This window comes from Peromyscus maniculatus, chromosome 23 (genome assembly GCF_049852395.1).
Source record: "Peromyscus maniculatus bairdii isolate BWxNUB_F1_BW_parent chromosome 23, HU_Pman_BW_mat_3.1, whole genome shotgun sequence".
In the NCBI taxonomy this organism is placed as follows: domain Eukaryota; kingdom Metazoa; phylum Chordata; class Mammalia; order Rodentia; family Cricetidae; genus Peromyscus; species Peromyscus maniculatus.
The window spans coordinates 21,134,363-21,237,163 of record NC_134874.1 but is presented as its reverse complement, the minus strand read 5'-3'; the positions used below and the strand labels follow the sequence as shown (position 1 = coordinate 21,237,163).

Sequence of the window (102,801 nt, the reverse complement as noted above, 5' to 3'; positions counted from 1 at the left end):
TGGAGCTGGAGTTACAGAGCGTTGTAAGCTGACTGATTGGGGTGCTGAGAACTGAACCTGGGTCCTCTGGAGTAGCAGCAAATGCTCTTATCCACTGAGCCATCTCTCCAGTCCTCTTCTGCTCTAGATTTATGTGCTAGAAAAAGACCTTTATTTCTTCAAGGCATTGGTAATGAGGCTTTTATTATTCATTTGTTATTTTCTAATCAGACAAAGTTGGTGTTTATTGGATTTTTTGGTTTGTTTGTTTGTTTGTTTTTTGAGACAGGGTTTCTCTGCAGCGTTGGAGCCTATCCTGGAACTCACTCTGTAGCCCAGGCTGGCCTCGAACTCACAGAGGTTCTCCTGTCTCGGCCTCCTGAGTGCTGGGATTAAAGGCGTGCGCCGCTGCTGCTGCTGCTGCTGCTGCTGCTGCTGCTGCTGCTGCTGCTGCTGCTGCCGCCGCCGCCGCCGCCGCCGCCGCCGCCGCCGCCGCCGCCGCCGCCGCTCGGCTGGAATTAAGCTTTTAAATACAAGCTTACATTTCTAGTTTAGCAGACCTACTATAATGTCACCACTGTGCAGAGGTAGTCACCCTTCAACTTGTAGTTATGTACTTAAAAATTTATTTTTTCAGGCAGGGTCTCAGATAGCTCATGTTGGACTCGAACCGACTGTGCTGGATCGTTTTTATGTCAACTCAACACAAGCTAAAGTCATCTAAGAGGAGGGAACCTCAATTAAGAACATGTTTTTATAAGCTAGAGTTGTAGGCCAGCCTGTAAGTCATTTTCTTAATTAGCAAATGATGGGGAAGGCCCAGCTCATTGTGGGTGGTGCCACCCCTGGGCTGGGTGGTCCTGGGTTCTATAAGAAAGCAGGCTGGACAAGTCATGAGGAGAAAGTCCATAAGCAGCAGCACCCCCATCGCATCTGCATCAGCTCCTGCCTCCAGGTTCCTGCCCTGTTTGAGTTCCTGTCCTGACTTCCTTTGATGATGAACAGCAATATGAAGTGTAAGCCAAATAAACCCTTTCCTCCTCAACTTGCTTTTGGGTCATGGTGTTTCATTGAAGCAAGAGCAACCCTAACCGTGACATGGACTAATACTGGAGAATGACCCTGAACTCCTGATCCTCCTGCCTCTGTCTCCCAAGTGTTGAGGTTATAGACATCTGCCACCAAATCTGGCACTTAACTTTACATTATGAGAAGTTATGGAACAATCCCATTTTTAGCTTTTGAAACTATTGATTCAGTGAAGGACTGAAAAATCATGACAATGGCCAACATTAAGTTTCTACTAAATACACACAGAAATTACACATGTGCTAGAGTGAATCGTACGGTAGAACAGAGGCCATTTGTGAGAGAAACTTGTTTAACATGAAGGAAATATGAGACAAATTTATGTACTAGTGGTGCATAATCCCCAGGCATGTCAGATGAAACAAAACTACTCTTTGTTTTTGTTTTGCCCACACATAATATTTCTTTTAAAAACATGTCTTATAGGGTTGTAGAGCTGGCTCAACAATTCAGAGCACTTTTCTGGTTTTGCAGAGGACCTGGCTTTCCCAGCACTCATATGGCAGCTCACAAGTGTCTGTAATTCCACTTCCAGGGCATCCAGTGTCCTCTTCTGACATCTAGAGCACCAGGCTTGCACATGGCGCACGCATATACACGTGCAGGCAAGACACTCAAATGCATAAACCCAAAACACATAAATCCTTTTCAAAGGCCGCATAGGCTTAGCATCTTTGCGCTGTACTCAAAAGTGGGGTAGCGTGGCCTTCTCAGCCCGTTCTGCTTAGAAATCAGAACAACACGCTCTTTCGTACCTTAACTCCCTTGTTCTCAGCTGTTACAAATCCAGTGCCTATCAGTTTGGTTCCAATCTGCAGATAGCAAGGGAGAGCACATCAGCCTCAGAGTCATTTCAGACTGTGTGCATCGTGCGGCTGAAGCCCGGGGCAAGTAAGTCACTTGAGATTTCTGGGTCTGACGATCTTAGATGTCCTTCGAGTCCTGCAGGAGGTAAAACACCCAGCACAATGCTTGGTGCATAAAGGTGCTTCGTAAAGGAAAAAAAAATTGTCTTTGGGTTGGTTCTTAAAGAATTCGTGTCGATTTTAAAAGCCTGTTTTCCTTCATCAACGTCCTAATTTCACCCCTTTAGAATTCTCCTTCAGCCTCTGGGTGCTTATACTCCAGCTTCAGTGGTAAGGTCCTTTGGAACTGAAGCCATTCTGAGTGTCTTTCTTCTTGACCTGTCCCTTCCTTTTCTCATGCTCAAAGCTGTTGGAATGGAGGACTGAGTATAGTGTTAACGTATGGATGGAATGTCACAGTGAGATTCACTGCTAGCTAACGCAATCCATAAAAAGACGATCTCTGTCACGTCTTGATTTGAAGCGAGTTTATCTTTCTCTCTGTTTTGTATATTGTTTGTCAAGTGATGTTACTTTATATATTGACTTTGTTATTGAGCGCACACAAGCTTGTTTAGGATGAAAGATACAACTTCAAACGAGTCAGAAGTGTGAATGGGATTCTATATTGGATTCTGTATTGATCTAAGTTAGGTTAAAGAATATAACCATTGTAGGCAGAGCTGACCAAGTTTTCTCTCTTTATTTCAGCCCTTTCGGTCTGTCATGGCAGAAAAACCAATGAACATGTCGACAGAAATACCTAGCAATGAAGATACAGTTAAGTATATCTTTCAAATACAACTATGCATTGTGTATTTCAATAAGTAGTTTCAAAATATTGATGACAAGTTGATTCAGGTCTGGCCAGCAAAAGAGTCTTATTATCTTTGGAAATGAATGAACCTTACTATTGATTAGATTTAAATGTAAACAGTGGTTTCAACAATTGTTAACGTGTTTCTTGACTCTGTTGATTTTTTTTTTTTTTGGTGCAAAAACATTATTCTCATTTAAAAGCAAAGGAGACTAAATCAAACTTTAAAGTCTCCCTGGAGGTGTTATTAGTTTGGTATCACGGTAGCAAGGTACTTCATGGTGAAAGATGTGTAGAGATCCACTCACTGTCGTCCACTATTTGTATCATCCCCTTACCCTCCCTGCCCCCCTCCTCCCCAGATGGGAAAGCTAAGGAAGGGTAGGAGGCCCTGTTACAGAAGTTCAGGATCTGCCTCCCTGACAGCTGCCTATGGTGGCCTTGGGGTCCCTAAGACCAGGGGATTCTGGTCAACCAGTCTCCTGTCATAGGAACAGCAGGAAGACATTTTCTCCCATTCCGTAGTTTGTTTCTTCATTGTCAATCATTTCCTTTGCTGTGCAGAAGGCTTCTAATTTATTGCAATCCTACCCATCAATCCGTCTTCCACAGCTGTGGTATTCTGGCACTTAATTTGTAAGTGGTGGTGGTGGTGGGGAGTTACAACTTCTCTTTCCTGATTCTCCCAGCTGGCTTTCGGAGCTGCCAATCTTAAAGGGACACATGCCTCTTTTACTTTGTGTGTCACAGACCAATTTCCCACTGCAAGATGTTCTCAGTGGGTTCATATCAGATGTTTTCCATCAAGGGCAAACTGGGCCTCAGGGTTGATGCCTGCTGAGTCAGTATAATACTGACTGCTAAGGGTTCCCAGTGACAAAAAACAAAAACAAAAACAAAAACAAAAAAAAACAACCAGGAGTCGTCAACTCTTAGAGAAGCAAGTTCAGGATCTTCCCAAGATAGCTCCCCATTATGTCACCGTAAGTATGGTTTTGGAGAACACACAACTTCCCGAGAGCCAGATTTCTGTGGAGATCCCACAATCACTGTCTGCTGAAGTGTATTTCAGCACAGCATCACTCCTGTGCTGGGTTCGCTCAGGCGCGCTCTCATCTCTGACCATGTTCTCTACACTGTGGCTGCTTAATCAGTTCTGGGGAGCCCGATGTCCACTGCCTACGGTCTCTTGAGTTTCCCCAAGCTTGCCTGAACTTTTTTGGCTGTTCTCCAGTTGTTTTGGTTTCACTTGCAGGAGAAACTAGTGAGTGCCAAGTGCTCCAATCTGCCATCTTGGATCTATCTAAACGTCCTTTTGCATTTCTTCGGGGTCTGTTGTAATGCATCCCTTTTCATCTTCGATTTTGTTGATTTAAGTCTTCTCTGTATTTTTCTTAGTTTAGCTAAAACACACACCAGATAAGTAAACGAAAACATAAAAAGTTCTTTGTCAGACATTTCTTCAATATCATTTTCTTTAGTAACAGTTGCTGGAGAGTTACTGTGTTCTTTTGAAATTGCCAGGTTACTTAAAAAATTTTCCTTTCTTTTTGAGATAGGGTTTCTCTGTATAACAGTCTTGGCCGTCTTGGAATTCACTTTGTTTGACCAGGCTGGCCTTGAACTCAAAGATCTGCCTGCCTTTTCCTCCCTAAAGGTGTTTGCCATCACCACCTACCCCCCCCTCTTTCTTTCTTTCTTCAGGGTTTCTCTACACAACCCTGGCTGTCCTGGATCTCACTCTGTAGACCAGGCTGGCCTTAAACCCACAGAGATCCCCTGCCTCTGCCTCCTGATGCTGGGATTAAAAGTGTGTGCTACAATGCCTGGTCCTGTTTCACGTCCAGCAATTGGGCTTTTGTCCCACAGTATGGTACCTGAGGTTGGGCACCACTGGTGAAGACAGCCTCTTGGTTATCCTTGCTGTTTCTAAGCTGGTTTGTGCCTTCAAGGACCTTCACAGTCTTAGGGTGCACCAGGGCCCACATCTCAGATGGCAGTGTTGCACCCAAAAGATGAGTCCATCCCACTGGACCATGTCACAGCCATGAAGAAAACTGTGTCACAGATTGTCTCATGGGAAGAAACTAAATAGCCTAAAAACAGAAAATGGGAAGGGTAATCGGAAGTTTTCCTGTGTCCCACCTGGCCCATGGTCAGGACAAATCTCTTACCCACAGTCCTGCAGCCTTTGATAAAATAATAATTCAGAGGCTTAATATTATTTATAACTCCTTGGTCATTAGCTCAGGCTTAGTACTGACTAGCTCTTACACTTAAATTAACCCATATTCTTATCTATGTTTAGCCACGTGGCTTGGTACCTTTTCTCAGTTCTGCCTTGTGATCTTGCTTCCTCTATGTCTGGCAGCAACTCCTGACTCAGCCTTCCTCTTCCCAGAATTCTCTTCTGCTTACTTCACCTATACTTCCTGCCAGGCTACTCGCCAATCAGCGTTTTATTTATCAACCAATCAGAGCAACACACGTTCACAGCATACAGAACAACACCCCACAGCACAGAGTATTATTCAGCCATGAAGAAAAAATATATCACATATTGTCTCATGGGAAGAAACTAAATAGCCAAAAAAACAGAAAATAGGAAAAAGTGGTGGGAAATGGATGTAGAGCAAACGTGTATGACCGATGTGTACGCCACCACAGCCAGGCTATATCAACTTGGTTTTTTTTTTTTTTTTTTTTTTGGTTTTTTGAAGCAGGGTTTTTCTGTGTAGTTTTGGAGCCTGTCCTGGAACTCACTCTCTAGCTCAGGCTGGCTTCAAACTCACAGAGATCCGCCTGCCTCTGCCTCCTGAGTGCTGGGATTAAAGGTGTGCGCCACCACTACCAGACTACATAGTTTTTTTTTTTAAGGTTTATTTTCTTTTTATTTATGTGTATGTGTGTGGGGGTATGTGCATGTGCATGCACATGCTCTTGGAGGCCAGAAGAGGGTGCCATTTTCGCCAGAGCTGGAGTTACAGGAACCCAAGCTCCAGTCCTCTGAAAAAGCAGAAAGTGCCCTTAACCACTGAGCCACCCGGCTAGTCCCCCACTCGCTTAGTTTTATGCCTCAAATTGATTTTGTGTCATATGTATTAGCATGTAATTGTTTTGCTTTGTCTTCTTTTCTTTTGTTTTGAGACTAGGGCTTACTCTGTAGTCCTGCCTGTCCTGGAATTCACTCTGTAGACCAGGGTGACCTTAAACTCCCAGAGATAAACCTGCCTCTCTCTCCCTCAAGTGCTGGGTTTGAGGACATGTGCTACTATGCCAGGCAGTTATTTTTTTTTTTAATTATTTTCCTTCCCTGCCCCCCCCACTCTTTTTTTTTTTTTTTTTTTTTTTTTTTTTTTTAGGAAACAAAGCTTCTTTGTGTAGCCCAGCTGGCCTGGAACTTGCTCTGTAGACCAGGCTGGCCTCTAACTCACAGAGATCCACCTGACTCTGCCTCCCAAGCACTGAGATTAAAGATGTGCACCACTGTATCTGTCTAAAAAAATTGGTACACCCCTTTAATCCCAGCACTTGGGAGGCAGAGGCAGATGGATCTAGCCTGATCTACAGAGTGAGTTCCAGGACAGCCAGGGCTACACAGAAAAACCCTGTCTCAAAACAACAACAGCAACAAAAAGAAAAGCAAAAAATAATGAAAAAAATTTTTTTCTCTAGACATGATCTCATGTAGTTAGGCTGGCTTTTTAAATCACTAGGTAGTAGAGGCTGGCCTTGAACTCCTGCTCCTTCTGTTTTGACTTCCTGAGTGTTGGGATCACAGTTTTATACCACTACACCTGCCTTAGGTTCTCTTTATATAGATACATGCTGAAGTAAAATGAAAATTTTCTTTTAACATAGCAAAGCTATTTTAGATGAATACCCCGGGGTTTCTTTCTTTCTTTTTCTTTTTTCATTTTGGTTTCAAGACAGGGTTTTTCTGTGTAGCTCTGCCTGTCCTCGAACTCACAGAGGTCCACCTGACTCTGCCTCTCCAGTGCTGGGTTTAAAGGCATGTACTACCACCCACCAGCTACCCTGGGGTTTCTAATGGTGCTTTACTATCTTCCATTTCTTATTAAATTTAGAAACATACCCTCTTAGAGTGTGATCAGAGGTTGATTCAATTTAATTATAACAATAACATCAACATTTGAGTTCTTTTTACAAAAAAAATTTACTTCATACATCTGCATTGAGTAGACAATGCAGGGGTAACCAGTCCTGTTTTTTTAATTTTTATTTTTATTTTGCATAATTAGTGTTGTCCTTTCAAAGGATGTTATTTCTGATTCTAATGAGAACCCTTTTATTTGTTTTCTCTCAGCACAAGGAAGACATCCGTTGCTTAACCACCCTTAGCCACTTTGGGTTTGAATGTTTCCCCACTCAGATGGTGAACAAATCCATCCGGAAAGGATTTTCTTTCAATATTCTCTGCGTGGGTAAGTACCAGACACCGCATTTAAATTAGTTTTGGTTTGTCTCCCACTCATTTAAACTGATACCAAAGAAGTACTATTGATGTTAATTCAGGAACAGTTCTTCATAGTTATATTGTTTTTTCCTCTTCTTAGCTACATTGTTTAAACATTTAAGAACCTTTCAGCCTGGCTGGGGACATATTTTTTGTTTGTTTTTGTTTTTTGTTTGCTTGTTTTTCGAGGCAGGGTTTCTCTGTGTAGCCTTGGCTGTCCTGGAACTCACTCTGTAGAACAGGCTGGCTTTGAACAGAGATCTGCCTGCCTATCAAGGCCAGGAGGACCTCTAGCAGCTCAGGGCTCAAAGGGAAGCCACTGAGTTGGCATGTACTAGACTATTTTTTATCTGAGGGGGTAAGGGAAAAGTCCCTCACACACTCTCTTGACGGTTTCCTTCGTATCTTTTCTTTATTTTTCTTTTGCATTCTCTGTTCTTTATTTTCCTGGTGATTTCCTTCTCTCATTCTTGATGTTTCCTTCTAGCCCATTTTATCTCTCTCTAACTCTATCTCTATTCTTTCCCTTACAGCTTATATACCTCAGCAAAATCTTTCGAGCAGTATAAAAATTACAATGTGACATTCCGTGAATACAACTAAAAAACAGCATGTTTTCAATATCCCTTACACAATTAAGTATTTTACATATTACAGGTGAACAAAAAATTATCCCAAGAACCTACATACATTCCTACCCAAGCAACTTGTTACAGATTAACCATGTGGGCCAGCAAGATATTTTTCTCCTTGAGTTTTTTTTTTTTTTTTTTTTTTTTTTTTTTTTTTTTTTAACTGGTAGGCTGTGTTTTGCAGTTATACAGAAAGGGCCAATTACTTTATTACTTATCTTGAAAGGTAATGTTATAAGGAATTTTTTTTTTAAGATTTATTTATTATGTGTCAGGGACAAGGACAGAATCTCTAGTTAGTGGAAAAATACAGACCTCCAATAAGACAGGGAACTAGATCAGCTTACAGTCAGGTTGCCTCGCAACAGGACATTGAGTCAGAGCCCTTGACCCTCTCACCCTGTAAACATTCTATACAAACATCCTGTTAGCTTGCCCCACCTTACGCAGATGACAGCTTCTTGCTCCCCCCACCCTGCAGAACTATATAAACCTTTGTGGAAGAGAAATAAAGTGGCACCTTAATCAGAATCTAGACTTGGTGTCTTTCCTTTGTATCTCCTGTCCCTACATTCCCTCCTTAGGGTGGTTGAGAATCCATTGAAGCCCTGCAGGCAGGGCAATTATATATACAGTATTCTGCCTGCGTGTGTCCCTGCAGACCAGAAGAGGGCACCAGATCTCATTACAAGTGGTTGTGAGCCACCATGTATGTAGTTGCTGGGAATTGAACTCAGGACCTCTGGAAGAGCAGTCAGTGCTCTTAACCACTGAGCCATCTCTCCGGCCCTATAAGGAATCTTAAAGGAATCACAAACCTAAACTTTTATATGTGAAAAACAATCAGTCAGCTGTACTTTAAATTTTTAGGGTGCACGTCCACTCATCAAGTTTTTTATATCAGGAGATTGAGGCAGGAATGGGTACAAGGAATTAATCATCACCTTTGGTCATCAACCAATCCTAGTAAGAAAAGTGCATCAGCTAGTAATGATTGGGCTGCTTTGTTCTTGTTCCCTGACCTTAACAAGTTCCTCATTCAAGTATGTGCTTTTCTAAAACTTTAGATTGTCTTCTTGGGTTTTCCACCTCAAAGCTTTTAAACAAAAACATCTTAGCCTGGCAGTGGTGGCGCACGCCTTTAATACCAGCAGCTGGGAGGCAAAGGTAGGTGGATCTTTGTGAGTTTGAGGCCAGCCTGGTTCTAGGACAGCCAAAGCTACACTGAGAAACCCTGTCTTGAAAAACAAAACAAAACAAAAGAGAAAAAACAAAAACATCTTAGTCTAACTTTATTTTCAAAGCTTTGTTTCAGCTATTATGTACTCTGAAATCTGTGAACACATCTCCCAACAGTAAGGTTAAAAGAATTTAAGCTAGCTGGGCTGCTGGGACTCAGTTGTTTTTCTTAATCATTAACTTAAGTTTCAGTCTATACGGCTCCTCAATAGAAACTCATGTGTTCTAGTTGTGAGACAATTCCTTGTTTATATATATACATATATATATTTTAATCATCAAAACTCTATTTAAACTAACATTATTATTATCAATTAGTATAGCTTAGGAAGAAATCATCTTCGCAATAACCCACAGGTAAAAACCTCAGTAGGACAGGATGTTTCCATGAGATAAACACACTACATTACAGGCAGTGGGGGTCTCTCCACACCCATTCACACTATGCTGGATACCAGAGAAAGATGGCAGCAGCAAACATGTGAAGGCACAGCAGAAGCAAAAGACACTTTGCAGTCTGTGATCTCGGAGCCTTGTTAATCTCATTTTCATCCATCAGGGATTCATCTCCTGGTGGGCTGGCACCCTGAAATCAACTGCCATCTGCTGCTCCTCTGACAAGGCTGCTGGCATCTGCCTCTGCCTCCCAAGAGCTGGGATTAAAGCTGTGGGCCACCACCTCCTGGCAGAGACATATGTTTTTCATCCCAGCATTTGGGAGGCTGACAGGTAGATCTCTGTGAGCTTGAGGGCAGCTTGGTCTACATAGCAAATCTCAGGGCAGCTAAGGCTATGTTGTCAGATCTTGCCTCAAAAAACAAATATTTTTTTTAAAAAAATTTTTTGAGACAGCGTTTCTCTGTGTAGATTTGGTGCCTGTCCTGGATCTCGCTCTGTAGACCAGGCTGGCCTTGAACTCACCGAGATCACCTGCCTCTGCTTCCCAAGTGCTGGGATTAAAGGCATGCACCACCACCACCCAGCTGAGCTTATGTTTATTACAGGAGAAACTGGAATTGGAAAATCAACACTGATCAACACACTGTTCAATACTAATATGAAAGAGAGCAAGTCCTCCCATTTCTACTCAAAGGTTGGACTCAAAGTAAGGACATTTGAACTTCTGGAAACAAACATCCCACTGAAATTGACTGTGGTGAAAACAGTGGGGTATGGTGACCAAATCAACAAAGAAGCCAGGTTAGTGTTTTCTTACTGCTTTTAAATTAAAATTGAAAGTTAGCATGAAAGGTACTGGGTTTCATTATGATGTATTTTCTTCTTTTTCAAAAATAGTAGAGATCATTTTCTCCTTTCTTTTCCTTCTTTCCTTCTTTCCTCCCTCCCTCCCTCCCTCCCTTCCTTCCTTCCTCCCCCCCACCTCTCTTTGACAAGGTCTTACTCTGTAGCCCCAACTGGCCTAAAACTCTCTCGGTAGAATCAGTGTGACCTTGAACCCACACTTAACTGCTTGCCTCTGCTTCCCAAGTGCTTGGATTAAAAGTTTGTGCCATCAGGCAGTGAGTTTTAATGTTTTATTTAAAATCTTTCTCATTTCAACAAATTGCCTTCTTATTGCTAGACTAAATTGTACTATCTTAAAATTTTTATTTTCATCATTTTAATTATGTGTGTGTGTGTGTAAGTGTGTGTGTGTGTGTTTGTGTGTGTGTGTGTACATACCAGGTGCCTGCAGAAACTAGAGGCATTGGATGCTCTTGCAGCTGCAGTTAGAAAGGTTGTGAGCCATTAGGTGGATGCCGGGAACCAAATTTGGGTCCTCTGGAAGAGCATATGAGCTCTAAACCACTGAGCCCTTTCTTCAGCCCTAAATTATAATATTCTTCTATGGTTATTGATGTCTTTCCTTCTAGCCTTTAACTCTTTCCCCATTAAGTAATATTTTTATGAAATTGATGCTTTTATATATCTAGTGTAATTATCTTATTTACAATTTTTATTTTATGTGAATGGGTGTTTTTGCCTGTATGTATGTCTACACACTAACAGGCATGCCTGGTGTCCATGAAGGTCAGAAGAGAGCGGTTAGATCCCCTGCAATTAGAGTAACAGAGAGTTGTGAGCTGCCATGTGGATGCTGGGAGTCAAACCTGGGTCCTCTGGAAGAGAGACAAATGGTCTTAGCTGAGTCACCTTTCCAGCTTATTCCACCTCAACTCTGCATTTAATGACGTCATGTGATCAGCATGAAATTAGCCAAGATGGGACTATTCATACCACAGAAGCCAGCAAATTCTCTCTCTCTCTCTCTCTGAGACAGAGTTTGTTGTGTAGCTCTGGCTGTCTTAGAACTTACTATGTAGACTAGGCTGGCCTTGAACTTAGAGATCCACCTGCCTCTGCCTCCTAAGTGCTAGGACTAAATGAATGTGCCACTGTGCCCACCTTGATGCCAGCAAATCTTAAAAATCAGTATTTTTTTTCCTTTACAGAGAAGACCATTTTAAATACCATTATTTTGCTGTTTCAGGACAAGATTTTGAACAAAGAATATGTCAGAAAAAGGATGAAACAAAAGCATATGGCATGTTGCTTTAAGTAGTTGTTCTTAGAAAATGAGCATCATTTTAATAATGAGCTTAATTCTCCTAAATGCTACATCCTTTGTTCTGTGGTTAAGAAATAAGTCTCACAATTCACCTTGCATTCGTTGCAATTGAGTGTAACAAATCACCCTAAACTGATGCTTAAAACAGTAGAAACATTCTTTCACAGTTCTACAGTCCAGAAATCCAGAAATCTCACAAGTCAGAGCTTGTGAGAAACTGAAGCAGGAGGATTTGCCGTGAGCTTCAGACCAGCCTGGGCTGGTCTCCTAGTTTGGTTCCTATTGCTGTGATAAAAAACCACGACCAATGGCCGGGCGGTGGTGGCGCACACCTTTAATCCCAGCACTCGGGAGGCAGAGTCAGGCGGATCTCTGTGAGTTCGAGGCCAGCCTGGGCTACAGAGTGAGTTCCAGGAAAGGTGCAAAGCTACACAGAGAAACCCTGTCTCGAAAAACCAGACAAACAAACAAACAAAAACACACACACAAAAAAAAAAAAACCAAAAAACAAACAAACAAACAAAAACAAAAAAACCCCATGACCAAAAACACCTTGGACAGGAAGGGGTTTATTCGGCCTCGGCATCCCAGGACATAGCGTGACGTTTACTGGCTTGCTCATCGTGGCTTGCTCAGCTTGCTGTCTTAAGACACTCAAGGCACCATCCAGAGCGAGCTCTGCCCTTCCACATCGGTCACTAAGCAAGAAAATGCCCTGTGGACTTGGGCACAGGCGGTGTGATGGAGGCGTTTTCTCAGCTGAGGTTCTTCTTCCTAGATATGTATAGCTTGTGTTGTTAGGGTCTGAGAGAAGCCCTCAAGAAAGACCGACAGTCACGTGCGCAATTTAGCAAGAGCATTTATTGTTTCCAACAGATTCGAGCCCAAAGAGAGGTTGCGAGCTCCTTTTAAGTGGAGTTAGGGGAATTTCAGGAAGGAGGGATTAATCTGGTGCTGATTGGTGGAGGAAAGATTAGTCTGGGGGCTGATTGGTGAGAGCTTTAGTGGTGAGGGACTGTCCATCTATAGAGTAGGAGAAGCTATCGTCAGCTAGCAGAAGGCTGGGGGGCACCTGCTGATTGGTTTCCCCTGAGTTGTGGTCTTTCCGAGAGCAGCTCGCTCAGCTCCAGCCAGTTCCAGGAAACTGAAACTGAGGCCTGGTCCCTAGCAGGGCTATTAGAAACCTATCATGGCTCTGGTCTGGCTCCTGGGCCCTCTCAGTGTCAACTGGACAAAAGCCCAACCAGGACAGCTACAGAGCAAGCGAAAACGTGCCTTCTAGAGTCCACCCAGACTAGGGCTTTAGGAAAGCAGCCCTTGTTTGTTTATTATAGCTTCCCGTGTCAACTGTCACTCATGGCTAAGTCCCTCCCATCTGTACCTCCACACAGCAATCACTGGACTAAAGATGTGTCCAGAGGGTCCCAGTGACCTTATTTTCAAATTTCTATTTTTCTCTCTCTTGAGACTAGAGTTTGCTACGTATCTTACGTATCCTAGGGTAGCTTTGAATTCACTAAATAGTCCAGGATGACTATTCAGAGCAATCCTCCTGCCCCAGACTTCTGGTGCTGGGATTACAGGAATGTGCCACTATGACCTGCACATTTCATAATTTCAAAATTACATCTATAACCGTATTTACCCAAAAATAAAGTCATGTTCTTTAGGGATTAGGAGTTGGATATCATGCATTCTACCACCCAGCCACATCCCTAACTTGGAATATTTTATGGCTAATAAAATGCATCTTTTTTTATTTTTATTTTTTAAAGACAGGGTTTCTCTGTGTAGTTTTGGTGGCTGGAACAGGTGTCTGTAGACCAGGCTGGCCTCAATCAAACTCACAGAGAGCCTCCTGCCTCTGCCTCCCAAGTGCTGGGACTAAAGACATGCACTTCTGCCACCCCTCCCCCACACCCAGCGAAATGCATCAGTTTTATCAAGTGACACACTGTTTATTGCACACAATGTTGATTAAATAGTGAGACACCAGACTCAGATTTTATTAATCTGTTGTGCTAAATGTTTAAATAATGATTCTTTTTTTTTTTTCAGCTACCAGCCAGTCGTTGACTACTTAGATGCTCAGTTTGAGCTGTATCTCCAGGAGGAGCTGAAGATCAAACGCTCCTTGAGTGACTATCAGGATTCTCGCATCCATGTGTGTTTCTACTTCATCTCACCCACGGGACACTCCCTCAAGTCCCTGGACCTGCTGACGCTGAAGAACATCGACAGAAGGGTGTGTTTGATAACCCCACCAGACTCTCAAGGTTCCATGGATGTTTTGAGATGATAACAATGTATCTTGAAGCATTCATGGGCAGCTTCCTGCTATTTGAGAATATGTGCATATTATTTAAATTTTTTTTCTGTTGCTCTTGAAAGCATTTGAATGAATTTTCCGGGGCGTTCCTAACAAAATGCCAGAGAGTAGATGGTTTAAACAATTTTTAAAAAAATCGTTTTTCACATAGTCCTGGAAGCTAGAAAATCAAAATGCTAACATTTATCTTCTTGGCTTGCAGATGGCTGCCTCTTTACATCTCACATGGCCTCTCTGCTGGTGTCTGTATGGACAACATTCTGGTTTTTGTTTTTTGAGACAGGGTCTTATGTAGCTTAGGCTGGCCTTGAACTTGTAGCTGAGGTTGGCCTTAACTCCCTGCTTTCCTGCCTCAGTTTTTACAGAGTTGGGATTAAAGGTATACCTTTAAACTAGGCCACATTTCTCTTTCTTTTAAGGCTGATAATCAACCTGGATTAGACACCCCCCCCCCCCCCCCCCGCTATAACAGTCTAACTTTAATTTAAAATTTCCATCTGCAAGTACTGATACTGATATAGAGGGTTAAGACACCAATATACAAAATTTAGGGGAGGGAAATTTTAACATTTGATGGAATTCATTTTTAGCTATCATTTCCTTCTTCTTCTTCTTCTTCTCCTCCTCCTCCTCCTCCTCTTCCTCCTCCTCCTCATTTTTCTTCTTTTTGGTTTTTCTAGACAGTGGAATTCATTTTTAGCTTCTTTCTTCTTCTTCTTCTTCTTCTTCTTCTTCTTCTTCTTCTTCTTCTTCTTCTTCTTCTTCTTCTTCTTCTTCTTCTTCTCCTTCTCCTTCTCCTTCTCCTTCTCCTTCTCCTTCTCCTTCTCCTTCTCCTTCTCCTTCTCCTTCTCCTTCTCCTTCTCCTTCTCCTTCTCCTTCTCCTTCTCCTTCTCCTTCTCCTTCTCCTCCTCCTCCTCCTCCTCCTCCTCCTCCTCCTCCTCCTCCTCCTCTTCCTCCTCCTCCTTTTTCTTCTTCTTTTTGGTTTTTCTAGACAGTGTTTCTCTGTGTAGCTTTTGGAGCCTGTCCTGGAACTCACTTTGTAGACCAGGCTGGCCTCAAACTCACAGAGACCCACCTGCCTCTGCCTCTGGAGGGCTGGGTCTAAAGGCATGCGCCACTACTGCCCAGTGACAGACTTCTCCCCATGGTTTTAGAAAAATCTTCAAGTTTTTGTGAGTCTCTAGTATAAGGACAAGGTAAGCTTGCTCTAGACTTGAGAACTGGTGGTACAGTTCTTGTGAGGGGGAGGGCATCCTGTGGTTGGGGTGTGGAGAGACTCTAGGCTCATGCCCACAACATGTTATGTACAGCCACAAGGATATTCTGGACTTTCTCTCTTATCTAGAATGTACAACAGGAATGGACAGGTCCTTAAAGGCATACATGGCCCTGTGCCTCAGCACCAATGTACTCAGCCTGTTCTCAGAGGGACCATTGCTTTTTGGAAGCATTTGCTGAAGTCTAGGTTCATTATATTCACGAGGATGCTGGGTGTTACCTCAAGTTTTCTTAGCCTCTTTAACACTTTGAATTTAAAGCTTTCATCTGCTTCTTGGAGACCGTTCAGTTTTTAATCTCAAAAATACCATTTATAATATAGTTGCATAAAGACACATTCTAAACTGATGTAGTTCCTCAGATTCTCCCCAAGACCATAGCTCCTGCCAGAATACTTTCGTTTCTAACCTTATACATTTCTCCACTGCTTTAACTTATCATGAGCATGTGTTGTCATAGAGGGGCAACTAAATAGGTATGTGTGTGTGTGTGTGTGTGTGTGTGTGTGTATGTATATATCTCTATATATGACAAGTTTAGATTAAATTATGTTCATTTGATTAAATTTTCTAGTCATTTACTACATCCTCCCCCAGCTTAGCCTAAGTGTTTGCAAAAACATGAGATTTGCCCAAGGATTTGAAAAAAGTGTGATTTGACAATTCTAGATTAAAAGCAACTGACTTAAAGCTGATATTTATTCATCCATACCTTATTATAGGCTTAGACAGCTATGAATTGGGTAGGGCAAGGGTGAATGAAAGAGGAACTTTGGTTAATATGCATTTATGGAGAATCGATTACAGGAATGATGGCTGGGAGAAAAACTCTCTCCCAATGTTTTCAGCCAGTTTGATAAGTAATCGGTCTACTGAATCCTACTGCTTAAATTATGTTGATTACAGAGGCATTGGGGGCGTGGGATTTTTAGAACAGGAACAAGGGTCAAGGCTTCTAAACCTGAGTTCTGATAAAAGATGAGGACTCAAGATGTAGCTCAGGAGTACGACATTTATCTGTAACATTCAAGGCTTGAGGTTTTAATCCTCAGCATTCCCCCAAAACAAGGAGTTCTCTGTGGCTGAGCATAATGGGGCACACCTGTGGGTAATATCAGCCCTCTTCCCCAAATGCCAGCAAAGACCCTGTCATGAACAACACCAGCAACAACAAGCCATGGGCACAATTTTTCTTTTTCTTGGTGTAAGGTTTAGACTGAAAAATAGTAAGATTTGACCCACCTTCCTTCCTACCAGGTGAATATCATACCACTGATTGCCAAAGCCGACTCGCTTTCCAAAAGCGACCTCCAGAGATTCAAGAGTAACATAATGAGGGAGCTGACCAGCCACGGCATCCAGATATACCAGTTCCCAATAGATGATGAAAGTTCAGCGCAAGTAAGCGCCTCAATAATGTAAGCTTGGTCTGTTGAGCCTCAACTCCCTTCACATGGGAGACTGAAGGACAGTTGGTAATATGATCGGTACTTTATTGTCACTTGTATCGGACAAGAGACAATAAGCAATACATTTTTCCTCAAAATACGTTCTGGGGGAAATGTTTCCTCCCTTCCTTCCTCCCTCCATCCCTCGTCTCCTCCTTCCATCCTTCCTTGGCAGGGTTTCATGTCATCCAGGCTGGCCTTGAATTTACTACATAGATGAGGCTGACCAGCCTAATCCCATCTCCCTGAGTGCTGGGATTACACAGGTAGATGCTAGCAGGCCTGGTTTATACAGTGCTGGGATTCAAACCCAGGACTTTGTGCTCGAAGGCAAGCAGTCTCTCAACAGAACTATTTCCCCAACTATTTCATTTCTTGATTTTGAAACGTGTTTACTGTTGTGGGACTGAGGCGCCAGAACAATCTGAGCAGACGCAGGAGGTTATGCAAAGCAAGATTTTATTGGATCGGGCAGCATGGCAGAAACTGACCGGTCAGGGACAATAGTACACCTGTGCCAAGTTATGGTTACCTTTTTCACTGATCAGGATTCAAAGATTAGAGACTTCCCTAGGAACATTGTTCTGTAGTACACTTATCTTATTCTTATTGGTTGGTTCACTCAAGTAAGGTGGGGTGGGTTGCTCACCATTCATGTCTTACCTTGCCAACCAGGATGACAGTTACCAAGGGAGGTCTGGGGAGGTCTTGGGAACTTAAACTCTGCTTGACCCCTAGTCAAGATGGAAGTTTTATTCAAAATGTCTTCAGTTTGGTTCCTTCTTATGTACTAAGATACAAATTCTTTTCCTTTTTTTTTTTTTTTTTGTTTTTGTTTTGTTTTTTTTCAAGACAGAGTTTCTCTGTGTAGTTTTGGTGCCTGTCCTGGATCTCATTCTGTAGACCAGGCTGGCCTTGAACTCACAGAGATCCACCTGGCTCTGCCTCCCGAGTGCTGGGATTAAAGGTGTGTACCCCCCCCCCCACCACCACCACCACCCGACACAAATTCTTTTCTTTAAATAGCTTTATGAAGATTTAATTTAAAAAAAAATTAAGCTGGGCATGGTGGCACACAGTTTTAACCCCAGCATTTGGGAGGCAGAGACAGGTGGATCTCTGAGTTCAAGGCCAGCCTGGTCTCAAAAATATCAGAGAGAGAGGGGGGGAGGGAGAGGGAGAGAGAAGGGAGAGGGGAGAGGGAGAGAGAGGTGCAGGCTACCTCTGGTGAGAAGGGTAGGGGGGCTTCCTCTTAAGGGGGCTTTAATGTCAGAGGACATCAGGATGCTGGGCAGGTCTCAAGGGGTGGGTCAGAATACTAATGTTAAGGGATTGTGCTGCTTTAGTGAAGTGGTGGCTGAAGGGTCTCCTCCAAGATCCATGACTTCACTGGCCCTGGCTAGCTGGCTGGGTTTCTGTTACCAGGCACGAGTTCCCTCTTGTCAATCAGAGAACTGTTGGTTACTGCCAAGGGGTGTGTGCCACTGCTGCACTTTTGGGTTCTTTTTTCCATGCTGGTTATTATTGGGATTCCTAGGCATCATAACTGGCCAGACTGAGGGTTGCCTCCCTTTTGGAAGCTTGCAAGGCATCTTCTGGAACCATAAAAGCTAGTCTTCAGGATGAGGTTTTTAGATCAGTTCCAGCTCAGGGGACTCTGGGCCCGATGTGAGAAGTATGTAGTGTCTTCAGCAACCAGGACTTTTGTTCCACCTCTTAGGGACATCCAAAGCCAACAACAATTGCCTCTAATGTTATGGGAGTTACTTGGAAGACCCTGACCAACAACACAAAAGAAGGCTTCTTATGCCTGGTGTTGAGTTTTTTGTTAGATGGTCTTTGTATCTTGGAGGGAGCATTGCCAGCCCAGATGGGAAAATACCATTTAAGTTAGATGTATAACTTTATGCACCAATTCATGTAATATTATAGGTATTTTTTATTATGTGGCTTCTTTTCTGGGTATTTCATGTGAATGAATCACAGGTCCTCTTTTGTATCTGTTGTCTTCATTTAGGATGATGTTTTCAAGATTTACAGCATTGTACAAGTATCTGTTCTCTCTCTCTCTCTCTCTCTCTCTCTCTCTCTCTCTCTCTCTCTCTCTCTCTCTCTCTCTCTGTGTGTGTGTGTGTGTGTGTGTGAATATACACCTGGGCTTATTCCACATTTTTGCTATTATGAAAAGTGTTATTATAAACATTTATGTACAAGTGTTTGTGATGGTAGATACTCTAATTTCTCCTGGGTATGTATATCTAGAAGGTGAATTCTTAGATCATATGACAACTATATCTAATCATTTGAAGATCTGTTGTATTGATTCCCAAGGCACCTGCCCCAAGAGTTTTGATTTAATTTCTTTGTCTTAATTCATGCTATATAACTGTTAAAAAATCTGACTACATTTCTTAGTATGAGTGGATCTGACTGTGTTTTTGATTGGCATTTTGGGTGATTACAGATGTGGAATGTTTTTCCATAGGTTTACGTATATTTTTATGAGTTCCTGGGGAGAAACATGTATTCAAATTCTTTGTTCATTTTTGATTGACATTTTGCCTTTTTTCTTGTAAGTTACAAAGGTTCCTTGGATTCTCTTTTTCCAATTCACTCTGTTTTCTGTTATGCTGCAGAGTGGCCTAAATTATTCCACCCGTCTGTCTTTATATATTCATGATCCAGTCTCTCTGTATAGCCCCCGATTCACCCACTTCCCAGACTCCAGTCACCACTATGATACATTTAAGCTGATTTCTTTTTCAGTAGTGTGGATTGAACCCTGAGCTTCACACATGCTAGGCAAGTTAGTAACTGACAGCTCAGTGTCATCCCAGCCTGAGGCTGCATTTTCTTTTCTTTTTAAAGACAGGGTTTCTCTGTGTAGCCCAGGCTGTCCTAGAACTAGCTTTGTAGAAGAGGCTGGCCTGGAACTCAAAAATCCACCTGCCCCCTCTGCCTCCCAAGCGCTGGCATTAAAGGCTGCATCACCGCCACCTGGCTCATGCCTTGGTTTTTGATGTGGGATCAGATTCAGGTGTTCGTGTTCACAGAGCAAGCACTATCACTAGCCTAGCCCTCCTGAGGACACACATAATATTGTTTATTAGCATACTTTATACTGTGTATCCAAGAACTAACTATAATTTTATTTATTTATTTATTTATTTATTTATTTATTTATTTATTTATTTGGTCGGGATCTCACTATGTAGCCCCGACAGCCCTGGAACTCACTCTGTAGACTAGTCTGGCCTCAAACTCAGATCCACCTGCCTCTGCCTCTTGAGTTCTGGGATTAAAGGCGTGCACCGCTCTGCCCAGCTTAATTTTTATTTTTAATAGTTTCACCTGTTAACTTATATATATATATATTATCATTAAAGTAGCTTCCATATCAACTCAGCAATGTTGTCTTTGTGTTTAGTGTAAAGATAATGTGAGAAAAACTGTGTATTAACAATCTTTTTTATCTCTGTACTGCACGCATCATGATGTCTTGCTTTAGGAAAGGTAGTGCTACGAGGTAGGTAGTCTTTAATTATATGTCTGCCTGAGATTAATGTTTAACAAACTAATTAGCACATATTTTCCACTAAGTATAAAAGTCTGACATGATAGATTATTTGTGTAATTAAGTGTATTATACTAGCCTCACTTTGCTCCTTGTTATCACAGAAAAAGAACAACAGAGCCAAGCCATAGTGTTGAAGGGAGTCTGACTTGTATCATTTTTATCTGTTTAGGGGCAGTTACCTTTGGCTGTGGTAGGAAGCATGGAGGAGGTGAAAGTTGGAAAAAGGATGGTCAGAGGCCGCCATTACCCTTGGGGAGTTCTGCAAGGTAAATATGAGATCGTGGTTCATGACGATTAAATCCAGTATGCAGTGTGTCATCCCTAGTCTCAAGTAGCATTTTGATCTTAGCCAGGGTTGATAACGCTAGCTAACTTGTAAGTTAGTAGTTGCTAATGAGGGACACAGATTCCATTTCGTTTAAGCTCCCCCTTAGAGTGACTATGATCCCCCACACACACTTTTTTTGTTTTTGTTTTCGTTTTTTTTTTTTTTTTTTTTTTTTTTTTGAGACAGGGTTTGTCTGTGTAGTTTTGGTTCCTGTCCTGGATCTCACTCTGTAGCCCAGGCTGGCCTTGAACTCAGAGAGATCCACCTGCCTCTGCCTCCCAAGTGCCAGGATTAAAGGCGGGCACCACCATTGCCCAGTTTATGATTCCTTCTTTTTTTTTTTTTTTTTTGGTTTTTCGAGACAGGGTTCTCTATGTAGCTTTGCGCCTTTCCTGGAACTCGCTTTGTAGACCAGGCTGGCCTCAAACTCACAGAGATCCGCCTGTCTCTGCCTCCCGAGTGCTGGGATTAAAGGCGTGCGCCACCACTGCCCAGCTCGATTCCTTCTTATAAAGACAGTTGTTCTCAACTTTCCTAAGGCTGTGACACTTGAATTCCTCATGTTGTGGTGACCCCCAACCCTAAAATTATTTTGTTGTTATGTCAGAACCGTAATTTTGCTATTGTTATGAATCGTAATGTAAATATCTGATATGTAGGATAACCGACATGAGACTCCCAAGGGGGTCACGACTCACAGGTTGAGAACCATTGCTATAGGCATTGGCCAGAAACTGACGTAAACCCACACCTACAAAATCTCCTTGTTTAACCAGTGTGCCACATGCACACAGTCTCTGTCTTCCTGAAATATGCCATTCAGAATTCTGGGACACACTCGAGCAAAACTGAAGAATCAATATTGGTGCCTACAAGAAAAGATTAGTGCCTACCACCTAGATCCACCTGCCCAGCATGGCACCGCCCACAGTGGGCTGGTCCCTTCTACATCCGTTAGCAATTGAGAAAATGCTCAACAGATGTGCCCACTGGCCAGTCTGATTGGAGGCCAATCTCTCCACTCAGGTTCCCTCTTCCCCAGTGTATCTGGTGGAAACCAAGATCAGATATTACATAGGCTAAATCAATAGGAGAAAAAATAATCGGTGAGCTTAAAAAAAAAAAAAAAAAAAGAGCAAAAATATTTTCAATTGAGAATAACCAAAATGGTAGAAAGCTTATTCAGCAAAATAATAACAGAAATGTTCCATCATGAATTTATAATTATTTCTTGACTAGTGGAAAATGAGAGTCACTGTGATTTTGTGAAGCTCCGGGATTTGCTTCTGTCTACTAACATGGAGGATCTGAAAGACCAAACCCACACTCAACATTATGAATGTTACAGGAGAAACCGACTGCAGAAACTCGGTTTCAACGACACAGGCCGAAACAATCAGCCAGTGAGGTGAGCGAAAGACGTTGTTATCGGGGTGGAGAGATGGCTCAGTGGTTAGTTCGGAGTGCTTGCCGCTCTTGCGGAGGACGCGGCTCACTGGCCCTTTGTTAGCGTTTGTTTGTTTGTTTGTTTGTTTTTGTTTATTTTTTAAATACGAGAATAACCAACTTTCGCTTTTAGTTTCCAAGAGATGTATGAAGCCAAGAGAAAGGAGTTCCAGGCCCAGTGTCAGAGGGAGGAGGAGGAACTGAAGCACATGTTTATGCAGCGAGTCAAGGAGAAGGAGCTGACCTTTAAGGATGCTGAAAAAGAGGCATGTATGATCAACCTCACGTCCGTTCTCTGTGTCCTTTTCTTTGGGGGATGGACTCTAGTAGATTCTTGTTTTGGAAGAAACTTTCTAAAAGTAGCTATTCGTACATGGGATCTTCCCCTCCCCACCCTCCCCGACAGGGTTTCTCTGTGTAGTTTTGATGCCTGTGGACCAGGCTGGTTTCAAACTCACAGAGATCCGCCTGACTCTGCTTCCCAAGTGCTGGGATTAAAGGCGTGCACCACCACCGCCCAGCCCATACATGGGGTCTTAATGTAGCATTTATGAAATTAGAGGCTAAAATTATATATTTTTCCCCCAGAGCATTTTGAGAGTTTGTCTTTTAAATGCCCTGGTCTCTTACCTCATCGGTCAGGGACTGACCTTTCAGTTCACCCAGCGCCTCTTCTGCTTACAGCTCTCCCAACATGGAGTTATGTGCTGGGAGCCCTACAGGGCATCTTGGGGGCTGCCCCATCTCCATAGTTCCACTAGGCATTGTCCTAAGTGGAGTCCCTCTCGAGTAGCTATGGTCCTGTCACAGGGCCCCCAGGGCACCTATGGTATCTTTTGAACTCTATGTGGAGACATCTTGGCTTTAACAGCTCTTACCTTGTACATGCCCACAGAATTAGCATCACGTGGTGGAACCCAAGACTTAGAATTTGTACCTTCTAGAGCATCAGACGGAGCCATACCCATTCCCACTTGATATTGGCTGGGGTGACTAGGAGTACTGTGACAATTCACTCCAGTGAATCCTGAGGCCACCCGGACACCTGTCCAGATAGCTTGCCTCAAGGACCTTCCAACCCCCCTCCAGGCCATTCCCCATTGTATTCATGAATAAAACTGATTCCTAACTATATTAATCTCTTTAGCAAAGGGTTGCTTGCACATATCTTGAGCATTCTTTTGAAAACTTCCTTATATTGTAATTTCAGTTTTTTATAATTTTGATATTTCCACTTAGTTATGAATTCAACCTTGAGTTTTGTCTTTGTTTTTCCAGACAGGGTTTCTTTGTGTAGCCCTGGCTGTCCTGGAACTCACCCCATAGACCAGGCTGGCCTCGAACTCAGAGGTCTGCCTGCCTCTGCCTCTCAAGTGCTGGGCTCAGTGGCATGTGCCCCCACCGCCTGGCTTCAGTCTTTAGTTTCTGTTCTCTCTTTTTACTATATGCAGTTTTATAAAAAGCCACACCACACCTTGAGTGCTCTGCTGATTAACTATCTCTTTGCCACGTACCTTAACTCTAAAGCTTGTGTTCACTAAAGCCCTTGACCCCAGAAACAGTTCATCTAGGTTCCTTCCCACGGTGTGAGGAGGACGAGCTTTTGTTCAGTTTCCAATACCTTGTCCTGCAGTTTTGAGACCTCACCACCAAGTCCTTTGCTGTACATGTTTCCAATGACATTCTGATGGTGACCAATTAAGTACCCCCCCACACACACACACACACTCACATTGCGGCATGTGCTTTTACCTCACCCCACCTGGAATAAATCAATAAGTATAATCTTTATTTTTCACAAATTAGGGGAATTTAGTTTTGCACTAACTCTCTATATTAGATTTTAATGCACAAGACCAAGCCAGAAGGGAATCACCCATGCTAAATGATGTATAAACAAATGAAGCTTCAAAACGGACCAGTTTGGGGCCAGCAAGGTGTCTCAGGAGGTCAGGGTGTTTGCCACTCAGCCTGAAGACCTGAGTTAGATCCTGGAACCTCCATGGTGGAAAAGAGAGAAGGAATGACAGACAAAAATCTCAAGAGAATAAAGTCAACTTGAGTTAGTATAGTAAAACTTCGCTTAGAACCTCTAAGAAAAGCAACTTTCCAGCCCCGGTCTGCATTTGGCTCCCATTTCTGCCTTTTGTAGCCTTCTTCTGCCTTTAACCCCCTCTTTGCTTGTCTCCTTGGCACCCTCATATTTCATCTAATATAATAATATAAAAATATAAATATGCCGGGTGGTGGTGGTGCATGCCTTTAATCCCGGAACTCAGGAAGCAGAGCCAGGTGGATCTCTGTGAGTTCGAGGCCAGCCTGGTCTACAGAGCGAGATCCAGGACAGGCACCAAAACTACACAGAGAAACCCTGTCTTGAAAAAACCAAATATATATATATATATATATATATATATATATATATATATATATATATATATATATATATAATAGGCTTAGACTGGTCCACTGCCCACCTCTAGAAACAGAAATAGACACCAATTATACTACGAAGTTTAGGTTTTGTATTTTTATCTTTTGACAGTCTTGGGCTACTCCAAAGGTGACTGATAACAACTTCTAAACCTTTAGGAGAACAGGAGTGGTACCCTTGACCCTTTTTTGTTGGTTTGTTTCTAGATAGGGTCTCTCTGTGTAGCCTTGGCTGTCCTGGATCTCGCTCTGTAGACCAGGCTGGCTTTGAACTCACAGAGCTCACCTGCCTCTGCTTCCCCAGTGCTGGGATAATAGGCGTTTGCCACCACCCCCTGGTCCTGGACCCTTTTAAAGGGCTTCCGAGGACTTTAAATAAGTTTTTCTCCGGTCATACTCCGCCTTTTGGATATTGTGAATCTTTGTGACTCAGAGTGGCTTCTTCTTTTTTTTTTTAATAGCTGCAGGACAAATTTGAACATCTGAAGAGAATCCAACAAGAGGAGATCCTGAAGCTGGAAGAAGAGAGACGAAAGTTAGAAGAGCAAATCATTGATTTTTACAGGATGAGGGCTGCCTCGGATCCGCCACAGACTCCGGCGTGCACCAATGTGAAGAAGGACAAAGATCGTAAGAAATGATCTTTTCCTGCCATTATGGCTGATTCAGAGTCCCGTTATCCTCAATGCGTATACCTGTGAGCTTGTCTTCATAGCACTTTAACTTTGTGGTGGAAGTCTAATGTTTTCAAAAGTTATTTAACACATGTCATTCTGCACTGGAGTGTCAGATTCTTGGGAGGAAGATGCCTTGTGTGTCTTGATGGTGCAACACAGACTAGCACTCCACAGTACCCAGTAAATATTTTATTAATCAACATAGCCAAGAAGTACATAGCATAGTATAAAACAGGTATGCTCAGACAAGAGGACATTCTTTTAGCGTAGATGTGCCTTTGACCCCAGTAGTGATTTTTACAACTTCTGTCTCTTGAGAGTTTTTACTTTGCATGTTTTTTTTTTTTCTTTCCCTGAGACAGGGTCTCACTATGTAGCCCTAGCTGTCCTGAAACTCTTGGTGTTGATCAGTCTGCCCTTGAACAGCGATCCTCCTGCTTCTGTCTCCCAAGTGCTGGGATCATAAGCATAAACCACCCTGCCTAGCTCTACTGACTTTTCTTGAGGATGCATAGTCATCAAGTATTGTTATAAAAGGTAAAATTATTGGTTATTCCCAAATTCTATTTTTAGTAATCCTTGATAATGTTAATTGCTATGAAGCATCATGTTTTGATTAGAACTCCTATGCTTTGGTGTCAAACTTGCAGAAGTATAAAATGAAAGATTCAAAATCTAGATAGCAATAGACTATGGTGAGAACAGTAAGTCTTAAAGATTTTGGCTATATTGCTAAAAAGTTATTAAAGTGTACATTATGGGATGTGCTTTTTTTCTTCGGTTTTTAAAAACTCCCTTCTGATTTTATATACTAAGGGCTTTTTAAAATTTAATTTTTTTTTCGAGACAGGGTTTCTCTGTGTAGCTTTGGTGCCTTTCCTGGAACTCACTTTGTAGACCAGGCTGGCCTGGAACTCACAGAGATCCACCTGCCTCTGCCTCCCGAGTGCCAGGATTAAAGGCGTGCACCACCACTGCCCGGCTAAAATTTAAAATATTTTTATCAGTTACTTATTTGGTGTTCTGGTTGTGAGCCTAGCTCTCTCTCCAGCCCCAGTTCCTTATCTGAATGTGGTTGATCTTCACCAGGACTCACTCTATTACAGCACAACATTTGAGGGACTTTGCCACTGTGTACTTCAACCACACTGGGATCAACTCTTTCTTGATAGTCCTGAGTAAAGTACAATTCTAATGGAATTTTAATATTGTCTCCATTTCAAATGCAGCATTTAAGGCTATCACTATATATACTCAAAAATGCTTTATAATTTATACTTACAATTTCTTCATGGAAAAGTTTTATGTGAAAAGGGATGAGAGAGAGAAACAAATCCACAATTAGTTTCATATATGTTGGTAAGTCATCTTACAAATGGGATGAGAAAGAAATATAATACATGGATAATGTAGTGGCAACTATGTAAGAACAAAGATCTTTGTTCTGATCATTTATCTAATTTATATATATTCATTCCTAGGCTTAGGACAATTTTTAATGCACAGTAGATACTATTACTTGAATAAATAATTCCAGTAGTAGTGTGTTACCTGTGTTATATGCATGAATAGTTTAATTTAGATAATTGACTTTTTTTTTTTTTTGAGAAGGGTTTCTCTGTGTATCCCTAGCTATCCTGGAACTCACTCTGTAGAGCAGGCTGGCCTCGAATTCCACATGCTTCTGACTCCCTAGTGCTGCAATTAAAGGTATACACCATCACTGCCCAGTTAGATAATTGATTTTCAAACATAATATAGTGTATTACTGCTTTTCAACATGACTGTGAATTATATCGCTGAAATGCCTTTATATTACCATAATTTAATCTTAATTTAGGGTTTGTAAAATTGGAACTGATAACATTATACAATAGATTATATCAATAAAATTCATGTTGTGTGTTGTTTTTCCTCTTATGAAATTACTTCATATAGGTAGCTTAAAGGAGACATCTCTGTTTGAACTCATGGTTCCAGGGGTCCAGTGTATTGTGGTTGGGAAGGAATTCAGGACAGCTCAGTTTATATCACGGTAGATTGGGGTAGAGACCAAGACAGAAAGTAGCTAAGATACACTTCCAGTAACCAACTTTTTCTAGTTTCACATTTCCTAAAGTTTCCGTAACCTCCCCAATGACATCACCGAGTCCCAAACATTAAAAACATGAACACAGAGGGGGAATTTCAGATTCAAGCCGCAACATTCTGTCAGTGGACCAAAATGGTATGGCCATCTCATAATACAAGATGGATTTACTCCATTTACAAAAGTCCCCAAGCTGTATCAGTTCTCACATTTTCTCCAAGTCTAAGTCCAAAGTATCTTGTCTCTGAAAACAAACTCCTAGGTGTGATCCCTTGTAAAATAAAATTAATTTAAAAAACCCCAAAATTTTGAATATCCAAGATAAAATACCAGAAATCAAACCTCTTTAAAGAGAGGAGTTGGGCCGGGCGGTGGTGGCGCACGCCTTTAATCCCAGCACTCGGGAGGCAGAGGCAGGCGGATCTCTGTGAGTTCGAGGCCAGTCTGGTCTCCATAGCGAGTTCCAGGAAAGGCGCAAAGCTACACAGAGAAACCCTGTCTCGAAAAACCAAAAAAAAAAAAAAAAAAAAAGAGAGAGGAGTTGGGAGCACAAACAGGAGGGATTGGACCAAACCAAGACTGAAACCCAGCAGGGAAATCTCCATGTTGAGCATCCGGGCCACATGTTGGTATCATCTGCACTCCAGTGGGTGTGGGTAGCCTCATCTCTGTGGCCTCTCTCTTAGACTGGCTTCATTTATTCTGCATTCTGTACTTTTGCTCAGAAAACTTTTTTTTTTTAATGAATCTTTTTTTAAAAGATTTATTCATTTATTAGGTATACAGCATGTATGACTGCACACCAGAAGAGGGCACCAGATCTCATTACAGATGGCTGTGAGCCACCATGTGGTTCCTGGGAATTGAACTCAGGACCTCTGGAAGAGCAGTCAGTGCTTTTAACCTCTGAGCCATCTCTCCAGCCCCCAGAAAACATTTCTTGTTCCCAGTGTCTTCAACGTTAATGCTTTGAAGCATTAGCCCTTGCTTTCCTTGTGACAGGGTCTCCTGATGTATCCTTGGGTGGCCTGAAACTTGTTATGTAGACCAGGTTGGTCTCAAAAGTAAAAAGTACAGACATCTACCGGGCTCTGCCTCCCACATGCTGGGATTAGTGCATTCCTCCCAATGCTCGGTTTTTAGCTTCATTCTTGCAGCTTCATTCACTGTCCTCTTCTGTAGTCAGTTTGACCTTGATACACATTGCCTGTGTTCTAAGCCCTTTCTTAAAAATCCCAGTGGGAGTTGTAGTGATCCTGCATATCTGCAAAACTAGCACCACGTGAATGATGTCATAGTCAACCACCAGATGGAGCAGTAGAGTTCACTCTTGGAGTATTGTTATAACAACTTCTAAGTGCGTAGGAACCTGAACCCAGGAAAACACTACTTTGGGTGGTCTTGTGGTAGCAGGGTACCTGAGTGGCACTCTTTTCTCAAAGAAAAGACTTTCAGATGAGTTTACGATGTGAGATCCTGGATCCTAAGGTAGGATCCATTTGGCCAATTTCCTATTGTCCCATGCAAAGTACTTGGCTCCTCTTCAACAGGTACAAATTTCCTTAACAATAAAAATTTCATATACATGACTTTTAATTCAAACCTTTTCTGGCCAGGAACCATGTTTTGCAAATCATTATGCTCTGTTTGTTTTTTCTCCTAATTCTCACTGTCCACCTGACTAAAAGTGGTCGTCAATAGTCATGCCACATTTGTATGTTACCCTGTCTTGAAATTTCCTCTGGCAAATTTAATTAGTCTAACACCTTTAAACTCAGCCCCTCACAAAGTTTCAGAATGTGAACATATACAATATATACAAACTCTTTCCCAGTTGTTACGATAAATGGCCTTTGGTCCAATTCCCAATAAAATTCTCCTCCCTTCTGAAATCTCATGAGCAATCTTTACTACAGATATTCTGGTGGTATTACTTACTTTTCTGTTACTGTGATAAAATACCACAAGCAAGGCATCTTATAGAAGGAAAAGTTTATTTGCACTTACATTTTCAGAGGAATAAGATTCCATCAGGGTAAGGAAGCTTGGCAACAAGCAGATATGGCGTCTGGAGCAGGAAGCTGAGGAATCACATCCTCAACCTCAATGCCAAAGCAAGAGAGAACGAACTGGATGTAGTGTGAGGCTATGACCTTCAAAGCCCACCTCCTGGTGACATACTTCCTCCAGCAAGGCTGCACCACCTCCCCAAATGGTACTGCCAACTGGGAACGAAGTGTTCAAATGCTCCAGCCTACAGGGGATGTTTTGTATTCAAACCACCGCACTGGTCTTCTGAGTTCCTGGCAAAGTCATCTGTTAAACATTCTAGGGCTTCATCTATTAAGCATTGTAGGCCACAGCTCTAAATTCTTCCAAATGCCTTCTTCAAGCTAGTTCAAAGGGCCTAAAAGCCTCATGGTCAGGCTTAGTCACGACAACCACACTTCTCTGGTACCAGTTTCCTTTATCGGTCCCTGTCTTGGTTACTGTTCTGCTGCTGTGATAAAATGCCATTGTCAGGGAAGGAAGGAAGGAAGAATTTATTTGGGCTTATGGTTCCAGAGGAATAAGAGTCCATCATCAATTGGGGGGGGGAGGGGAGTGAGGTAGCAATCAGGCATGGCAACTGGAACTGATCACTAAGGGCTTATTATCTATCCACAAACAGGAAACAGGGAGCACAAACTCACAATGGCACATGCCATGAAACTCTGAACACTCGGCATGCTTCCTCCAGCAAGGTCACACTTCCTAGGTCACACTCCTAGCTTGAGCCACACTTCCCCAACTGGGGACCAAGCATTCAAATGCCAGACTATGGGGGACATGGTTCATTTAAGCCACTGTACTACAGACCCACATGTGTACAAACCTCCCTTCTCCATCACTGTGGACAACTTAACTTGACACAGATAACTTACAAGAATAAAGATTTTGCTAACTGTTTTAAGTAATTCAGTCTTTCGTGATGTGGAAAGTATGGTAAAGCAGTCCAGCTCAAACCATGGAAGGCTGGAAACAGGGATATGCCAGGGATGATACCCTCCAGAGGTTCCCTCCTTAGTCACCTACCTCTTCCAGCTAGCCTCTACCATCTGACGTTTCCAGCATGCCCCAACAAAGCACCACAAAACAGAGAACAATCATTCAAAACACCTGTTGAGGACATTGCCTATCCAATCCACAGTGCTGTGTAAAAATTATCACTCTGCTACATTCCCATTACTTCATTAAGTTAACATGTACACAAAAGATACACATGTGTGTGTTTATATCAATCCACATTCTTTGGCATGGTTGCATGTGTGTACATGTTAGGTTATATGGATAGGTGCTTGTGAGTTCTCATTCTCCATGAGTGTATGCATATGTAAGGTTATGTGTGTTCACATGTGCATGCAAGTGCTTTAGGACCCTGAGAGCATCGTCCAGGCTGGGAGCAACAGTAGCAGGGAGAGAGGTTCTAGTGCACATCTCTTCTCCAGTTGGGTTGAAGAGGCCAGCACCCAGGCACCTGGGGTCTATTGCCTGAGAATGGGAAGTCCCTGCATCAGAACATAGAGATTGGTAAGCAACAATCTAGGCTGACTATTGGTTTGGTATTATAATAGGGTAGATTGTACAGTGGATAATTACCAGGTTATTTCCTTTTTTAAATTTTTATGTGTGATGATATTTTACTTGCGCTTTAACAAATAAATCTTGCCTGAAGATCAGAGTGTGGAGCTGGCCACTAGAGGCCAGGCAGTGATGGCGCACACTTTAGTCCCAGCACTTGGGAGGAGGAAACAGGAAGTAATACATCTGGGCAGAGAGAGGAAGTGTTAAGACTTGGTGGAGACAGGAGCTTCTTACCTCTACCGAATCCTTTCAGGCAGAGGATTCGGTAGAGGTAAGAAGTCTTTCTAGTGGCTGGCTGCTCTGTTTCTCTGATCTTTTAGCATTTACTCTGATATCTGGCTCCTGGTTTTTATTATTAAGACCAATTAGAATTGGTGCTATATCTGGCGTCCAACTTGTGGGGCACAAATTCACTAAAAAGCCGCTGGCCTGCGGCTTTGCAGCCACCTGTCTGCAGCCGTAGTCCCTACCCCGCTGGCCAAGTTTCTGTTGCAGCCTATCTGCAGCAAACTCCACAGGCTTTTGGGCTCCAAGCTTCTGCAGTTCCCCCGTGCAGACAGCTGGCTCTTTGGCTTCTTCTCTCCTGGTGGGCTGTGGTCTCTCTCTGGACCTCCTCCGCAGGCTGCTGCTACACTAGGTAGCTGCCTTGAAACCCACTTGGGCTTCTACTGTTCTACACAGAAGCAGTCAGCCTCACATCTGAATTGTCATTGTTGGCAAATTTGGTGAGAGAATTGGGAATTCTCAAGGGAGGAATTAGTTAAGAGAGAGAATTTTTTTTTCCACATTAAGAAAATGGGAAACACTATTACAATGGGGAGAGTAAGGTCTCTGTATGATAGTATGCTGGATGGTTTGAAAGTGGAGCAATTAAATGAGAGGATAGTGAAAATGGATGGGATTTATGTAATGTCAATTATAAATATTATATGTTTGATCATTTTTGTTTCATCATTAAAAAAGTTGGTTAATATGAGTGCCAAGACAAAAGTTTTAGAAAAACTTATTAAAACAGATCATAGGGATATTCAGACCTAGACAGGGGAATTTAAAGGAGAACCAATCTCAACATTACATTATAAGGTTACAGAGAAACAGCCTAAGGCTTTCAAACAGCCAACCTTAGTTTATACAGTAACCTTACAGAAATTGCCAAATGATAGATAGCCGCAAGGCTGTGTAAGAGCAGAATGGACTTCTGTGTAAATGTTAGATTTAAGGAGATTCAAGGAAGTGATAGTCTTTTATGGCTTGCATTCACCTTTTGTGAAGCAGATGTCAAATGGTTAACTTGTAATAGAATTATCCCTCAAAACTGGAGAGACTTGGTTACAGCATTCTTGGAGGCTGGTCCTCAATTACAATGGAGGACCTGGTGGAAAATGAGGCTACGACCATTGAACAACGAAGTAGAGCTAGAGGTATGGAAATCTCCCAAGACCAACTTTTTGGAAAGGGAGACTATGCTAATATAGAAAGGCAATCTCTATATGATGACCACACCTTGGCTTTATGCCAAGCAGCAACCTTGAATGCTTGGGACAGAATTGAAGAAGTAGGAAAGAAAATTGAGTCATTTACTAAAGTTATGCAGGGCCCAAAAGAAACCTTCACTGATTTCTTAAAAAGATTGACTTTAGCAGTAAAGAGAATGATACCAAATTCAGAAGCTAGACAAATAATAATTGAACCTCTGGCTTTTGAAAATGCCAGTGCTCAATGCAAAAGGGAAATTAGACCATTAAAGGCAAGATCAGCACCCTTGGAAGAATGGATCTGAGGTACAATCAATATCGAATCTTATAACCATGATGATGCTTGGATAGGCAAGGTGATTTCCAAAGGTTTGAAGAAAAATTGAAATGTCAAGTGTTTCAATGGCAGTAAACAAGGTCACCTAAGAGGGAATTATAAACAGGGCCTTCCTAGAAACAATATTTTTTTCTAAGAATAATCCCAACAGAATGCTCCTCCCTTCTGGAGTATGCAGAAGGTGTGGCAAAGGCAGACATTGGACCAATGATTGTAGATCAACAAGGGACAGACAAGGTAACCCTTTGCCATCAGGAAACTCCTTGGGGGAGCCTCTTGCAGGCCCCCATGTTAAATTCTGTTCAGTCCTTTCCTGTCATCATGGAGGAAACTCCTTCCCAGAGCAATTGAAGAACCTAATGCTTATTGTAAAAAACCAGACTGCTCTGGATGACAGAACAGCAATAGAAGAGAAAACAAAAATTTCACAAGAAATCATAAATCAAAATTGAGAAAGATTAGATTTTAACAAGAGAGACCTAATTAGAAGAGATGATAGTTCATCAAACAGCGTGGCTATTCAATCTAAACTAAGCTATAAAACTAATAAATGCTTGTCATTTGATCAGATATAACTTGCCAAAGTTAGGGTTGGGGATGGTTTTGTTTTTATCTTTTCAGGATAATGAAGGCATCCAGCTAAGGAATCTGCCACTGGACAAATGAGACAGGTGAAGAATAAGGATAAATCATCTAGAAAAAAAATGTTCCAAGAAAAAGAATAAATTGGCCTATTGGTATATCACATCTCCAACAGGATAAAATTTCATAAATCTTACCAAGTGTTTGTTTCTGCTGTTCTCTACAGACACATAATGCATTTTTGTAGTATTTTTGTAGTCTCAGTCCAATTAACAAATTGAAGCTGGCTTTGGAGTTGGAGTGTGACTATCTCCTTCTCTGAATCCAAGCATGCTTTTTGAAGTAAAATCCAAAATCTCTGTCTTTTGTTAGAAGAGCCACCTAATATGGGACAGAAGAAAAACCAAAATTACGAACTATTCTATTGCCACTAATTTTATAATCCCTTAAATAATTTTTCATAAGGTATGAGTATTATCTCGAAATGTATAACATTAATATATATATATGCCAGGTGGTGGTAGTGCAGGCCTTTAATCCCAGCACTTGGGAGGCAGAAACAGGCGAATCTCTATAAGTTTGATGCCAGCCTGGTGTACAAAGTGAGTTCAAGGACAGCCTCAGAGAAACCGGTCTTGAAAAACCAAACCAAACCAAACCAAACCAAACCAAACCAAACCAAACCAAACCAATACATGTATGTGTATGTGTATGTTTATGTATATGTATATATATATATATATATATATATATATATATATATATATTTAAAACTTTTTGTCATTATATTAATGGCCATATAGAGTACTAACTAATTCTAGAAAAAGGCTTCATCTAGCTTCCTGTACATGCTTTCAGGTTTGAGTCTCTATCGGGTTACTAGGAATTAAGTTTTTATACTCTGGATGTATATAACAAATATTGATCCTTTAACCTATTTGAGATATGTTGCATATGACATTTAAAATGTTTAAGTTTTCTTCAGTGAACCATGACCATGCCTAACAGCAACCTTTGAAGTCTCCAAAAGGAGGATGAGGTCCCACAATGATGATTCCACATGGACTATGATAATGCCACTAAGCTGACAAACACCACCTAAAAATCAGCTTTGGACTACAAACTGCTCAAGATAATTTCGAGTTGCCTAGCTAAGATGGTCCAGCCTCACAGACTACTCCAGCCAGGACTTGAGACAAGCCCTGCATTTTCCCATTGCACAGAGACTGGACAACAAATGATACACCTACCTTTCCCAGGACTTGACATTAACCCAATTTTTTTTCGGGATCCCCTAAAGATGCCTTCACCGGCAGACAGCAGGAAGTAAACTTAAGAACATGACACCCACATTGCCAAGAGGTGGGGTGGGTTGTTTTTGATCATTCAGTTGGTTATAGATATCTGTCATTGTTTAGGGTGGTTGGTTAAAAATTGTTATTGGTAATGGTCAGAAAAAAAAGCTGAACAAAGGAGATTAGATTTAGGGTTCTTGATTTGAAAAGAAAAAAGGGGGGGTATAGAAATGATAGGATAAAAGGATAGATTATTGAATCTACTTTTAAAAAGCCACTACTTGTTTCAAATATTTTACAATGATATGGATTTTTTATATTGATACAAACAAGATTATTTTTGTTAGAACATACTGTACATACATTTCTAATCTTGTTCAAGATTATTACCTATACCACTCATTTAACAATATAATGCATTTGCTAGTCCTTCAATGTTATTATTACAAACTATTTAGGGTAATAAAGAAATGAAGGTTAGTAGTTAGTCACCTATTACAATCAAATTTGTAGTCATATTAGGTATGTTCATAAGGTCAAACAGAGGTATATTTTAGATAGGTTGTCTTCAAACACTTTGGAGATCTACAGAATATGGCATTTAAGTTTTTTTTTAATAATATAGGTTCTTTTTTCTTTTTTAATGGCAAGGAGACATGTCTGCTCCCAGCAGCACCAATCTACTTCAGAGAAGATAATGAACATTGAAGAAACTCCATATGGAGTTTACTTTCTTAGTGGCAAAAGTTATCCACTGGGCAAGAAAGTGCCCTTGTCTTGATTGCTGATAGTATGCTGTCCAAATTGGACAAGTAGGACACAAAAGAAAGTGACTGCTGAACTTTGCCAAGACAAGGTAGGACAGTCCTTCAGAATATCCTGCTTCACAAAAAACGTCTGTCAGATATTCTAGGCCTGTAGGCTGAAGATGGATGTTCCAACATTACAGAGGAACTTTGGGTGATTGTCCAGGCAGCCAGCTGTTTCTGTCATTTCTCACATTTTTTTGGGAATTTGCTTGCTTGCACTTTCTGCTTAGTCAGGTAATATTCTCGGATTTCTGATGGAGTTCAAGACTAGGTAGTTATGCTTAGTTTTCCTTGGTAACACATTCAGAAAAGAAACTCACTAAAGAGGTATAAAGTCTACAGGGTTGAGAGACATCAAAACAGTTTTGGGTTGGTAATATAAATTAGGATAGAAGGTGAATTAGGTACAATTCTTTGGACTCACCAAGATAGAATAGATAGGAGTATTTTCTCTGAATTTTTCAAATGTTAATGGACTAGACATTGTTAATGTAATTATTGCCTGTATATATTTGTATATAGTTATTATACTTATTGTATATAGTTTTTCTGATAACCTTTTTTTATTTTAGACAAAAAGAGGGAAATGCGGTGATATTTTGTGCTCTAAAAAATAAAGCTTGCCTGAAGATCAGAGGATGGAGCTAGCCACTATTTAACCACAGAGGTCTGTAGATCTGTACAGACATGACACAGGAAGTGATATGGCTGGGTGGAGAGAGGAAGTGATAAGGTCAGGCAGAAACAGACGCTCAGACCCTTTTTGGTTCAAGGAGTCATGGAGGTAAGAGGTGATTTGGCAGCTCCTTTACTTCTCTGACCTTTCAGCTTTGACCCCTATATCTGACTCCGTGTTTTTATTGTTAAGACCAATTAGAATTCACACTACATTACACTGTTCACGTCAGTTTATATACAGCTAAATTTTCTATAATAAAAGCACTTAAATAAAAAGACAGGGTCAGCTGTATCTGACCTGGATCAGACAGAAGCATGAGGACATAGCTCGATCTCTAGCACCTGTATAAAAAACCATGGGAGCGGGGCAGTGGTGGCACACGCCTTTAATCCCAGTACTCGGGAGGCAGAGCCAGGTGGATCTCTGTGAGTTCGAGGCCAGCCTGGGCTACCAAGTGAGTTCCAGGAAAGGCGCAAAGCTACACAGAGAAACCCTGTCTCAAAAAACCAAAAACAAACAAACAAACAAACAAACAAAAAACTATGGGAATGGTAAGCCAAGCCTGTAATCTTAGTGCTACAGAGGGGTCCACTGGTAATCAATCTAGGTCACTCCACAAGCTGCAGCCTAGTGGGACCGAGACCCTGTCTCAGAAAACAAGGTTGAAAGGCATCATCCTGCTACCTGTAGCAGCCTTAGGTAAAGTTGGGATATGAGACCCAAGCAGCCAGTTGGCTCCACTGCTCTGTGACAGCCTCCATAAAAATCAGCTAAAAAGTAGGCCTGAGTTTCAGTTTACTGCTGGGCAACACCAGATCCAGGAAAAGCCTTATGCTGACACCACCCAGGGAGGCCAGAATCTAAGGGGAACTGCCTGACATTTCAAACATTCTAACCATTAGATAAGATTAGATGAGATCACCAGATGCCTGAGCCCAGCACACACCTATTCCCCTTTAGTCAAGACACCCCTTGACAAAGGTCAGCCAATCAGGATCCCGAACCCTGGAAATCCCCTCTTCTCCAAATTCTACTGAGATAAAAATCCTACCCTGCCTGGCTCAGTGCTCTCTGCTCTCACCTCTGTGTTGGATATAGAGAGGGTCCAAGCTTGAGCTTGAAATAAAGGCTCTTTGCTTTTACGTATGGGATTCAGTCTCCATGGTGGTCTTTTGGGGGTGGGTCCCTGTGATCTGGGCATAACAGGGATTCTTTTTTTTTTTTTTTTTTTTTTGGTTTTTCGAGACAGGGTTTCTCTGTGTAGCTTTGCGCCTTTCCTGGAACTCACTTGGTAGCCCAGGCTGGCCTCGAACTCACAGAGATCTGTGAGTGCTGGGATTAAAGGCGTGCGCCACCACCGCCCGGCATAACAGGGATTCTTGACTTCTGCAGGAAAGACTGTCAGAATGCAACAGTGTGAGCAGAATTGGAGTTTAATAAGATTTTAGTGCAGAGTGAACATGGATGTGAGCAAGGGCTTAAAACAGAAAGGGAGGCACTTACTTAGGAAAAGGGGAGTACATGCTTGAGTGTGGGTATGCAAGGGGTAAGCATGGGGCATGGACAGAAGAATTTTTACAATTCTGAAGTTAAACTTTGAGAGACAAACTGTGTTTTAGGATTTACAACTTCCCGTTAACCAAGTTTCAGAGGGTTTCAGCTAATTGATATTCGTATATCTCTGCATTCTTTCCTGACACAGCTCATTGATGTTTGCCCCAACCCTGCAGCTTTTCCTGACGTAGCTGGGTTCCCGTGGCAGGGAGGGTACAAAACAATACAAGGTAGGCTGTCGTGCAGAGCTCATTAAAAATTAGCTGAGGTTTACGTCAGCTGAGGTTGTGAATAGCAGGGGTTATATCGAGAGGAGCTAGCCCCCAGGCTGCTGAGCAAAAACCGAGTATTTGGGTTGCTGCCAGCACCGCCCATCCTAAAACAACGAAAGCCTAGTTAAAGACGAATCCCTGTTTGCTGGCAAAGCGGATGGATGGCTGTCAGTTTCCATCTCTCAAGCTTACAACTTTTTATCCCCATATTCCTCTCTTATCCCTATACTCCTCTCTTATTCCTATATTCCTGGGCCCTTCAGAGTGAGACCCTGTGTATCAAACACCAACAACACACTTAACCCCAACGGTGAGAATAAGACCCCTGCCACAATCTGAGCCAAATTTAAAGTAAGCTTGATTTTTATTGGGGTGCCCCCAAAAGCTGGCTGGCGACTGCCTCCCTAAGAGCAGCCTCGAATCCACCTCTTGGATCCCTTTTGAGTAGTTTTACAGAAGGGAGACAATGGGGCAATAAGGAAATACAAAAAAAACCACTTTAATAAAACTTTATTCGGTCACCCACCATGTGATTAGGAAGGGTCAGGGAGGGTCAAGGAGAGTCAGGGTATTCTCAAAAACAAATCAAGGTCATGGGTTGGGGAAGGTCAGGTTCCAGGAAACAGCAACTCAACTCTCACAGTAAATAGAAAATTATTTTTAACAATATGACTCCTTCAAAATGAAGTCAGGCAGGTTCCTCAAAACAACTCCTCTCCCCACCCCCAACTCCCCCGCTGCCCCTCCCCCACAAAGCAGACAAACAAACAACCCCCCCCCAATCAACAACAAAAGAGTTAAGACATTATTTTTTCCTTGTGTAAATGGAATTCATAGTCTTGTTTGTATCATTCCCAGAAAGTTTTATCTGGGCATTGGCACGGCCATACGCACAAACCTTAAGCATGGTTCACTGCATTTTAACATTCTTATCATTCTTATTTGAAATTTCTTCTTCTTCTTCTTCTTCTTCTTCTTCTTCTTCTTCTTCTTCTCCTTCTTCTCCTCCTCCTCCTCCTCCTCCTCCTCCTCCTCCTCCTCCTCCTCCTCCTCCTCCTTCTTCTATGAAACAGCATCTCACTATGTATTCCTGGCTGGTCTGGAACTGGTTATGTAGAGCAGCCTGGATTCCAGCTCACAGAGATATTCAGCCTCTCTCTCCCACGTGCTGGGATTAAGGGTGTGAGTCACCCTTTGAAATATCTTACTATAAAAGGTATATTGTCTTTAGGTAGGTAACCTTTTAGCTCTTTGTGCTGTGTTTATTTTATTTTATTTTTTATTGTGCTGGAATTCTTTGTTTTGAGGCGGCAAGAGTTTAATCAGGCTAGGACCTTCTTTTTCTTTCCACTTCCTCTGAATGCTGATATTCATTATAAAATGCAAATATGTCCCGGGTGGCTGTCAGCCAACAAGGAGGTTTTTCCTTAGAGAAAGTGTAGCTGGAATCTGTCATTTTTGTTCTGACTCAGTCTTAGATTGGTAACACTCCTGTCACTCAGGGCTTAAGGGCCCGAATCCTGGTCCAATCAGGCTTGAGAGGAGCGCAGCTTGGCAGGCTTTGTGGGTGTCACCGCGTTGGCTGGTGCCTGTCTCCTCCCTGGAGTTCGGGGCTCGGGGCTGGGAGAGTCACCGTGAGGATGCTGGGACAGTCGGAACCCGGACACCCGGGGACCTTGGCACCGAGACCCCCCGGAAAGGGACCCCGCGGAAACGAGCCGTTCCGGAATCCCGACGTGGTGAGTGGGGCCCGGCCTCCGAGTTGCTATGGATGCGCTGCAGCTGCACCAGTTCCCAGTCGATTCCTTTTGGGATGGCTCCCTCGGTCCCCTCAGCGAGGGGACAGAGCTGGCGGCCCGCTGCCCATCTGTGACCTTTGCACTCCGGCTATGCGGTGATGGCGGGATCTTGGGGACGACCCGACTCCCGGTGTGTGAGTCCTTCAGGAGAGGAGCTCTGGGCTGGGGTCCCCGCCCCGCCCCGTCCTGAGCATCCGAATTCCTGGGCATCATCCATGCAGGACTCTGTCCACGCAGCTTGAAAAAAAATTTTTTTGTATATACATATGTATATTATATGGGTGTGAGGATATGTGATGTAAGTGCAGGTGCCCTAAGGCAACAAGAGGGCATCAGATTCCCCTGGACCTGGACTTGGAGATGGTTGTGAGCCTCCTGATATTTGGGCTGGGAACTGAACTGGGGTTCTCTTGGGGTAGTAAGTTCTTAAGATTCCTTTCCCACCTGCAACTGTCTGGCATCCATTTCAAACAGATCCGTGTTTTATATTTTTCGTAAATTACTAGTTGGCATATATATATGTGTACACACACACACACACACACACACACACACACACACACACACATTTAAGATACCCGGTGTTCGAGATCACACAGTCATTGTACTGTCCATTTTTCTGTTTCAGGAGCGGTTGACATTCGAGGATGTATCCATTGATTTCTCCCCGGGGGAGCGGGAATGCCTAGATCCCGCCCGCTGGAATCTGTATAGGGATGTGATGTTGGAGAATTACAGGAACCTTGTGTTTCTGGGTGAGGATCTCTCCCCTACTGAATTCTTAACTGCCTTCCTTTGTAGAATATCTCTCAGGAGCTTCCACTTCTCACGAAGAGAGAGATCCTTCTAATTCTATTTCCTTTTTTTTTTTTTTTTTTTTTTTTTTTTTTTTTTTTTGGTTTTTCGAGACAGGGTTTCTCTTGCGTAGCTTTGCGCCTCTCCTGGAACTCACTTGGTAGACCAGGCTGGCCTTGAACTCACAGAGATCCTCCTGCCTCTGCCTCCCGAGTGCTGGGATTAAAGGCGTGGGCCACCATCGCCCGGCCTATTTCCTTTTTAAAATCTCCTTTCTTGAGGGAGGATGCTTCTTTCACTTTAGAATGGTGGTAATTTGAGCAGTTTGATGGCATGAAGTATCATGGACTGTATCTTAAAGTCCAAACATTCCCTTTTATTTACTCCAAACTGAAAAATTCTTCATGTATGTTCTACAGTGTCTGGCAGGAAACAATTGGTGGAATAACTTCCTAGAGTCTCCTATTGTGTGCAATCCTCCCCCGCCCCAACCCAGCGCAGTGTGGGCTGGGAAAATCCCAAGCAAGCATCATTTCTGTCTTTCAATGAACAGGTCTTGCTGTGTGTAAACCTGACCTGGTCACATTTCTGGAGCAGAGAAAGGAGCCTTGGAATGTGGAGAGACAAGAGTCAGTAACCATATGTCCAGGTAGGTTGGCATGAAAGAATCTGAGGACACAGGTGAGCAGTCCAAAGATCCAGGAGTTAAACCGGCTTTGAGATAGAGAGTGGGAACTCTGAATTAGTGGAAATGATTTTGCAAAGGACTCCATTTGCTTCTTTTGCTAACAGAAAGACAGCTGCCCTGTGTCTATCACACTGCTCAGTGTTCCGAGTCTCTTTCTCTAGTGACCTCATAGCACATTAATGGTGACAGCAAAGTCCTTCCTTTGAAAGTGCATAAGCATCCCCCAACTTTCTTTCTTTCTTTCTTTCTTTCTTTCTTTCTTTCTTTCTTTCTTTCTTTCTTTCTTTCTTTCTTTCTTTCTTTCTTTCCTTCCTTCCTTCCTTCCTTCCTTCCTTCCTTCCTTCCTTCCTTCCTTCTTTTTTTTTGTGGGCCTCAGAAAATCGTGCTCCTTTCTAAAGAAGTTTTTCAGGGCTGGAGAGATGGCTCAGAAGTTTCTGACACTTGCTGTCCCTTCCAGATGATCCGAGTTTGATTCCCAACACCCATATGAGGCAGCTCACAACCGCCTCCCCAGGGGATCGGACTCCCTCTTCTGGCCTCCATGAGCACACTCACACATGCGACATACATTCACACAGACGTACACATACATGTCAATTAAAAAGTTTTTTTTTAATGTCATTCCTATATTTAGTCATTACAATTGCTTTACCAGAGCTTTGTATACGTGATTTTAGTGCTTTTTTGTTTGTTTGTTTGTGGGTGTGAAGTTTTTTTTAAACCCTGAATTTCAGTCTTTAGAACACAATTCTTTATGAGCATATTGTAAAGATTGAAAATTGTACATTTTTCATAGTACATTGTTGTTTACTAAGAATTTTATGAGGTAGTTTTTTTTTCTTGTTTTTTAATTCCGTGGCCTGGGTTCTATTTTATTTTAGAATAGGTTCTTTCACACTAGCTGATAATAATTTTAGTTTTTAAGTTGTTTATTATCATTGGCTGGCAGTTTTTAATATTGTATGCATTAGGACAACATAAGTTGCTGGGCGGTGGTGGCGCACGCCTTTAATCCCAGCACTCGGGAGGCAGAGGATCTTTGTGAGTTTGAGACCAGCCTGGTCTACAGAGCGAGATCCAGGACAGGCACCAAAACTACACAGAGAAACTCTGTCTCGAAAAACAAAACAAAACAAAACAAAACACAACGTAAGTTAACAATAAATGAAATTCAAAAGTCTATTCTTGCAACAGTTCCAAAAAGGTTGCATATACTTTTATTTCCTTCTATAAATATTCTCTGTGTGTGAGAATGTGAGTGTGAGTGTGTGTGTGTGTATGTATGTATGTATGTGTCTGAGTCAGAAAGAGAGAGAGAGAGAGAGAGAGAGAGAGAGTGACTTTGCTAAGGATATAGCTCTATTTGATTACACTTGCTTAATATTAGCAAGTACTACAGGAAATGAAATAAATAAGTGGATGAAAAATGGAACTATCATTTAATCTGACTATCTTACTACAGGATTTATAAACAAAGAACATTAAATGACACACTAAAGAGAAATCTTCACTGCCATGTTTAGGGTGACATTGTCAAAGTCATGATACAGATCAAATCAAAGTTTCCCTTCAGTGGGTGGAAGCACATATAGCCATCAAAAGACAAAATGTTGTCATTTGGTGCAATGTGAGAAAACATTCAGAGGGTTGTTTTTTTTTTAAATTGGATTTTGCCAGACAGCATCTCTCTGGGTAGTCCTGACTGTCCTGGAACTCGCTCTGTAGACAAGGCTGGCCTCGAACTCACAGAGATCCGCCTGTCTCTGCCTCCCAAGTGCTGGGATTAAAGGTGTGCACCACCGCCCGGCTCCTTTAGCTTTTGTGTCGTCTTTGCTGAGATGTGATCTGAAATATCTAGCGTCTTCTATATGGTGTGGTGGAGCAAACAGAAACCAGTTCCCAGGTAGCCCCAAAGACTATCAGAACTATGACAATGTGTTCTTTTTTCTTCTTTCCCAAGAAGTAAGAATGATGTTGGAAGATTTAAAATCTTTTAAATTATTTTTCTTATCATTATCTCAGAAAATTGTATTGGATTGGGGGAGGAGCTCAGATTATGATCTCTGGTTCTTCTTCTTCCTCTTCCTCCTCCTCCTTTCTTATAAATTTTGTTGCTTACTTGGGGTTTACTGAAATTCCAAATAGTTTTCGGAGTTTTGACAATGATCATTACAAGGACAATTATTTACAAGGTAATTGTCCCCTGGTTAGTCTTATATACCTGTGGGAAAAGAACAGGAGTGGGCTTCTGTTTACTATTTTCCTAGCTTGAGTGCAGGGTAACAACTATTCCTTCCAAAAGGTCATTAGGGGAAGGTATGGAGATTGTGACCTTGACAGTTTACATTAAGGAAAGAATGGGCATGTGTGGGTGAATATGAAGATCAGAGAGTTTGGTGTACTGGAAATAATAGTGTGATAAGTGTCCATAATAACCACTTCACTGCTAACAGAGCTTTACTGCATAGAGCAGTCCAGAAAATAACTCAGTTTATGGCAATTATTAAGGAACAATATGTTTATGTAAATAAATGTACGCTCTGAAGTACATTTTTCAAAGAATATTTGGGAATTGGTTAAAAGGAGCCTATTTCATGCTTTAATTAATATCTTTAGCAATTTTAAGTATAGTATTGCATTCAACATTTATTCAAACATTTCTATAGAAAAGAAATTTTGAAAACGATGAGTTGGGTGGCTGGAGTTTGGCTCAGTGGTTGAGAGCACTGGCTGCTCTTCCAGAGGACCTGAGTTCAATTCCCAGCAGCCACATGGTGGCTCATCAATGCTTGTACTTCCGGTTTCAGGGGCTTTGACACCTTCACATAGATGTACATGCAGGTAAAACATGGATGCACACGAACTAAAAAGAAATAAATCATTTTTAAAAACGAAGAGGGGGGGCTGGAGTGACGGTTCAGTGAAGGGCACTTGCTGCTCAAGTCTGAGTGGTGGACTCTGGACCTCAGTTGTCATGTAACGAGACGGGCATCTCCCTGTAAGCCTCTGTCATGGCGGCATTCAGAGGGGCAGAGATGGGAGGATCACTGGGGCTTGCTGGATGCCAGCTTAGACACAAGCTCCAGTGTGGGAGAGACTGTCTCAAAGCCAAAAGGCAGAGTGAAGAGAAGGACTCCCAGGTCTTTCTCCTGCCTTTCTGCACACACATAAGGGCATACATCTCTCTCTCTCTCTCTCTCTCTCTCTCTCTCTCTCTCTCTCTCTCTCTTTCACACACACACACACACACACACACACACACACACACACACACACACACACACAGATACTTCTAAACGTGATCCGATTTTTTGAAAGAGTCATTATTCTGCCACTAGCAAATGAGTTTTCCTTGTGCCAAAAGTACACACTGAATAACTACAGAAAGTCCCCCTTTAAAATAGGGCATCACTCTGTAGACTAGGCTGCTCCAGAGTTGTCTGTGTACTTCAGGCTAGCCTTGAACTCATGGCAATTCTTTTGCCTCAGCTTTTCAAGCGCCAGTATTATAGGTGTGGGCCACCACACTCAGTTCAACCCTTCATTTTTCCTAACTAAAATGCAAATAAGGACGTTGTGAAAGTTTTGTTCATGTGAAATGAAAATAGGAAAGTCATCCAGGAGTGTCCTATCCTAGGTAACTATAAAGATTTTGTTTTTTTCAAGACAGGGTTTCTCTGTGTAGCTTTGAAGCCTGTCCTGGAACTCACTCTGTAGCCCAGGCTGGCCTGGAACTCACAGAGATCCACCTGCCTCTGCCTCCCGAGTTCTGGGATTAAAGGCGTGCGCCACCACCGCCTGGCAGGATATTTATATTGATGAGGAAAACTTGTTAGTACAAGAATATTCACAACTGGAATCATGGTCCAAATCTCAGTAAACATCAGTGTGCTCTTTTTCCAGAGAACCTCTACAAATATAACCAGTCTGGGAAAGGCTTCACTCAACACTCAGAACTCGGTACCCACCCAAGTCTACATGTTCAAGAGAAGCCTCACAACTATCAAGAATGTGACAAAGCTTTTCCTGATAACACCACTTCTAATCAACAACAGAGGGCTCATAAAAGAGAGAAGTTCTACCAATGTCCAGAATGTGGCAAAGCCTTTAATAATAGTTCAAACCTCACTCGGCACCAGATCATTCACACGGGAGAGAAACCCTACACTTGTCCAGTATGTGGCAGAGCCTTCAATAATACTTCCACCCTCACTCGACACCAGATGATTCATGCTGAAGAGAAACCCTACAAATGTAATGTATGCGGCAAAGCCTTTCACTGCTCTGCATACTTTAACCAACACCAGATCATTCATACAGGAGAGAAACCCTACAAATGTCAGGAATGTGGCAAAGGTTTTTATTATCGTTCAACCCTTACTCGACACCAGATCATCCACACAGGAGAGAAACCCTACAAATGTCAGGAATGTGGCAAAGCCTTTAATAATAGGTCAACCCTTACTCGACACCAGATCATTCATAAAGAAGAGAAGCCCTACAAATGTACCGTGTGTGAGAAAACCTTCCACTGCTCTGCCTACTTCAACCGACACCAAAAGACACATTCGGAAGGGAGCACATACAGATGTCCAGAATGCGACAAAAGCTTTAGCTATATTTCACACCTTAACCGGCACCTGAGAATTCACTCTAGAGAGAAGCTGTACACGTGTCATGAGTGTGGCAAAGCTTTTAGCCGCTCTTCACACCTTAACCAACATCAGAGAATTCATATTGGAGAGAAACCCTATAGGTGTAAGGTATGTGGTCGTGCCTTCAGCTGCTCTTCACAGCTTAGTGTACACCGGGTAAGCCACGCTGTGGAGAAGCCCTACAAATGCACGGACTGTGGCAAAGGCTATCACTGCCCTGCCTACTTTAACCAGCACCAGAGAATGCATGCCGGAGATAGCCTCTACAGATGTCAGGAGTGTGGCAAGGTTTGGAGCTGCTCGTCACAGCTTATTCAGCACCAGAGGATTCATACCGGAGAGAAGCCCTATCGGTGCAGAGAATGCGACAAGGCCTTTACCTGTTCTTCACACCTCCATCGGCACCAGGCAACTCATACTCGGGATAAACCCTACCAGTGTACAGAGTGCAACAGAGCGTTTAAGGACAGCTCCACCCTTTGCCGACACCAGAGAATCCATACCGGAGAAAAGCCCTATAGATGCAAACAGTGCGGGAAAGCCTTTAACAATTGCTCAAATTTCACTCGCCACCAAAGGACTCACGTGAGGGAAACATGACAAAGATAAAGAATGGATGCAAATATTACCCATTTTCATTTACTAAATAGCCTCACACTGTTTCAAGCTGCACAAGACCCAGCTCTCAGGTCCTTCCAATAGAAACACCGAACTGCTTACTGTGAATTATTGATCTATTTTCTTCAGAGATCACACAGTGGATTTTTGAATGTTGTATAGATTGTATGTGAAGTTTGTTTTGGTAAACAGAGATTCTTAATGTTTTATCACTGGTATATATTGAATGACACCTCATTGTATGTGAAGTTTTAGTAAACAGAGATTCTTAATGTTTTATCACTGGTATATATTGAATGACATCTCATTGTATGTGAAGTTTGTTTTAGTAAACAGAGATTCTTAATGTTTTATCACTGGTATATATTGAATGACATCTCATTTTATCACAGTCATTGAACCACTGTGCTCAAGAATCCAGGTGGCAGATCCTACTTAATATAGTATTGAGAAATATTGAATGTCTCATAATCCATTTCCCCAGTGTCATCATTTATTAACAAATTTGGAGGAGCCCCCCCCTCCCCTTTTTTTGTTTTTTGAGACAGGGTTTCTCTGTAGCCTTGGCTGTCACTCAGTAGACCAGGCTGGTTTCGAACTCACAGAGATCTGCCTTCCTCTTCCTCCCAAGTGCTGGGATTAAAGGTGTGCACCACCACCGCCTGGCAAAATGTAATTTATTTTTATTTTATATTCATTGTTTTGCCTGCATGTATGTCTGTGTGAGGGTGTTAGAAGCCCTGGAACTGGAGTTACAGACAGGTGTGAGCTGCCATGTGGGTGCTAGGAATTGAACCCAGGTCCTCTTGAAGAGCAGTCAGTGCTCTTAACCACTGAGCCATCTCTCTAGCCATGAGACTTTTCTTATATGAATAACTTTTATTCATTCCTTTTAATAATTATCCAGAAATTATGAGGGTTATAGGATTATAATAATGTGTCGTAGTATTCTGAATCTTGAATTGTTATTTATAAAATTTTACCAGACCCTCCCCACCCCATATCACCTTCTTGGTCTCAAAGCACACATAAATATTTGCCATCCATTTATACAGACTCAGGTATCCAACTATTAAGATCTATCAGTAAATTTTAGGAGAATTGTAGGTGGATCTGTTTGAATAATGATTGTGAAGAGAATTATAGAATTCTACATAGAATTAACAAATTCTCAATTTTAAAGGAGTTGATAAATTATAGCTAACTAGAATCCTTACATATTATGAGGGCAGATTTTTTTACTTTGTTTTGACTGAACATATTTCTTCAAAATGACAAAGTTCTTGGTTTAGAATTTCCTGTTATTAACTAGTCTTGATTTACCTGTTACTCATGGAAGACATAATGTATGATTTGCCTCATGAAGTTTATGGCTTTGTTTTTATAACCCTTACCATATTTGAGAAGGCTTAATTAAATTTTATATTAGAAACTAATTCTAAGATGCTATACCATAGTGAACAACACATAGAGATGTTGTAGGATATTATTTTAACTAGCAAAGATGTGTTACATTTGTTTATGCTGTATTTGTTTAATTATGTAAAGATGTGTTGCTGTTGCACTTTGCCTGCCTAAGGCACCTGATTGCTCTAATAAAAAGCTGACCAGCCAGTAGCTAGGCAGGAGAGAGATGGGTGGGAGCTGGTGGGCAGAGAGAATAAGTAGGAGGAGAAATCTAGGCTTGAGAGATAAGAAGGGAGGAGAGAATAAGGTAGAAAGAGGAGACACTTAGGACCAGCCAGGCAGCAGCCGGCTTGCAGGCGGATTAGGCTATACAGAAAGAAAGGTTAAAAAGCACCAAAACAAAATGTACTGTTTGCGGCAGTGGTTATGCTTTTGTTCTCACAGGAAACAAAAGGCTGTGAACTCATTCTAGGTTGATAGAGATCAGGTTTGACTTGGGGAGAACTCCTGAAAATATGGGCTGCAGATATAAAAAATAATAAACTTAGAGAAAATATAAATCAGGTGATGTATATTTTACCTGCTCAAACATAAAACAAAAAATCATCTTTGGCTTACATCTGGCTTACATATAATGCACAGTCCATAACTTGTGTTAATGCAGATATGTATGTTATCTTTGTGTTATCTTTTGTGTTAATGCAGTCCATAACTTGTGTTAATGCAGATATGTATGTTATCTTTGAAAGTTTGTGTGTTTTCAGAGCAACAGGACCAGATGGCAATGAAAACAGGTGGCCCAGGTGATCTAGCCTCTCAGAGTGCCTCTGTTGTATTTCCTGAGGCTTCTGCATCCAGAACAGCTTCAAGGCTGCTGGCTGAGATGGTCCAGCCTCAGAGACTATTTTATCTAGGACTGCAGATAAGCCTTGTGCTTTCCCGCCACACAGAGACTGGACAAGAAATGTTTTAACTAGTTTTCCCAGGACTTGACCATTAACTCAATTTTCTCAGGTTCCCTAAAGATGCCTTCACCCACAGAAAACAGGAAGTAGTCTAGAGAACACAATGCCCACATTTCCAAGTGGTAGGGTGGGTGGTTTTTGGTCATTCTGTGGGTTATGGATGTTTGTCATTGTTTAAGGGGGGATAAAGGAATATAGGATAAAAAGACAACTATTAATCTCAAATATTTTCCTTGGTATGGACTTTGGTATATTGATACAAATTTAAAGTTATATTTGTTATACTGAATGTATGTTTCTACTCTAGATTGGGGTATTTCTGCTTACACAGCTCATTTAATAATGTAATGAGAGTTAGGGTGGTGCATGCCTTTAATCCTAGCATTTGGGAGGCAGAGCCAGGTGGATCTCTGAGTTTGAAGCCAGACTGGTCTACAGAGCAAGATCCAGGACAGGTACCAAAACTATACAGAGAAGCCCTGTCTCAAAAAGACCAAAAAAAAAAAAAAAAAAAAAAGGAATGAGGGTTATGAAGGTTAGTAGTTAGTCATCTATAACATTCAAACTTGTTATGTTAGGTATGTTTTCAAGATACTGCAGAGATATATTTTAGAGAGATAGATGGTCTTCAAACACTTCAAAGACCTATAGACTATGACATTAAGATGTTTAATAATCTGAGGCTCTTTATGACAGTGAGACACATCTGTTCCTGGCAGCACCAATTTACTTCAGAGAAGATGATGGGCATTAAAGAACCTCCATATGGAGTTTGTTTCCAATGTGGCAAAGCTGGCCATTTGGGCAAGAAACTGCTCTTGCCTTGACTGTACAAACTGAACAAGCAGGACACAAAAGAAAAAGACTGTTGACCTTTGCTAGGATAAGAGAGAAGAGTCCTTCAAATTTCCCACTTCATAAAAAAGCCTGCCAGACATTCTGCAGGACACACAGGAATGCTATTGTCAAATTTTGCCAAGACTAGGCGGGGCAGTCCTTCAAAATTCTGCCATATATTCTAGACTTGTAGGCCAAAGATGGATGCCCCAACATTGCAGAGGAACCTTGGGTGACTGTCCAGGCAGCCAGATGTCTGTCACTCCTGCAGTTTTGAAAGTGGCTTGCACTGCACTTTCTGTTTACTCTGGGGTCTTTGATGGAATTGAAGACTAGATAGTTATAGTTTTTGTTAGTTATGTTAGAAGGTAAATTAGGCACATAATTTTGGACTCACTAAGATAGGATTAATAATGGATTATTTTCTCTGAATTTGCCATATGCGAATGGACTGGATATTGTAAATGTAATTCTTACTTCATAACTGTTCTTATTGTATATAGACTTACTATGTTAAAGTTAAAACCTTTTTGTTTAGATAAAAGGGGAATTTTATGGAATATAATTTTAACTAGGCAAAGATGTGTTACATTTGTTTATGTTGTGGAATATTACTTAACCATGTAAAGGTGTGTTATTTTTTATGCTGCATTTGTTTAATTGTGTCAAGGTGTGTTACTTTTGTTTATGCTGCATTTGTTTAATGATGTAAAGATGTGTTGCTGTTGCACCTTGCCTGCCTAAGGCATCTGATTGGTCTAATAAAAAGATGACTAGCTGTTGCGGGCCGCAGGAATATATCATAAGAACTCAGCTGGTTATGGCAAAGTCACTACCTGGAGGGATCATGGAATTCCTCCAGAGGAAGCCAAATCCCAAGGAGTTTTTGGTGTTACTTGGTGTAGCGGTAACGCCCGCGTCACCGCTAACCGTTCACCACGTCTGAGCGAAGGGCTGCGGATTAAAAAATAGAGACAAGAGACAGCGAGTCATTCGTACGTTTGGATGTCGAATGCCGTTTATTGAAAGAGGGGAGAAACCTTAAATATGTACAGGCTTACAGCACAAATGGAGGAACCCCCGGAGGGCAGAAGTTCGCTGTCAATGGTCTACATTCCAGACTCAATGTTCGACCATCTAGCATCTAAGTAGTTAACGCCCAAAATGCAGGATACACAACAAGGAACTTCCCTCAAGCATTCAGAAGGGTGGATACCGGCAGGGAATCCGAATAGGGAGGAATTCTGATCAAGGTCAAGCAAGCAAGGCCGCAGCCACTCCCAGTCGGGGGTCAGGGCCCATGGCGCCCACAGTTCCCCCCTTTTTATTAAATGAGCTTCTGACTTAGGTTGCGTGGGACCAGCAGACCACCTTACCCGTCATAGAGACACTTGCCCAGGCCACACAAATGCTCTGTCTTAGGTTGGTGGCAGCGGCCCAAGCATTACCCGTCTCTGAATACTCATTATCATACAGACTCAACCATGTGAGCTGTAGAGTGACTGCCGCCAAAGATCTCAAAGTGGCACTGGGCTTGCAATCTGTGTGACACAGAAAAGACCAACAGAAGTCCGAACCCACCCATAGCCAGGAGGCTAAAGGCAATTGAACCACTCCCTTCTAAAACGAGCCTTGCTGTAAATAGGAGTCCTTGTAAGGTGGTATCCCATAAGCAAATGGAACTTGAGTTTTAATAATTTTTTACAACTTACAAAGCCAATTATAATGTATAAAAGTGGAATTAAATTTGTCATGCCCAATAAGAAGAAAGATTAACTAACTGTGGTAGCTACTTTTGCTGTCAGGGTCTCCATTGTGCTAGCTGTAGTAACCAATTAGGAAATAGCAATCCCAGAAACAATAGCAGCAGTGACCACCACTGCTAAAACAGCAACAACGGCAACAGCGATGTCAGAGTCTCTTCTGGAGCGTGTGAGCATCATCTGTGTCTAGCTGCCACGGTCCACTGGCATGGACACGGCTCCAGGAACACGAACCACCAAGGCCCATTTTTCTTGATCCCAGCACTACTTAGGCTGGCAGGTCTGCAAGAGAACAACTGAGAAACAAAGAAAACAGAAAACAAAAACAGCAAACAAGGAGTAGAACTAATGGCCTCAATAATGGCCACATTCAGGCTCACAAATTTTGAGGTATCTTCAAAAAGGCTAGATGAATTTCAGGAGGCAAATAAATGTTGCACAGAGCCATTCCTGAAAAGTAGGTACTACACCAGCTTGAGGGGGGTTGCAAAATGCGAAAAAGGCTTAGCTGGTATGTTACTGTTTATAACTGAAGTTTATTGACCTTCAGAGTTATCCTTAATCTCCAAGGTGTGGTACATTCTCAATGTTTTTTGAAAAAAGTTACCATACATTACCTTCTGAGGAATCCAACCATATGGCTACAGTTCCTAGGCTTAGAATAATGTTTGCCAAGGCTGGCCGTATTGGGCTCTCAATCCCCATCGGCATCAGAAGGGGAGAGTTTTTTACGAAGGCCCAATAGGTCTCTGCCATGTTGGGATTCAGCAGCAGCCACAGGGCGCACACAGGGTTCAGGAATCCAAAGAGGAACTTCATTGTCCTGTGGAAAGACACAAACAGATCCCCGGGCCCACACCAACACCGGATCGGGTCCCCTCCAAGTGCCAGTAGAAAGATCTTTCCATTGCACCAGAGGATGATTTGCAACAGGAGCCCTCCAGTGCTTATCTGCAGCAGATACTCCAGCAGAATCCACCGATAAAAAATTTAAAATATATAAAACAAGGGAAAGAATAGAATGTGGAGAGGAGAGATGAGCCCCTAACTCCCCCCTTTTTACTTTAGCAATAAGTTTTTAAGGTACTATGGCAGTGTTCTACTATATATAGCCTGTCCTTGAGGATGCAAAGGAATGGTGAAGAAACAATCCCTCAAGTCAACCACAATTAAATGCCAATGCTTAGGAATTGCCACAGGGGCAGGCAAGCCAGGCTGTGTTGCTCCCATGAGAAGCATGGTTTTATTTACAGCTCTAAGATCCTGTAATAGCCTCCATTTTCCTGATTTCTTTTTAATAACAAATATAGGTGAGTTCCAAGGTGAAGTGGAAGGAATGATATGTCCAGCATCTAACTGCTCCTTAACCAATGCATACGCAGCTTCCAATTTTTCCTTAGTAAGGGGTCACTGTTCCACCCATACAGGGTCATCACTCTTCCAAGTGATTTTTATCGGTTGTATTATTGAAGGCTGCTGTGCAGTGACCTCTATGGAAAAGACCCTAATCCTCTAGTATCCCCAGGACCCCTAGTGACACAGTTTTTGTCTGCCGCAGGTTGTGGGCCTCCTTGAAATATTTTTCCTAAGCCTCTGTCTGGGCAGTAGCCCTGACTCTTTAGCATCTGTTGTACAGGCTGTGTAGTAAGCACCGCTCTCATACCATTAAACACATCCTGTCCCCACAAGTTCACTGGAATGTCAGGTAGCACAAATGGTTGAAAAGTTCCTGAATGACCTTCCTCATCCTTCTAATTTAAAAGTAGCCTGCTCTGTAATGGCATCTGAGCTGTGCCAATACCTTTTGGTTAGAGGTAGAATTTTTAAGGTGCCAATTGGGATCTCAGGATTCTTGAGAAATTATAGATATATCCAGTACCAGAATCCAATAATCTTTCAATCTCAATCCCATATAATTTTATTTTTAATTTAGGCTGTTTATCATTGATAACTGTTTGTTAAAACACCTTTTTTCCTGTACTTTCAAAGCCTCCAGTTTTATATATCGGCACCATTTTGAATTTAAAATATGAAAGCAATAATAATTGAGCAATTTTATTACCAGCTTTTGTTTTTATGGTCCTTTTTACATATGTCAATTATAAAATCATTAAATACAATCTCTATAGGATTTGAAAAGGTAAACTTTAGGTAATACTCTTTAGTATTTTTATAAAATCTTAAAAAGATTCTTTTTTATAGATTTCAAGTAACACATTAGCACAAATAGCCAATTATTAACAATGTGGACCAAACAATTTACCTGTATTTTATTTACTGGAAAATTAATTTTGTAACCTCTTTATCAGTAAGAGATTATCATTTATGGGTTTATCTTAGCAACATTATTTAATAAGCTAACAACCCAAACCATTTCAGGTGTTATATTTTTTGTAGAATTAAACCGAGAATTTCTAGAAAGCAACTTAAATTGCAGAGCCAAATTTTCAGTAATGATCAACAGACAAGAGCATACCAAATATATATAGTTCAAAATTATGAATCTTGTTCCTTTAGTTTATCTACCATGAGAATCAAACATTCATCCAAACATTTATTAAGACAATCAAAAGAACAGAACATCCTTTATTCACACAGCATTGACTTAGCATTCAATGTCCTGACTGAAACCATTTTTCACCAGAAGTTAGGCCCGGTTTAAACTTTTAGTGCTAGTCCCTTTCCAGCCCCAGCTCGCTGGCTCTGCCCAGTGCTCAAGCGCTATTGCCAGTGCCTGTCTGGGCCGCACTCCATCACGGCCCTGCCTCCCACCGGCGTGTACCTGTCTGCCCGCTGCTTCGGGCCATCTTGTATGTGCTGCACACGCCTTTGTCCACCACAGCCACTGGGCGCGCCCCGCACACACAAACACATTTAAACTTCCTACTCCCATGAAGGGACTATCTAATAACGAGTTATTTCCACCATAAGGGAAAAACAGAAAAACATTTCCCACGAAGGGATCCTAAATATTGAATTATTCCCACTCTGAGGGAAAAATAAAAAACATTTGAGCCAAAATTAAGCAAACAGACAGCAAAACTTTAAGCTCTGGGCTCGCTTGCTGTTCAGCCAGCAGCAATGAGGCCTACCTGCCGATTCTTTGTAATTCAGATGCTGCCGCTCTGCACTGGCGGGAAGAAAGAGCTCAGAGTTTCAGCTATCCTGAAAACTCTACAGTTGGAAAAAGTCTTTACGTCCTCCATTACCACTGAGAAGAGGCTTCTCTCTTTCCTTTATCTTTCCTCTACAGGGCCCCAATCTTTAGGCCTAATTTCAAAAATTTTCCCCCTTTTTCCCGGGAAAATCCTTTTATCTTGATTAAAATTTTTTCTCCCTTTTCTTACGGGAAATTTCCTTTCCTTCCCTCTTCTCTATTGGGAAGATTTTCTTTTTCATTTAAAATCTTTAGCTGTCTTGCCCTTACTTAACTTTGGTGCCTTCCTGCTTCAACAGTCCAATTAACTGACTGTGAGCTAATTGCACCCATATCAATCCACTCTTACCTTAAAATGCCGGCCGGCCTTCCAAGAGTGTCCGTCAGCTGGTCCTTCTTTCCCAGACCTCGGTAGGAACCTCCATTTGTAGCGGTAACGCCCGCGTCACCGCTAACCGTTCACCACGTCTGAGCGAAGGGCTGCGGATTAAAAAATAGAGACAAGAGACAGCGAGTCATTCGTACGTTTGGATGTCGAATGCCGTTTATTGAAAGAGGGGAGAAACCTTAAATACGTACAGGCTTACAGCACAAATGGAGGAACCCCCGGAGGGCAGAAGTTCGCTGTCAATGGTCTACATTCCAGACTCAATGTTCGACCATCTAGCATCTAAGTAGTTAACGCCCAAAATGCAGGATACACAACAAGGAACTTCCCTCAAGCATTCAGAAGGGTGGATACCGGCAGGGAATCCGAATAGGGAGGAATTCTGATCAAGGTCAAGCAAGCAAGGCCGCAGCCACTCCCAGTCGGGGGTCAGGGCCCATGGCGCCCACAACTTGGCTTGTTATATATCAGCTGTATTCTGTTATGAAAATCATGTGTGCCTTCATAGCTTTCCCAATTGACTTTTCCCTAAGAAGGACTAACAGTGTAGACTGAGCACTCTCTGGACATACACATTCCAGGTAATTTGGAGAACAGCCTCAGAGAAAGGCTTTCTCTGGAATCAGATATCTCCCTTGGCCACTTTCAAGGACTACAGGATACACCACCCAGGTGGATGCCCAACTTCCAAGGACTAACAAGTGATAGCAGCCCACATACAAGTCTCTTGACTTACAGTAAATTCACAAGAGGACGCCGCCTAGGCCAGGTGGACACTAAGTAATAGTTTTACACAATTTAGCTTAGGCCCTTCTTTCTTACAGCCTTACTAACTTTATAGACCTCTAACTACTTACCTAACCACTTCTAGGAATATTTAGATAAACTTCTGTGCTAACAGCTATGCTCAGCCAGAACTCCCAGTTCAAACCTCCCTGTATCACCAGAGGCATCTGGCTGTACACAGGTTGCCTAGAGACTGAGCACACTTTCCCCCACCCTGCAGAAAAACGGCAGACAGCTTGGACAGATAGGAGCCACAGGAAAAAAGAAGACAGTTTTATTTTCTCCCATTGACCTAGCAACTTATAGATTTTTAACATCCTTTACCAAACACATTTAAGGTTATAGTTGTGCACGTAAGACCCCTCTTCTTAGATATTACCCATATTTAGCCTTTAGTTGATTCATTAGTCACTTCCCCTTTGGGTCACAAATGGTAATTAACAACTAGTGCCCTTCTTTGTAATTCTTATCAACCCTCCATTTGATCCTGATAGTGGACAATCACTGCCTGAGGAAGTTCAGGCTGAGTGTCCTGGGTGGAGGGGAGGATTGTGATTTTGGGGAGATATATAACTGTAAAGCAGAGGACAGGCCGAGGAAGAGAGAAGAGAATGGAAGAACGAGATGGGTAAGAACTTGAGAGGAACAAGCTGAGATGGGGAAGAACTAGATTGAAGAGCTAAAAGAGAGGACTAGAGGTGTTGTGCCCAGATCGTGACCCCCAGAGAGACCACCAAAGACGAGCATGCCGGAATGCAAAAGCAAGGTTTAATTCTGGATATCCAAAAGCAATACAAGCCTAGGCAGGGACTTCGTCCAATACATCCAACGCAGTGGAGGCTGGAGGAAGCTGTCTGCAAGCTCAGTTTTTAAAGGGAAAAGTCACAAGGTTACATCATTTAGGGGTGCTAGTACAGGTACAATTCTGATTGGCTCGCTTCTAGGGACTTCTAGAAATTACTTCTAAGGGAGTGGTTGCCCGCCACCATTTCTCATTGGCTGCCCTCAGGTGGGGGCATTTCTGTGATCAGTTACCCTGGAAACCAGGGAGAGGACATTCCATAGTCTGGCAGGCATTACCTCGTGACTATCTTGTGGCTCTGTACTTTTACACTTCCTGGTTTCTGGAATCTGAACTGACTGGTCTCAGTAACTTCTGGCCTGTTCCAGTAACTTATGGCCTGTAGCTAAAAGGAGCAGTCTTAGGCCTTTAGTTTTGGGGTGAGAGCATTTTGGTCTTATTTTGGTTCCACAGAGGAACGAGATGGAAGATGAGGAAGAGCCAGATGGGGAAGAACAAGATGAGGAAGAGCCAGATGAGAGAGAAGGAGACAGGAGAGGAGCTGATAGGGGAAAGAACTAGATAGATGAGAACCTAGAAGGGACAGAACTAGATGAAGGAATTAAGATAGAACCTAGAGGGGACAGTAGATAAATATAGAGAGAAATCAGGCAAGAAAGGAGCTAGACATGAGAACAGAACTGAAGCTGTGTATAAAGGATGTTATGCCAGAGGAATTAAAGCGAATGGACCAAAGAACTCTGCGTGCGTAGACTGATTTACCGACCTTAAAGATTCTCTGCTGGTTGATAGAGCCTTCCGCGGACCCTGGGAGGGGACTATGGAGGGGCTGGACCCCCATAGTCCTCGTTAACTAGCCAATAGCTAGGCAGAAGAGGGCTAGGCAGGGCTGGTGGGAAGAGAGAGAATAAGTAGCAGGATTTGAGAGTGAAATCTGGGTTTGAGAGTGAAGAAGAGAGAAGAGAATGAGGAAGAACGAGAGATGCCTGAAGCTATCCAGGCAGCCAGCAGACACAGAGTAGGACATACAGAAAGCGAGATTAAAAAACCTCAAGGTAAATGTAGATGAAGAGAAACAGGTTAATTAAAATTTAAGAGAAAAGGCTAGCCAGAAACAAGCATATGCTAAGGCTGAGCATTCATAACTAATAATATAATAATCAAAGTTTTTGTGTCATGATTTGGGGGCTGGTTGGTGGCACCACCACACCAGGCATCATTTTTTCCTTAACAATAAGGTAATAATTCTTCCTTTCCATTACATAAGTGACGTGAAATTTGCTGACCCAGTTTCCTCGGATGACACCTAGTGAGACATCCTTTACAGGGTTCTGACATCCATGTGAGGAAATCAAGCACAAGAACAGTAATCGAGTATAACAGATGCCCCAGAGGCAGTACACAATACTCACCCCTAGAATGAGTTTGTTGCTGGGAGTAGTGTTTTATACCCTAATCCCAGACTTCGGAAGCTGAGGTGGGCCAGCCTAGGCAGGCTCAAGTATGCCCTGCTCTTTAGAGTAGACAACCTCAAAAACAAAACAGAAAGTATGTTCGTTTTCAAGTAGCTGCTGAAAGTGAATGTATGCTAATGTGGAGTGAGTGTGCCTGTATAAGGCTTCAGTGTGGACACTCCAAAGTGTTTTTTTTTTGTTTTGTTTTTTGTTTTTTTTTTTTTTTTTTGTGTGTGTGTGGGCTGGAGAGATGGCTCAGTGGTTAAGAGCATGGCTGTTCTTCCAGAGGACTTGGATTCAATTCCCAGAACCCACATGGCAGCTCACAACTGTCTGTAACTCCAGTTCTTAGCGATCTAGCACCCTCATACAGACATACATACAGACAAGAACACCAATGCACATAAAAATCTTTTTTAGAAAATTCCAGCACTGCCTCCCAAGTGCTGGAATTAAAGGCATGCACCACCACTGCCTGGCTACGTATTTGCATTTTTATATTAGCCATTCCATTCACAGTAGGGTGTTATTTTATTGTGATTTCCTCATAATTGGTGTTGACCTTTTTCCTGTATATTTTTTTATATTAGGTCTTTATGCATTATTGTTTATGCATTGTGTGGTGTGCGTGTCTATGAAGTGTGTATGTATAGTGTATTTGTATGTGTATGTCTATGGTGTTTGTGTGGTGTGGGTAGTTATTTTTATTCACTTTGTCTCATAGACTCTTGTTTTCACCTTGAGCTACATATGCACAGTATAATTCTCTGTCACAGTTTGATGGTTTTCACTTTTCCTCTTCTGTTTCCATCTCATGTAGGAACTTTCTGTTCTGATGCACAGTTATGAATTCCTATGGTACAGTTGTATTTTGGGGTTCTGGGAGTTCTATGTTTAAAATACTTGTTATAGACCCATAATAATCGTTATATGTGAGGTATGGTTTGAAGTTTTAAAATGTATAAACCTTGTAATCAAATGTATAGTTACATATGCTTTGCCTAAACCTTTCTCATTTCTCATCCTAAGACTATTAAGAATGTCTTCAAGTTAATTTGTGAAGGTAGCATTACCTGTATCATGCTATCATTTAAGACAGAGGTTCTCAACCTCTGGGTTGTGACCCCTTTGGGGGCTGCATATCAGACATTTACATTACATTCATATCAGGTTGCATATCAGATTCATAACATTAGCAAAATTATATTTAGGTTGTAGCAGTGAAATAATTTATGGTTGGGGGTCACCACAACATAACGTATCGAAATTTCCTTTGGGGCCTGCCAGGAGGAGATTTCTCCTGGAGTCCTGGGGAAGATGCTACGACAAGGGTGTGTGTGTGTGTGTGTGTGTGTGTGTGTGTGTGTGTGTGTGTGTGTGTGTGTGATCTGAGGGAAAAGAATCTAAGTACATGGTGCTCTTATGTCCGTCCACTTTATTCCTCTAAGACAAAATTCTATCTACACAGCATCAGTTTTGTTCTCCCATTCAGCTCCTCTCTGTCCCCTTTCTTCCTCCTAGTCCTAAGCTCTTTTGCTCTCGACCTCATCTTTCTCCTCGGATCCTCCATTCATTTCATCCTTTTTCTCTCCTGCTCTCCTAATCTGACTCCATCCCCCTACAATCTGAAAGACTCTCCTCGCTGCTTTCTCCTTGGGCCAAGCAACTCTGCTCTGAATCCTGCCTCAAAGGCTTCCCTGCACCTGGTATGCAAAAACCCCTTTGTTCTGAGTCAAATGCTCTGGAATGACTCTCAGCCTGTGATAGGAAGGAGGGTCTGAGCTTCATTTGCACAAGAAACAAAGCTATGCATTTAGGGTCAGGCAGTGTCTCAGAAGGGTGTTTACCTTAATTCAGGAGACTGTTTGCTGTTATGGTCTAGGATGCTTGAGGAGTATTTCAGATAAATACACTGTTAAAAGTTCTTGGGGGAAGTTATGAGCACATATGAAATTGATAGCAGGAAACAGTTGATACATTAAAAGCTGAATAACACCATATACTTCCTGAGATCTGGCTTTTCTCCTCTGGAAAGAATTCCTTGCTTTTTTTCCAGGTATAGCTTTGTCACATACAGCTGGATTTCTACTTCGTATTTCTGCTGTGGCTGGTAACAATAAGGACCTGTGTTAAAGGTTGCAGCATTAGGAAGGTTGAGAACCACTCATGCCAGAGGACAGGAGAAAGTAATTTTCCTCTCTAAGTGGAACTATCAAGCCCTCTGACCATCAATCCCTTGTCTTCCATTCTTCACTGAGGAAACAGCTGTTCTACTTTCTATTTTGTGAACAATAATTTTTTAAAAATGTGTTGGGTAAGTTGTCATATCTTTAACCCTAGCACCCCAGCACACACACACACACACACACACACACACACACGCAGAGTTTATTTGTCAACATATGGTGTTCTCTCTATGTGTTATTCTTTGAGGCCATTCATGTTGCAAACCAAGGAATTTAAGTTTTAATGAATAGTATTCCATTTTGTTCATGTAACGTGTGTCCTTTCTGATTCATCTGTTGATGGATACTTTGTTTCCATGTCTTAGGTATTGTAAGTAGCACTGCAGTGTGTGGGAGTGCACACATCTATTCAACATGGTGCTTTCACTCCCTTTCAGAATATACCCAGGAATGTGCTTATTGGATCATCTGGTATTTTTGTTTGTTGAAGAATGTTTATACTATTTTCTGCAATGGCTGTCCTAATTTACATCTCCATCAACATTGTATAAATAATCCTTTTTCTTCACATTTCGTTTTGTTTTGTTTTGTTTTGAGACAGGGTTTCTCTGTGTAGCTTTGGAGCTTGTCCTGGAACTCACTCTGTAGCCCAGGCTGGCCTCGAACTCAGAGATCCACCTGCCTCTGCCTCCCGAGTGCTGGGATTAAAGGCATGCACCACCACCACCTGGCCATGTTTTTGCATTTTTATATTAGCCATTCCATTTGCAGTAGGGTGATATTTTATTGTGAGTAATACATAATTGGTGGTATTGACCATTTTTCATGTATATTTTTTATATTAGTTCTTTATGCATTTGTGTTTATGCATTGTGTGTGTCTACGAAGTGTGTGTATAAATAGTGTGTTTGGTGTGTGTGTGTGTGTGTGTGTGTGTGTGTGTGTGTGTGTGTACTCCTGCATGTGTATGTGGACGCCAAAGGTTGAGTCTGTCTTCCTCTACTGGTCTCCAGCCAGTGCTTACCAATTGGCTAGATTAGTTGCAAAGTGAGTCCTCAGCAGCCAGCCTCCTTTGCCGCCTCTCAGCACTAGGTATAGTTAGAATGTGTCAGAGACACTACCTCATCCACAGTCATATTCCACAAGCCATTCAGCCTCATCCCAGAGTGTGGTCACTGCTGCAGGTCCACTGCAGAGCTTCCCACCTGCCAGTCTTCTCCACAAGCAGCAGCTTGCCCTGGCTCAAGCTGTAAGGGAAGCAAGACTGTACTCCATCTTGCCACACATGCTTCTAGAGCTGGCTCTCTTGTTCTGACAGGTGCAAAGCCAACACCATAGCTCTTTTTTTATTGACTACACTTGGAAAGGGCCCTGGGTTAAGTGAATAACCTCCACACCTAGTATACTTTTTTTTTCCCCAAAATAAGATGTGCAAAACATACTGAGGAGATAATGCCGACCTCTAAAACAACACCAAAAACAAAAACAACCTTAATTTTTTCCTCCAGTGCGGTCATATAATTTATGCTTTTGTGACCCATGGCCTAGGAAATAAGATCTTTTAGAGTGCACCAGTACCCTGTAATTTCTTCCTTATGAACTTTGGGAAACAGTCCTTTGAACTGAAATACTCAAGACATGTACACAGGGCTTCTTGGCCTTTGGCCTGCAATCTTTTGCACTGGTTGCATAGGGGACCGTGGGGGTTGTGGAAAAGTCTCACCTCGGTAAAAGATGTAAGGACCGAGAATAAGCTCAAGGACCAACACATTTGCCCAGGAGCTAGAGGTGTACCCTGAGTTCTATTCCAGAACCTATGTGAAAGTGTAAGCATAGAATCACCTGGAAGGTTGTCATCTGACCTACGCACACACATCTCGGCATGGACAGCCATGCACACACGTTGCACACTATTAATATGCTAATAAAAAAATAGAAATTAAAACTCAAACTTATAACGAATGTGAGGTGTTTCTTACAGTTCTAACCTGTGTTTCCTCGTGTGGCCTGACTTTGGCTTTTATCTTGAAATCCAACATGACCATCATGATCAAGACTGAGACATGAGGCTGTGACGATGACCCAGTGGGTAAAGGGCTTGTGTTTGCATGTATGAGGACCTGAGCTTAGACTCCCAGATCCCAGGTACAAAAGTGTTCTAGTTAGGTGTCTATCGATATCATAAAATTCTATGATCAGAAGCAAGTTGGGGAGGAAAGGGTTTATTTTATCTAAAAACTCCCAGCTGCTATTTTTCAATATAGACCTGCCTAAGAGTGATCACTAATAACCATTTAAAAGGGTCATTATTAGACATCTTGAAATCTCCACTAAAGAAATTAGTCCATTGCTTTTTTTTATTAACCTCAGCAAATTCTTAGGACCAGGGCAGAAAACAGCTACATCCTTTGCAAGAATGTAAGGTCAGTTGCTTCATTCTCCTGTGAAACCTTTTGATCCCAGCCTCTACAGTTCACATAGCCCTCATCACTAGTACCTTCCTGTCTCCTACTACGATGGTCCATTAATCTCTGCTTACAGTGTTCATCCACTTTTCTACTCCAAAATGTCAAAGTCCTCCATAAAACAACACGGTCAGTTTCTTCCCAGCGGCACCCCACTCCTGGTACCATTTACTGTCTGTTACTTTTCTATTGCCGTGGTAAAACACCATGACTGTGGTGGTTAGAATGAAATGTCTTCCGTAAGTCTCTGGCTTTTGAATATTTGGGTCTCTAGTTGGTGGCTGTTTTGGGAAAGATTTAAGAAATGTGCTCTTGTTTGAGGAAGGTGTCACTGGGGTGACAGGCTTTGAGGTTTCAAAAGGACTGGACCATTTCCCGGTGTGTTTCTGCTCCATGTCTGTGCACTGGGATGTGAGCTCTCAGCTGCTGCTCCAGCACCACGCCTGCTTGACTCCTGCCATGACCACCACCATGATTATGATGGATTTCTATCCTTCTGTAACTGTAAGCCCCAAATAAACTCTTCTATAAACTTAATAAAAAAAAGCAATGGACTAATTTCTTTGGTAGAGATTTCAAGACAATCTAATAATGACCCTTTTAAATGGTTATTAGTGATCACTCTTACTTGGTCATGATTTTTTTTTTATCACAGCAATAGAAAAGTAACTAAGACAATTAGTGTCCTATTTAGCTTAAGCTGTCAACTTGACACAATTCAGAGTCAGTTTGGAAGTGCGAACCTCAATTAAATAATAGCTTTTTTTTTTTTAAGATTATTTATTTATTATGTATATAGTGTTCTGCCTGCTTGTATCCCTGCAGGCCAGACAAGGGCACCAGATCTCATTACAGGTGGTTGTGAACCACCATGTGGTTGCTGGGAACTGAACTCAGGACCTCTGGGAGAGCAGTCAGTGCTCTTAACCCCTGAGCCATCTCTCCAGCCCCAGGAATAGATTCTGCCAGACTGGCCTAATTGCTAATTGATGTAGGAGGACCCAGCCCACATCTGGTGGTGCCATTTGTAGGCAGATTGTGCCATTCCTAGGTAGGTGGGCCTAAGAACAGTAATTGAGCAAGCCCTGGGAAGCAAGGCAGTAATCATTTTCCTTTTGTAACAGGCCCCCCAGACCTTAACACGACTGACTCCATGATGGAAGTACCATTCAGGCCCTAAAACTGATCCATAGACAGCACCACTAGCCAAAACTAAAACAAAGACCTAATCCATGAAAGTCTATAGTTTTGGGAAAGTCTTTAAATGTACTAGCCTTGCTTTTTGGTTTATGCAGTTCTGCTTCTAGCTAACTAACTGATCTTGCATCTGAAGTATGTCAACCAGGATAGAGGATAGGTTTTTTTTTTTTTTTTTGTGCTTAAAAGCTCACCCTGAGAAAGGCTCAGGGTGAGACTGGGATCCTGAACTGAATACCCAGTGTAATCGCTAGCTGGCTAACAAAAACTTTCTACTGGCTTAAACCCATGTTCAAACCATCTTCTCTGGTGGGTACCCCACAACATTTCTGAAGGTTGTGCCAATGGGTCTAGTGATCTGTGGTATAAATTACTGGCATCCTATCCTCCTTGTACCTCTTTGAAAGCCATTCTTTATGTGACTCCACTTCTCTGTACATCATTTCTTAGAAATCAAGCCTTAATCTGCATCAGATCAAGAGGCTTTCATTTCCAGTCAGCTTGTCTTTCTCAGTGAAAGCTGATCTGTTTGACTTACAATTTGAAATGCCCCAAAGCCCACTGTGTTATTGCCATCCTCTTCCTCTTTCTTTTCTTCTCTCTCCTCCTCCTCTTCCTCCTCCTCCCCCTCCTCTTCTTTTTTGGTTAATTTCACACAATACAGAGCTATCTGAGAAGAGGGAACCATAATTAAGAGAATACCTCCACAAGACTGTGGTACAGGCAAGCCTGTGGGGCATTTTCTCAATTAGTGATTGATGGGAGAGGGCCCAGCCCATTGTGGGTGATAGTCCTGGATTCTTAGAAGAAACCAGGCTGAGCAAGCCAGTAAGCAGCACCCCTCCACAGCCTCTGCACCAGCTCCTGCCTCCGGGTTCCTGTCCTGTTTGAGTTCCTGTCCTGACTCCTTTCCATGATGAACAGTGATGTGGAAGTCTAAGCAAAATACACCCTTTCCTCCCAAGTTGCTTTGGTTATGTTTATCACAGCAATAATAAATAACCCTAACACACACACACAATAGTCAAACTGGTAAGATCCAAAGATAAACTGAAAATTAAGAAAGAAGCAAAATCAATACATATATAGAAAAGTATAATCTCAGTTACAGAAATGTGTAATCAAAAATAGAAATTAAAAAATGAAGCCGGGTGTGGTGGCATATGCCTTAAGTCCCAGCACTCTGGGGAGGCTGAGGCAGGCTCTGAGTTCGAGACCAGCCTAGTCTACATCCAGTGATACACAGAGGAATCCTGTTTTGAAAAACAAACAAGCAAACAACAAAAAAGTTACATTTTTAAATTCAGAAAAAAGAATGTCAATATAAGATTCTGTATTTAAAAAAAAAGGTTCTGTATTCATCTGAGTATCCTTTCCAGAACAAAGTGGAAATTATGTTGACATGCCAGTTGCTTATCACAAGGCCAGAAGTGAAATTTACAATTTGCAAATATTTAATAGGGACTTGAAGCAACTATAAGGGAATGCAAAATATACAGAAGTTTGGTCAAAACACATTGTACGAAATTCTCAGGGAATTGCCCAAAATATTTAAAAATAAAATAAATCTTTAAAATACAAATCTGTGCAGCAAAGACCTGTCATTTTGTCCTTACTCAGCCTGGAAGTGGTAACTTGCACTGTCTATCTGGGATGCAGGCAGCCCGGAAGTGTTCTCCATGCAGGGCTGCTAGGCTGAGAACTGCCCCTGAGATGGGCTTCAGCCTTGGGCGGGCTTTGTGGTGGGGCGCCGCCAAGGTGGGATCTGTTTCCAGTCTGCACTTCCGGTTTCGCTGTGTCCGGTCAGCCTGTGACCTCATCACTTGGACATCACACGAGAACTCTTGGACACCTCGGAACCCCGACACTCCGGAACGTGTCTCCAGAACGGGAACCCAGAGACCCCGGAACGGGACGCTGAGGAGCCCCAGAGACCCGGGAACCCGGACTCCCCCGGAACGGGACACCGCGGGAACAATTTCGTTCCGGAATCCGGACATGGTGAGTCGGGGCCCGGCCTCCTTAGTAGCTGCAGCGGTTCGGGGTTAGCGGCGGGTCGCCGATCGATTCCTTCTGGGGCGGCTCTGTCGGCTCACAGCGGGGGCACAGGCTGGGCAGCCCGATGGCGGGATCTTGGGGACAACCCGACTCCCTGTGTGCGGGTCCTGACTGAGCTCTGGGCTGGGGTCCCCGAGCCCCCTTCTGAGCATCCTAATGTATGGGCAGCATCCATTCAGGACAGTCAATTCCTAAGACTTGCCCACGCCAGCTTCCCGTCTTCACATCAAACTGCTCCCCCGCGTAGATTTCAAACAGACTCCGTGCTTTTTATTTATTTTTCTTGACGCCCCGTGCACATCAGGTGGCAAATTTGAAAGGACTTGTTTTGTGTTCGTGAACGTTGCGCCGGAGCTGAAAGCACAGGCTAGTTAAGAGTCCTGGTAAAACTTTTCGTGTCACACTTCCCTCCTCGTACAGACACTTTATCATGGTATCTTTCAGAGGTGGTGTGTCATCGTTTCATCCTCCAAATGTACTTTTTTAAAAAAAAAAAAACTGCATTTCAATGCTTCCTGGCATTAAGTGCTGATACTAGGTGCTCCCAGCTGCCCCGTCTCAGGATAGGAGTTGTATAATAAAGGGGGAGTCCCTGGATTCTGTTCCAGGGTGGGTCTGTGAGCACGCGGCCTTTAAGAGGAGCGGCTAGATGCCAAGGGGGGTGTGTGTGTGGGAAACCTTTGGTATATTGTATGTGAAGACACTGCATTTTGTTTACATATTGGCTACTGTACTATAACTGTGTCCTCATCCTGGTATACTTACTCTGTATTGTGACTTTTGGGTCATACAGTAAGACAATTTTAATTTTTTTATTTTTGAAGAGCTTTCAAATTAAAAAAAATATCTGATAGTCAATTCGTCATCTCCAAAAGTTTCTGAGGATTACATTTACTCCCCCCCCCCCCGTGTTTATGTCCCCCCCCCTTTTTCTTTCTAGTGACAGACTTCACTTCTTGTAGTTCAGGCTGGCCTGGAAATTTCCTTATTTTTGCTGATGTCTCCTGAGGGCTGGGTTATCTTTTTGGTGACAGCCCTTCTAAAAGCTATGCTCAGCCCTGTGTTAAATTGCTGGGTTTTTTGTTTGTTTGTTTGTTTGTTTGTTTTTTGTTTTGTTTTGTTTTGTTTTGTTTTGTTTTGAGACAGGGTTTCTCTGTGTAGTTTTGCGCCTTTCCTGGAACTCGCTTTGTAGACCAGGCTTGCCTTGAACTCATCCTCGATCTTCCTGGCTCTGCCTCCTGAGCACTGGGATTAAAGGCGTGCACCACCACTGCCCGCTTAAGTTGCTGTTTTAAATAAATTAGAATCCATGCTTTATGCAGCTCCTGGAAGCATATACTAGAAACGATTTCTAGGACTGTACAGGGACCTGTTTGTTTGTTTTGTTAAACCCCTTTTCTACCTTATGACTACTCCATGGATGTGCTTACACATGTATTTGCAGTTACTCCCTGCCTGAGGTCTAGGGACATTTTCACCTCCTTTGTTCTCAAAGCTTGGAAGTTCATATATAGTCCCTTGAATGAAGCTTGGAAAATTTGGGTCACTCAGTGGTTTTTTGTTGTTGTTGTTGTTGTTTGTGTGTGTGTGTGTGTGTGTGTGTGTGTGTGTGTGTGTGTGTTTCTGTGTCTGACATCAGGGTAGTAGGCACCCATTGTAGACATATCACCCATGTTGTGAGTTTCAGAATTCTCTTCTTTGCAAAATTATATACTGCCTTCTCTGGGCCCGTTTGTAGACTAGGTCCCTGTTGTGTTTTGCGACTACTTCAGAAAAACTGTAATGTTGAACATCCTCACATCTGAGAATGAGGCTAGTACCCATTCAAGTGCCTACTTGAGTAAACTCCACGAAGTTTAAGAATGCCCTATTCCAACGAAAACCCAAAAGATCCGAAATTTCCTCTTTTTGTAGTATTTATCTTGACTTACTGATCCCTTGCTCAATTCGATTGCCACGTGTTCTTTGAAATGATTGGTCACATTTGCATATACTTGTATATGCCTGTATTTCTAGTAGTTGGGATGCTGCATGAGGGATTGAGTTCAGGGCCAGCTTGGGCTGCACAGGGAGTACCAGGCCACCTCACTTACATTGCAAGACCCTGTTTCAACAAATACACCAGCCAATTATCTGTGCACAGTGTGAAGGTTGATTCTGTTACTCTGAGTTCTGTTTTGGGTACCCTTTGCATGGCAGGTCTTTCATCCTGAGCATGAAGAGACTGAAGAGAAAAGCAGTTTTACTCTTTACCTATGTTTTCTTTTTTCATTAAACTTAACTTCTCATGCTATAGATATTCAGGAATTGTCAGCTGTTATGAAGTGAAAAGTGCCCATGTGTGTGATGTTTAGCCTTGGTTGTCAGTTTAACTGGATCTAGAATCAATTAAGATTGATAATTGTGAGGGATTTTCTTGGTTAGGTTGTCTGAGGTGGGAAGACTCATGTGGGTGTTACCTTCCATTGGCAGCTCAATTAAAAGGAAGTCCTAGAAGAGAACTTTGCCTTTGCTCTTACAGTCTTGCTGGTAAGTTCATCTATCCTGTTGCTGCTTTTGTTGTTGTTACTGCTGCTGCTGCTACATTCTTTTGCTGATACTTTTTGGACGTCTGACATGGACTGAAGTTCAGTGGATCTCCAGGGACCCTCTAGGCTTTCAGCCTGAGGTTAGGACTACAGAGGTATCCAGCCTTGCGAACTGGTCAGTCGTTCCTGTGTGAAGACAACCATTGTCACACTAACCCAGATTGTATTGCATGTGCTGGCTAGTTTTATGTTAACTGACACACGATAGAGTTGTCAGAGAGGAGGGAACTTCATTTGAGAAAGTGCCTCCAGTAGAGCTGGCTGTAGCCAAGCCTGTGGAACATTTTCTTAATTAGTGATTGATACGGAAGAGTCCAGGCCATTGTGAGTGGGGCCACCCCTGGCCTGGTGGGTCCCCAGAGTACTATAAGAAGGCAGGCTGGGGCCGGGCGGTGGTGGCGCACGCCTTTAATCCCAGCACTCGGGAGGCAGAGGCAGGCGGATCTTTGTGAGTTCGAGGCCAGCCTGGGCTACCAAGTGAGTTCCAGGAAAGGCGCAAAGCTACACAGAGAAACCCAGTCTCGAAAAACCAAAAAAGAAAAGAAGGCAGGCTGAGCGAGCTACTAGAAGCAAGCCAGTAAGCAGCACCCCTCTGTGGCCTCTGCATCAGCTCCTGCCTCCAGGATCCTGCCCTATTTGAGCTCCTGTCCTGACTTCCTTTGATGATGACCAGTGATGTGGAAGTGTAAGCCAAATAAACCCTTTCCTCCCCAACTTGCTTTTGGTCATGGTGTTTCATCATAGCAATACTAATTAGCATAACTAATACATTTTATAAGCCAATCTAATAAATTCCCTATTTTAAAATATATATTTAACATATATGTTAATGTTAACATATAACGTTATATATAATGTATACATATCACATACACGTGTGTGTGTGTGTGTGTGTGTGTGTGTGTGTGTGTGAGAGAGAGAGAGAGAGAGTCGGAGGGAGGGAGGGAGGGAGGGAGAGAGAGAGAGAGAGAGAGAGAGAGAGAGAGAGAGAGAGAGAGAGAGAGAGACTCTGTGTAGTGCAGCTCTGGCTATCCTGGAATTCTGTTTAGATCAAGTTAACCTGAAACTCACAGATAACCATCTGCCTCTGCCTCCCTAGTGCTGGGATTAGAGTCATGCACCCCAATGCCTGTCGATTTTTTTTTGTTCTTGTTTTTTTAAATTAATATTTGCAATTAATATAATTAACATTGTATTATTTGTTAATTACTTGTGTGCAGTGCGAAGTTGAGATTCTGTTACTCTGAGTTCTATTTTGGGTACCCTTTCCATGGCAGGCCTTTTATTCTAAGTAGGAAGAGACTGAAGAGAAATGTATTTTACTCCTTACCATTTTTTTCTTGTGTATTTGCAAATGCTGTCATTAGACACAAACTGCTGGAATATCTTAGTTACTCCAGTACCTCTTGTGTACCCCCTGCTCTCTCTCTCAAATTCATAGCCTTTTCTTTAATTGTTACACACACACACACACACACACACACACACACACACACACACACACACAACCTAAGTCTATATAATGTTACTTGTATGTATATAATTTCAGGGCTGATCACTTGGTATTGAATAATCACTTGGAGGTTCTTCCTAGGGGAAGACTGTTTCTGCAGTTCTCAGCAATCTTTCCTGGCCCTTGTCTAGGCTTGGGGCCCATGAGATTTTGCCTTTCCACATTAGCATGTCTGTCGGTGTGGTCCTTGTTCAGGTCGTGTTTGGGACCCGTGTTGTTGAAGCTTCCTGGGCGTAGCTTCCCTGACATTTCTAGGAGACACAATCTGACACCGGACAGCCAGCCCCTCTGGGACTTACCCCTCCGCCCCTGTGGGTGTTCCCTGAGCTTCAGGTGTAGGAGTTGTATTGTGGGTGTATCGATTGTAGCTGATATGGTTAGTTGTTTTCTGCATTTTGATCGGTTGGGTGCTTTTCTCTAATGGTCTCCATCTGTCGCAAAGAGAATTTTCTTTGATGAGGGGTGAGAACTACGTTTATCTGTGAGTGTAGGAGTGAGTATTTAGAACGGGGTTGGAAACTATGCTGACCTAGTTAAGTGACAGCTGTAGGCTCTCCTCCAAGACACATGATCTCACTGACTCTGGGGAGCTGGCTAGGTTTCCAGTACCAGGCATGATTTCCTTCTTGGTTAGTAAACATTAAATCCAGTAAAGAGAGTTGTTAGTTACTTCCAATTCTTGCATGTGTTATGCTATCCTGGTCGTTGGTATCGTTCATAGGCTTCATAGCTGGGTAGTTCTCTTCTTTGGAAACTTGCATGGCCTTTTCTGGTACCATAAAAGCTAGTCCTCAGGGAGGGATCTTTCGGATCTGATCCTCTGGGTGCTGTATCTGAAGTATCAAAAGCTATTGGGTCGAGGCCAGCCTGGGCTACCAAGTGAGTTCCAGGAAAGGCGCAAAGCTACACAGAGAAATCCTGTCTCGAAAAACCAAAAAAAAAAAAAAAAAAAAAAATGACGCCGGGCGGTGGTGGCGCACGCCTTTAATCCCAGCACTTGGGAGGCAGAGCCAGGCGGATCTCTGTGAGTTCGAGGCCAGCCTGGGCTACCAAGTGAGCTCCAGGAAAGGCGCAAAGCTACACAGAGAAACCCTGTCTCGAAAAACCAAAAAAAAAAAAAAAGCTATTGGGGTTCACCCAGAGTTCCAGAAGAGACGCTACCAGTGGTGGATTAATCTGAGGGATTCTCTAAGAAATCTACATACACGAAACTCTTTAGTCCATATACGTTATTCTTCTGAGTCAGTTCTCTCTCTACACGGCTTCTTTTCTGCTCTCATAAATTGCTCCTTTCTTGTCGGATACTCTCTGTCTCTTTCTGCTGTTCCCTCTGAGTGCTATCTTAATTCCTTTATATAATTTTGCCTCATCTTGGTCTTTCTCATCTTGTTCTTACCCATCTAGTTCTTCCCCATCTGGCTCTTCCTCATCTTCCATCCTGTTCCTCTAGTCTTCTCTTCTAGCCCCGCAATCTAGTTCTCCTCTAATCCAGTTCTCTTCCAATCTAGTTCTTCCCCATCTCAGTTCAGTCCCCTCCAGTTCTTACCCATCTAGTTCTTCCATTTCCTTTGTTCTTCTCCAACCCATCTCTGAAAATAAAACTGCCTCTTATCCCTTTGGCCCTTATCTCTCCAAGCTATCGCTGCTCCCTCTGTTTTTTGGGCTGGGGGAAGTGTGCTCGGTTGCTAGGCAACTTAGGTAGGCAACTTCTGTCACAGGTAGATGTACCTGTAAGTAGCAACCCTTGAGTTCTGAGTAAAATTGTTAAGGGTGGATCTAAAACTAGAGATAAGACTTTGGAAAGGAGAAAGTTAAGCTTAATTAGCACATCCGCCAGGCCTTCTCAAACAGATAGTCTGGATGCTTAAGTCTGTTCTTAGAGAGTCTGTGAGGTATCTCAGATAAGATACTTTCCTCCATCCGGATTGGTCCTGGCCAGATGCTGCTAATGACGATAATTACAGAAAGGCCCGAAATTAGGGATTTTTGTCTGCGTCTGTTGTTAGCACAATTGAAGAAAGTTATACAATACTTTAATTGTATAGGGGACATTGTGCCCAATGAATGATGGAAAAGCTACAACAGCACACGAGAAATTCATAGCAGGAAACGGCTAATAATCAAAAGCCAGTATCACCAAGACTCCTTGAGCCTTGGCCTCATCCTCTGGAAGAGTGCTTAACTCCTCCAGGTCTAGCTTTGTCATAATCGGCTGAATTCCGACTTCATCTATTTTTTATGGCTGGCAGCACTAAAGTACACAGTGTCTTCAGCAGTAGGGAACCAAGGGCATCGGTATTAGCCTATCATGTTTGGGGAGTCTCCTGTACCCCCCTGTGAATATATACTCTCTTTTCAATATTCATTCCATTGGTTCTGTTCTTCTAGGGAACCCTAACTAATACAATGTGTTAAGGTTGTATTAAGTTGACAGTTGGTCATTGGTCCTTCTGGTGTTTCTATTGTCCTGGTTTATTTTCTAAAAACAACGTCTCATGAGCAGGTTCAGAATCAGGGAACCCACTAAACTAATGTGATTTGCATTGGTCAGCAAATTGATAGTTGAAGTTGTAACAGTAGAGACTCACCTGATCTTTTGGTACCCATAGTCTGCAGATGCTCCAATAGCTCGAGTATAATGATAGCATTTGCAAGCAATCGACAGAATCCTCTAGCATACTTGATTTTAGATTTCTCACAATACTTGCTATAATAGAAATACTACAGAACTATTAGTTTTTCTGCACTGTTACAGAATAATCACAAGAAAAGTGTGTTCTTAGCTAGATGTTTTCCCACAGTACTTCCTGTCATCTTGTACTGGGTGAGTCTGCAGAGGTGAAACACAAAAAGCCGCCTATATTTTGATGGTGAGGACACTAGTGTGGTTATGATTGCCCATTGCTTCTCAAACTATCATCTTGTAAAGTAAGGACTTCTAAAAATTGTTCTCGGTAGTAGTGGGGGTTGAACCTTGGGCATCATGCTTCTGAGGCAGCTGCCCTTTCACTGAGCTACATCCCTGGCCCCAAAGTTACTCTGTGAAGTGGAAACAGTATCGAAGTGCAGACCTAACTCATGTTTTATTCATTTTTGCCATGTTGAGGTAGAGTTTTACTATTCTGTCCTGCCTGTTTAAGAACGTGCTTGGTAGCACAGGCTGGCCCCGATGTCACAGCCCTCTTATGTGACCCTGCTGAGTTCTGGCACCACAGGCACGTGCCATGGGCTATGCTTCTCATCTTTTGATGGAGTTTGAGCATCTTTTTACTTTTCATATCCTTAAAAACACAGAATGTGGGGGGCGGGGGTCCCGGGGACTTCTGATAGCTCCCCATCTGGTAACCCTGCCTCTGTTTTATCTTATGGATACCTGGGTAAGTTGTTAGTAAAGTCACCTCTTTTTAATGTGAGCACTTATTTTCCGTCGCTTTCTGATTCTTATCTGTGTTTTAAGTTTTGAAAGGGATACACTCGGAAGTCTTCATTTCCTTCTTTGATTTTTATTTATTTTTGTGTGCATGCACTGTGTACCCATACTCACATGTGTGGGCGCACATTTGTGTGCAGGGGTGGGTGTGCATGCACATATGAGTGCATGTGTGCATGTAGAGGCCAAATGCTGGCGTCAGGTGTCTTCCTCAGTCATTTTCCGTCTTACACATTAACACAGAACCTCTCCCTTGAGCCCAGCATGGAGTTGTAAGTTTCTCTGGTCCCCCATGCAGACAAATCTCTCCAACCCGTGGTCCTGTAGCCGCTTGTAAAATAATTACTCAGAGGCTTAATATTATTTATAAACTGTATCGTCAATGGCTTAAGTTTCTTGCTAGCTAGCTCTTATATCGTAAACTAACCCATTTCCATTAATCTTTGTTTCGCCACACGTTCCATGGCTTTACTGGTCTGCTGGCATGTTGCTCCTTGGGCAGCAGGCTAGCGTCTCCTCTGCCTTTCTTCTTCCTGTCTGTCTCTTGGATTTCCTGCCTGGCTATAACCTGACTCGCCATAGGCCACAGCAGCTTCTTTATTAACCGGTCATAGCAACACATATTCACAGCGCACAGAAAGATATCCCACAGCACCAGCATGTGCTGGTTTGTCGACTTTAGCTAGCCACCTTGCTCTAAAGATTCCCTGTTTATCTCCCGAGACTTGGGATTCCAAGGGGGTTGTCTTTTTTAAAAATATTATTTAATTAACATTTTTTCATTTATTTTATGAACCGACCACAGTTTCCCCTTCCTCCTCTCCTCCCATTCCCTCCCCTACCTCCCATCTACCCACTTCCCCATCCACTCCTCCTCCATCTCCATTCAGAAAGGGGCAGGCCTCCCATGGGCTTGAACAAAGCATGGCACATCAAGTTGAGGCAGGACCAAGCCCCTCCCCCTACATAAAGGCTGGGCAAGGTAATCCAGCATGGAGAACAGGTTTCCAAAAGCCAACTAAGTGCCAGGGACAGGTCCTGATCTCACTGATAAGAGCCTTACAAAGAGACCAAGCTGCTGTGGGATGTTCTGTATGTGCTGTGGGAGCCTGTTCTCGGGTTCCTCGTGGCTTTACCCAGCAGGTCCACATAGAGGATGATTAGGACCACGGGCCTCAGTGCAGGTGTCTGAGATGGTCTGCACTTGGCTGTGCTGTGGGATGATCTGTATGGCAAATGTGTTGCTCTGATTGGTCAATAAATAAAACCTGATTGGCCCGTGGCTAGGCAGGAAGTATAGGCGGGACTAACAGAGAGGAGAAATAAAAGAACAGGAAGGCAGAAGGAGTCACTGCCTGGAGTGGCCGCAAGGAAGATGTAAAGTACCGGTAAGCCACGAGCCGCGTAGCAAGGTATAGATTTATAGAAATTGACTAATTTAAGATATAAGAACAGTTAGCAAGAAACCTGCCACGGCCATACAGTTTGTAAGCAAAATAAGTCTCTGTGTTTACTTGGTTGGGTCTGAGTGGCTGTGGGACTGGCGGGTGAGAGAGATTTGTCCTGACTGTGGGCCAGGCAGGAAAACTCTAGCTACACCAAGCTACATAACTGTCACAAACATGCAGAGGGCCTAAGTCGGTCCCATGCAGCTTCCCAAATTGTTGGTCCAGAGTCCATGTGCTCCCATGAGCTCAGATCATTGTCGCTGTGGGTTCCCCTGTCATGACCTTGACCTCCATGTCACATACAATCCCTCCTCCCTCTCTTCAACTGGACTCCCGGATCTCGGTCCAGTGCTTGGCTGTGGGTCTCTGCATCTGCTTCCATCAGTTACTGGGTAAAGGCTCTCCGATGACAATTAGAGTCTTCACCAATCTGATTACAGGAGAAGGTCAGATCAGGCACCCTCTCCACTATTGCTGGGCATCCTTGTGGATTCCTGGGAATTTCCCTGGCACCAAGTTTCTTCCTAACCCTAAAATAGCCTCAAGGGGACTGTCTTAGTCAGGGTTTCTTTCTTTTCTTTTTTTTTTTCTTTTCTTTTCTTTTTTTTTTTTTTAATGCAGGGTTTCTCTGTGTAGTTTTGATGCCTGTCCTGAATCTCACTCTGTAGACCAGGCTGGCCTCGAACTCTCAGAGATCCACCTGGCTCTGCCTCCCGAGTGCTGGAATTAAAGGCATGGGCCCACCGCCATCCAGCTTAGTCAGGGTTTCTATTGCTGTGAAGAGACACCATGACCACATCAACTCTTATAAAAGAAAAACATTTCATTGGGGTGGCTTACATTTTCAGAGGTTTAGTCCATCATCATGGTATGATATAGCGGCCTGCGGGCAGACATGGTGCTGGAGACGGAGCTGAGAGTCCTGCGTCTTGCGACAGCGACCCACTTTCTCTAACAAGGCCACACCTCCTCCAACAAGGCCACACCTACTCCAATAAAGCCACACCCACTCCCACAAGGCCAAACTTCCTATTCGTGCCCTTTGGAGGCCATTTTCTTTCAAACCATCACAGGCCTTAGGTCCACCTAGAGTTTCCACGCGTGCCCCGTAGCAAGTGTTTACCCACTGAGCCGTGTCCTTTCCTTAAGTTCCCTACTTTAACTTGTATGAATTCTTGGCACGTAGTTTCTGCTCTTAAGGCCATTGCCAGCTCTGAACTGTAAATACGGCGCGTCATCATGGAGTTCTGTAGTTTCCGTGCCCTTGATGTGACCTAGGGATTTACATGTAAGTGCATTCTGTTTATGCGGCCTCTCAACACTATGGTAGAAAAGAAAATTGCTCCATAACAAGGACTTACGGTGACATCTGTGTACTAAAAATGGGCTTTCATTGCTCCGCTTTTTGCGCTTTCCCAGGGTAAAGGTTTTCTCATTAGGTGTAACGCGTCAGCTATGTTATGCTTGGGTAACCAGTAGCCTCACCTTCAGGTGAGCGTAAACACTGAAGGTGTGCCCCCAATAGCTGTGCGGCTGCCACTGGTCGCTGTGGGTGGCAGGAAGAAGAGATGGCTTTTAAAGCTACTAAGACACGATCCAAATGATTTCTTCTGGCATCTCTTGGGCCTTCTCCAAGTTTCTCTGGGGTGGTTGTGGGGTATGGGAACTTCTCTCAAGAAAGAATACTGAAAATGAGTGAGCAGCATTTGCCGGATACTCAAGATTTGTTCACTGCCGTCTCGATCCACGGCTCTTGACGGAGACAGTCCCGGGGTGTGTGTATTCATCCCTTTTTACTACAGTCTGGAACTTCCGTCACTTCTCTGCCAAATCCACTAAAGGTAGCCAGCGTCCAGCTGGTGAACTTACTTTTCAGCTGGTTGACTTCTGTGTATTTGCTTTTCTATATAAACTTTAGAGTCTTTTGTCCCAAAGTTTAAAGTTTTTAAAATTACCTTTCATTTGTATCTGCTTGTGTGTGTGCTCACATGTGTGTGTGCGTTGGTATGTACACATGGGGTTTTGTGTGTGTGTGTGTGTGTGTGTGTGTGTGTGTGTGTGTGTGTGTGCTTCAGCCTGCTTGTGGAGGTTGGAGGACCACTTGTGGGAGTTAGTTCTCTCTTCCTTGTGGGTCCAGAGGATGGAACTCAAATAGTTTTGTTGTTGTTGTTGTTGTTGTTTTGTTTTGTTTTTTTCGAGACAGGGTTTCTCTGTGTAGCTTTGCGCCTTTCCTGGATCTCGCTCATTAGACCAGGCTGGCCTCGAACTCACAGAGATCCTCCTGGCTCTGCCTCCCGAGTGCTGGGATTAAAGACATGCGCCACCACCGCCCGGTGGAACTCAAATTGTTAAGCATGGCCAAAAGTGCCTTTACCCTCTGTAGGGAGCACTAACCACTGAGCTTTTTCTCCGGCTCTAACAGTATCGCTTGCTAATCAGAACACAGTGCTCTGGTTAGGTGGTTGTGGTTTTGGTTTTGTCAATGTGGCACAAACTAGGGTCATCAGAGAAGAAGGAACCTCAGTTAAGAAAATGCCACCATCAGATTGGCCCGTAGGCAAGCATGTGGGCCATTTTCTTGATTGATGATTGATGTGGAAGGGCCCAGTCCCCTGGGGTAGATGCTGTCCCTGTATGCTTTCATGTCACGTGTGTTGTACTGTCCCTTCTCTCTTAAGGCCCCACCCCTTTCAGTGGCCCCTGTCTAGCTTCCTGACCTCCACAAACACCCCAGGCGAAGTGTACAGATGTAAAAATTCAAAGCTAGGTTAGTAAACTAGAGAGAACGTGTGGCATTTATCTTTCTGGACCTCAGTATCATTTGTCTCCATTTCATCTATCTCTGTGCACATTTCATTTTTCTTTACAGCTGAATAAATACCACTGTGTATATGCATCCCATTTTCACTGTCCACTCTTGAGTTGATGGACATCTAGGCTGATTGCATTTTCTAGCCATTAGGCTAGAGAGCCATGGCCATAGATGAGCAAGCATCTCCGTAGTAGAATATGGCGCCCTCTGGGTTTATGCTGGGACATGTGGTGGTCTATTTGTGGCTGTTTGAGAAACCTCCACCCTGACTTCCATAGTGGCTGTACCGGTTGACACTCCCACCGACAGTGACAAGGTCCTTTCTCCACGTGCTCATTATCATTTGTTTTCTTGATGATACCCACTCTGTGGTGAGATGGAGTCTCGAAGTATTAAATTTGCATCTCCTTCATGGCTAAGGAACATTGAACCATTTTAAAAGTATTTATTGGCCATTTGGAGTTCTTTGGAGAACTCGGTTCAGTTCCTTAGCCCACCTTGCGATGAGGTTGTCTTCGTTCAGTTCAGTCCTTTGTGCTATCAACTTGTGTTTCAGGAACAGTTGACATTCGAGGATGTGTCCATTGATTTCTCCCCAGAGGAGCGGGAATGCCTAGACCCCGCCCGCTCACTGGAATTTGTATAGGGATGTGATGTTGGAGAATTACAGGAACCTTGTCTCCCTGGGTGAGGATCTCTCCCCTACAGAATTCTTAACTCCTTCTCAACATCTGATTTCCCTTCTCTTGTAGGCTTGTCTCGGGGGCTTCTGGTTTGATGAAGGCAGTTGACATTCCTACGCATAAGAGAAATACTTAGGGGCTTGATGGTCTAGAGAAAATCATTTTAATTGTATTTATGTTGAAATCACCTTTCTTGAGGGAGTGTTTTGGCTTCACTCTAGATCAATGGTTCTCAACCTGTGGGTCTTGACCCCCAACAGGGGTTGCAGATCAGATACCCTGCATAGCAGACATTTGCATTCCAATTAATAAAATTACAGTTATGAAGTAGCAACAAAAATAGTTTTATCTTTGGGGGGGGGCTCACCACAGCATGAGGAACTGTATTTAAAGGGTTGAAGCATTAGGAAGGTTGAGAACCACTGCTGTAGCTTACTGGTAACGTCAGAAACTTGCTGGCATGAAGCATGGTGGCTGTATCTTAGAGTCCATTTGCTTTGAGTTGGTCACGTGTACAAGTGAAGTTTTGCATCTCCAAGTTGAAAATCCCTCACACATAATCTTTTTTTTTTTTTTTTTTTTTTTTTTTTTTTTTTTTTTTCTTCTTCTCTGTGTAGCCCTGGCTGTCCTGGAACTCACTCTGTAGACCAGGCTGGCCTTGAACTCGGAGATTTGCCTGCCTCTGCCTCCCAAGTGCTGGGATCAAAGGTGTGTACCTCCACCACCTGGCAGACATATTCTAATGTATACAACAGGGAATAATCAGAGAAATAATTTCCTCAAAACTTCTTTTATATCTCTTCTTTTCTCCCAGCAGGAAATGTTATATGAGACTCTTAACTGAACATGGTTCTCTATTTTGTAATTAAACAGGTCTTGCTGTGTGTAAACCTTACCTGATCTCATTGCCGGAGCAGAGAAAGGCGCCTTGGAATGTGAAGAGACAGGAGTCAGGAACCATGTACCCAGGTAGGCGGGAATGCCACAGGAAGAAGCCATGCTTTCAGATGTGGATTGGGAAGCCCTGTTTCAATGGAGATGATTTTTCAGGAGCCTCTGGAGCTGGACTTACAGATTGTTATGAGCTACCTGCCATGTGGGTGCTGGGAACTGAACCCGGGTCCTCTGGAAGAGCTACGCATGCTTGAAACTGTTGAACCATCTCTCCAGCCCCAGATGCATAACCTTTAAGTATATAAATAACAAATCAAAACAATGGTAACGTGAAACCTATCAACTGTTCCTATTTCTGTGGACTGGGACCATCAGCTAATACAGCATTGAACTATGTAGAGTCCATCAGAGTCATTCAAATAGATTTTTGTTTTATGTTCTCTGTAGGGTTTTATTTTTATCTTTTCTGTCAGAAACACTTGCTCTTATTTCTGCTTAGGACTCCTTGGGCTTGGGCTGGAGGGAAGTCTGGTTGAGAGAGAGTCCTACTTTTGCAGAGGACCCAAATTTGGTTTCCGATTTTCAGGTTGGGTGGCTCCCAACTTCCCATAATCCAGGGCTCCATTGCCCCCTTCTGGCCTTGGCAGGCACTACCCTCAATTTGCACATACCTGTACACAAGCACATGCATGCATTAAAAAAAAATCTTTAAAAAGAGATTCTGTGGTCTCCTCTTCTCTGGTTGGCTGTCTGAAGTAATAGCATCTTGTGGATAATGTAATGATTATTCAGGGTTGGGTGAAGTCTGCCCATCCTGACATACTGTCCAAAGAATACCTGTTATCTCCCGCACTGTGGAACAGGGAGGAACCTTCAGACACTTGAAAAATGTATTCATTTGTTCTTTTCTTTTCCTCTCCAAGAGAGCAGAATGATGTGGGAAGTTGTTTTTGTCTTGGGGTGTCGGGAGAGTGCTGTTTTCAGAAAAGAAGAGCTGTGATTAACGAGGAAAGTAACAGGCTTTTCAGTGTATACCTGTGGGGAAATGGAGAGTTTTTTCCGTTTGCTGTTCTGCTGTCTGGAGGACATGTCAGTTTGGCTTGGTATTGAGGTTAGATTCAGAAGTAATTCACCTTAGTGCAGTTCCTGAGGTGATCTGTTATTTTGATTTCTTGCAGGTGTTTCTTCTCATTATACCCTAGACTCTTCACAAGAGCAGGGAAAAAAAAACCCAGTTATTACAAAATATGATAGGGAGAAGATGCAGAAATTATGACCATGACAATTTGCATTAAAGTAAGATAGGAATGTAGCAAGCCTTCAAATATCAACCAAGCCTACTTGACACCAAAATTTTCACACTAGAGCCAAACCCTCCAAATGCCAAAAATGTGGCAAAGGCTTCGATAATAGTTCAACTCTTAATTGACACCAGAGAGTTCATATAGGAGAGAAGCGCTACAAATATCAGTGAATGTGAAGGCTGGAAAGCATTTTACAGTCCATCTGTGGCAACTGTGCACAACAGAAAACCCATTGCCAACTGAGATCAATGACCTACAGCATCTTAGAAAAAATCACTGTTAAGAAACTGTATGATTGATTAAACATCCACATCATGGTTGGAAACAGCGTTCCTCTTAAATGAAATTTGGGGAATTCTTAAAATGCACCTGTTCCATGCTTTAATTAAGAACCTGAGGGGCTGGAGAGATGGCTCAGAGGTTAAGAGCACTGACCACTCTTCCAGAGGTCCTGAGTTCAATTCCCAGCAACCACATGGTGGCTCACAACCATCTGTAATGAGATCTGGTGCCCTCTTCTGGCCTGCAGTCATTCATGCTGTATCCATAATAAATAAATAAATCTTAAAAAAAAAAAAAAAAAGAACCCAAACAATTGAAATGTAGCTGGACTGAACTTTGAACCAAATATTTCCTTAGAAAAGAGACTTAAGAATGCAGAACACATTTTAAAGTGTGATTGTCTTTTAGAAGGACTCATTATTTTGTCTCCGGCAAATTTGTTTTCTCTGCACCAAAATACACAGCTTTAATGAATGTAGTAATTTGTTGTTGTTGGTGGTTTGTTGTTTGTTTATTTTGAGACAAGGCTTCACTGTGTAGCCCAGGCTATCCTGGCACTTGGTATGGAGCCCATGCTCACTTTGAACTTACCATGATCTTTCTGTTTCACCCTCCTGCATGCTGAGCTTACAGGTGTGAGTTAACCACCCGTCAATTCTTTTCTATGTCCAAATCCAGATACAGATACTTAGAGACTCCAGTATATGTGTATTGAAAATAGGAAGAGCATTAATGAGGCTGAGAAATAGCATATTGGAGAGAAAATGTTGTTAGTGTAATGAAATTCATAGTTTTAGCCATGGTTAAAATTGTATGTCTTCTTTTCTCCCCAGAAAATCTCTGCGACTGTAATGACTCTGTAAAAGCCTTGGATCAACACACAAAACTTACCACCCATCAATGTGTGCATAGTGAAGAGAAGCCATACAAACAGGAAGAATGTGACGAAGCGTTGATTGATGATTCGGCTTCTGATGGGCGTCACAGGGTGCATGAAGGAGATTTGCCCTACAAATGTAAAGACTGCGGGAAAGCCTTTAAATACCGTTCAATCCTCCACCAACACCGCATAATCCATACTGCTGCAAGACCCTATAAATGCCAAGAGTGTGGGAAAACCTTCAAGAGAGGTAGAAACCTCACGCAACACCAGATGACTCATAAGAGAGAGAAACCCTACAAATGTCAAGAATGTGGCAAAGCCTTTCCTACACATGCTGTACTTACTCAGCACCAAATAGTTCACACCGGAGAGAAGCCCTACAAATGTAAAGACTGTGGGAAAGCCTTTAAATATAATTCATCCCTGACTCAGCATGAGGTCATTCATACCGAAGCAAAACCCTACACGTGTCAGGAATGTGGCAAAGCCTTCAAGAGAAGTCACTCCCTGAATCAGCATCAGCTCATTCATAAAGGAGAGAAACCACACAAGTGTCAAGAGTGTGGCAAGGCCTTCAGTAAACAGTCGTCTCTCACTCAGCACCAAGTAATTCACACCGGAGAGAAACCCTATAAATGTAAAGAGTGTGGGAGAGCCTTCAGATACCAGTCAACCCTGACGCGCCACCAAGTCGTCCACACTGGGGCAAAGCCCTACAAGTGTGAAGAGTGCGGCAAAGCCTTCAACAACAGCTCCACGCTTAGCCGGCACCAGATCATCCACACGGGAGAGAAGGCCTACAAGTGTCAGGAGTGCGGCAGAGCCTTTTACTGTTCCTCCTTCCTGATCCAGCATATGAAGGTCCATTTTGAAGAGCTGCCCTATAGATGCAAAGAGTGTGGCAAACCCTTCAGACTCTCCTCACAGCTGATTCGGCACCAGAGAATCCACACTGGAGAGGAGCCCTACCTATGTAAGGACTGTGGCAGAACCTTCAAATACCACTCGAACCTGACTCGACACCAAATACTTCACACGGGAGCAAAGCCTTACCAGTGTGAAGAGTGTGGCAAAGCCTTCAACAATAGCTCGACCCTTGCCCGACACCTCATCATCCACACGGGAGAGCGACCCTACACATGTCATGAGTGCGGCAGGGCCTTTTACTGTTCCTCGTATTTGATCCAGCATATGAAAGTCCATTTTGAAGAGATGCCTTATAGATGCAAAGAGTGTGGCAAACCCTTCAAGTGTTCTTCACAGCTGATTCGACACCAGAGAATCCATAGCGGAGAGAAACCCTTCGTATGTAAGGAATGTGGCAAAGCCTTCAACTGTACCTCATACCTTACTAAGCATCAGAGAACCCATTCCGGAGAGAAACCCTACGTATGTAAAGAGTGTGGCAAAGCCTTTAATTGTTCTTCCTATCTTTCGAAACATCAGAGAATTCATATTGGAGAAAGACTCTATAAATGTAAAGAATGCGGCAAAGCTTATTACTTTTCTTCACAGCTTAACCGGCATCAGAGAATCCATACCGGAGAGAAACCCTACATATGTAAAGAGTGCGGCAAGGCCTTCAACTGTTCTTCCTATCTTAACAAGCATCTGAGAATCCATATTGTAGAAAAACCCTACGTATGCAAAGAGTGTGACAAAGCTTTTAGCTGTCCTTCATACCTTAAAAAACACCAGAGAATTCACTCTGGAGAGAAGTTTTACAAGTGCAAAGAGTGTGACAAAGCCTATTACTTCTCCTCACAGCTTAACCAGCACCAGAGAATTCACGCCAGAGAGAAACCCTATCGGTGTAAAGAGTGTGGCAAAGCCTTCATTTCTTCTTCCAGCCTGAAGCGGCACCAGGAAACCCATACGCTGGTGAAACCCAGCAGTGTGTAGAGTCTGGCAAAGCCTCAATAGTCACATATTTGTCACCAGGTATTTCATAAAGGGGGGAAAACCCTAGACACGCAGTCCAAGACTTTAACAACTGCTGAAACTAGTTCACACCAAAAGGCGGTGTGCCATGAGGGAGACACTACCAAGTGTGAGGAGGTGGGGAAACCTTTCACAGGCGTGCAGTGGTTAGTCCATACTAAAAGGTCCACGGTGGAGAACAGCTTCCAGATATGCTAATGTGGCCCGGCCCTTGACCACAGCGCTTCCTTATTGGACAGTAACAAATTCATGTCGGAAAGAGCACTGTCCTGTGTAACCCTCAGAAGAGTCTAATACTATACTGTGAATCCCCTCATAAAATAACAAATTGAACAAAGCTTTCACTAATACCTCAAATCTTTTTTTTAAGACAGCCCATACCTCAATAAATCTTGATGTACATAAAGAATTAGCACAGAACAGAAATCTTAATGACTATGTAGTTTGTGGCAAAATTTTGATCTTCTGCTTATCATTAATGAAGTGGAAAGAGATACATCACAGGTGTCAAGAGTTATTTGAACTCATCTCCGAAAACGTGGAATTTGTTATACGTTCAAATATACTAAATAACTTCACTGTTAAAAACTGCACAAGGCTCGGCCTTGTGCCATTTTAGCAGAAGAATAAGGCTGCTTTCTGAGAAGTTTTGAACTGTTTTCTCCAGAGAGCATAAAGTGGATTTTGAAAAACTGTATATTCTGTATAAACTTTATTTTAGTACATACATGGAGTGGGTGGTTCTTGTTGTCTCTGATATGTATTGCTTGACATGTTAATTTGTTACAGAGAGTAGATCACCATATTGATCTACTCTTATGTACAGTAAGATCTTATTGATCTTACTGTTATGTCCATAACAGATCTTAGTAATATTTTGTTGAGGAATAGTGAATGACTGCTAATTCTTTTTTTATTTTATTAAATTTTCTATTCATTTTACATACCAACCACAGATCCCCCTCTCCTCCCTCCTCCTGTCCCTGATCCTTGTGCCCCAACCTATCTCTCCCACCTCCTCCAAGGCAAGGTCTCCCATGGGGAGTCAGCAGAGCCTGGCACATTCAGTTGAGGCAGGTCTAAGCCCCTCCTCCCTGCACCAGGGCTGCGAAAGGTGTATGACTGCTAATTCTTGTTCTCAGTGTCCTTATCCTTCAAATAGATGTATAGATTTGAAGATTTATTTGTATGTGATATTTTAATCCATCCTTTTTTCACTTACCCAGAAATTATGAGGGATGTGAAAGTATAATAAATTGTTCTAGCTTTCTGAATATTAAGTTTTTTATATTTTTTTTTTGTCATATGGTTTTTATCCACACATCACCCCTTAGTTATACAAAGAACACAGAAATGTTGGTATTCATTTATGTTGACTGCAACATACAACTAAGGAGTTGTTAGGAGTAAGACTACAGAAATACTGTATGTTCATGGATAATAATTAAGAACAAAAGGAAATTATAGAAAACAAAAATAATTTTAAGGGAGTTGGTCATTTATGGCAAGGTAGAAACCTTGTGTTTTGGGGAGTGGGTGGGTGAGAATAAAGTCCATTTTATCTAAATGGAGCTTATTTAAACACTTCATGGTTCTTTGTTTAGAATCGTTACTTCCTGCTTCTACTTCTCTTAGTCATAAAAGAATATGAATTGAAGTTTATGACTTTGTTTCTGTGACCATTTGTTGGTTGCAACTGTCTTCTGAGCCAACAACCAGAACTTCAGGAGTTCAGCTGTGCCTGTTTGCAAAGGATCACCGCAGCTGGGTTTGTTGACTGATCCCTCACAGGAGAAGGGTGCTCATGGGACCCTCATCTGACTTACAGCACTCCAGACCATCTGTTGTGTGCAGTTTTGCCCTAATTGCATGTGGCCTTGGGGAAGGCCTAGGGCTTATAGACCAGGGAAGAATGGAGGAGGAACTTCATCTATGTTGCTGTGGGAAAGCCATCGTAACTTCTGGGTAAAGACTTTTCTAGCACAGCCTTTTGGGTAGAGAGAAAAACCCATGCCATAAATAACCCCTTACCTATTCTCCGTAAGTAAGCCCAGTAAACTCTGGTTCTCCAGAGTGACCTTGGGTGGAACAGTACCTCATATTGTTGTTGGGACTTTATGGGACGAGATAGACGTTTACATCCTCCCCCTGGGAAGGAATTTTAGCAACGCTTGGTGTAGCTGGCAGAATACGACAAAATTCAAGGATGCTTTTGGGAAGATTAATGTGTTATGCCTGATAGGAAGAGTGAGACAACCAAAGTGTGTGTGTGTGTGTGTGTGTGTAGAGAAAATTTTAACATGGTGGTTTGCCTCTACAGGGCTGTGGGGGTAGTGGTGGGAGATGGACAATGCTGAGGGTGGTGAGACATGTAACCAAGGTGAGACGCCCAGGGCAGTAGCTGTCAGTGGGGGAAATTCCAGGATGGCGGTCTTCTTGTAGGTGGTACTGAGTGCTACTTGCCAGGTGGGCAGGGTCCTCCCTGGGGGTATGGAGAAGCTTTAAGAACAGTTGAAGGATTTGAGTTGTATTGACTAGTCTATGTCAACTTGGTGCAAGTCACCTGGGGAGAGGGAACCTCAGTTTAGAAAATGCCCCCAACCAGATTGGCCTGTGTATGTTTTCTTGATTGATGATTGATGTGGGAGGAGCTAGAACAGTGGGCAGCGCCACCCCTGGGATGGTGGTCCTGGATGCTATAAGAAAGCAGGTTGAGTTCGAGGCTAGCCTGGCCTACAGAGAGAGTTCCAGGACAGTCAGGGCTACACAGAGAAACCTTGTCTTGGAAAAACAGCAACAACAATAACAAAACCCAAAAAGAAAGCAGGCTGAGCAAGTCATGGGGGATGCAAGCCCGTAAGCGGCTCCCCTCCATGGCCTCGGCTTCAGTGCCTTCATTGAGTTCCACCAATCTGCATAAATGATTGCTCTCAACCTTTCTGGTAGATTCTAGGAAGCTGCTTTCTATTGCTGTTTGCTGCTTTCCGCAAATGATACACATGCATCATCTGTGTCAGGGGCTTTGGAGAGTACATCACTTAAAATTACAGCTATGCATTTAGCTTGTATTGTAACAGTTGATTATATTGGAAATCCAAGGCAAGTAGGGCTGATTGTTCCATTTTTCTCTTTAAGGCAGGTTGAACAAACAGTTGGAGTGCACAGGAGGCTCGCTGTCTTGAGTGACTTCAAGGTGTATTATTAACTCTGGCTGTGAGGTCCAGAAAAAGTGCCAGTCTTTAAGGATGTAAGAGATATTTTCTGAATATTGCCTCGCCAGTCTCCAAAAGCACTACCACATGGATGACATTGCCAAGTTCAGCAACTAGCTTGGGATGGACTCTTCACCACTTTGACTACAAGTGCAGCAGCTTTTCTATGCTTTCTAGGGTCAGCAAACTCCTTAGGCCCTTTCCTTTCACAGATTGGAGTTTAGTTAGGAGGTATCCCTGAGGGTCCTCTTCCTATCTGTCTGATGCAGAGCAGGCCATTTCTCTCTAATGGTCCTAATGTCCCATCTTTGTGTTTTATTGCTGTAAAAAGACACCATAACCATGGCAACTCATAATGGAAAATATAGTTAATACGGGGTGGCTTACAGTTCAGAAGTTTAGTCCATTGTCATCATGGCAGGAAGCGTGGTGGCATGCAGGCAGACATGATGCTGCTGGAGGAGGAGCTGAGAGTTCTGCATCTGGATCCACAGGCAGCAGGAAGAGACAGTGAGCCACTGGGCCTGGCTTGAGCATCTGAAACCTCAAAGCCCACCCCCCCCAGTGACACACTTCCTCCAACGAGGCCACACCTACTCCAACAAGGCCACACACCTTGATAATGTCACTCCCTATGAGCCAATGGGGGGCATTTTCATTCAAACTACTACATCTACTTAATGATGGCTGCCTCTTGCATCACATGGCTTCACTGTATTCTAAAGCTTCCTCCTGCTCAAGCTGCACATTTTGTGTTTACTTTGCCACTCCCTCCCCCCTCCTTTTCATTAGATTTGCATAAGACCATACCACAGACTCCACGTCATGTCTTGAAATTTCTCTGCAAAAGGAATTAGGCCATTCCTCTCTAATGTGGCCTCATGGATTATCAGGGCTTGAAGAGAGTGATCAGATTCTTTGCCAAGATATCATACAAATGGCCGCCAGCCCAACTGTATAATAGAGTCCTTGTTTCCCCTGCAGTGTCACAGGCTGGGTCTCCACTGTCTGCATTATCCTCGGCACTTCTGTCTCCCAGGCTCCTAAAACAGTTAGTAGGTTCTTCATACAGCGTTCAGCTACTTTTCTAATCCAAAGTTCCTGAGGCTCCCACATTCCTTCAAACAAAACAAAACAAATAAAGACAAAACCAAAGCAAGGACAGAAAACCAGCAACTGTAATCGGCTTCTTCATAGCAACAAGGTGGCGCCACCTGAGTGTGGCAATCCAACATCGGTGCATTGTAATGACACAATGGAGCTTTCTCATGCACGGTAGAGTATTGTCCCCCCTCCCATTTCAATTCTGTGACGTCACAAAGAGAGTTGTCATGCCAAAGAGGAGCATTGTGATATTAAAAATTTGGCATTATGTCACACCACCAATGGAGCATTGTGATGCCAGAGCTCAGCATATTCCAGTGGGACATCGTAACAGTGGAAAATTTGATATCACAATGGGAAATTGTCCTGCCACAATGCAACACTGTGAGGTTATAATTCAACATGGTGATGTCGCAGGGGTACATTGTAGTGTCACAAGGAGTCTTTGTGACGGCACACTGCATCATCGTGGTGTCATAATTCAGAATTTTTGTTATAGTTCACTATTGTCATGACAAAAGCTGAACATTGTGACGACATGATTCAGCTTTATTACGGAAACATACATTCTAGTAATGGCACAATAGAACAGAGTAATGTCACAGTCTAGCAACACCGTGTGTCAGATTCCAATGTTTTTTCATGATAAAATAGAGCAATGTGAAGCCACAATTCGGAACGATGACGTCACGATGCAGCATCGGTATGTCTGCCATGAGGCAGCAGGTAAGTCGCAGCAGAGTACTTCATTGTTACATCAGAAAACGGCATTGTGATAGCACACAGTGGAGGAGGAAAGGCCGCTGGACTGTGAACACAGGCTTGCTCTGGAAAGCTGGGAAGGGTTCTCATCAGATGTCAGAGCACACCCTTCTCTTTCGGGCTGGTTTTTTTTTTTTTTTTAAATCAGGCCTGGGGAGAAGATTGTCAAAAGGGCTGAGGTCCAGTTCAACCAGTCAGTGTTAATAATTCAATAGGATGTGCAGGGATGGTATTAGCAGTGTTGACTTAAGGAAATTAACTTTGGGACATTGAAACAGTAAGGGAGTGGCGTTCAAGCTGCAATGGAGTTTACCGGAGATGGGGTGCTATTCTGGCTGGTGTGGGGGTGCCTCTAAGTTGTGTTCTTGTTCTCTCACAAGTGAGATAGCTATATGATGGCACAAAGAGCATTTCCTTGGCACAGTGAGACATCATGATCAAATATAGCTGTGTGACATTTACAATTCAACATTGTGTCATTGAAATTCAGCATTCACTGACACAGCAGAGCACCATGCTGGCACAATGTGGCATTGTGAAGCCACAATTCCGCATCAGGTTAGCACATCTGACTATTGCTGTGTCAACATTCAGCACTGGGATGTCACAATGGAACTTCGAACAATTTAACGTTACAGCCTGGTGATGACGCATGGCACAAATAGCAATAGCTTGCAGCTCAGATACCTAAATTCAGGTTTGTGAAGACATAAAATAGGATTATCACGTCAAAATTCAGCACTGTGGTGGACCGGTGGAACAGTATCATGTCACTATTAAGTATTAGCACAAAGGAGCATTGACCTGGAATCATTTAGCGCTAAGATGACATAATGAAGCCTTTTGATGTCACAGTTCAGCATTATCACGGCACAAGGGAGTATTGTGATGGCCAAAGCATGCTCTCATGGCATAATGGAACATTATTAAGGACACTGCAGCTAAGTGATATCGAAGTCCATCACTGTGACATCATAAACAGCCTTGTGGTGGCGAAATGGAGCATTGGGATAGCACAACTGATCCCTAGAGGTCCTGGTGTGTCTTAGTTAAGGTTACCATTGCTGTGATAAAACACCATGACCAAAACAACTTTAGGGAGGAAAGGGGGTATTCTGCTTCTGCTTCCACATCACAGGTTATCATCAAAGGAAGTCAGGACAGGAACTCAAACGGCAGGAACCAGGAGGCAGGAGCTGATGCAGAGGCAGATTCTCAATTGAGGCTCCCTCCTCTGATGATTTTTAACTTGTGTCAGTTGATGTAAAACCAGCCAGTACACAGTGCAATAGTGTGTTACCATGATGGTGTATTGTGGTGTCACAATGGAGCATCGATATAATGGAGCATTGATATATTAGAGCATAGTGATGGCATGATGAAGTATTGTGGTGGAATGATGTAGCATTTTACATACCAACCACAGTCTCCCCTTGCTACTCTCCTCCCATCCCCTCCCCCCCAACACTTTTCTCCCCCCCCCCCCGCTCCCATCCACTCCTCAGAAGGGGGCAGACCTCCCACGGGAGTCAACAAAGCATGGCGCATCAAGTTGAGGCAGGACCAAGCTCTTCCCCCTGCATCAAGGCTGAGCAAGGCATCCCACCATAGGGAAAAGGTTCCAAAAAGCCAGCTCATGTGCCAGGGACAGATCCTGGTCCCACTGCTAGGGGCCCCACAAACAGACCAAGCTACGCAACTGTCACTCACATGCAGAGGGCTTAGGTCGGTCCCTTGCAGGCTCCCCAGATGTCGGTCTAGAGTCCGTGGGTCTTGTGAATTCTTCATGCCCAGATGATAGCGGAAGAGAGGGAGGGAGGTCTGGTTTGCACATGGTTTTGTGTGCACAGTCAACTGGCATGGTCACAGAACCCATTATTCTCACCATATTTCCCACCATCCTGAAGCAGACGGCTAGAGAGAACAACAGAAGCCCTTTAAAGAATGCCCTCCCCCCAAAAAAAATCCAAAGTCTTTCTATGTATCCCAAACTGTGTTTGTCGATCTTGTTGATTTTCTCAAAGAACCAACTCTTTGTTTCATTGATTCTTTGTATTATTCTCTTTGTTTCTATTTTATTGATTTCAGCCCTCAGTTTGATTATTTCTTGGCATCTATTCCTCCTGGATGAATTTGCTTCTTTTTGTTCTAGAGCTTTCAGGTGTGCTGTTAAGTCGCTAGTGTGAAATTTCTCCATCTTCTTTATGCAGGCACTTAGTGCTGTGAACTTTCCTCTTAGCACTGCTTTCATAGTGTCCATAAATGTGGGTATGCTGTGCGTTCATTTTCATTGAATTCTAGGAAGTCTTTAATGTCTTTCTTTATTTCTTCCTTGACCCAGTGGTGATTCAGTGAGCGTTGTTCAGTTGCATGAGTTTGTAAGCTTTCTATAGTTTGTGTTGTTGTTAATTCTAATTTTAAGCCATGGTGATCTGATAAAATACAGGTGGTTATTCCAATTTTTTTGTATCTGTTAAGATTTGCTTTGTGATTGAGTATGCGGTCAATTTTAGAGAAGGTTCCATGAGATGCTGAAAAAAAGATATATTCTTTTGTGTTTGGGTGAAACGTTCTGTAGATGTTTATTAAGTCCATTTGAGTCATAACATCTGTTAGTTCCCTTATTTCTCTATTAAGTTTTGAGCTGGCAGATCTGTCCATTGGTGAGAGTGGGGTGTTGAAGTCTCCCACTATTAGTGTGTGGGGTTTGATGTGTGATTTAAGCTATAGTAATGTTTCTTTTACAAATGTAGGTGCCCTTGTATTTGGGGCATAAGTGTTCAGAATTGAGACTACATCTTGATGGATTTTTCCTGTGATGAATATGAAGTGTCCTTCTCTATTTCTTTTAATTAATTTTAGTTTGAATTCTGTTTTGTTAGATATTAGGATAACTACACCAGCGTGTTTCCTAGGTCCATTTGATTGGAAAATCTTTCCCCAATCTTTTATTCTGAAGTAATGTCTGTCTTTGAAGTTGAGGTGTGTTTCTTGTACGCCGCAGAAAAATGGATCCTGTTTTCATAGCCATTCTGTTAGCCTGTGTCTTTTTTTTTTTTTTTTTTTTTTTTGGTTTTTTCGAGACAGGGTTTCTCTGTGTAGTTTTGCGCCTTTCCTGGAGCTCACTTGGTAGCCCAGGCTGGCCTCGAACTCACAGAGATCCGCCTGGCTCTGCCTCCCGAGTGCTGGGATTAAAGGCGTGCGCCACCACCGCCCGGCTAGCCTGTGTCTTTTTATAGGTGAATTGAGTCCACTGATAGGTTTGAGTTCCTGTCCTGACTTCCTTTTATGATGAAGAGTGATTTGGAAGTGTAAGGCAAATAAGCCCTTTCCTCATCAACTTACTTTTGGTCATGGTGTTTCATCACAGCAATAGGAACCCTGACTAAGACAACCATTCATCTTTTTGATATAAGAACTGATCATGTGATGTTACAGTGGACACTGAGATGACAAAATAGAGAACTGTGATACCACAATGAAAACTGGGACATCAGCATTGGTCATTATGTTATCATGACAAGGCATTGGGAGGACATAATTGGGCTTGTGATGTCACACTGATATTATGGTGTCATCACAGAGAATTATAATGTCACGATGGGGTTATGCTACAAAAGAACATTTTAATATCTCTTAATCTGCCACATTGTGTTGGTATAATGAAGTATTATGATGTCACAATGGTGCATTGTGATGTCACAAATGCATTGTGATGACCCAATGGAGCATTGTGATGTAACCATGGAGCATTGTGATGTAACCATGGAGCACTGTGATGTCACAAATGCATTGTGATGACCCAATGGAGCATTGTGATGTAACCATGGAGCATTGTGATGTAACCATGGAGCACTGTGATGTAAGCATGGAACATTGTGATATCACAATTGATATAAAAATGGAGCATTGTAATGTCATAATTCTTGTTCTGATGGCCGAGTAATATGATGTCACAAATCAACGTGATGGCACATTGGAGCATTGTGATTCAAAATAGAGCATTGAATTATGAGAATTGTTCTTTGTGACATCACACACGATAGAGCATGGCTATGTCACAATGGAGGACTGTCAACGACACAGTGGGGCACTTCAATGCCATCTTAGGTGTTTGCAGTGGCACAGTGGAGAATTATGATGTCAGTATGGGACGTTGTGATGTCAAAATTGAATGCTGTGATATCATAATTCATACTGTTATGATACAAGTGTGTACTGTGACATCACAATACAGTAGTCTGATGTCACAATGGAGTACTGTGATGGCATAGTGGATCTTTGTGAGGGACCCATACTAAGGCGATGGCAGAAGGCCGCACTGTGATGTGACAACTGAGCATCATGACGTCACATTTCCACATCGTATTAATTACTCTTCTGTTGCTGTGATATAAAGCACCATGGCCGGGACAGCTTCTGCAAGAACAAGCTTACACTGGCTGACATTTCCAGACGGTTAGAATCTGGGATGCTGGAGTGAGTGGAGGCAGCAAACATCAGGCATGTCAGCTGTCATGTCCGCAGGAACAGCTGAGAGCTGCCGTCTTGAACAGCACGCATGAGGCAGAGAGAACAAACTGGAGATGGCATGTGGCCTTTGCACCTCGGAGCCATCTCTCTAACTGCCTAGTTTGTGTTTTGAGACAAGGTCTCACTATGGACCCTATCTGGCCTTGAACTCTCAGCAATCCACTTGCCTCCAGAGTTTTGGGATTTCAGGTGTGGCTCACCATCCCCAAACTTCCCACTTCTTTTATTTTTTTATATTTATTTATTTATTTATTTATTTATTTATTTAGACAGGGTTTGTCTGTGTAGCTTTGGTGCCTGTCCTGGATCTCTCTCTGTAGACCAGACTGGCCTGGAACTCACAGAGATCCGCCTGCCTCTGCCTCTTGAATACTGGGATTAAAGGCGTGTGCCACCAACACCCAGCACTTTTTAAATTGTATATCTATAACTTCCTGACTCTCTGGGGTCACTAAGTTTTATGAGCTGGGCATGGTGGCACACACCTGTAGTCCCAGGATTCTGGAGGTTGAGGTGGAAGAACCGATTGCAAGTTTCAGACAGTGAGACCCTGCCTTAAAATGAATGACCATCAAAAGTGCTAGGGAGGCTGAGGCAGGAGGATTGCTGCAGTTCAAGGTTACTCAGTGATTTATAGTGAGTTCTTGGCCAGCCTAAGTTCTAAGACTGATATGATACCCTGCCTCAAACAAACAAACAAACAAACAAACAAATAAATAAAAAAACACAAGCAAAGAATTTTTGTGAGCCCATGTCCTGCTTCTGGTATTCTGGCCAAGAACGCACGCCTCTTACAGTGCTCAGCTGGTGTCGGATCTTGTGCATGATTCCTAGAGAGAGAAAAGGACCTGACAATTTTAAACAACAAAGATTCTTTGCAGGTTCTGTAGACATGCACTGAGATGGATTTTGGGCAATTGGGTCCTTTAATAATGACAGTCACGCACAGTAGTGGTGGTTGGCGGGTATGTGTGTAAGACTGGGATAGGAGATCTAACAGTAGCCAGAACAGAGGAAATCCCTTATTTTTAGAGACTTCAGAGGGTGAGGGATATCTGAGAACTGAGTTTAGATAGGGTTGTCTGGGCTTAGAATGCAGGGGACTCTTAAGTTTAGAAGACTGGTATATTAGTTAGGGTTTCTATTGCTGTGATGAAACACTATGACCAAAAGCACCATGGGGAGGAAAGGGGTTATTTTTATTGGGCTTACACTTCCCATTACTGTTCATCATTGAAGGGAGTCAGGGTAGGAACTTGAGGCAGGAACCTGGAGGCAGGAGCTGATGTAGAGGCCATGGAGGGGTGCTGCTCACTTCTTTGCTCCTTGTGACTTGCTCAGCCTGCTTCTTATAGCATCCAGGACCACCAGCCCAGGGGATGGCACCACCCACCATGGGCTGGGTCCTCCCCCGTTGATCACTAATTAAGAAAATGCCCTCTAGGCTTGCCTACAGCCAGATCTTATGGAGACAGTTTCTCAACTGAGGCTCCCTCCTCTCCATCGACTCTAGCTTGTGTCAAGTTCACACAAAACGAGCCAGCACAATTAGCAGAGGTACTACATAGGATATAAGGCAGGAATTTTGGAAGTTAATTTTATTGACCTGCCTGGTCTCGGGACAGACACATGCTAGATTGGCAGGTTATAGAAAGGTACTGGATATAATATAAGGTGTGGTCAATCCCCTCTACATTGGCAGCCTCTGTGATCTACCACTAGTTGGAGACAGAGACGTGCTCATGGGTTTCCTGGGAGTAAGGGGATGCTTGGGAACTGGAGAGAGTAGTTGGTCCAGCACTCTGCCATGGTCTGACTCGCTTACTTTTCACCTAAATTCACCTCCATCAAATAGCACGGCGCTCAGACCAAGAAGGGACTCAGGAAACTTCTGGCAAAGCTTACATTGAGCAGTGGTCCAGCAGGATGGGCGTTCCTACCAGCCAAGTGGAAGAGGGTGCTCTGTGAGCAGCTTCCCACCCAAGGGTGCTGCACGTCGTGGCCTGGAGGGAGACTGGGAGAGGCTTTCAGGGGTCCCAGCACTACCTGTATCTTCTGGCCCCGAGAGACTGACATCTATGGACACCAGCAGCTCCTCTGTGGGCCCGAAGCTGGCCCACGAACCCGCAGCTGTCACAGCTGTCACCGGCCTGTGATCTTTCTGATGGACTCAGCCTGACCTAAGTACGAGCCATCTCCAGCTGATGGGAAGGACAGTCACATCCTGCAGGCCTGGTGTAAACTACACTCCAGCTGCCTTGGAGATGCTTCCCCTCCCCCCCCAAAGCTTGAATCTCACTAAGTGGCCCCACTTAGCCTGGGATGCTCTATGTCGACCAGGCTAGCCCGAGCACTGCTGTGTTCTTCCTCTTGCTCTGCCTCCTGAGTGCTAGCATTACAGGTTTAAACCACCATGCCTGGCTGCATGCACCCTGCCTTAACTTTTTTCTCTTTTTAATTTTCTATCATATGTCTTTATGTGTCTGTGCACCATATATGTGCCTAGTGCCCATGGAAGCCAGAAAAGGGGGTGGTAGTGGGGGCTGGAGAGATGACTCAGTGGTTGAGAGCACTGGCTGCTCTTCCAGAGGACCTGGGTTCGAGCTCCAGTATCCACAGGGTGGCTCACAACTGTCTGTAACTGACTTCCAGGGGATCCAACTACTTTTCTGGGTTCCATGGGTACTAGGCACATATGTGGTGCACAGACATCCATACACAGACACATAAAAACGCATGATAGAAAATTAAAAAGAGAAAAAAGTTAAGGCAGGGTGCATGCAGCCAGGCATGGTGGTTTAAACCTGTAATGCTAGCACTCAGGAGGCAGAGCAAGAGGAAGAACACAGCAGTGCTCGGGCTAGCCTGGTCTACATAGAGCATTCCAGGCTAGGTGGGGCCACTTAGTGAGACTCCAACTTTAAAAAAAAAAAAAAGCATCTCCAAGGCAGCTGGAGTGTAGTTTAGAGCTCAGCAATGAAAGGCTTTCCGAGCATGGTTCGTGAAGGGTTAATGACCTAAAACAGGGAGCCTCTGAGGATCTGAGGAACTCCCGACTCAGCATAATAAGAACACCTGCCTTTCAAGAAAGCCAACACAGGAGTGAGAACATCCGCTGACCCCATTCGTCCTTGAAACTATAAAGAATACATCTACTGAGAAAACCTTCCTCCCCCGGAGACGCTCCCGCTCCTGCCCTCTGAAGACCCCAGCTCCCTGTGCCTGGGCGCACCTGCCTCCTTTCTCCGTTCCTGCCTAGAGAATGGCACCCTTCAATTGTTCTGATTAAAGGACCATCTGATCTTGTAGAGGTCGGTTTCCTCTTTTATTTCTACATCAATCCTGATCTAACAGGCCAGGCCCTGTGTTTAATCCCCAGCACCGTAAAAACCGCCAACAAGAAAAGAGTAGACTGTGTCTCAGTTCTCTTTAAAGGGGGGTTGGTGGGATGCAGCTTTGGCAACGAGTGTCTGTGGATCCACTTCTGCCTGCTAGGAACTGAACTCTGGTCCTCTTCAAGAGCAATACGTTCTCTTTAATGACTGAGACATCTCTCTAGTCCCTGGCCTTAAACACTTGATCCTCCTGCCTCTGACTCCCAAATACTGGGATTACAGGTGTGTGCCACCACACCGTGGGAGAAAGCATGCCCACAGCTCTACAGATTCCCCAAACTGTCCCACGACAAAAGGCTGGGGCCGCTGCTGCCTTGCACCAAGCTCTGGTACAGAACATGATCAAGATCAAAGAGGAGTCACCAGACTGAGACAGGTAGGGATTTGACCTTCCCAGAATTCAGGACCAGATCAGAATGATAACCCCCAAAGTCCCCAACTGGGCTCACAATGAGGCTTTCCTGGCCCCCACCTTTACTGACTTGGCTCTTTACCAGCAGTGGTCAGTCAGTGATTTGTAGCATTCAGACCCCACCTCCAGTAGAAAATAACTCTGAAAGGCTGCGGGTGTGGTTCACTTGGAATGGTGCTTGCTAATAGTCGTGAAGCCCTGGGCTCCATCCCCAGCACAGAATAAGCAGGGCATGGTAATGTACATCAGAGATCCTATCACTTAGATCAGTGGTTCTCGCCCTTCTTAATGCTGCAACCCTTTCATACAGTTCCTCCTGGTGTGGTGACCCCAACCATAAAATTATTTCCACTGCTGCTTCATAACTATAATTTTGCTACGGTTATGAAGTGTAATGTAGATATCTGTTTTTCCAATGGTCTTAGGTGACCACTATGGATGCGTCATTTGACCCCAAAGGGGTCGCAACCCATAGGTTGAAAACTGCTGACTTAGGGGTTAGAGGAAGGAAGATAAGGTAGATCAAGGTCATCTGGCCAGCCTGGGCTACAAAGGGAGGCCCCTCTAAAACACCAACACAAAACAAAACATAAATACAATTCCCTGGGGATGCACTGTGCCTGGGATGGAAGCTATGAATTAATAAGAGTCTGGGGGAGGGGAAGCTGATTCTAGTCTCTGGGGACAAGAGCAAAAGTCCCCTGTGCTGTATCATGCTTAGAACACCCAGGGCAGTCATATCAGCCACACCTGTGTGCATCAGGACATTGGGTATGGCCTGGTCACCTTTTGTGACCTTCAACCTTGATGGGAGTCACCCAGAGTAGCCCCTGCTTCCTGTCCAACAATGGTAACTATCCTCCTCATTGGAATGTTGTCCTCATCCATAGCGCACACCCACAACTGTAGGCCTTTCCCAGCTGTGGCCGACGCTGCCTGTTCCTCAATGGCTGGAGCTACGTGTGGTCAGAAGCAATAGTATCCATGGCTTCCAGGCTCTGGCTCCTAGGGTCCCCTCTCAGGCTCTTCTCTACCTTGGTGGGATGGGGTTCAGATGTTCACATGCCCTTTGTCTGCTGTGACAAGGACATAGCAGAGCCTCAGCCAGCCCCGCAGGGACTCAGCCTCTGGAGCAGGAAGAGCATGATGTTGGCTTGCTAGGATTTGGGGAATATGGGGCCGGCTGAACTGGGTGCTTTTCAAACACAGCCTATGGGTCTGTATTAGAAGGCACCGAGAAGACACCAGATGGACATGTTGTGGGGTATTCATCAGAGAAGACTGCTCAGACACAGATTTAAGCCTATAGAAAGTCTTTATTAGCTGACTGGTGACTACATTAGGTATTTAGGATCCCAGTATAGCATTGAGCCTTTCTCAGAGTGAGTTTTAAGCACAAAAAACAACAACAACAACAACAACAACAACAACAAAAAACCACCATGTCCTGGGCTGATATACTTTAGTCAACAAGAACAGTTAGCCAGAAAAGGAACTACAGAAGCCAACAAGCAAGGTTAGTCATTTAGAGACTGTCCCAGAACGATGGACTTTGATGGATTAGGTCTTTGTTTTTGTTTTTGCAGGTGGCGCCGTCTACATGCTGAGTTGTATGACCTGGATGGCACTTCCATCATGGAGTCCTTTGTGCTAAGGTCCTGGGGCCTACGAAGGCCTGGGGCCCTGATACATTCTCCATTGGTCTTAGTGAATGAGTCAAATCAAGGACTCATCCTGCTCCAAAGATATGCAGTTGGTCCTAAGGACCATTAACTTTACTGAGCTGATGCATAACTGGCCATATAGTTTAAGATGCAGGGCCCCGCTGTTCCAGTCAGAATGAGAATTAGAGATCCAGCCAGTGCTGATAGCAGAGTAGTTAGCCAGTTGTGTGGTGGGGGGAGGGGTGGGTGGGCAGAGACTGGTATCAATTCTTTGATTTATTTCTCTTTTTGAGGTTTTCCCTAACCACGGCAAGATTTTCTCCAATTACTTTTGATCAATTCGCACAGAAACAACAGGTTTTTCCTAAAGCCATACATAGCTCCCTTTATCTCATGAGAAGTAAGCAAAAGCCTCTCCGATTTTGGTAGACCATTTCTGCAAGAGACTCTGTTGTTTTAATTTGGAAATTGAAACTTTTAATAGTCCTCTAGGTCCTGATTGAGCAGTCTACTTAGTTTGGAGAGCATCGGAAGAGGCACATTTGGTCAAAAACATTAGAACAGGCCCACTGCATACTGGGAGGGATTTACCTGCATGTACTCTCAAGGGCTCTGGTAATATTGCTGTTATCCAGATGAATTAACCCATAAGGCAGAACGGCAGGCATCAGAATAAGGGGAAGTGCCTAGGATAAAGATTTTGGATATTAGACAAGTTCTGGCCCCTAAGTAAATCCTCTAATGTTAATCTGGGCTGCTCCCAAGGACAATGAGTTTTGTCAGTCAATGGGCTGACAGTCTGGTTAGCTCCTATCCCTATGTAGTAGGGTGGTGGTGACAGTGGTGGGGGAGGGGAGAGGTGTCTAAGCATAACTAGTAATCCTTGCTGATTTCTGGCTGGGCATGGTTAACTCTATCCCCAGGGTCTCTTCCTGTAGCATGGGGCCTGATATCCCAGGTTTTCCAAAAACCAGAATCTTTCTTAGTGAATTTCCAGATTTTTAATTTTCCTATTCTGTATTTCTTGGGAGGGGGCTTTCTCTATATTTATCTGTGTGTTTTCAGGAAGCCTGTTTTACAATTTCAGTTTTTGCAATGGAAACTCCTTTGTTCTTGGCAACTTAGGGGGCCAAGTCACGGGGTATGTATAGAATTGTAAAGTCCGTATTCCTCAATGGAAAGATAAACTCCCACATCTTTCCTTTCTCCAATCCAACCAGATGTTTAAAGTGGGCATCAGTGAGCAAAGGTCAAGATGAGTGTGGGTTGCTGGTCTGTAACCACACGAGCTTCTCTGCATCTGTCTTCCTGGGTTCCCGGGTCTATGCCTGAGGGTAGTGGGGGTTGGACCATGATACTATATTCATCCCAAACATAAGACTTAGGAGGAGGTAGAGGGACTGAGAGTGGAAGGGCCTGGGGCTGGATGAAACCTTAATGGGTCCATAGTCTGGAGATAGTCAGTTGGCATTACCATTCATGGCTTCCACTATCTTGACCTGGGTGTATGGATCCGTGGTATAATTCCAGCTGCCTTCACAGCTGTAATCACCACATAGGGTCCTTTCCAAGTTGGTTTCAGTGCTTCTTTGGCTACCCGCTTGATTCTGACAGTATCACTGGACTTGGACACTTGGCGGTCAGTTGGGTCTCTCATACAGTCTGATGAATGGCCTTTATGGAGGGCCGGAGGGCCTGCAGTGACCTGAGAAGGGAATGCTTAGACAGCTTTGCCAACTGCGGGTCTCCGAGCTGGTGAAGCTGTGGAGGAGATCTTTGGAACATAATCTCACAGGGGGTAAAATCCCTCCCTGTATGGGTTGGCAACAGGCCCAAAAGCAAAGGGAGGAGGTCTGTCTACCCTTCCCTGTACCCTGGGGAGAATTTTGTTATGGTTTCTTTTAATGCCAGTTTTTTTTTGTTTTATTTGTTTGTTTATTTTATTTTATTTTTTTGCCTGCTCAGAACTCTGTATCTATATGCACAATGAAGTTCCCAATCTATCCCTAAAGATCCCTATTATTAATTGAGAGGTTTTGGTTATGACATCTGGGCCATTGTAAGACCCTGTTGCTAGGGGAGGCCACATCAGGGGACCAGATCCTGGAGGATCGTCTAAGCTATTATTTGAGCAATTTCAGTCTGGGTGGGGAATGTTTCTACCTGCCTGGAAAAGGTATCTATAAAAGTTAGCAAGTACTCCCCCCCCCCCCCCGCCCCGCCCCAGACAGGGTTTCTCTTTGTAGCTTTGCACCTTACCTGGAACTCGCTTTGGAGACCAAGCTGGCCTCGAACTCATAGAGATCACCTGCCTCTGCCTCCTGAGTGCTGGGATTAAAGGCATGTGCCACCACCACCTAGCAAAAGCTGACAAGTACTTCTATTCTCCCCCTGGCAGGCTAGACCTCAGTGAAGTCAGTTTTCTCATAGTTTGCCCGGGTGCTATCTCTCATTTGGAACCCCTGGGTAAGGGCTCTTTGTTTTGGATTTACTTGAGCACAAACCCGGCAACTGGCTGAGACATCCCATGCCAGTCTGTCCAGTCCAGGGACAGCAAAACTTGGTCTGAGAACCTCAGAAGGTTTTGTGGACCCCAGATGAGTAGCCTGGTGAAGGTCAGTTACCCGAGTCCTGACAGTTGTTTCTGGGAGGATGATCTTCCCTTCTGGTGTCCTCCACTAATCCATGGGTTCGAGCTGTCCATTTTTTTCTTTTTATGTCCTCTATTTCCTCTTGGCTGTACCATGGAATCTCGGTCAGCACCAGGTCAGGGTATGTCATCAGAATATCAATAGGACTCACTGGCCTGAGGGCCATTTATCAGGCAGGCCAGGTCAGTGGTCCCCTTACCTCTTACCTCAGGGAGTCATCTTTTGGATGTCTTTGGTGGTGGAGGAGAGCAAGTCATAGGGGAACCAACGTATCCTTTATGGTGGCCAAGATAATAATATCCTTTTCCTCAGTTATGAGAAGCCCTCTTTCTCTATAGATCATAACCATTGGACATGGATGGTAATAAAAGGACAGCGACTGCTCATGTATATGGTGGTTGACTTTCCTTATCCCTGAGAGCCCGGGTCAGGTTGATTACCTTTGCTGTCTGGGCTGAGGTCCCTGGCTTAGGCTCAAATCATTCCAGTTAAAGTAACGACTGCCTCCCAGTCTTTGGAGTTGGGATCAGAAGGATGGCAGCAATCTTACTCTGAGGAAGGCTCCTTTTACCTCCCCTCAGCTGGTAGCCGAGATAGGTAGCCTCCGATGTACAAAGTTGGGCTTTCTTAGCCAATGTTGTGTAGGTCAAGGCCTGTAACTCTTGCAGCAAGTGGTCCCTTTATATAATTTATTTTATGTTTGGAGGCTAGAAGGAGGTTATTTACATATTTTAAGAGTATGGTATTGGGAAACCTCCAACGGAAGAGCAGGAGGTCAGCATTTAGTGTCTCATCAAACAGTGTTGGAGAATTTTTAAATCCTTGGGGCAACCTGGTCTATATAAATTGCCTGCTGCAAATTCCCCCTGGATCTATCCATTTAAAAGCACAGATGGGTTGACCTTCTGCCAGTGGGAGACTGAAGAACACATCTTTCAGGTTGGTGACAGTGTACACCTGCTTCTCTGGAAGAATCAGATTCATGAGATTCAGAGGTCCCATGCTTCTTCACAGACAGGAGAGGTGTATTCCAGGGCACCAGGATGCCTATCTCTCTAAGCCAGGCAATCTAGACTGTAATTTCTCTCCCCCCTCCCCAGGGTCATTGGGTATCATTTAATCTGGATGGGGGTAGCTGAAATGGTTAGTTGAATAACTATAGGAACTTGGGGTTGGGCCAGTCTTGGGGACTTGGTTTCTGCCTATACCCCCAGTAATCTTTGTTGTTAATCTGAGAGGCAATCCAACTGCATCTTTTGATTGGGGACAGGATTTTCAGCTAAGAGATATTCTTCTGACAGAGGGCAAAATTTTGCTGGGTATCTTAAGTCTAACTGTGTCTCATCATCAGAGAAGGTGAAGGTAGCTTTCAGTTTATGAAAAAGGTCTTGT

The 102,801-nt window shown here is 43.2% G+C and overlaps 3 protein-coding genes across 6 annotated transcripts; all 3 read left to right on the top strand.

Moving 5' to 3' along the window:
* The first annotated feature begins 1,873 nt into the window (after nt 1-1,873).
* Septin14 (septin 14) lies at nt 1,874-27,054 on the top strand. Of its 3 annotated transcripts, XM_076560093.1 has the most exons (11): nt 1,948-2,019; nt 2,162-2,204; nt 2,625-2,693; nt 7,058-7,175; nt 10,083-10,278; nt 13,706-13,892; nt 16,511-16,654; nt 20,448-20,544; nt 21,846-22,014; nt 22,186-22,318; nt 24,947-27,054. In XM_076560093.1, exons 1-11 carry the CDS (start codon nt 1,997-1,999, stop codon nt 25,124-25,126), a joined length of 1,359 nt encoding a protein of 452 aa, XP_076416208.1. In that variant the 5' UTR covers nt 1,948-1,996; the 3' UTR covers nt 25,127-27,054. The 3 variants fall into 3 exon arrangements, with proteins under 3 accessions (XP_015858193.1, XP_042124134.1, XP_076416208.1); XM_016002707.3 differs by lacking the exon at nt 2,162-2,204 and having other exon boundaries at nt 1,874-1,959; XM_042268200.2 differs by lacking the exon at nt 2,162-2,204 and having other exon boundaries at nt 1,931-2,019.
* Nucleotides 27,055-39,440: 12,386 nt separating this feature from the next.
* On the top strand, nt 39,441-50,420 carry LOC102928767 (uncharacterized). The gene is made up of 4 exons (XM_016002737.3): nt 39,441-39,617; nt 40,306-40,432; nt 41,026-41,121; nt 45,064-50,420. Exons 1-4 carry the CDS (start codon nt 39,519-39,521, stop codon nt 46,413-46,415), a joined length of 1,674 nt encoding a protein of 557 aa, XP_015858223.2. The 5' UTR covers nt 39,441-39,518; the 3' UTR covers nt 46,416-50,420.
* Nucleotides 50,421-65,497: 15,077 nt separating this feature from the next.
* LOC102914270 (uncharacterized) lies at nt 65,498-84,950 on the top strand. 2 transcript variants are annotated; one of them, XM_016002733.3, is made up of 4 exons: nt 65,621-65,841; nt 68,371-68,427; nt 79,246-79,341; nt 81,686-84,950. In XM_016002733.3, the coding sequence occupies exons 3-4, from the start codon at nt 79,332-79,334 to the stop codon at nt 83,635-83,637; spliced, it is 1,962 nt and encodes a 653-aa protein (XP_015858219.2). In that variant the 5' UTR covers nt 65,621-65,841; nt 68,371-68,427; nt 79,246-79,331; the 3' UTR covers nt 83,638-84,950. The 2 variants fall into 2 exon arrangements, with proteins under 2 accessions (XP_006971430.2, XP_015858219.2); XM_006971368.4 differs by lacking the exon at nt 68,371-68,427 and having other exon boundaries at nt 65,498-65,841.
* The last annotated feature ends 17,851 nt before the right edge of the window (nt 84,951-102,801 follow it).

What these genes read in the sequence shown, in the direction of transcription:
- LOC102928767 (XM_016002737.3), top strand. Translation starts at nt 39,519, where the DNA reads ATGCTGGGACAGTCGGAACCCGGACACCCGGGGACCTTGGCACCGAGA. An exon ending in CAGGAACCTTGTGTTTCTGG is followed by an intron (nt 40,433 to 41,025) that starts GTGAGGATCTCT and finishes TTCAATGAACAG; the next exon opens with GTCTTGCTGTGTGTAAACCT. An exon ending in GTCAGTAACCATATGTCCAG is followed by an intron (nt 41,122 to 45,063) that starts GTAGGTTGGCAT and finishes CTCTTTTTCCAG; the next exon opens with AGAACCTCTACAAATATAAC.
- Septin14 (XM_076560093.1), top strand. Translation starts at nt 1,997, where the DNA reads ATGTCCTTCGAGTCCTGCAGGAG. An exon ending in CAAATCAACAAAGAAGCCAG is followed by an intron (nt 10,279 to 13,705) that starts GTTAGTGTTTTC and finishes TTTTTTTTTCAG; the next exon opens with CTACCAGCCAGTCGTTGACT. An exon ending in ATGATGAAAGTTCAGCGCAA is followed by an intron (nt 16,655 to 20,447) that starts GTAAGCGCCTCA and finishes TTATCTGTTTAG; the next exon opens with GGGCAGTTACCTTTGGCTGT.